General features: G+C 43.3%; 1 protein-coding gene across 1 annotated transcript; it reads left to right on the top strand.

Moving 5' to 3' along the window:
• The first annotated feature begins 61,719 nt into the window (after positions 1-61,719).
• Positions 61,720-138,814, top strand: ldlrad4b (low density lipoprotein receptor class A domain containing 4b). The gene is made up of 5 exons (XM_061820848.1): positions 61,720-61,860; positions 61,983-62,097; positions 119,985-120,133; positions 123,642-123,692; positions 137,739-138,814. Exons 2-5 carry the CDS (start codon positions 62,004-62,006, stop codon positions 138,306-138,308), a joined length of 864 nt encoding a protein of 287 aa, XP_061676832.1. The 5' UTR covers positions 61,720-61,860; positions 61,983-62,003; the 3' UTR covers positions 138,309-138,814.
• The last annotated feature ends 5,365 nt before the right edge of the window (positions 138,815-144,179 follow it).

The following is a 144,179-nucleotide window of genomic DNA, read 5'->3' as shown; positions in this document are numbered from 1 at the left end:
GTCCAAACAAGCTGAGGTAATAGTAACGGCAGGCTTACGAGAGTAGTCAAGGGACAGGCGTAGGTCGGTACACAGAGAGCAGCAGTCAGGCAGACGGGAGTGCGGGAATGAGGCATCAAAGGCAACGATCTGGTGGAGGACTAGTCGTCCCCCCGGGTCCTATATGTACAGAGTGTAATCAGCGGAGACAAGGTGCAGGTGTGTGCTGACTAATTGGCAGGCCACATCCAGCCTGGGCAGGAAGCCAGGAGCATCAGGATGGGCCGCGTGAAAGTCCCTGATGAGGGAGCGGTCCACGAAGACGTGGGAGGGGATCCAGGAGCGCTCCTCCGGTCCATATCCCTCCCAGTCCACCAGGTACTGGAACCCCCTTCCCCTGCGGCGGGAAGACAGCAGCCAGTGCACAGTATACACCGGGCCACCGTCCACCATGCAGGTGGGCGGGGTGGGGGCTTGGCCAGAGGAGCCAGCGGCGAAGGGCGATTCCGACGTAGTCTGCTGATGTGGAAGGTAGGGTGCACCCTCATCGACATGGGCAGTCTCAGTGAGACGGTGACTGGGTTAATGATCTTGATAATCGGGAACGGACCAACGAACCTGGGAGCAAGTTTGCGGGATTCCGTCCACAGCAGGAGATCTTTGGTGGAGAGCCACACTCACTGTCCCACCCTGAGTTCTGGTGCGGCCCTCCTCTTGCGGTCCACTGTGGACTTGTAGGCGCTTCTCATGTGCAGCAGCGTCCTCCGAGCTGCCTCCCAGGTTCGTTTGCAGCGCCGTACCACTGCCAGAGCCGACGGGACCGCGGAGTCTGTGGCCAATGAAGGAAACAGGGATGGAGGATTGCCATGCACGACGTGGAGTGGAGCCATACCTTGAGGCAGAGGGTAGAGAATTGTGACCAAAGTCTACCAACTTGATGTGCTGGCTCCACGTGCTGTGGTCCCTGGATGCCATCGAAGTCCGGTCTCCAACTCTCTGTTTATCCTCTCCGTCTGATCGTTAGACTCCGGGTGATGGCCCAATGTTAGACTAGCTGACGCGCCGATGAGGGTGCAGAATTCTTTCCAGAAGCGGGCGCTGAATTGCGGACGATGTCCCGGGGTAGCCCGTGGTAACAGACGACCTCGTCTAACACCAGCTGGACTGTCTGCTTGGCCGACGGGATCTTTGGAAGCGGCACGAAGTGGACAATCTTGGAAAATCGGACCACTACAGACAGCACCACTGTGTTCCCTTGGGAGGGCGGCAGGCCGGTGACGAAGTCCAACGTGATGTGTGACCACGGGCGGAAGGGGATTGACAGAGGTCGCAACTCTCCAACAGGCCGTAGACGGGAAGTCTTGTTGGCCCCACACACCAGGCAGGCATTGATGAACTCCCTCACGTCCTTGCTGAGGTTGGGCCACCAGAACCTTTGTTCGACCACTGAATGTGTTTTTGCCATACCCGGGTGGCAGACCATTTTGTTGGTATGGGCCCAGTTGACAACGTCTCCCTGCAGAGATGGAACGACGAAAAGGCGGCCAGGCGGACACTCCGCGGGCGGCGGCGTCTCTCCCAGGGCCTCCTTCACCCGTGATTCGACCGCCCAGGTGAAGCCGGACATGAAGCACGCCTCTGGCAGAGTAGGAGCGGCTTCTGATTCCGTGCGCTGCCCTCATAGATCAGTGAGAGTGCGTCCGGCTTGCTGTTCTTGGAGCCTGGGCAGAAGGACAGAGTAAAGTGGAAGCGGGTGAAGAACAGGACCCACCTGGCCTGGCGGGCGTTCAGCCGCTTCGCGATCTTCAGGTAGTCTAGGTTCTTGTGGTCCGTGAAGACCATGAAGGCACTTGCGATCCCTCCAGCCAGTGCCGCCACTCCTCCAATGCCGTCTTGACCGCCAGCAGTTCTCGGTCTCCTACGTCGTAGTTCCTCTCTGCCGGGGTCAGCTTCCTAGACAGGAATGCGCACGGGTGGATCCTTCCATCCTTGGGACTCCTCTGAGAAAAGATGGCTCCGATTCCTGAATCTGATGCGTCAACCTCCACCATGAACTGGTGATCTGGGTCTGGAACAATGGGAACGGGCGGGGTGGTGATACTTGCCTTAAGCTTGTCGAAGGCCTCATGGGAGGTCCTGGACCACTCAAAGACGTTGTGTGGAGAGGTGAGAGCGTGCAGAGGAGCGGCCACGGAGCTGAAGTTCCGTATGAACTTTCTGTAGAAATTGGAGAATCCTAAGAACCTCTCTACGTCCTTCCGGCTGACGTGGGTGGGCCACCGCAGAACCGCGTCGACCTTCCCGGGATCCATACGAATCTCGCTCTCAGGCAGGATCAAACTCAGGAAGGACACGGATGCTCGGTGGAACTCACATTTTTCCATTTTTACGACAAGCTGGTGCTGCAACAGACGCCGTGGCACCTCTCTGACCTGTCAGATGTGAGAGTTCAGGTATGAAGAAAAGATTAGAATATCGCCGAGATACACAAATACGTTCTTGTTCAGAAACTCCCAAAGTATGTCATTAATGAAGTTTTGAAAGACGGCTGGGGCATTTGTCAGTCCAAAGGGCATCACAAGGTACTCATAATGCCCTGTGAGAGTGTTGAACGCCGTCTTCCATTCGTCTCCTTCCCGGATCGGCAACAGATGGTTAGCGCTGCGCAAGTCCAGCTTGGTGAAGATCTGGGCCCCCTGAAGGAGTTTGAATGCCGTAGCGATCAGAGGCAATGGGTACCGGTTCTTGACAGTTATTTCGTTCAGTCGCCGGTAGTCGATGCAGGGTCGCAGCATGGAGTCCTTCTTTTTGACAAAAAAGAACCCTGCACTGGCTGGCGTCGTGCAGGGCGTCCTCGTTCGACTCTCAGCGGCACGGATCCGGAACTCGATCGCATAGTCCGAGACGCAACAACGGCCCTGGCGGAAAGTCATGAGAGAGGCCGCCGCTTTACGCTCCAGCGCCGCATACTGGAACACTTGGGTGATTGCGCAGACAAATGACGTCCAGGAACAACAAGCCTCTGAGTTACGACCCCATTCAGCCATGGTCCATGCCTCCGCCCTTCCCGTCATGTGGGAAATGACGAAGGCGATCTTGGAGCAGTCCGTGGGAAAGGAGGAGGCCTGCAATTTAAAATGGAGGTCACACTGAGTGAGGAAAGGCTTGACGTTCTCTGAGTGGCCTGAGAATCGTTCTGGTGCGGGGGAGCTCTGTGGTGAGCGGTGTGGGCGGAACCGGAAGCACCGGCGGAGTGGCCACCGTTGGCGTGGCAGTCGTGCAAGCCTGGCAGGTTAGCCACGGCTTCAGCGACTAATTGGCAGGCCACCCCCAGCCCTGGCAGGAAGCCAGGAGCATGACAGAATGGATTGCCAATGTTCTGATCCTATCACTAAGGGAGAGTCCAACATCCTATGGAGTAAACTCATTTTGCCCACTTGTATCCAGGATCTTGTTATTTTGATCATGACCCACAGCTCCTGCCCATTGGTGCGGGTAGGAATGTAGATCAAGCAGTAGATTGAGAGCTTCGACTTTTGACCTAGGTTCTTCTTTACCACGACAGAGTCATACAAAGTCTGCATCACTGCAAACGATGCACCCATCCACCTGTCGATTACACGCTCCATTTTTCTCTCACTCATGAACACGACCCCAAGATATTTGAACTCCTCCACTTGGGACAGGGTCTCGTCCTTAACATGGAGAGGGCACACCAAGCTTTTCTGACCAACGACCATGGTCTCAGATTTGGAGGTGCTGATTGTCATCCCATCCATTTAAAAAAATGGACACCCTCTACATCTACGCCTTATGAACAGAATTGGTAACAAAGGGCAGATTTGATGGAGTCCAACTCCCAATACAAAAGAGCCCAACTTACTGCCGCCAATGCGGACCAAACTCTGACAGCAGTTAGGGACTGAACAGCTCGTATCAGGGGATTCGGTACCCCATACTCCCGAAGAACCCCCCACAGGACTCCCCGAGGGTCACGGTCGACCTTCTTCTCCAAGTCCACAGAACACATGACTGGTTGGTCGACTCCCATGCTCCCGCAAGGATCTTGCTGAGGGTGTAGAGCTGGTCCACTGTTCCACGGCCTGGGCAAAAACCCCATTGCTCCTCCTGAATCCGAGACTCGACTTCTCGACGGACCCTCCTCTCCAGTACCCCTGAGTAGACCTTACCAGGGAGGTTGAGGAGTGTGATCCCTCTATAGTTGTCACCACCCCTGTCTGCCAATCCAGAGGCACTGTCACTGTCCCCGATGTCCACGTGATGTTGCAGAGGCGTGTCAACCAGGACAGCCCCACAATATCCAGAGCCTTTAGGAACTCCGGGCGAATCTCATCCACCCCCAGGGCCCACCAAGGAGCTTTTAAAAAACCTCGGTGACCTGAACCTCAGAGATAAAAGAGCCCGCCTCAGAGCACCAAGACTCAGCTTCCTCGTGGGAAGGCATGTTGGTGGAATTGAGGAGGTCTTCGGAGTATTCTCCCCATTGACTCACAACATCCTGAGTTGACGTTAGCAGTGCCCCGTCCCCACTATACACAGTGTTGACGGTGCACTGCTTCCCCTTTCTGAGACGTCGGACGGTGGACCAGAATTTCCTCGAAGCCGTCTTGGAGTCGTTTTTGCCTCAGCGACCACTGGACCTGCATGCCGCTTGGTCAGCCGATACCTATCAGCTGCCTCAGGAGTCCCACAGGCCAGAAATGCTCAATAGGACTCCTTCTTCAGCTTGACAGTATCCCTCACTGTTGGTGTCCACCAACATGTTCGTGGGTTGCCACCAAAAGAGGCACTGACCACCTTATGGCCACAGCTCCGGTCGGCTGCTTCACCATTGGTGGTGATGAATGTGCAAAAAAACAAAACAAAACGCTTTTCCAGGTCAGGTCATGGGCGCTGCAGTTTGAGCAGGGATGCTCAGACTTCTCTTTACTCAGCCACTTCATCCATGCTCTTCTGGAGGGATCACGAGGCGTTCCCAGGCCAGCCAAGAGTCATTGTCTCTCCAGTGTGTCCTGGGTCGTCCCCTGGGTCTCTTTCTGGTGGGACATGCCCAGTCCTTCTTCAGCTTGATGGCATCCCTCACTGTTAGTGTCCACCACCGTGTTCAGGGTTTGCTGCCATGACAGGCACCACCCACTTTATGGCCACAGCTCCATTCAGCCGCCTCACCAATGGAGGTGCGGAACATTGTCCACTTGGACTCAATGACCCCCGCCTCCCCCGGAAGATGGAGAATTCCTTCTGACAGGGGAATATGCTAGCCGTTCCCAGCTGACCCTCACAATATGTTGGCGCCTGCTTCGGTGGACCGGCATCTTCCCCTAATATTGGCCATAACTCACCACCTGGTTGACAGTTGACAGCTCTGCCCCTCTTTTCACCTGAGTGTCCAAGACATGCGGCCGCAAATCTGATGTCACGACCACACAGTCGATCATGAACTGCAACCTAGGGTGCCCTGGGGCCAAGTCCACATATGGACAAACTCAGGCCTTAACATAGTGTTCATTATGGAAAATCCGTGATGAGAACAGAAGTCCAGTAACAGAACAGCACTTGGGTTTTGATCGGCGGGGTAGGGGGCATTCTTCCCAATCACACCCTTCCAGGTCTCCCTGTCATTGCCCATGTATGCATTGAAGTCCCCCAGCAGAATGATGGAGTCCCCCATAGGGAGCACTCTCCATTACTGGGGGCAATAAGTATACAACACAATAAGTATATATATATAAGTATGCTCTGCGCCTCTCACCGTGGACATCTCCAGAATGGAAGAGAGTCCAACCCCTCTCAGGCTCCTCTCTGTGAGAGAGGTAACATTCCATGTCCCAAGAGCTTGTTTCTGTAACTGGGGATCGGATCGCCAGGGTCTACGCCTTCGGGTACCACCCAGGTCATATTGCACCCGACCCCTATGGCCCCTCTCACAGGTGGTGAGCCCATGGGAAGGGAGACCCATGTTACCCTTTTAGGCCTGTGCCCAGCTGAGCTCATGGGTGCAGGCCTGGCCACTCAGCACTGGCCTTTGAGCTCCGCCTCCAGGCCTGGCTCCAGAGGGGGGCCTCAGTGATCTGCCTCTGGGCAACAGAAACCTTCCATCCATCCATTTTCTTCCGTTTATCCTCACGAGGGTCGTGGGGAATGCTGGAGCCTATCCTAGCTGTCAACGGGCAGGAGGCGGGGTACACCCCAAATGGTTGCCAGCCAATCGCAGGGCACATTGAGACAAACAGCCGCACTCACAATCACACATAGGGGAAATTTCGAGTGTCCAATTAATGTTGCATGTTTTTGGAATGTGGGAGGAAACCAGAGTGCTCGGAGGAAAACCACGCAGGTACGGGAAGAACATGCAAACCCCACACAGGAGGCTTGAACCCAGGACCTCAGAACTGTGAGGCCAATGCTTTACCAGCTGATCCACTGTGCCGCCCAAGGGAAACCTGAATCCACAATTTTTACTCGTCTTAGGGGTTTATGGAACCATACTTGGTCTGGTCCCTCACCCAAAACCTCTTTGCAATGGGTAACCCTACCAGGGCCATGAAGCCCCAGAAAACCTAGCTCCTAGGATCATCAGGACACACAAACCCCTCCACCACAATAAGGTGACACCTCGAGGAGGGGTCATGGCATTGATTTACCATGTGTATGAAATGTATTATGCAAATAAATTTGCTTTGCTTACTTCTCCTGCTCCATTTTTCTCATTTGTTTCAACTTGTTTGCTCATCTTTTTTCATAGCCCTACCCATTTTAGGATGATGGGGCCAGAATTAAAGCATTTAAAGAGGGCAGGCTCAAATCACTGCTTTATATGTAGTTCCAATTTTCCATCAACCGAGTGTCTTCTGCAAGGTAAAGATGCTGGGTGGGCCAAGAATGTTTTAATATGAAATTTGCATTGGAGATTAACTGATCAAATTACATCATTCATTGCTACTTTAACACAGGACAGCAAGGAATAACGGCGATATCCAATGTATGGTCCATAGTAATTCCATGTGGAGACGGTGAGTTTTGTTGCTTTGAAAAGAGCATTACCTCATAAATGGTGGTGTGGTACACATGCCTGACCTTCCCACTCAGTGATTGTGTCAATATGTGCCCTGCAACTGACCGCTGACCAGTTCGGGGTGTAGTTTACCTTTCACTTGAAATTAGCTTGGATAGGTTCCTGCACTTACATGACCCTTGTGAGGATAAGCAGCTTGGAAAATGGACATGGAAAAGCGCATTAATCAACTGATAACTTAACTCCCATTAAATGCCCTATCCTATTTCATATTCAAAATGCACATGAACCTGCACCTCGTGGCATCCGACTGTGAAACTCCTGAAGTTCACAGATGACACCACGGTCATCGGCCTCATCAAAAACGGCAACGAGCCTGCTTATCGACAGGAAGAGGCAAGACTGGTGGTTTGGTGCAGTCAACACAACCTGGTGTTGAACACTATAAAGACTGTAGAGATGATTGTGGGCTTCAGGAGGCATCCTTTCCACAGCTGCCCCTGACGCTGTCCAACTGTCTTGTGTCAACCGTTGAGACCTTCAAGTTCGAGGCAATTACAGTCTCAGAGGACCTGAAATGGGAGGCGAACATCAACTCCATCCTCAAAAAAGCCCAGCAAAGGATGTACTTCTTGCGGCTTCTGAGGAAGCACAGCCTGTCACAAGAGCTGCTAAGACAGTTCTACACAGCGGTCATCCAATTAGTACTGTGTACTTCCATCACGGTCTGGTTTGGAGCCGCCACAAAAAGGGACAAACTCTGACTGCAACAGACAATCAAAACCGCCACGCTACCCACTATTTAGGACTTACACGCAACATGAACTAGGTACAGAGCGGGTAGGATCCTTTCGGATCCTCCACATCCTGACCACCAGCTCTTCCAGCTCATTCCGTCGGGAAAGCACTACAGATCAATGAAAGTCAAATCTTGTAGGCATTAAAACTGTTTTTTCCCTCTGGAAATTAAATCATGAAATTCTTGATCAGCGAACCTATTTTTCTGCCTTGTGCCTTGTGTTTGGACACTCACTCACATCTTGCTGGTCCAATCAATATTCGTGTTAGTAATACATTTAGTAGACTATCGCACGATTCATCACATTAAACTGCTCCCTTTGCACAATTGCCATTGCACTGGTCTATAACAGGAACTGCGAATGGATAAAGGCACTATGTACAAGCTTGACGCAATGTGGGACGTTGAGACACTTATCTCTTACCTGTTCTAAATGAAAAAGATTTTACATCTTGCATGACTCTTATAAGGAAGAAATGTCTTGTTCTTTGTTGTTGTTGCTTTGTTGTTCTTTGTTCTGAATGTCGTACCAGGGCAGCACCGACTGCTGGAGAAAACTCCTTGTTTTTACACACTTAGCCAATAAAGCTGATTCTGATTCTAATTCTGAGCAGATTTCCGTTCTGGCAGAAGTTTTCTTTCAAGCGCTGTTGTTGAAACAAATATGAAAGAAATTGGACTTCACACATAGAGATAATTATAAAGAGAGGGAAAGGCATTGATCTCCTCTCTGTGAATGTCGGCCTTATTTATTGTAAAATAAACGGGAGCGACATAAAAACAGGAAGAGGCTGAGTTAGGAAAGGGGAGAAGTAAAGGAGGGCAGGCACAAATGACAGATAAAGCTTTGAGAGGCTTAAAGAGAAGAGAGCAGAATTAGGAGGAAGCATGGAGGCAGAGAAAGTAGTCTGGGGGAATGTGGAATAAGAACAGAGAGAGATGCTCTGATAAGTATTGCAGAGAGGAAGTGGGGCTGTCAAGATAAAGACAAACTCAGAACGCGGGAAAAGGGGATTAGAGGAACGAAGAACCATGAAGGTGGGAAGAAGAGCAAATAGACTGAGCAATGGGAAGACAGAGTGCAGACCCACAGGAAGTAGTGGCACTGGTCGCTTTTGGGAGCCAGGTCAATAAGGCCAGCTTACTTCTTTTATCACCAGTGAAAGCATGTAAATAATCTGAAGCAACGATAAAAGAATGAAAGTTAACACATACCATTTTACATTTTCCTTCCTTTGAATGACGTTTAATGCAGAAAGGAATTTATTAGAGAAAACACCATGAAGGAAATTAAAGCTGCAGCACAAATCCACATATTATTGGACAATTTCTGTGACATTTTAAGGACAGATAGCAGATGCTTCTGCCTTTCGTGTACGTCATCGACGCAACACTTAGTCACTCCACTGTAGCTAATTTCTAAAACTGCGGCACTTCAACTGCAATGGGGGTCAACTGCGGTAAATCTCTCCAGTATGCTTATGTATGCATGTCCTGCAACTCTACCATTGTCCTTGGGAGTCTGTCTATAGGCAAATCAGAATAGTTTGGCTCTGATTATATTCTATTTTCCAACAGCTGAACACTGTAGATGCATGATGGTGGTTTTATCACACAGAGGGAATGCAAGTAATATTGTAATGATTAATACTGTATTTTCCGGACGACAAGGCGCTACCTTTTCAGGCACCATAGACTACACGGCCTGTTTCTCGATCCGGTTGAAAATGTGTTTTTTTCACTAGCAGCTATGAGTTAGAAGTGCAAACAAAAACTTGTTCAAATGAAATGGTTCAAACATGGCCGTTCCCTACAATGGACTCTGGTTTGGGCATGCGCAGAGGCTTCAAATGTCGAGAAAATGACTTTTCTTTCAGTGGGCGTTGGAAAAGAAGAATCTACATCAATGGTTCGTAGAAGAAGAAGAATCTGGAAGCACGGTGGGCCAACTGGTTTTGAGTGTTGCCCTCACATTTCTGAGGGTTGGGGTTCAAATCCCAGCCCCGCCTGTGTGGAGTTTGTATGATCTCCCTCTGCTTGCGTGGGTTTTCTCCAGGCACTCCGGTTCCCTCCAACATCCCAAAAACATGTATTATTTGAGGACAGTAAATTCCTCTTAGGTGTGAAAAGGAGTGTGACTGTTGTCTGTTTCTATGTGCGATTGGATGGCAACCAGTTGAGGGTGTACCCTGCCTCCTGCCCGTTGACAGCTGGGATGGGGTTCCAGCACTACCATGACCCTTGTGAGGATAAGTGGCTCAGGAAATGGATGGATAGATGGAAGAAGAATCTACCTCATCCGGCTGTAGAAAACAGCGCTAGCTTTGGTGCCCTGATAGAAGGATGCTGCACAACATTTGCAAACGCAAAATACATTATTACTAGGTACAAGTTTCTTTTGGCTTGTCCCTTTGGGGTTGCCACAGTGTGTCATCTCAGATGAAACGCACATATATGTTTGGCACAATTTTTACGCCAGATGCCTTTCCTGAAGCAACCCTTCTCAGGGAGTGGAGGCCTCAGTGGGATACGAACCCACAACTCCTGGTTTACCAGACTAGTGCTCTAACCACTGAGCTACGAGGCCTCTAATACATTATTGCTAATTAAATGAATCAATGATGGAAAAATAAATTGTTTTCGTTGGGGACACTTATGTTTTCATGGTTTTCATTGCATTCCTGAGTCAAACTGTTAACATTATAAAAACATATTTTCATCGGATTTTAACTGTTGTGCAAGTGTAAATACAGTATGAGTGACCTTCCATTAATAATATGAAATGAATAAAATGTATTCACGCTGTTTTTATGATATGACCAACACTGAGATGAGCATGCAGATGCAGGAAAGATGAAAGTTGCCTTGTGTTCATGTAGTCTTATACTGTATTTCATTCATTCATATAGATTATTATCACTGTTGTCTTTTTGTTGGATTAGCCATGTACAGTTTGATCCTTAATTGTGGGAACATGTACTGTATGTAAAGGTAACAGTGAGTGTCTGTTTTTGTACTCACTTTCCATGGTACATTTCATTGTTGGCCATGTTGCAGTGAACAGCCACGACAGAGACATGTGTACCAGTGGAGAAAGACTAAACTCCAAAAATCTGTGTAATTTTAATATAGAGTTAGTCAGGCTTTGACAGTAATACATTTCTGATCTCATTAGAAAGAACCTCAACAGGTCTCACACTCTGCTGTTTGTCATGCTCACAACCACCCTCATCAGGTTGCCACAGAACCCTTTACAGCAGATCAATTTAATAAACTGTTCGCTATTTTAATGAAAAAAAATATAGCCCATCAGGTCTGATATCAGCACAAAACAGCAAAATGATAAAATGATGATACATCTGTACCCAACCGGGAAAAACTCTATACCTATGACAGATTTTGATACAAGTAGCCAAAAAAAAAAAACTTAGAGAAAATGCTTTAACAGCTGAAACCATCAACGAACTGTCTTGACTCAATACCATCTGACTTTTTCAAATCCACTGTGAAGTCTGTGTTAGCTGATATGAGGCAAATAATCAGTTGCTCACCTCAATCAGACGAGTTCCCTAAGGCTCTTAAAGTCGCTTGGGGATGGTTCAGTTCTGGTAATGTTGATATGTTTGATACAGTAGATCATAACATTCTGCTGAACAGGTTGGAAATAGGTAGTACCAGTGGAATGCCGGCCTAAACACAATCAAAAGCACTAACCTGCGATTATGTAATAAATGATTAATTATACATACATACAATTTATATATCTTATAATCAGAGTTTTTTGTCTTCATTAAATCGCATGGGCTAACACAACGAATAAAAAAGCACCATTGATGAGCTAATGAAAATCAGGATCAATTTTTCTTCTCACCAGGGTTACGGGCGTAACGGACTGGAGCCTACCCTAGTCCTCTTCGGGGGCAAGGCAGGGTACACCCTGAACTAGTCACCAGCCAATTGCAGCGCATATCTACTCCCACTCTTCTTTGCAGAATTGTTTCAACACGGGTTTTCTTGCATGAACTGCTCGTTGAGCCACAACATCTCAATTGAATTTCAATCCGAAATCTTTGACTTGGCCACTCTTAAACCATTTTTTTTTTTTTTGAACCATTCAGAGGTGGACTTGCTGGTGTGTTTTGGATCAGTACTCTGCTGCATGATCCAAGAGCACTTGAGTGTGAGGGCACGAACTGATGACCGAACGTTCTCCTTCAGGATTTTCTGATACACAGCAGAATTCATTGTTCCATCAATCACACCATGTTGTCCTGGTCCTGAGGTCACAAATGAGCCCCAGACCATCACAATGCCACCAGCAGTAAACCCTTTGCCAATTTTACGCCAGATGTAATGGGCTGTACACTTTCCAGAAAGTTCCATTTTTGACTTGTCAGTCTACAGAGTCAGTCCAAAAGTCTTGAGGATCATCAAGATGTTTTTGGGCAAAGAGGAGATAAGCATTCTACTCTTTGATGAATGCATCGATTTTCGCCCATGGATGCCTTTTTGGACCAGTGTTTTTCTTGTAGTTGAGTCAAGAACACTGACCTTAACTGAAGCCAACAGGTCTTTTGATGTTGTTTATTATTCTGTTGTGACCTCTTGGATGAGTCATTGTCGTACTCTTGGAGTAATTTTAGTTGGTCGTCCACTCCTAGGAAGGTTTGCCACTGTTCCCAATTATTCCATTTGTGGATAATGGCTCTGACAGTGGGTCTGCAGAGCCCTAAAGCCTTGGAAATGGCATTGTAACCTTTCCGAGACTGATGGATTTCAATCACATTTTTTTCTTCTTGGATGTCTATGGCTCGTAGCATGATGCATTTGTTCATGAGTTCTTGTACTCTACTTCATTTATTCTGACATTCTATTTCAGTGATTTCTTGATTCTGTAAGTATGCTGGTAATCAGGTTTGGGTGTGGCTTGTGAAATTGAACTCACCTTTCCCAAATTTGTGGTTAGTCACAGTAACATTGTGTTTTAACAATGGGGAGTGGGCACGTGCCTTTGTACAGAAGGTCAGAAAGGTTTTGATTTTTTTGTGTGCCCTAACACATTAAATTGTCATTTGAAAACAGTTTCAAAAACTGAAATTGGGGGCAGGGGAGGGGGGGGGGCAAATACGCTTTCACTGTCACGTCCCATCGGAACGAGAGTAGGACCCAAATGCAGGAACTCGGAAGACGCAAGGTAGTTCAAGAAGAGACACGTTTATTATATGCAGAGGTAGGGGATCGAGCAGGCAGTCCGGTGCAGCAGCGGTAGTTGGGACGTCGGGCGAAGAGAGCAGATGAGCGGACAGGCAGGAGTCAGTACACGGGAGAACAATCAACGCAGGCAGAAGTATCAAAGGAGTCAGGCTTACAAGGTTGGTCGGAGAACGGACGAAGGTCGGTACACACAGGTTCAATCAGGGATACCGGAGCACACGAATGGGACATGAAGATCATACGAACTGGCACCGGCCAGTTGTCATCGCGGTCATATAAATCCACAGCATAATCAGGCTGCATGAGGTGGAGGTGTGCACCTTCCAATCAGCGCACCTGCGCGGACACCCGCAAAGCTCGTGCTGGAGCGGCAGGATCATGATATTCACAGCAGTGGAGCAGTTCACACTGGAGAATTGTGTTGAGTTGTGTCATTTGACATTCAAAATATCAATCAGAAAATAATTTAAAAAGCATTACTAGTCTATTCTGTTTATCTGCAAAAAAAAAAACAAAATAAAGAAAGTGACTGTACAATCCAAATGAATAACTTAATGCACTTTTATTCACACTCATATAAGATACTGTTGTTTGCTGCCTTTACAGTACAGACACTCTCCTGTATATGGAAGGTAAAGAATAGAGAGAAGGAAAAGGAGGCGAACCTCTACGCTTTTATTTGTACTACCCAAATACAGACAGCAGACAGGGACTCTGTGGCCTCCCAGCAGTCCAGCGTGACACAGCAACTAACTCAACTAACAAATCATACACTCATCCCATTCCAGCTGAGTACCTTTCCAGATAGAAGTAGGACACATGAGAATGTGTGCAAAAGATGCAAAAAGCAGAGGATAGAGTAGCAAAACAGGATAAAAAAATTGCTACAATAAAAGAGGAAGTAAAAAAAAGAAGTGCTGATAAACAGATACACACACAAACTTGATAATGGCAGTACATTCCATGATTTGTTAGCTAGAGTGCCAGTGGAGTAGCTGAGTGCTTTTGGAAACTGGGTCATTGTTCCTCCCACTCATTCTGTCTGATCCGGCACATATATATATATATATATTTTTTTTTGTTAATCACAACTCTCTTGTCTCGTCTGCTGGGGCAAATCAAAGACTAAAGGGTGAATTTTGAAAATAAAGCACCGTTAACTATGACAGATGCACCTGGCACAACACACATACACAGATTGGAATAAAATTATTTCTGCCAAAAGTTGTCCAGTATATTCAGCAATGCTCTTGCTTGTGAATAGCCTTGTACTGAAAATCAGCTTTTAAATCTTCCACCTCTGCATATTGACCAGGCCCAGATTGAATTATTCAGTCACTTATTCTCATTTCACACGAGGTCTGGTGCAATCTGTGAGACATCCATATGCACAAAATCCCTCCCCCCCAACACACACAGACACACACACACACACGGGCCCACACTAAGACTGCTGTCTAGAATGAATCATCACTAACAGTGCCAGAAGAGAAGCAGTGCAGTCAGAGAGATGTGTAGGGAGTGCATAGCCAGAGAAGAGAGAGGAAGGTACCAAGAGGAAGGACGGGAGCAACGTCAGAGACAATGGCCAGAAAAGAGGCAAAAAATAATAATAATAATTGAGGAAATAGTGGTGTTGGGCCAATGAGGACCAATCAGGAATCTTAGACTGGAAGAAAAAGTTGTATGAATCAGCATTCTCAGGTCGATACTGGCACAGTGTGTTGAATTCCCACAAAACTCCAGTTTTGTGATGATGATGATATCTACATCACCTAGTTTGAATACTTAGTTACATAAATACACGTCAAGTAAACAAATGATTTAATTTTTCTTTGAGTAATACTTCGCCAGCTGTACATATATAGTCCATCCATCACAACCAAAATTTCACTAAATGCTCTGATTTGTTGCCCCAAATAATTTGATTGGGTCATTATGGTTACGTGATCACAAGTGGATCTACTGTAATTGTGTAGCTCGTACACAGTCTGTGACAGTGGGCGGTGGGAGAACAAAAACACGTGAAGGCACACATACAGTACTTTATTTAATGACAATTGATTGTGGGTCTGCATGTGAAGTTGACTCAGTCTGTACTTGGACTGCAGTGCACCATTTGAAGATATACCGGTACACATATTCACCAAAAGTATTCACTCACCCGACTCAGATATGAATTTAAGTGACATGCCATTTTTAATCCATAGGGTCTAATATGACATTGGTCCACACTCTGCAGTTATAATAACTCAAATTCTTCTGGGAAGGCTTTCCAGAAAGTTGAGGAGTGTTTTGGGGAATTTTTGACCTAGCGCATTTGTGACATAACACATTGATGTTGGACGAGATGGCCTGGCTCTCAGTCTCCGCTCTAATTCATCCATAAGTGTTCTATAGGGTTGAAGACAAGCTTGTGCATGCCAGTAAAGTTCATCCACAAGCTCTTTAATTAATGTTTTTTAGAACCGTGATTTGTACACTGATGCACATTCTGTTGGAGTCATCACCGCCGCCGGGACGGGAACTTGAGGCAGCCGGGGAGTCGTTGCCACCAGGACAGGGACGTGAGACGGCCGTGAACTGGTCGCCGTTGAGACAGGAGCGTGGGGTGGCCGTGGACCTGTCTTCGTCGTAAGGTGGTCGCATACTTGTCGTCGAAGGGACAGGAGCGCGAGGCGGCCGATGAGTCATCACCATCGAGACAGGGAAGTGAGGTGGCCATGAACTGGTCACCGTTGAGACGGGAACATGGGGCGGCTGTGGACCCTTCCCCGTCGATACAGTAATGTGAGGTGGTCGCATACCTGTCGCGGCCGGGAGAGGAGCGCGAGGCGACCGAGGAGTTGTTTCCTCCGCTGCCTGAACAGGAGTGTGGGGGTGTTGAGGAATCGCCACCACTGGCTGGGCAGGAGCGGGAGGTAGCTGCGGAGTTGTCGCCGCCGCTGGCTGTACAGGAGCGTGGGGCAGCCGAGGAGCCGCCGCCTGAACAAGAGCGTGGGACGGCCGAGGAGTCGCCACCGCCGCCGGGACAGGAACGGGAGGAGGTAGCGGAGTCGTTGCTTCCACCAGCTGGACAGGAGTGGAGGGTGGCCCCGGAGATATCGCCACCACCACCTGAACAGAAGCGTGGGGCAGCGAGGAGTTGCCGCCGCCAGCTGAGCAGGAGCAGGAGGTGGCTGTGGAGTCATCGCCGCCGGGACGGGCACGTGAGGCAACCAGGGAGTCGTCGCTGCCGGGACAGGGACGTGAGGCGGCCATGAACTGGTCGTCGTTGAGACAGGAACACGGAGTGGCCGTGGAGTGGTCAACGTCGAGACAGTAACGTGAGGCAGTCGCATTCCTGTCGTTGCCGGGACAGGAGCGCAAGGTGTCCAAGGAGTCACCAGTGCCACCTGGACAGGAGCGGTAGGCAGCCATGGACTCATCACCGGGACAGGAGCATGAGGCGGCCGACGAGTCATCGGCGCCGGGACAGGGAAGTGAGGCGGCTGTGAACCAGTCGCCGTCGAGACGGGAACGTGGGGCGGCCGTGGTCCTGTCGCCGTTGATACAGTAACGTGAGGCGGTCGCATACCCGTCGCCGCCGGGGCAGGAGCGGGAGGCGGCCGAGGAGTCATCACCGCCGGGACGGGAACGTGAGGCAGCTGGGTATTTGTCGCCGCCAGGACAGGGACGTGAGGCGGCTGTGAACTGGTCACCGTCGAGAGAGGAAATTGGGGTGGCCGTGGACCAGTCACCATCGAGACAGTAATGTGAGGCGGTCGTATACCTGTCATCACCGGTACAGGAGTGAGAGCCGGCCAATGAGTTGTCGCTGTCACCGGGACAGGAACGTGAGGCGGCTGCAGAGTCCCCGCCACTGACACAGGAGCTAGAGGCGGCCGTGAAGTCGTTGACTCTGGAAACACAGGAGAGGGAGGCGGCCACAAAGTCGATGTCGCCACCGAAACAGGAACGTGAGGCAGACATGGGTCAGTCGCCAAAGAGGCGTGGACGTGGGTCGGCAGAGGCTCGGTCTCAGTGAGGCGGGAGCGTGGTTCAACAGCGGGCTCTAATTTCTCTTTGGCCAGTTGCAAATTGTAGCCTCTTCTGCACATGCCTTTTTTTAACAGAGGGAATTTGAAGGGTTTTTTGTAGATTAGCTTCACACAGACGTCTTTTCACTGTTACAGTACCTACAGGTAACTCCAGACTGTCTTTGATCATTCTGGCGGTGATCATCTGGAGGTGATCATTGGCTAAGCTTTTGCCATTCTGGTTGTCTGTGATAAATTTTGATGGTTGTTTTCCGTTTTGTGCCACGTGTCTCTGGCTTTGTTCTCCATTTTAAGGCATATGAGATCCTTTTATCCAAACAGCCTATCGGTTTTTTTGCACCTCTTTATAAGGTTTTCCCTCTCCAATCAAACTTTTAATCAAAGTATGCTGCTCTTCTGTACAATGTAGTGAACGATCAATTTTCCCCAGGCTTTCAAGGAGAAATGCTTGTTGGACAGGTGCTGATTTCATCCTTAAATAGGGGCCACCTGATTCACACCTGTTATTCACAAAATTGATGACCTCACTGAATGCCACACTGCTATTTTTTTAATACTCCCCTTTGCACAAATTGCCCAATTGGACAGCCTTAAGAGTGTGTATATCATGAATGGTTGGTCCTCTTGATTTCCTGAGAATCTACTACACTTGCTGGTAACTTTAAAATGTGGATTAAACTGGTTAGTCACATTGGACTGTTATTATTTTGAAAATTACAGTCTTATTAAGTAAGGTTTGATCACTAATTCATCTTTATCAACTGTGGGGCTGTGTAGCCTTTCAAACATATAAATTGGACTTGACTATAGTCCTATTATTATGCCAATAAAATCAAATGGGCAGATTTTCTGACTTGTTAACCATTCTTTGGTATGCTGCTCTATATCATAAACTCTCTGTACAAAATAGCTTACAAAACTACTTGTAAACCTCAATGTTTCAGTATAAATACTTGCATTGAAATATCTACTTGAATACATGTGAATTTTAGCCAAGAGGCTGGAATCATAAAACAATGAGATTTTATTCCAAAATTGTTTGTGGTCATGCTTTTTTTCTTCTAACTTCTATCCATCCATTCATCCATTTTACATTGCACTTATTCTCACTAAGGTTCGTGGGTTTGCTAGAACGTATTACAGCTGACAGTGGATCAGAGACAGGAAACACCCAAGACTGGTCACAATCCAATCAAAGACAGACAAACAATAATATATAAGAAATTACATTTCTCCCCTCTGGAAAAGGCTCCCTTTGTGCTGAAGTCCATTCCATGACTGCTGGCATACTGTCTTTATTGTGGTCTCTCTAACCTGGACCAGCACTAGCTGACTCTGCCCTGTCCCGCTGAGCTTGGAGAAAGAAAAATCTCAATGCCACCTTGCTGCAGAGGGGAGAGAGAGATTTATCATCTGACCTGTGTTGCCTGCTGGGACACTATTGAATCTGGCAACCATGTGACGCTCCGACATACAAAAGCAGATGGATGGCTGAGTGGGGCACGGAAGGGGCAGTTACCAAAGATTAAAAAATAGTAATAATAAATAAAGGAGATTGAAAAGGGGCACACAGTAAATGGGCTAAAGTACACAAATTGAAAGTGAGAAATAAAGTTTTATTTCCACGCGTTTACTGTCAGTGGATTGGTGATATGATTCATTCATCTTCTACCACTTATCCAAGGTCAAGCCGTGGCAGCAGTAGCTTTGAAAAGGGCAGACTTCCCTTTCCCCAGTCACTTCATCTATCTCTTCCAGTGGGATCCCGAGCCATTCCCAGGCCAGGCGAGAGATGTAGTCTCTCCGGCGTGTCCTGGGTCATGCCCTGGGTCTCCTTCCATTGGCATGTACCCAGAACACCTCACTAAGGAGGCATCCGAATCAGATGCCCCAGCCACCTCATCTGGCTCCTGTCCACACGGAGGAGCAATGGATTGGCAAGCTTCTCATCCTATCACTAAGGGAGAGTCCAACATCCTACGGAGTAAACTCATTTTGGCCACTTGTATCCAGCATCTTGTCCTTTTGACCATGACCCACAGCTCCTCCCCGTAGGTGAGGGTAGGATCAAGTAGTAAATTGAGGGATTCGACTTTTGACCTAGCTCCTTCTTTACCACGACAGACTAATACAAAGTCTGCATCACGGCAAACGCTTCACCGATCCACCTGTCGATCACACGCTCCATTTTTTTTCTCACTCATGAAGAAAACCCCAAAATATTTGAACTCCTCCAGTTGGGGCAGGGTCTCATCCCTGACCTGGAGAGGGCACACCAAGGTTTTCTGACCGAGGACCATGGTCTTGGAAGTACTGATTGTCATCCCATCCATTTAAAAAAACTGAGCCCCTCTACGCCTATGGCTTATGAAGAGAATTGGAAACAAAAGGCAGACTTAACGGAGTCCAACTCCCAACGGAAAAGAGCTCAACTTACTGCTGGCAATGCGGACCAAACTCTGACACTGGTTCTAAAGAGACGGAACAGCCTGCATCAGGGGGTTCGGTACCCCATACTCCTGAAGCACCCCCCACAAGACTCCCGGAAGCACACGGTCGAACTTCTTCTCAAAGTCCACAAAACACGTGTAGACTGGTTCCATGCACCCTGGAGGAACTTGCCGAGGGTGTAGAGCTGGACCATTTTTCCACAGTCCAGGATGAAAACCACATTGCTCCTCTGAATCTGCACCCCTGAATAGACTTTACCATGGAAACTGAGGAATGTGATCCCCCTGCAGTTGGAATACACCCTCCAGTCCCCTTAGAGGCGTGTCAAGCAGGACAGCTCCACAACGTCCAGAGCCTTTAGGAACTCCAGGAAAATCATAGCCACCCTCGAGGCCTTGCCATCGAGGAACTTTTTAACTATCTTGGTGACGTCAACCTCAGAGACTGGAGAGCCCAGCTCAGATAACCCAGACTCTAGTTCCTCATGGGAATACATTTTGATGGAATTGAGGAGGTCTTCAAAGTTTTCTCACCACCAACTCACAATGTCCCAAGTCAAGGTCAGCAGTGCCCTATCCTCACTATACACACTGTTCATGGTGCACTGCTTTCCCTTCCTGAGTTGCCAGATGGTGGACCAGGATATCTTCGAAACCATCTGGAAGTCTTTCTCCATAACCTCACCAAACTTCTCCCATGGCCCAGTTTTTGCTTCAGCGACCACCAAAATTGCATTCTGTTTGGCCAGCCGGTATCTATTATCTGCCTCAGGAGTCTCACAGGCCAAAAATGCCCGATAGAACTCCTTCTTCATCTTGAGAACGCTCTCCAGCACTCCCCCTAAACACTCCTAAAGTACTCTGAACTGTTGTATGGTGCATAGCCAAAAACTAAAGTCAGGACCTGTCCCCAAAACCTTGTGGTATGTGCTATCCAGCCATCCATTTTCCGAGCTGCTTATCCTCACAAAGGTCACGGGAATGCTGGAGCCAATCCCAACTGCCTTCGGGCAGGAGGCTGGCTAGAGACTGAACTGGTTGCCAGCTGATCTCAGGGCACATGGAGACAAACAACAGTTGCACTCACAATCACATCTTGGGGTAATTTAGAGTGTCCAATGAATGCATATTTTGGGGATTTGTGAGGAAACTGGAGTGCCCGGAGAAAACCCACGCAGGCACGGGGAGAAAATGCAAACTCCATACAGGCGGGGCTGGGAATTGAACCCCAATCCTTAGAACTGTGAGGCCAAAGCTCAAAGTAAGTGCTCCACCATGCTGGTATGTGTTAGTGATATGATACAAAAATATAATGTGGCACACTGGTTCGTAATAGCCATAGTTTGTCTGTCATTGAGCCTTGATCATGAATTTACTGTAGTGGTCTAAAATATTAGTGCATTTTTCAAGACATCTCTCTTTTTTTGTTCACTTTAGTGTTCTCATTGCTACTCACTTGTCTTTCTGCAAAGAAATGAATATTTACCCAAAGGAAGCATACATTGCAGACAGACTTGTTTTGAGAAATTGTTCTTGCTAGGATAGATTTGATTAAAGTCAACATTTCAATGCCACCAGCAAAGATATAAATAATAGTTGTCAAATAGCCACAATCTGGCAAAGACATTTTTGTTGCATATAATGTTCCGGTTGAAATTATGTTCTGGTTGAAATTAGTGTCATATGTGTGACTATTTTTCATCAAATGTGGAACTGTACAGTTTTCTCAATTAAGTTAATTAATGAATAGAAGCATTTCAACTAAAGTAATTCAATATCAAATCAGTATAATGTATGCATGCTTGTATGTTACATTCACCCAGCCATTCATTTTCTATACCACTTGTCTTCATTCAAATCACAAGTGAGATTTAACCTATCCCATCTGACTACAGGCTACACCATTGACTAGTCCCAAGTCGAAAAATATTTTGTTCCCCTCATGAATGTACACACAGCAATGCAGCCCTATGGGGGGCACAAACCAGTGCAATCTGTAGGCCGGTCCCAAGCCCGGATAAATGCAGAGGGTTGCGTCAGGAAGGGCATCCGGCGTAAAAACTGTGCCAAACAAATATGAGCGTTCATCTAAAGAATCCCATACCGGATCGGTCGTGGCCCGGGTTAACAACGCCCGCCCCCGGCACTGCTAACCTGCAGGGCGTCGGTGGAAATTCAGCTACTGTGGGTCGAAGACAAAGAAGAGGAGGAAACCGGATCCAGCGTCAGAAGAAAAAGAGGAATGCACAGAGCCTACAACTGAGTGTAGGGACTTTGAATGTTGGGACTATGACAGGAAAAGCTCAGGAGTTGGTTGACATGATGATTAGGAGAAAGGTTGATATTCTGTGCATCCAAGAGAGCAGGTGGAAAGGTAGTAAGGCTAGAAGTTTGGGAGCAGGGTTTAAATTATTCTACCACGGAGTAGATGGGAAGAGAAATGGAGTAGGGGTTATTTTAAAGGAAGCGCTGGCTAAGAATGTCTTGGAGGTGAAAAGAGTATCAGATCGAGTGATGAGACTAAAATTTGAAATTGAGTGTGTTATGTACAATGTGGTTAGCGGCTATGCACCACAGGTAGGATGTGACCTAGAGTTGAAAGAGAAATTCTGGAAGGAACTAGATGAAGTAGTTCTGAGCATCCCAGACAGTGAGAGAGTTGTGATTGGTGCAGATTGTAATGGACATATTGGTAAAGGAAACAGGGGCGATGAAGAAGTGATGGGTAAGTACGGCATCCAGGAAAGGAACTTTGAAGGGCAGATGGTGGTGGACTTTGCAAAAAGGATGGAGATGGCTGTAGTGAACACTTATTTCCAGAAGAGGGAGGAGCATATAGTGACCTACAAGAGCGGAGGTAGAACCACGCAGGTAGATTATATTTTGTGCAGACGATGTAATCTGAAGGAGGTTACTGACTGTAAAGTAGTGGTAGGGGAGAGTGTAGCTCGACAGCATAGGATGGTAGTATGTAGGATAATTCTGGTGGTGGGTAGGAAGATTAAGAAGACAAAGTTAGAGCAGAGAACCATGTGGTGGAAGCTGAGAAAGGAAGAATGTTGTGCGGCCTACCGGAAAGAGGTGAGACAGGCTCTCGATGGACAACCGAAGCTCCCGGAAGACTGGATGACGACAGCCAAGGTGATCAGAGAGACAGGCAGGAGAGTACTTGGTGTGTCATCTGGTAGGAAAGGGGAGAAGGAGACTTGGTGGTGGAACCCCAAAATACAGGGAGTCATACAAGGAAAGAGATTAGCGAAGAAGAAGTGGGATACTGAGAGGACTGAGGAGAGGCGAAAGGAGTACATCGAGATGCGACGTAGGGCAAAGGTAGAGGTGGCAAAGGCTAAACAAGAGGCATATGAAGACATGTACACCAGGTTGGACACGAAAGAAGGAGAAAAGGATCTCTACAGGTTGGCCAGACAGAGGGATAGAGATGGGAAGGATGTGCAGAAGGTTAGGGTGATTAAGGATAGAGATGGAAATGTGTTGACTGGTGCCGGTAGTGTGCTAAATAGATGGAAAGAATACTTTGAGAAGTTGATGAATGAAGAAAATGACAGAGAAGGAAGAGTTGAAGAGGCAAGAGTGAAGGACCAGGAAGTGGAAATGATTACTAAGGGGGAAGTCAGAAAGGCATTACAAAGGATGAAAAATGGGAAGGCAGTTGGTCCTGATGACATACCGGTAGAGGTATGGAAGCAATTTGGAGAGATGGCTGTGGAGTTTTTGACCAACTTATTCAACAGAATACTAGCGGGCGAAAAGATGCCTGAAGAATGGAGGAAAAGTGTTCTAGTTCCCATTTTTAAGAACAAAGGGGATGTTCAGAGCTGTGGGAACTATAGAGGAACAAAGTTGATGAGCCACACAATGAAGTTATGGGAAAGAGTAGTGGAGGCTAGACTCAGGACAGAAGTAAGTATCTGCGAGCAACAGTATGGTTTCATGCCTAGAAAGAGTACCACAGATGCATTATTTGCCTTGAGGATGCTCGTGGAAAAGTACAGAGAAGGTCAGAAGGAGCTACATTGTGTCTTTGTGGATCTAGAGAAAGCCTATGACAGAGTACCAAGAGAGGAACTGTGGTACTGCATGCGTAAGTCTGGTGTGGCAGAGAAGTATGTTAAAATAGTACAGGACATGTATGATGGCAGCAGAACAATGGTGAGGTGTGCCTTAGGTGTGACAGAGGAATTTAAGGTGGAGGTGGGACTGCATCAGGGATCAGCTCTGAGCCCCTTCCTGTTTGCAGTGGTAATGGATCGGCTGACAGATGAGGTTAGACTGGAATCCCCTTGGACCATGATGTTCGCAGATGATATTGTCATATGCAGTGAAAGCAGGGAGCATGCAGAGGAACAATTAGAAAGATGGAGACATGCACTGGAAAGGAGAGGAATGAAGATTACCCAAAGTAAAACAGAATATATGTGCGTTAATGAGAAAAGTCGAGGGGGAAGTGTGAGGCTACAGGGAGAAGAGATAGCGAGGGTGGACGACTTCAAATACTTGGGGTCAACAATACAGAGCAATGGAGAGTGTGGTCAGGAAGTGAAGAAACGGGTCCAAGCAGGTTGGAACAGCTGGCGAAAGGTGTCTGGTGTGTTATGTGACAGAAGAGTCTCTGCTAGGATGAAGGGCAAAGTTTACAAAACAGTGGTGAGGCCGGCCATGATGTACGGATTAGAGACGGTGGCACTGAAGAAACAACAGGAAGCTGAACTGGAGGTGGCAGAAATGAAGATGTTGAGGTTCTCGCTCGGAGTGACCAGGTTGGATAGGATTAGAAATGAGCTCATTCGAGGGACAGCCAAAGCTGGATGTTTTGGAGATAAGATTCGAGAGAGCAGACTTCGATGGTTTGGACATGTTCAGAGGCGAGAGAGTGAGTATATTGGTAGAAGGATGCTGAGGATGGAGCTCCCAGGCAAAAGAGCGAGAGGAAGACCAAAGAGAAGGTTTATGGATGTGGTGAGGGAAGACATGAGGGCAGTTGGGGTTAGAGAGGAAGATGCAGGAGATAGGCTAAGATGGCAAAAGATGACACGCTGTGGCGACCCCTAACGGGACAAGCCGAAAGGAAAAGAAGAAGAAGAAGATGAATGTACACACAGCACCTCATATTGAGAGTAAAAAGAGGATTGTAGATATTTTTGCAGATATATTATAAAAGAAATACTGGACTGAAATATCACATGTGTAAGTTTTCGCTGTGACAATTGTACAGTATATTCAGCTCAAGTGCTGTCCATTTCCTCTGATCACCTGTGGGATAGTTCTATACCTTAATTTTCAATCATATTGACTGGACTTGACTGACAAAGGCATACACTTGGCTATCTAAGAACGTACAGCTCACAAAGAGAGCAGAGGAAACATGAAGTTGAAGAAAATGCACAGAGACCTCAGAGAGGGAATTGTGGCAAGGCAGATATCAAAATATACTGCATTTGATGATGGTTAAGAGCACAGTAGCCTCCAACATGGTAGTACCATCATCATAGTGTGGGCGTGTTTTTCAACTGCAGAGAGAGGATGACTGGTTGGTACTGAAGGAATGATGAATGCAGCCAAGAAGTCAGATATCCTGAACAAAAACCTTTGTGTCCACCTTCCAACCAAACAATGACACGAAGGGTCCTGACTTAAACTTAAACAAGCATCTCTGGAAAGATGTCAGAATGGCTGCCCACGAGCATTCACCATCCAATTTAACAGATCTGGAGAGGATCTGTAAGGATGAATGGCAGAGGATCCCTATATCCAGGTGTGAACAAAATTGCCATAGCTCAAAAAGATGCTTTAACTCAATACTGAACATAAGGTCTGAATATTTATGGCCTCTCATTGAAGATGTATTGGTACACACGCCTGACTTTGGTGTGGGCAGTGTGGGATTGATTCCCGCTCAGTGATGGTGTCGATATTTGCCCAGCGACTGACTGGTGGCCAGTTCAGGGTGTAGTTTGCTTTGCGCCCAAAGCTACTTGGCCTCTCATGTGACCCTTGTGAGGATAAGCGGCTTGTATTATGGATGGATGGATAATTATGACTATGTGATAATTCAGTTGTTGACCCGATGTCAACAGTAAAATTGATTTGTTTTTACTGTCAACATAGGGTGTTGTGTGTACATTCATGGAGAAACAAAAATAACTTAAATAAATTTATAAAATGGCTGCAATATGACAAAGATGAGCATTTTAAGTGGGTCTATAAATGGCCATGACAAAAGTGAAGCAGACAATGAAGGTAAAGTTGAAAGATATGCTTCTACACACACTTTAACATCCTGGAGAGGTAAGTGAATGGAAAGCAGAAGGGGAAAAAAACTGCACCACAGATGCCATACACGTGCACACTCATACTCACTAATCTGTCAAGGCGACAAAGGAAGGCAAGCTTGGGCTGCATTTGCATGACAAACTCGCCCTGCTAGGTTGATTGAAGACAAAACAATTTTATAAGACAGGCTGACTGTGTGGTATGGTGCCTACCACCTCTGGGTGGGCCCCATGACCAGCAATTGGGTGTTTGTGTGTGTGTGTAGTTGTGCAGATGTGTGTGAGATTATATGTTTGTGTATGTGCGTCTCATTGATCTGCTCATGAGTGTAACTGTGCAGAGCTCTCTGCGACATGAAGTGATATTGGGGAGATGGGATTTAGTCTGATGGCAGGGAAACAGATTTCATGTGGTTGGAGTGTGTTAATGTGTAGCTGCGTTGGTACTGTATATGACAGTGTATGAAGTTTGAAAGATCTGGACTCCTTTCAAAAATGGAGAACAGTGTGTGCATGTCAAGTTGAAAATAAATAAATAAATGTTTACTTCCTGTTATACGTGTGCCGGCTGTCTGTGATCTACGGTTGTCAGTAAGACTGTAGAAACGGTCACAAAGTAATGTAGTGTATAAGGACATATGTCAATCATTATAATTTAAGTGCCTGAAATGTATTTATTTTGCATACATTTTTATAGTGTTGTTTGTGGACTCAATTTATGTGAATTTTGCATGTTCAGTGGCACGTGTAGCTGGAGGAGCCAAGTTGCAACACAGTTAATAGTCTGGAAGATGACGTCTGCATAAAGGACTTTCCTGTGAGTTCATTCGGGTGTTGAATGAATGACAAAGAGAGCTCCAAATTCACTTGCATGCAAATGCATTGTTTTGATTATTCATTTCCTGTTTTAATGAAGTGCTTTTTTGAGTCTTCCTGTGACGTTCGTTGCCACATGGCGGTGGTCAAGTCGGCTTGCCACTGGAAGTGGTTTTGAATTTCAGAATTAGACTAAAAACAGAAGTATTAGTAGGCTGCCTGAATGTTGCTCGTCTTAAAATTGTTTGGATAGATTTGCTTTGTAAAGTATACTTACTGATCCTAAGTTATGTGTGCTTGCCTTTTTATTTGTACTTTTTTTGTAATACCGTCTTCAAAACCAAACCCATACAGCAAAACATGAAGAGAGAGGAAGGAAGAAAAAAGAAGTAAAGGAGAAAACAGTTGCAGAAATTTTGAATTTTTAAGTATTTTCATGAATGCCCTTTAATCTCAATCTATAAAATTTGAACATATATATACTGTGCACACAAACACTCACACCATCAATGAATATGAATTGAACCCATTCTGCCTGCACTGAAGTCAGGCCCTGAGCCTACTACTGCACCATCAGTGTCTATCTATCTATCTATCTATCTATCTATCTATCTATCTATCTATCTATCTATCTATCTATCTATCTATCTATCTATCTATCTATCTATCTATCTATCTATCTATCTATCTATCTATCTATCTATCTATCTATCTATCTATCTATCTATCTATCTATCTATCCCTCTCTGTCGTTGTGTGTGTGCATGCACATGTGCGGGTGTGCGTGTGTGTGTGTCTGTTAAAATGGTCCTTGAACCTCATAATGGGTTGTGCCAGACATAAAACACAAATTTAAAAACACCAAAGAACTGCAAAGAGAAACATATTGGACTATTCTGAAGTGGCCTTCTGTGAGCCCTGATCTAAATCCGATTGAAGATCTGTGGAAGGAGTTGAAACAAGCCATTTGGTGAAAGCACGCTTCAAACCAGAGAACAACTAGATGAGGTTTGGTCATAAAGATAGAAAACCAGAAGAATACCAAAATACCTACCAAGAGGTATGGAACTCTTGCTAAAAGTAAAAGAGATGTAGCGATTGCATCAGAAGGTTGGACAACAAAATACTGTATTAAGTTTAAGGTACCATCCATTTTTCCAGCTCTCTTTCATTATTTCTTTTTTAAGCTCTTGCACCACAGTTTAAAAGCAATGGCTGATTTTCATTGGTTAATTTTCATTAAATTTTCTCATTATAATTATTATTATATTATAATACAATATAATATACATTGATTCAAATTTATTTGTGTGACCACTGAAGGTTTATTTTTGTTAAGAGAGGGATATCAATGATTTTATCCACGTGGCAAATATAATCAGCACTCTTCACAACTCTGCAGATTAAAGGCAAATTGACAAATTTACACTCGTCTTTCTCTGAGTCGTAATCATAAACCAGTGTATTTTTCATTATTAAATATGGCACAAAATAAAAAGGGACATAACAACAGATATGCATTTTGAATAAACTATAACAATCAAGGAATCATAAAAAATAAAATAAAAATTAACTACATGCTCATCTTCACTGTGTCCACACGTGCCAACTGATCGAGTACACACCCCCTATTCAAGGTGTTTTCAATTTAAAGTATACTTTATTTTTTCATGGATTTAAACAACATTAGCAAGTCTGAAGAAAAGTAGGTACACATTCCACGATTTCCACACAGCTTCAGCATTAGCATCAGTTAGTGATGGGCAAAGAATGTTTGTGGGACAGGGATGAGTTAAAAATAATCAAGGTACAGCTACAAGCATGCCAAATAAGTGCACCAACATAAAGCTATTTTTTTTAATTGAACACCCTTTTGTTTTTGTATTTTTTTATTTCTGAGATTTCGCTTTGAGAGCAGCTTAATCCTACAATTTTATGGCAGTATGAGTTTGTTAAATAACACAGTACTGAATCCTTATAAATCATTACACAGTAACACAATGAAACCTGCGAATTGTTGCATGTGAACATCTGTTTGTTTAGGATGCCACACTGAACATTAAATTTAAACTTTATGGTCAACTTGTGAAACTAACTTAGTCATGTAACCTTTTCGACACAATAATGGGCACAGCCAGTATAAACAAGAATGGGCGGCCTGGTGACAGGTTAGAGCCTTAGCCTCAGTTCTGAGGACTGTGGTTCAAATCCCCGCCTCCAGCACTCCCACAACCCTTGTGAGGATAAGCATCTTAGGGAATGGGAAAGGGATGGATATAATGATACTCAAATACTTTTCATTCTTGTGTGTATGACCGTGTATTTAAAGATGATCATTAGTCATTGGACAGCCATTATAGTTTCATAAGACTTTAGATGTATTATGATGAGAATGATGAAATGATACTGGTGAATATCAAAACAGCTTGTTTTCTTTTTTCTTGTGGCAAATCCTTGTGACTTGACTTCGACTACATTTGTGAATGTGTTTGTGCAAGTCTCATTAGGACTGGGTTAAGCGGGGTTAGTCATCGCAATGGCAGGTTCATTAAATATCTCAAAGCACACCGTAGACATGGCAGGGTTGGAAACCCCTACTGTTCATGTAATTAATGTGCCTACTTTGTGCCCATGTTGGGAGCCTCTGTGGACAAGAGTGTATGTGTGGAACCTGTATGCGCTTCACATTATCAGTCTGAATGTGTTGGTTAATGAGTGGTTTGTGTGTGTGCGTACTTGTGTATCTGCATGCATTCAAACCTGGGTGGTAGATTTTTCAAGACTGTGAGGGGACAAGGAACTATGACTGGAGTGAGCACCCCTGGTGGGTGAGAAAAAGAGGGGAGAGATTAATGAGCGGTGAAGATGATGGTGACAAAAGGGAAAGGGGGGTTGAGATTATTCAAAGGGACTCCTTTCATGATTGATAATAAACATGTTTATCTCATTCTGCTCGCCCCATCCATCAAAACAAGTCAGGTTTTTTTTTTTTTTTTGGTTTTGTTTTGTTTGTTTTACATGGAATGGTGAGAGATTGTTGATGGACTTTTTATCATCAGGTTTCAATTTAAGGGTATGGAATATGTTCCAAAATGAAGGGATCAGGTAGGTACACAATGGGTGGACTTCTTTTTCTTTCGGCTTGTCCTGTTAGGGGTCGCCACAGTGTGTCATCTTTTTCCATCCAAGCCTATCTAGTGCATCCTCCTCTCGAACAGCCACTGTCCTCAAGTCCTCCCTCACAACATTCATCATCCTTTACTTTGGTCGTCCTCTCTTTTGCCTGCCAGCTCCATCTTCAGCACCCTTCTGCCAATGTACTCACTCTCTCACCTCTGAACATGTCCAAACCATCGAAGTGTGCTCTCTCTAACCTTGTCTCCATAACATCCAACCTTGACTGTCCCTCTAATGAGCTCATTTCTAATCTTATCCAACCTGCTCTCTCTGAGAAAGAACCTCAACATCTTCATTTCTGCTACCTCTAGTTCTGCTTCCTGTTGTTTCTTCAGAGCCACCGTCTCTAATCCGTACATCATGGCCGACCTCAACACTGTTTTATAAACTTTGCCCTTCATCCTAGTGGAGACTCTTCTGTCACCTTCCGCCAACTCTTCCATCCCTTTTGTACCCGTTTCTTCAGTTCTTTACCACACTCACCATTGCTCTGTATTGTTGACCCCAAGTATTTGAAGTCATCCACCCTTGCTATCTCTTCTCCCTGGAGCTTCACTCTTCCTCCTCGGCCCCTCTCATTCACGCACGTATATTCTGTTTTACTTTGGCTAATCTTCATTCCACACCTTTCCAGTGCCTACCTCCATCTTGCTAATTGTTCCTCCGCCTGCTCCCTGCTTTCACTACAGATCACAATATCATCTGCGAACATCATGGTCCAAGGGGATTCCAGTCTAACCTTGTCTGTCAGGCTATCCATTACTACCGCAAACAGGAAGGGACTCAGCGTGAATCCCTAATGCAGTCCCACCTCCACCTTAAATTCTTCTGACACACCTATGGCACATCTCACCGCTGTTCTATTGCCCTCATACATGTCCTTTACTATTCTAACATATTTCTTCGCCACACCAGACTTGCAAAAGCAGAACCACAGTTCCTCTCTTGGTACTCAGTCATAGGTTTTCTCTAGGTCTACAAAAATACAACGTAGCTCCTTCTGACCTTCTCTGTACTTTTCCACAGGCATCCTCAAGGCAAATAATGCATCTGTGGTACTCTTTCTAGGCATGAAACCATACTGTTGCTTGCAGATAGTTACTTCTGTCCTGAGTCTAGCCTCCACTACTCTTTCCAATAACTTCATTGTGTAGCTCATCATCTTTATTCCTCTGTAGATTCCGCAATTTTGAATATCGCCTTTGTTCTTAAAAATGGGGACTAGTACACTTTTCCGCCATTCTTCTGGCATCTTCTCTCCTGCTACTATTCCATTGAATAAGTTGGTCAAAAACTCCACAGCCACCTTTCCATATTTCTTCCATACCTCCACTGGTATGTCATCAGGACCAACTGTCTTTCCATTTTTCATTCTGTTCAGTGCCTTTCTAACTTCTTCCTTACTGATCAATGCCACTTCTCGGTCATTCACGCTTGCTTCTTGTACTCTACCTTCTCTCCATTTTCTTCATTCATTAGCTTCTTAAACTACTTTTTCTATGTACTTAGCACACTACTGGCACCAGTCAAAATATTTCCATCAGTATCCTTAATCACCTTTACTTGCTGCACATCCTTCCCATCTCTATCCCTCTGTCCGGCCAACCTGTAGAGATCCTTTTCCCCTTCTTTTGTATCTAACCTGGTGTACATGTCACCATATGCCTCTTGTTTAGCCTTCACCAACTCTACCTTTGCCCTACAACACATCTCAATGTATTCCTCTCCTCAGTCCTCTCCTTGTCCCACTCCTTCTTCTACTCTAATCTCTTTCCTTGGATGACTTCCTGTATCCATCTCCTCTTTCCTACCAAAAGACACCCCAAGTACTCTCCTGCCTGCCTTTCTGAATACCTTGGCAGTAGTATTCCAGTGTTCCGGGAGCTCTTCCTGTCCATCTAGAGCCTTTCTCACCTCTTTCCGAAAGGCTACACAACATTCTTCCTTTCTCAACTTCCACCACCTGATTCTCTGCTCTACCTTTGTTTTCTTAGTCTTCCTACCTGCTACCAGAGTCATCCTACACACCACCATCCTATGCTGTCAAGCTACACTCTCACACAGTGGGTGGACTAATTGCAGGTAACAAATTCAACATTCAAAACAGATCCAATGCCATCCATCCATTTTCTAAACCGATTATTCTCACAAGGGTCGCAAGAGTGCTGGAGCCGATCCCAGCTGTCAATAGGCAGGAGGCTGGGTATTCCCTGAACTGGTTGCCGGCCAATCGCAGGGCACATAGAGACAAACAGACGCACTTACAATAACACTTAGGGGCACTTTAGAGTTTCCAATTAATATTGCATGTTTTGGGGATGTGGGAGGAAACCGGAGTGCCTGGAGGCAAAGCCATGCAGGCACGGGGAGAACATGCAAACTCCACACAGGCGGGGCTGGGATGGAACCCTGGACCTCAAAACTGTGAGGCCAACACTTTACAGCTGATCCACAGTGCCTCCACAGATCTAATGATACAGCTGGAAAAAAAAAAGATTTAGAGTTTTCCATATCTGTAATATCGCTGAAGCAAGAATGCATTAAGAAGAACAAAGGCCCTTTGGTTACGCTCTTGAAGGTGCTTGAGAAAACATTATATACTCACTCTGCTAGAAGGCAGGCTAGACATGGCTTGGGTACTTGGTGGACCATTATTGTACCCCCAGTGGATTTAAAATATGATGTCTGCGCAACTGTGGGCATCGCCATAGTCTACTTCAATCATCTCCAGTCAAAGCAGGTCATTGCAAACCCTTTAAAAGCATATCACATATGATGACATCATACTGTATATGGCAAAGAGACGTCAGCACCCCCTCCAAGTTTGGAAAATGAAACTTTAGTTGTAAACCCTGATTAAAAAGAGAATGAATTTGTGGAAAAAAATCCTGGTGACTTAAATGGACCACATTGAGCTCTAGTGCCTCAAATAATAATTTGCTTATCTCTACTTCCACACGCCCAGACTGGCCAGCTGAATGGCCACTACATGGTTTTTGAAAATACAATAATGATGATCATAATAATAACTAATTTGGTGATTGCTACAATGATTAAGAGGTTTGCATGCCCACTTTTGCCAAAACTATCATCCAACACACATGTCCAAGAACCTCACATGTCTGTCTGCCAGCATGTACACCAATCAGATTCATCAAAATCGCAACAAAGACGTGCTTTGTGCAGGTCTACGTTTAGATGGACTTTCTGACGCCATAATGTCATTCGACCAAGCGCATCTCCAAGGGCTCATCCTCACTGTGCTGACACCACACAGTTTGGCACAGATGGGTCATGCCAAGCAATTAGCAAGTCTTGCACTTTCAAAAAAAAAGAAGATGCATCACTGAAAATAGAGCCCCTGGTCCCCATAATGTCATATACTCAGGGGAGAAGCCAAAGGACACACCCCCACTGCCCTGACACTACTCAGCTTGCCGTAGATTGGTCTAGCAAATAGGGACATGCGCACAGAAATCCTTGCACTGGCATGAATATCAAGATGGGCAACATTTGTACTCCGGCACACGTCGGGAGTTTTACCAGGATACAGTAGCTCCCCATCTGCATTTCAATTGAAGCTTAACAGAGAAGGTTTGTATAACAAAATGCCTGAAGAAAAAAACAAAATACACAAAATGTCAGTTTTCACATGAAATATTTATTACAGTTTGTTCCATCCTTGCCCATTTAAATATTGTATCTTAAATGACCAAATGGCTGTAGAGTCAGCTTTGAGATATTCTTGGTTTCAGCACCTCTGCCATAAGCAATGAGGTTCGATGTCATCATGGGGAAAATTTGACAACTGCACTATTGTCCCTTTTTACAACTATTGTAAAGTGAAGATGGAGGGAGTCTTGGCATGCATGGCCTGGTACAAGTTGTCAGCTCCCCTGCTGTACAGCCGTAGGATGCAAAGAGGCAGGCAATAGGGAATGCTGGCCAGGCTCAGATTGGCTGTCAGGGGCAGTGCTGTTTCAAACTGTCTGCTTCGTGAGCCACCCTGTAAGGTAACAAAGCTATATCCTATGACGTGTTTGAGAGCTGTCCATTTCAATGAGGGGTCCAATGGAAGCGGCTGTGTTAGTGTAGGTTGATCATCCATGCTCACCTGATTTTTTTTTTTTTTTTCAAACTTCTGCCAGGGTGGTAGCAGGTCTGTTGTGCTGCAACATGTTCCTGCAAAATCCATCTGTCATTCTGAGCACTGAGCCCAGCTTCTCTCACCTAATGGAATGTTTTGATTACATGCCGCAATATGGGAGCTATAGCATTTTGTGTGGTATGACCAGACCGTCGGAGAAGAGGAGCACTGGGGGTGTTTGAACAACTTGTTCATAATGAGCATCCATCTGCTTCGAACCTGCTGCCCTCACTGGCTGTAACTTATATGATGACATTTTTTAAATGGATCTAAAATTACATTAACACACAGAGCAAACTACTGATAAGTCATTGTTGTGATACAAATCAAAGGATTGGTAATTGAAAACCGATAATAGCTGTCAAATAGATCCAAATTGTCCCTAAGGCTATATTTACACTACATTCCTGAAAGCCACAGCAGCCCCATTTCAGGCCAATGTGAACAAAACGGCATGGGTGTGAGACAGCCTGGGCAAAAGTGTTAGGCCATCATCTTAGCTGTTACCAGTGTTGTGCTCTTCTGAAGTGAGATGTCATGTTGTGAAGTCAATGGAAATTTGATGTATTGAAACACGTTAGTGTATCGAACTATCGAGTCATAATGTAGGCATGCAGATGATGTGTGTCAAAATTTGTTGTGGGCAGCAATGTAGTTATAGTTTACCTCAGAGGGTTGTTCTAATTGTAAAACATGAAATAAGTTTGATCACCCCATTATAGTATTACATTTAGACACAAAAAAATTGGTGGACAACTAATTTTGAAATCAGACGTCAAGAACATTTTGTTCAGGTATTAGTTACTGTAGAATGGGGTTTCGTAACAAAAAATGTTTGCAATATTTCAAAGTTTTTACGATATGACAATGTTCAATTTTGGTACAAATACTAGCATGAGGCAGCACGGTGGAGCAACTGGTGAGGGTGTTAGCCTCATAGTTCTTAGGACCGGGGTTCAAATCCTGCCCCCGTCTGTGTAGATCTTGCATGTTCTCCCCCTGTCTGCTTGGATTTTCTCCGGGCACGCCGGTTTCCTCTCACTTCCCAAAAACATGCATAAATTAACCCTAGGGGTGATTGTGAGTGCGACTGTGGTCTGTCTCCATGTGTCCTGCAATTGGCTGGCAACCAGTTTAGGGTGTACCCTGCCTCCTGCTCAACGACAAGCTGGGATAGGCTCGAGCACTCCCGTAGCCCTTGTGAGGATAAGCGACTCGGAAAGTGAATGGATGGATAGTAGCATGAATCATACAAAGTCAAACACATGATTTTCTTTTGCAGGCTATGAAATGGCATGCCGGATCTGTGATTGCAGGTAATTAAAAAAGCAATTACCTTTTCATGTCGCTGAATTTTTGGACAACAGTACTCTGGATACAATGAATCTACTCAGGTTGGGCTGCATTTGTTGCATTATACCTTACTGTACCACTTTCAGGTTCATCAGGGTGACATCTCGTTAAAACTGTAAAATAAGGAGGAGGCACTCATTACCAGTTTGCTTGCATGCAAGGATAACGGAAAAGAACTGCCCCCCACAACTCTCAACTATGCTCTGAAGCAGTTCTCCCTGACTCCTTTGCTTTATTTGCTTTTACAATTACAACATCCCCAAGGGGGCAGGGCAGAAGCATTGTTCCCTTGATTTACTATGTGTCATGCAAGTAGGTGGTAACTGCTTAGTAAGGCATTTTGGAAATGGTAAGTGTGGCAAAAGTCATTTTGAAGTGATCTTCGGGTGCCTTCCGTCAGACCGGCTCCTTCTGATCTTCCACAGCCGGTGACTTCCTCTTTTGTGTGCAGATCTGTTTCCTGTTAAATTGCTAAATAAAGCTCGATAGCAAAGCATTTCCTCATTGCAGCCAAGCACTTTCTTCATAGCACAACAAATGATAACTATATTTACAATTATTCCAACAACCTCATATAAAAAAAAGAAAGGCACATGGTCTATGAAGATTCATAGTGAAAATCATCGTACCTCATCTTTCTCCTATTCATTAATCAGCGTGCTGACCCACTGCTTAGCACATTTGCCTCGCAGTTATTAGCACCAGAGCTTAAATGCCTTGCCTGTGAGGAGTTTGCATGTTCGCATTGTGCCTGCATGGGTTTTCTCCAAGTAGTCTGGCTTCCTCCCACATCCCCAAAACAAATGTGGTAGGTAAGACTTTTAATTGCAAGAGTAAATGTGAGTATGCCCTGTAATTGTCTGACAACCAGTTCATCGTGTTTGAAGATATCTGGAATAGACTCACGCACTACTTAATGAGAATAAGCACTGCAAGAAATGGATGGATGGATGGCATTAGCCACAAGTGTGATCAATTCTGAGTTGCAGTGTTCATGTTGAGAAGGTTGTGCTTTATTTGAGGTAGACCCTTGTGAGTTTGTCTTTACAATTATGCAATACAAGTGCATCAGAGTGCAAAATGTTTTTTAAGTGATAAAAATATCTTGGCAAGTTGTCTCTAACTAGGTGAAAAATACACACGGTTCTACCAAATGAGTGCACTCAGAGCAGAGTTCTGACTCTGGCATGGCTGCCTTTTGTCACTGATTTTTTTCATAACTTTTATGGACAGAATCTCTGGGCGTAGCCGAGGCGTAGTGTGTCCGGTTTGGTGGCATCAGCGTTGCAGCTCTGATTTTTGCCGATGTGATTCTGTTGGGTTCATCAAGCTGTGATCTCCAACTCTCATTGGAGTGGTTCACAGCCAAGTGTGAAGCGGCTGGGATGAGAATCAGCACCTCCAAATCTGAGACCGTGGTCCTCAGTCGGAAAAGGGTGGCATGCCCTCTCCAGGTCGGGGATGAGATCCTGCCCCAAGTGGAGGAGTTCAAGTATCTTGGGGTCTTGTTCACAAGTGAGGAAAGAATGGAGCGGGAGATTGACAGACGGATCGGTGCAGCGTCGCAGTGATGCGGACTTGTATCAGTCTGTTGTGGTAAAGAGGGAGCTAAGTCGAAAGTCGAAGCTCTCAATTGACCAGTCAGTTTACGTTCCTACCTTCACCTATGGGCACGAGCTGTGGGTCATGACCAAAAAAACAAGATCCCGGATACAAGCGGCCAAAATGAGTTTCCTCCGCAGGGTGTCCGGAATCCCCCTTAGAGATATGTGTGAGAAGCTTGGTCTTCCGGGAGGGGCTTAGTGACAAACCACTGATCCTCCGCGATGAGAGGACCCAGATGAGATGGCTGGGGCATCTGATTGGGTGCCACCCTGGTGAGGTGTTCCGGGCATGTCCCACCGGAAAGAGACCCTGGGGACGATCCAGGACACGCTGGAGACACTACGTCTCTCGGCTGGCTTGGGAATGACCCAGGATCCCTCCGGAAGGGATGGAATAAGTGGCTGGGAAAAAGGAAGTCTGGCTATCCCTGCTAAAGCTACTTTCCCCGCGACCCGACCCGGTAAAGTGGTAGAAGATGGATCTATGGATGGATAGTGACCAAGAACATGGTTGCCTGTATTTCATCTGAAATGCATAATTGTTCTTTGTCTTATACCTCCTCTCGCTCTTCTAACTCCTTGATCACTTTTTACTCCTAATCACTTTCTCTTTGTTCTCTCTATCAATACAGAAACCTCAATAACTATTGGCATGCTAAACTGGCTTGTATTGGGTTTTTTTCCTTCACATCATTTGCCACAAGTTTGATTTAATATTTAACTATTATTCTGCACACAAATGGAATAAGTTGCCAAAAGTCATCCCCGAGTGTGAATATTTTCAAATCAAGGTTGAAAACATCATTTTTCTTGTGCTTTTTAGAGTATTTCCAATTTTTAATCATAATTCTTGCACTGTATGTGGTTTTAATTGAACTTTTTAAAAATATATGTATTTTGTTGTCATTTTTATGATTTTTATCTAGTTTTAAACGTTTTATTTCTTTGTTTTTTTTAAATACTTTTAATCATGTCAAGCACAATGAGTTACCTCGTTTATGAAATGCACAATACAAATAAGTTTGCTTTAATGCAATGCAAATAAGTTCCATTTTGATCCCATCTGACCATAAAACTTTCTCCCATGACGCCTCTGTATCATGCAAATCGTCATTGGCAAACTTAAGACGGGCCTTGATATTTGCTGGTTTAATCAGAGGAACCTTCTGTGCCATGCATGATTTCAAATCGTGACATCTTAGTGCATTACCAACAGTCACGTTGGAAACAGTGGTCCCAGCTCTTTTCAGGTCATTGACCAAGTCCTGTCGTTTAGTCCTGGGCTGATTCCTCACCTTTCTAAGGATCAATGAGACCCCACGAGGCGATATCTTGCATGGGGCTCCACTCTGATTGAGATTGACCGTCAAGTTGAGCTTCTTCCATTTTTCCTTTTTTCACCAAGCTGCTTGGCAATTTCTCCGTAGCCCTTTCCAGCTGTGTGGAGTTGTACAATTTTGTCTCTGGTGTCTTTGGATAGCTCTTTGGTTCTTGGCCATGTTAGAAGTTTGTGTCTTAGCGCCAGTCAAAGCGCCTTATTTCATTCATTCCATTTATGTGAGGCTCAATGACATTCTCACATGCATGAACAAACTGATCCGTTTGTCTCTGAAGCACTTGGCCGATGGAGGCAAAGACAGTGTGATAAAAAAAAAGCATGTAGTGTGAGCTGGTGATAACGGTTTGTGACTTAAATAAATCTCTGGATCTCAAGAATCCATCCTCATCCATTTATAAACTATACTTAGACGGTCAACTGTTCCGTGATTCCAAAGTCACCCCTTGGCTCTTCTAAGAGATGGGTGTTCCTTTCAAGTATACTCTGATATTTGTTATATAGTTTAGAATAACCACAGTAATTTGTTCAGGGAAAAAGGCAAATTGTGCATGTTTTATTGGAACTGCCACTCACTGATGGGTCATTTCTTTCGTTTTCTTTGTACTCATTTTTCTCTTGGTACTTCTTTTTGGCATCTTCATGGCACCACCCACTCCTCCACTTACTGAATGCTCACTTCCCCCTCCCTGTCCCCAATATACACATACTGTATGTATTCGCAAGCTACCTGTGGTTGTTCTTTTAACTTGTGATCTAGGCTCTTGTCTTCCATTTGCATTTTTTTTTCTTTGCTGAATTCAAATAGATTCAATACCTCTCTACATATCTTCAAACACAACTTCATATTACCAGCTACCTGGACAAAGTTCTCATTTGACATATATTGACAATATTTCTGAGAGTTATCTACCTTGCTCACACACATTTAGATGATACACTCACACAAATTGTCCCATGTTCACTCAGAACAATTGTACAAATCATTAATATGTCAAGTAGAACTTGTTTCATGGAATGTAAATGACATTCTCACACAGGCAAAGAGAGTTAAGAATATGCATTACTTACTACAAAACTAAAGACGGATCTTGTCTTCAAACCAGAAATCCAAATTACCTATACAATTTCAATTTCAATCAGTCCTTATCAGCTAGCTATAACAGCTGACAACGAGGAGTCGCATTACTAATTCATCCATTCATCCATCCATTTTTCTGAGCCGCTTGTCCTCATGAGAGTCCCAGGAGTGGTGATGCCAATCCCAGCTGTCATCAGACAGGAGGCAGGGTACACCCTGAACTGGTTTCCAGCCAATCGTAGGGCACCTTCAGACAGACAACAGTCTCACTCACAATCACACCTCGGGGCAATTTACAATGTCTAATGAATGCAGGTTATTGGGATGTGGGAAGAAACCGGAGTGCCCAGAGAAAGCCCACGCAAGCACGGGGAGAGCATGCAAACTCCACACACCCCGGTCCTTAGAACTAACTCACGCTCTTCAGCTGTGTCACCGTGTTGCCTGTTTTTTTTTTTTTTTTTTTTTTACACAAAATGGCACTAAATGATCCAGAACACTGATGTTTATTTCTTCATTCCACTCCTGGGTGTCCCCCAAAAATGTATACACACTTTAAATAATATTACTTGTAAATTCTTTTGCATATTAAAATTATTCAAATTATAATACACATTAAGTTTAAAATTATTTAAAGTGTGTATACATTTTTGGGACATCCTGTATATCTAACAAATTGTATGCATTAGTTAATGTATATGCCCCGAATATTGATGATCAATTTTTCATTGAAACATTTTTCTCACAACCAATTTGTCAGTTAATTCGTTCATGATTATAGGTGACGACTTCAATATGAGAATCACTGATGGTGTATATATATATATATATATATATATATATATATATATATATATATATATATATACACACACAAAAAAGACAACACTTTCTTTTCTTCAGAATTGACTACTGTACTTTCTTACAAATTTGTTCTCATAATTGATCCAATTGGCACTTCCAAAATACATCCAATTATATTAAGTGATCATGCTCCAGTTTCTCCCTGCTTCAAACTTAAATCAAATATGATACCTCCTCCAGTCTGGTGCTTGAACACTTCTCAACTGAAAGATCCAGAGTTCAATATATTTGCCAGAAAGGAATACGAAGATTTGGGATAAAAACCCTCTCGGTGTTGACTGTAATTGATTACTGAACACAAATCTGTAGAACCAAATTCTGAATGACAAAATAACAAAACTGTAATTTACAGCAAATCGGATTGAAAGTTCTCCATAGAGCACACATTATGCAATATACAGTGAAGAAAATAAGTATTTAAACACCCTGCTATATTGCAAGTTCTCTCACTTAGAAATCATGGAGGGGTCTGATATTTTCATCGTAAATGCATATCCATTGTGAGAGAGATCATCTAAAAAGAAAAATCCAAAAATCACAATGTATGATATTTTAATGATTTATTTGTGTGATACAGCTGCAAATAAGTATTTAGTACTTCCATGATTTCTAAGTGGGAGAAGTTGCAATATAGCAAGATGTTTAAATACTTATCTTCGTCACTGTAAGTGTAGTATGTAAAAAAATGGGCATTTAAAATCAAACATATGCAAACACTCCAGACACTTACTGTATTACCAACAGTCACCTTGGAAACGATGGTCCCAGCTCTTTTCAGGTCATTGACCAAGTCCTGTCTTGGGCTGATTTCTCACCTTTCTAATGATCATTGAGACCCCCACCAGGTGATATCTTGCATGGGGCTCCACTCCGATTGAGATTGACTGTAATTTTTAGCTTCTTCCATTTTCTAATGAGTGCTCCAACAGTGGACCTTTTTTCACCAAGTTGCTCGGCAATTTCTGCATCTGATTCAGGATAATACATGGACATATCCAAACACTCCAGACACTTAGTTCCACGCTCTTTGGCATTGTATACCCGTACAATGCTTCTGGTCACTACTTACACAGAAACTTTCCTCAGTTTTGAATTGTAGGATTCCGATTTCTCCTAATCTTCTCTGTTGAACGTAATAAGCAACTGGATAACTTTAAGAAAATGTGGTTACTTTTCATTGAAATGGTGAATATTGAAGCTTGATTCTGTTTGGCTGGGAAAGAATGTCATCCAGGAATCTAATCTATGTGACGTAAAGTAATGACCAAATAATTTCTCGTCATTTTATAACCCTGTGCATCCCATAGGTTCACGAGCATGCATTTTAACCCGTGTCCTTCTGGATCTGTGAGGGTGGCCTCTGGGCTGTTCCCGCCTCCTCCTCTAGGGTGTGGTTATGTCCGTGTTTCCCTCCTGGGCAATGCTGATCCTGGGGCAGGTCTCCATCCCTGTCACAATTGAAAATGAAAAATTGAAATGTGATGAGATGTGATGTGGATTTGGACCCAAAAACAGGTGGTAGTGGAGAATGTAGATGAAAATGGTTTATTGAAGGGTAGCTGGGTAGGAGGGGGAGGGGAGACAAACGCCTACATTGAAAACAGTGAAAAAGTGAACCAACAAATCAAAAATAGAACTTCAAAGCTGTTTACACTGCACTGGCGTTAGTGTCTTTGAAAATTCAGCTGGCAGCCTGTATGAATATACAGACACTGTCACTTCCAATATCACTTTCTGTGAAGATGCATACAGTATCTACCAACAAAGTAATTTCGCACATTCAATAACGAGCTATGGTTCACTGCCATTCAGCAACTTCGCCACATTAATGATGACACATATCAAAGTGGGGCTAGGCCCCTGCATAATCGGACTATAAACCACCTGACTGAAGTTATTAACATTGCAAAGAGAAACTGTGCAGCAAAGTTTGAAAAACAGTTTAGCGCTAATGACTCGAAATGAGACTCATGCATTACAATCGCTAACCAGTTACAAGTAAAGATTTCTCCAAGCGGAGAACAATAGTAGACCAGGAAATGACTTGGACTGCTTCTATTGCAGAGTTGAAAAGGACACTTTCACACCACACACCCACCAAGCCACACCATCACAACTTCTTCTGCGCTGACGATCCAAGAACAGGAACTGCATCTTCAAAGCATAAAAAATTAACAAAGCAGCAGGGGCAGACCTTGTGTCTCCATCCTGTGTCAAATCTATGATGACCAGTTCTCTCCAGTTTTGACAGAGATCTTCAACAGCTCTCTGGAACTGTACAAAGTACCACCCTGCTTCGATTGCTCCATCATTGCCCCGGTCCCCAAGAAACCTGTAATCTCAGGTTTGAATGACTACAGGCCCTTTGCCTTTACATCTGTGGTCATGAAGTCCTTTGAATGCCTCGTGCTGGACCCCCTCAAGAGTGTCACAGGTCTTCTAGTGGACCGCCTGCAGTTTGCCAACCGAACAAAAACATCGGTAAAGAACTAGGCATCAGTCGGTCGACCGTGGTGACAATTATTCAAGACAAAGCCTGTATCTTAGCACATGTGAAGGGTTCCGTTCCTATGTTAGGTCCAGTGATCACAAGCCAACGTTCTTTGATACTTGTTGAGATGGAGAGGCTACTTACGTTATTGATCAAGGACCAGATTCCTTTTGCAATAGCTAAGCACAGCCTTTTTAATTTCAATGTACAGTATGTTTTGTTTATACGAAGTACTTCCAGCATAGGAACGGAACTCATTCATAACCCAAGGACTCAACGGTATGGCATTTAGATAAAAGCTTCAGTAATTTGGGAAAACAAAATGCCGAGAATTGGGCATCTGCATCTACCACAGGAATGATTCAATGAACTTTAGAATGTTATGATTCAATTATTTTGTCTCATTTAGGGCACCACGTCTCTTTATATGCATGTAAATTTTAGAAAAAGGGACATAGGTGAAGAAAATATCTCTGTCCCTTAGAACAATTGCTACAAGTACGGAAATAATAGTTCTTGATTACAGTTGTGTACTGTATCACTCAATCACACAAAGTACACCACACAAAGTGGAATTTTAGAGAAAATTTAATTAAACAGAGGAACTTGGGAAAATAACGCAGGGGGAACTTTACCATAAAAATGTACAGATAATATTCGTCAAGAATGTTGCACTTGTGACGTGAATGTGAAACAAGTGGATGTGCAATGAACCATGTGCGGCCAGACCTGGGAATCATTGTGACCATCAATTATGAACCAATTTGTACTTGGTAATCAGCAAGTTGTACTCACGTTGAAAGAAAAAAATTAAGCAAGGGGGTCAATCCTTCTGATTTCTGGACAAGGATGTCAAGAAGATAATTTGAAGAAAACAGGAGGAAAATGTCACTAGAGTGGCAAAAACGCATGGGAATATTGTTTGCTATGGGCTGAGAAAGAAATTGCGTATGCAAATTCTTCCTGCCTGATAACTCTCGCTGGTGACACACGGTTACACAAAAGTGTAGTTGGATAATTGGTAGAATGTTTCTGCGATTAATGATTCTCGGAGCAGGAAGGAAAATTTGCCTGGGCCTTCAGGCCTAGGCAGAGTACAACGTGAACTTGTTGCCAGACAATCATAGGGCACTAAAAAAAAAACAACAACCTATAGGCAATTTAGAGTCTTCAATTGACCTACCACCGATGTGTGTGGGATCTGGGAGGAGAGTGAAGTAACCTTGAGAAAACCCACACAGGCACAGAGAGAACATGCAAATTCCAGACAGGCAAGGCAAGAATTTAAACCCAATTCTCAGAACTGTGAGGCAGGTGGGCTAACCAGTCATCTAAAATATCTAAAATAAGAAAACTATTTCCCAGCTTTTACATTGTCTCACATACCATGTTTAACATCTTCACACAGACCTGCCTGCCAATCCGCATCGAGTTTTGTGCTTGCCCAAAAATCAAGGTCCAGCACTTAAAATAGAGACCTCAGTCACCAAATGGTCACATCCTCAGGGTGGACGCCAATGGACACAGCCCTGGCACGAATATCAAGATGTGCACCATTTGCTCTCCAATGCACATTGCACACTCTACAGATATACTACCCCTTTCCAAAAATGTGAATATCATGGAAAAGTATATTTTCATAAATCCATTCAAAACGTTAAACTAATTAAACTAGTTAAATAATTTATTATAGGAGGGACATCAAGCTTTACCCATGATGCACAACCTGTATCTTGGTTTATGTGGTGCAAAGAGCTGCTCTTCCATTGGTTATTGTCGTAGAATCTTCATGGTATCCCATTGGCTAGGAGGGATGTAAATTTTTACCCATGATGCACTTCCTGTATCTTGGTTTGTGTGGCGTGATAGAGCTGCTCTCTTTCACTATCGCTATCACTGTAGCATCTTACTTGCATGCCATTCGCAAGGAGGTACATCAATCTTTACCCATGACTCCAGCTCAGCGTCTCACCTGCCATCTCCCGTTGGATCTACAACTTCCTGATGGGCAGGAAACAGCAAGTGAGGCTGGGGAACACCACCTCATCCACACGCACTATCAACATCAGGACACTCCAAAGTTGTCTCCTTTCCCCTCTGCACTTCTCACGCTACACGAACGACTGTACCTCATGGCGTCCAACTGTGAAACTCCTGAAGTTTGGAGATGACACCACAGACAAAGGCCTCATCAAAGACAGCGACAAGTCTGCGTATCGGCAGTGGCGAGACCAGAGCTTTGGGGTGGTCAACACAACCTGCCATTGAACACTCCAAAGACTGTGGAGATGATTGTGGACTTCAGGAGACATCGTTCACCACAACTGCCCCTGATGCTGTCCAACTGTCTTATGTCAACCGCTGAGACCTTCAAGTTCTTGGGAATTACGGTCTTAGAGGACCTGAAGTGGGAGCCAAACATCCAACTCCATCCTCTAAAAAGCCCAGTAAAGGATATACTTTTTGCAGCTTCTGAGGAAGCACTGCCTGTCACAAGAACTGCTGAGACCCACTACAGATCATCCATCCATCCATTTTCTTCACCGCGTATCCTCACAAGGGTTGCAGGGAGTGCTGGAGCCTATCCCAGCAGTCAATGGGCAGGAGGCGGAGTACACCCTGAACTGGTTGCTAGCCAATCGCAGGGCACACAGAAACAGCCGCACTCACAATCACACCTACGGGCCATTTAGAGTGTCCAATTAATGTTGCATGTTTGTGGAATGTGGGACGAAACCGGAGTGCCCTGAGGAAACCCACACAGGCACAAGGAGAACATGCAAACTCCACACAGGATTGAACCTGGGACCTCAGAACTGTGAGCCCAACGCTTTAACAGCTGATCCATGGTGCCCTTTACAGAGTCAAAAGTAGCAGGGATCTGGCAATTAAGTCATTCAATTCTTGATTTGCGAACCTACTATTTTTCTCCTTTATGCCATGTTAGGACACTCACTCACATCCTGCTGGTCCAAGCAGTATCGCACAATACGTCACTTTAAACTGCTCACTTTGCACAATTGTCATTGCACCGTCTATTAGAGGAACCATGAATGGGTGAAGGCACTCTGTGCAAGTTTAATACAATGTGGGACATTGACACACTTACTTCTTCCGTTTAAATGAAGATTTAACATCTTGCACGACTCTTATAAGGAATAATTCCTATAAACAGAAACGCCCCCCCCCCCTGAACCCCAGACTGGTGGCCATCCAGGCCACCAAACACGAGGCGTCCGGGCGGACAGGTCAGGAGGACGACCCGGACGCCAAGCACCAGGGTCCCCACGGGGCGATTCGGGCAGACGACCTCTGTGAGGAACCAAACGGCGAAGCAGGAACCAGAACGAGGCAGGCCACTGCTCCAGCCGAGAACCTCCCATGCCGTCGTTGCAAGACGACCAGGGATTGGTCGCCAACGAGGCCAGGTCATGAAGTGGCTGGGAGCCATCTGGAGTGAATAGGATGATGGAGAGAAGGACCAGAGCAATGACCACCACCCTCCCGTAGTCTCTCCAGCTCCAGGGTGGCTCCACAGAACTCCCCAGCTCCTCCTGGACAGGAACGTGAGAAGGCGGCGCCAGTACCGCCCCCTCCTGGACAGGAACGTGAGAAGGCGGCGCCAGTACCGCCCCCTCCTGGACAGCAACGTGAGAAGGCGCCGCCAGTACCGCCCCCTCCTGGACAGCAACTTGAGAAGGCGGCACCAGTACCGCCCCCTCCTGGACAGCAACTTGAGAAGGCGACCCCGTTGCCGCCCCCTCCTGGACAGCAACGTGAGAAGGCGACCCCGTCGCCGCCCCCTCCTGGACAGGAACGTGAGAAGGCAGCGACCCCGTCGCCGTCTCCTGGACAGGAACGTGAGAAGGCAGTGTCAGTGTCACCGTCGCCGCCTCCTTGACAGGAACGTGAGAAGGCAGCGTCAGTGTCACCGTCGCCGCCTCCTGGACGGGAACGTATGGACGTGCTCGTCGCCGACAGAGCAGGAACGGGGAGTGTCCGCGGGCCGGTCGCCGACAGAGCAGGAGTGTGGAGCGTCCGCGGGCCGGTCGCCGACAGAGCAGGAGTGTGGAGCGTCCGCGGGCCGGTCGCCGACAGAGCAGGAGTGTGGAGCGTCTACGGGCCAGTCGCCGACAGAGCAGGAGTGTGGAGCGTCCGCGGGCCGGTCGCCACTGCCACTCCAGAGCACGGACGAGAAGCGGCTGTGGAGACGTCACCACCTCCTGGACAGCAACGTGAGGCGGCATCGGGTCGGTCCCCACTGCCACGTAAGCTTGCAGTGCATCCGTTGAAACAGCAACGTGGGCGTGGCGCGGTGGCGAATCCGTTTCCAGGGCAACGTGAAGCTGAGTAGGCGGAGAGTCAGTCGAAACTGACACGTGGGCGTGTCTCGGGAGCGTGTCAGTTCCGACTGCCGCGTGAACTCTGCTCGGAACAGCCAATACTGCGACGTGCACTTGAGATGGCGAGTCCGTTCCCACTGCAGCGTTCACTTGAGATGGCGAGTCCGTTCCCACTGCGGCGTGTACTTGGCAAGGGGGCGGGGCGGTCTCCACGGCAACATGAACCTGAGCAGGCGGAGAGTCAGTCGAAACTGACACGTGGGCATGTCTCGGAAGCGGGTCAGTTCCAACTGCCACGTGAGCCTGCCTCAGCAGCGAGTCTGTCGCCGTTGCGACGTCAGCGTAGCTCGGCTGGTTCGCTAATCCTTGCCGGACCTGGGCCGTGAGAGCCGCCAATTCCGCGCTCTGCCTCACTAACTGCGCCCGCATTTCGTGACAGAACGCCTTGTGGTTTGGCGGCTCCTCCTCCCTCTGGGCTAGAAGCTTCGCCACCAGCTGCGGGTCTGCCGGTCTCACCGTTGCCAGCGAGGAGTGGGAGGACGGTGTCTTCATTGCCGCGCAGCGAGAGACACCAGGGAGCGCCCGGCCGGGGCGCCTCCTCTGGCCGCCACGCGGAGGTCCCGGGTAGATGGCCAAGCGGGTTCCCTCGTACCGATAGGTGTACTTGGACCTACAGGGCGAAGTCGCTCAGGTGCTGGGAACGCGGGGAGGTGAAACAAACTGACTGGGATGCAAAGCCGGGCAAAGAGATTCGAAATCAAAATCATCGGAGTCGTACTCAGGCAGCCGATCATACAAATCACGGTCCTCCTCATATTCCGAAAAGTCAGAGTCCAGAAGAATATGAGGAGCCGGACGGGTCGTGTTCGGGACGTATTCATACCTCGCTGGCGTGGCGTAAGACACGGGAGCGAAGGACATCAGAGAGCCTACCCGAATCGGACAGGCTTGGTCCTCCGGCAGACGGTCTACCTTGCGTCGGTCCCGGCGACGCCGGGTCTTTCCTGCTGGGTCCTGTGATGGCCAGTTCGTTCTGTCACGTCCCATCGGAAACGAGAGTAGGACCCTAATGCAGGAACTCGGAAGACGCAAGGTAGTTCAAGAAGAGACGTTTATGGTATGCAGGGGTCGGGGATCGAGCAGGCAGTCCGGTGCAGATGAGCGGACAGGCAGGAGTCGGTACACGGGAGAACAATCAACGCAGGCAGAGGTATCGAAGGAGTCAGGCTTACGGGGTTGGTCGGAGAACGGACGGAGGTCGGTACACACAGGTTCAGTCAGGAATACGAGAGTGCTGGAACGGGACATAAAGCTCAACGAACTGGCGGAGGACCAGTCGTCACCGGGTCCTATATATACAGGGGATGATCAGCCCGCATGAGGTGCAGGTGTGCGCCTCCCAATTAGCGCAGCCGCGCGGGCACCCGCACCGCTCGTGCTGAAAGCGGCAGGATCATGACATATAAAGGTTGCACTTCCACAGACATTTTGTACACCAGATGTTTTTACTTGTCTCAGCATGAAAAAACACGGGTGTAATTAAATTAATGATAGCTAAATCACATTTAGCACATTGAAATGAGCAATTTATGTGTGTCGCATAATTCCAGTAAGTGAGTAGGACAGGTTGTTGAGGCAATGCATTTTACTGATTTGTTGACTGATTCTCACCAAGTGAGTTTTCACTGACATTAACTTACACTTCCAGCTTAATAAGGAAGTCTAAAGCACAGGAATAGAAAAAAAATCATGACATATGAAACGACCATCCAGGATTTGAACACTGAAACTAGTGTGAGGTTTTTGTGCTTAAATTCTCTCATCCTATCATTTGCAATTATATGTTGGCACTATGGACTAGAGTCCTTTGAAGTTCATACATTTTTGATAATTCAGTTGCATGTATCTTTTATGAAAATTGCAAACTCAAATGTTGTTTGAAAACATTAGTAATCCCTGGCATTCAACCTCACATGAGATGAGGTATTGATTGTTTGTTTTTGCATATTTTTGTAGTTTTACTTTCATTGGTTGGTGTGGTTATGTCCAGGGTCCTGTGCAATTTCTGCTATTCTACTTTATAGCAGCAGTGTTTGGAACGCACAATGTTAAGACAACTTGGCTGATCCACCGTCTACCTATATATATATATATATATATATATATATATATATATATATATATATATATATATATAGTGTTGGTTGGATCACCTTAACCAACCATATTCCATCTATCCATATTCAAAACCACTTATCCTCAGAAGTGCTGAAGCCTATCCCAGAACCACCTTAACCAACCATATTCCATCTATCCATATTCAAAACCACTTATCCTCAGAAGTGCTGAAGCCTATCCCAGACAACTCCGGGCAAAGGGCATCCTACACTCTGAACTGGTCACCAGTCCTTCACAGGGTACGTACCAACATTGTCCTTGAGTGGGAACTGAGCCCATGCTGCCTGCACCAAAGTCAGGCGAATGGACTATGACACCATCAGTAACTCATTACCATATTCCTTACAACCTGATTTGGAGTGTTTGGGTCATTGTTAATTAATGTCAGCTAATTGTTTACTTGTATACATTGTATCTTCCCTATCAGGTAATTCTAATAAGATTTGTGAGGATTCATATGTGCCATAATATGACACACAGGGTTGTTTATATAAAAAAAAAATCTGTGAACCCAAATTAATTCATTCTATACTACATTATCTCATGACATTTAACATACACCCCTTAGTGCTTCAAGAAACTGTATGTGAATATGTGTGCATGTGTGCTTGTAACTCTTGGGAAGGAATTTTAAGAGCAGAAGGCTATAACCTGCACTGTCCACACTCTGTGATCACCACTGTTTATAGCTGCATAAAAGTTGCATACGTTGACACGAACGCGCACAAATCACATCTCTTTTACCCTCACTTTTAAACACACTCACACGTTTATAGCTGCTGTCTGTCACAGAATATGTGTAATTATTGCCGTCTGTTCTGGGGCTCTTATCAATATTGCCACAAAAATGTCTGACAGATACTCATAACGAGACATCATGATATACATGTCCACAGTCTCTGGCACTCTTTGTCAATTTTCTTTCTCTTTTCCCCTTTATTTGTGTACTTTTCAAGTCTCACTATGTTTGGTACTTCCTCTGAGGCGGTTAGAATGAGGTGATGCGTCAGAGCTGGCCATGCCAAGCCATGTGCCAATTCAGGAGATTGGCATTGAAGCCAGACATGAGCTCATCGGCCCAGCTGGGCAGACAGCCCATTACAATACTCAGCAGGGCCCTACCACAAGGGTGAAAAGAGCTCCATACATGTAGATGATCCACTCTTTCTCTCGTGTACCTCTTTCTCTTCCTTCCCATTTGTCATTATTTATTATCTTCCTCCTTCTCTTCCTTTGCCTCTCATTTTGTTTCTTTCTTGATCAGTCATTTTCTGTGTCATTTACACGCAGACTGATACACACTGACATGCCTGCCATCTCCTTTTTCTTGCTTTGCTCCTTTCAAACCTAAACATTATTTTACTTCAGTTGGTGCTGTGTTGTCATTGCAGTGATTCCTGCGGTAATAAGAGAATGAAGGTTTTCGTTTTCAGATGAAAAGGTGGATGCAAGGTGTGTTTCTCTCTGGACTTCTTTTGAGACCTAAATCTTTAAAATGCACATTGTGGGAACGTGTATTCTTTTGGCAATTAAACTAAACTAAAATCAATAGTCTGTGTAATGCTTTGTGTGCGTGGGTGTGCATGTCTGTGTGTGTGTGTGTGGTGTGTGTGTGTGTGTGTGTGTGTGTTGTGTGTGTGTGTGTGTGTGTGTGTGCGTGTGTGTGCGTGTGTGTTAGTGTATACAAAACACACCTGTAGAGACAGGATATGACAGTACTGTAGCCAGAAAAAAATATGATGCGGCATGCTGGATTTTTATATTGAACATGACTCCTTGTTTGCAATCTAGCTGCCTGCATTTTACTCACCCCTCTGCTGAAGACCTGGAGCCAACAGTTAAATCTTAAACAGATTATTTCTCTTGGCTAGTTTTGGTCTCATTCAGCTTCGTCAGCTAGGAGATGGATGGAGGTTAATATAAGAATATTATAAGAAGTGGTAACTTTGCATGATGGGGAATGTTTTTGCTCTGTCTTGGTTTTGTTGTACATTTGATACAAAGTAAGAATTAAAGGTCAAGTGTCATCCCTATAAATGTTCTAAAATATATATTGTAATGAAAAATACATATAATATTATTCACTTCAATGTCTATACGAAAAAATAAATATGAGCGGAGCGCGCGTCACCCATGCACAAAGTTGCGGAAGTGCCATTCGACGACAGCCAAGTGGTCGCCATAAGAACCCCAGACTGGTGGCCATCCAGGCCACCAAACACGAGGCGTCTGGGCGGACAGGTCAGGAGGACGACCCGGACGCCAAGCACCAGGGTCCCCACGGGGCGATTCGGGCGGACGACCTCTGTGAGGAACCAAACGGCGAGGCAGGAACCAGAACGAGGCAGGCAACTGCTCTGGATGAGAACCTCCCACGCCGTGGTTGCGAGACGACCAGGGACTGGTCGCCACCGAGGCTTGGTCAGGAAGCGGCTGGGAGCCATCTGGAGCGAATAGGATGATGGAGAGAAAGACCAGAGCAATGACCACCACCCTCCCGTAGTCTCTCCAGCTCCAGGGTGGCTCCACAGAACTCCCCCGCTCCCTCCTGGACAGCAACTTGAGAAGGCGGCGCCAGTACCGCCCCCTCCTGGACAGCAACTTGAGAATGCGGCGCCAGTATCGCCCCCTCCTCGACAGCAACTAGAGAAGTTGACCCCGTTGCCGCCCCTTCCTGGACAGCAACGTGAGAAGGCGACCCCGTCGCCGCCTCCTGGACAGGAACGTGAGAAGGCAGCGACCCCGTCGGCGCCTCCTGGACAGGAACGTGAGAAGGCAGCGACCCCGTCGCCGCCTCCTGGACAGGAACGTGAGAAGGCATCGGGTCAGTCCCCACTGCCACGTGAGCTTGCAGTGCATCCGTTGAAACAGCAACGTGGGCGTGGCGCGGTGGCGAATCCATTTCCAGGGCAACGTGAACCTGAGTAGGCGGAGAGTCAGTCGAAACTGACACGTGGGCGTGTCTCGGGAGCGGGTCAGTTCCGACTGCCGCGTGAACTCTGCTCGGAACAGCCAAAACTGCGACGTGCACTTGAGGTGGCGAGTCCGTTCCCACTGTGGCATGCACTTGGCAAGGGGGCGGGTCGGTTTCCACGGCAACAAGAACATGAGCAGGCGGAGAGTCAGTCGAAACTGACACGTGGGCGTGTCTCGGAAGCGGGTCAGTTCCAACTGTCACGTGAGCCTGCCTCAGCAGCGAGTCCATCGCCGTTGCGACGTCAGCGTAGCTCGGCTGGTTCGCTAATCCTTGCCGGACCTGGACCGTGAGAGCCGCCAATTCGGCGCTCTGCCGCTCTATCTGCGCCCGCATTTCGCGACAGAACGCCTCGTGGTTTGGCGGCTCCTCGTCCCTCTGGGCTGGAAGCTTCGCCACCAGCTGCGGATCTGCCAGTCTCACCGTTACCGGCGAGGAGTGGGAGGACGGTGTCTTCGTTGCCACGCAGCGGGAGGCACCGGGGAGCGCCCGGCCGGGGCGTCTCCTCTGGCCGCCACGCGGAGGTCCCGGGTAGATGGCCAAGCGGGTTCCCTCGTACCGATAGGTGCACTTGGATCTACCGGGCGAAGTCGCTCGGGTGCTGGAAACGCGGGAAGGCGGGGCAAACTGACTGGGATCAAAAGCCGGGCAAAGAGACTCAAAATCAAAGTCGTCGGAGTCGTACTCAGGCAGCCCGGCATACAAATCACGGTCCTCCTCATATTCCGAAAAGTCAGAGTCCAGAAGAATATGAGGAGCCGGACGGGTCGTGTTCGGGACGTATTCATACCTCGCTGGCGGAGCGTAAGACACGGAATCGGAGGACATCAAGGAGCCTACCCGGATCGGACAGGCTTGGTCCTTCGGCAGACGGTCTACTTTGCGTCGGTCCCGGCGACGCCGGGTCTTTCCTGCTGGGTCCTGTATTGGCCAGTTCGTTCTGTCACGTCCCATCAGAAACGAGAGTAGGACCCAAATGCAGGAACTCGGAAGACGCAAGGTAGTTCAAGAAGAGACGTTTATGGTATGCAGGGGTCGGGGATCGAGCAGGCAGTCCGGTGCAGATGAGCGGACAGGCAGGAGTCGGTGCACGGGGAAACAATCAACGCAGGCAGAAGTGTCAAGGAGTCAGGCTTACAAGGTTGGTCAGAGAACGGACGGAGGTCGGTACACACAGGTTCAGTCAGGAATACGAGAGTGCTGGAACGGGACATAAAGCTCAACGAACTGGCGGAGGACCAGTCGTCACCGGGTCCTATATATACACAGGGGATGATCCGCCCGCATGAGTCGCAGGTGTGTGCCTCCCAGTTAGCGCAGCCGCGCGGGCACCCGCACAGCTCGTGCTGAAGCGGCTGGATCATGACAACTATATATTTTTTTTAGTTGCCGTATACACACCTACCTGTCATTTGGAACCCACGAAGCCCTCGTCCTTTGCACCCGTGCAATCAATTTTTTATGACAAAACGGGTGCCTTCCAAACTTATGAAGGGTAAATACATCCTCCCAAGTGTTCAAGCAATGTCCAGTAATGCAAGAGCCGGCATTTTGGCTAACACGAAGGAACAACGAGCTACCTTCCCGGAAGTAAAATTAATGGAAACAAACGAGTCCACTTGAGGGCGGTCTTGCCATGTACGTCACTTCCTGCTTCTTCTTGAAAACAAATCCCTTGAGAGGATTTTCGTGACGGGAGTTACAAAAAGCTGTATCCATCAAACTCATGTTTTGCGGTGAAAAAAACGCATGGGTCCATGTCGGCTCCTGTTTTTTTTCATTAATAACATACTAAAAATCATGCATATCATGACAGTGGCCCTTTAAAGAATGGAATTGCAGCATTGCCATATGATATCATTGTGATACAGTGATTAGGCAATTATTGCTGGGTATTAAATGTGCATTGTATCAATATATGTAGCTGCACTGCCATCGACACGAGTACGCCTACTTTCAAAATGAAATATTTGCTTCCATATAAAAGTGAGAAAAAGGAGCAATTTTCATTTTCCATCCTTCCATCCATCCATCCATCCATCCATCCATCCATTATCTACCACTTTTCCGGGTCGGGTCGCCGGGTAAATAGCTTCATCGGGGATACCCCAGACTTCTCTTTCCCCAGCCACTTCCTCCAGCTATTCCAGAGGGATCCCGAGGCGTTCCCAAGCCAGCTGAGAGACATAGTCTCTGCAACGTGTCCTGGGTCGTCCTCGGGGTCTCTTTCCGGTGGGACATGCCCGGAACACCTCACCAAGGAGGTGTCCAGGAAGCATCCGAATCTAATGCCCCAGCCACCTAATCTGGCTCTTCTCAATGCGGAGGAATCGCGGCTCGACACTGAGGCCCTCCCGGATGACTGAGCTTCTCACCCTAACTCTAAGGGAGAGCCCGGACACCCTGCAGAGGAAACTCATTTTGATGTTTGTTTGTATGGTCCCTACGATTAGCTGGTGTCCAGTTCTGGGTGTATCCCGCCTCTTGCCACCATACCCATGAGTTTAGTGAGGATAAGCAGTGTAGAAAATGGGTGCATTAATTCTTTTGAGATCTGTAGCTAGTTCTGCTAATAACTAAAAATACTTCAGCTTGATATTGAATCATAAATTATATTGGTTGTCTCTGTTCATGACAATGCCATTGGATGACGGATACCGTACTTTACGTTGAAGGCACCCCCTAAACATTTTCTCCATAAATGAAAAAAACGCAATGGTCAAATCCAGTTCTGTAGTGCAGTGCACAAACCGACCTGAGTGTCAGGCAGCTGTGGAGTCGTCGTCACCGCTGACACGGGAGCTGGAGGAGGACACGGAGTTGTCGTCGTCACCGCAGCCTGGATAGGAGCGAGAGGCGGCCACGGAGTCGTCACTGCCACCTGGACAGGAGCGGGATGTGTCTGCGGAGTCGTCATGCCTGGACAGGAGCGGGAGGTGGCCGCGGAGTCGTTGATGCTGTTGAGACAGGAACGTGAGGCGGCCGGGGATGGGTCGCCATCGCCGCCGAAACAGGAACGTGAGGCGGCAGGGGACGGGTCACAATCGCCGCTGAAACAGGAACTTTAGGCAGCCGGGGACGATTCGCTGTCACCAAAACAGGAACGTGAGGTGCCGGGTGTCGGTCACCGACGAGGGGTAGACATAGACATTGGTCGACCGGGGATTGGTCACCGCCGAAGAGGCATGGACGTGGTTAACAGGGGCCGAGGATCGGTCGCCAACAAAGCGTGGACGTGGCTTGGCAGAGGCTCAGTCTCATTCGAGGCGTGGGCGTGGTTCAGCAGTGGGCCGGTCACCACTGGCGAATGGCCGAGAATCAGCTGTTGTCATGGTCCTGCCGGTCCCAGCCCTGGCGGTGCAGGACCCCTGCACACCTGCGCCTCATCAGGGATAATTAACCCGAGTATATATAGGACCCAGCGGACGGTCTGGCTTTGCCGCTCTTGATACTGGTCCTCTCTCTGACTGACTCTACGGCTTACGACCTTGGAATGATTAAAGATCTTCCTTTAACTGCCTCCCAGTCTACCGACCATTTGGGTCCACCATAGCATTCTGGTTATGACAGCTGTGGTTTTACCGGGGGGAGATTGTTTAATCTCTGATGAACTTGGTTCAGGATACCCATGAGTTCAGACATTAGAGTCCCCTGCCCCGATCGGCGGCCAAGCGTCGGCGGAAGTCAGCTGAGTCTGGTTCATGCATACCGCAAATTCATGGTTCTTAGGTGAATCCCTCCACTTCCATTACTCCTCGAGGTGGCGGCGGAAAGCAGCAAATTCTTCGGTCCGCTGCATCTGAAGAGCAGTGAATTCTTTAAACCGCTGGGCTTGAGGTTTCGTGTCAATCACCTTTAAGTCCTCTGGGTCCATGTCTGGCCAGTTCGTTCTGTTATGTACCAGCGGTGTGCGGGCAGACCCAATTGCAGGATATCTAATAAAGATACCCTCCATTTGATAGTAGGCGTAGCTTTATTCCCGAAGCAGTGTCCGCACACGGTAACATAATGCAATAAACTGGCGAATGCCAGTGACAAAACTCAAACTTAAATGTCAGATCTAATTAAAGTCCAAGTGACAAACAGCTGGTGACAGCTGTCAGAGGTGGCACAACGCGGAGCAGTGGATTGGCCATGCCCGAGTCAGTGAAATCTGTCGCCTGGAGTGGCTGCCCTCCTGAACCAGACTGTTCAACCGGGCGTTGTCCTGCTCACAATCCATGAGCATTTTGTTGATTTTTAGAGCAGGAGTGATGACGGAGTCCAGGTCTGTCAGAAAGTCTAGCAGGATCAGCTGATCCTTTACGATGGGTGACTGCCCTTGAAAGAAGACATCTAGGGGTGCCCTGTCATTCCACTGACTTTCAACTGCTTGAAAACAGAACTCAATGGCATATTTGGAGACCCTGCAATGGCTCGCATTCTGGGGTAGCATATTGAAACATCTGCTGCACGGATTTCACTCAGAACGTCCAGGTCCGTCATGTGTCCACATTGTTGCTCCACTCCACTGTCGCCCACACTTCCGCGTGTCCCGTCATGGGGAGATTGACGAAAGCAATCTTGGTTCTGTCAGAGGGATAAATGACAGCATGTAGCCCGAAGTGGAGCTCACATCGCGTAATGAAGGGTTTGATATTGTCAGAGTCCCCTGAGAATCGCTCGGGATGTGAGTGTGGCGAGCACACACCTGTATGTGCAGTGGGGATTGGCGAGATGATTGACCCGTAGAGACACAAGGATTCGCTGGCTGCTACAGGCATCGGGGCTGCCGAGGGTCCCGCTGGGGTAAGATTCAAGGAGGGAATTAAGCCGAGCCATTACCTGCCGCACCATGGTGTCCTGCTGCTCCAGCTGGCGGTCAAATATCAGGAAATGTTCTTCATGTTGGGCGAGCCAAAGACCTTGAGCCTGGAGAGCCTTGCACATCAGATCAGAGTCGGCTACGTCGATGTCTTGGCCAGATCGTTCTCTCTTGACCAGAACTCGGGGCTGAACCCAAGGAGGACGACTCTGGAGACCAGGTACCGTTTGAGCAGGAAGTTTATTCAGTTCTGGGTCGGTGCACAGAAAGGCAGTCCAAAACAAGAAGAGTAACAGAATTGGCAGGCTAAGAGACAAGGTCAAACACAAAGCAGGGTCTATCATCAGAGAAGTAAGTAAAAAGAGACAAGGTGATGCGTGAACGTGATGATAAAGTACAACAATCTGGCAACGAACCAGACCACACGGATGGCAATACATATCGACGATAATTAGCATGAACAAGAAGCAGGTGAGTGCGTCTCCTCACTGTAGCAGGTGCACACTGGGTCGAGGAAGGATACGCCCATGACATTTTGCTACTGATGCAAACTTTCTTCCTGTGCAGTCAATGTGACTGATATGCTGTCTTTGTAAATAATAGGACTGGATTTTCAAATTTGTACTGCACAAATGTTGGTGTGTATCATTGTATACAATTTTTCCATCCATTAATTCCTTCAGCAATCCAAAAACATGCATTTTCGGTCAATTGGTAACTCAATATTTTTTAAAATAATTGTTTATGGTTGTCTTTGTGTCTTGCTACGGGCTTCAGATCACTTACGACCCAGGTGAGTAACGATGGATGGATGGAAGTTGTCGTCATTTACTTATCAATGTAATGGGAATGAATACAAATATGAAAGAATTATAAAATAGTCCTAATGTATTACAATTATTCTCAGCTGTTGAAATTCAAAATTTCCATGTGTCATGTTCTTGCACACAATTGTAAGTTACAGTTTTGTTGAGTGTCCATTCATCATTGATAATATCCATTATTTGTATTTTCACTCTTGCTCTCTTCATATCCCACCACAAAAAAAAAATCTCCTGAAAATCACCAGAAAAATCTCTCCAAGTAAAGTAGGATTTATAGCATTCTACATTTTACTGTGAACCTCTGAGTGTATCAAAATCAGTGCCAGATTTTGAACCATCTTTTAATCTTGGAAAGCTAGGAGATCGGATAATTGAAGCAGTATCATCTTTTACTTACTTTTGAACACTGATGATTTTGAACAATCAAAACAAAAAGGAAATCCACCAAAGATTTACGCGAGCAAAGGATGCTTAACTGGGCACTCCTGTTTCTTCCAACATCCCATAAACATGCATTAATTGGAGACTTTAAATTGCCCCTAGGTGTGATTGTGAGTGCGACTGTTGTCTGTCTTCGTGTGCCCTCGGATTGGCTGCCAACCAGCTCAGGGTGTACCCCCCCACAACCACCACAATGATGGTTGTGATTGGCTCCACCACTCCTGCAACCCTCGTGAAGATAAGCATCTTAGAAAATGAATGAATGAATGAAAATCAGAAAATGGATGGCTGGATGGATGGATGGATGGATGAATATTCTGCTAGAATTAATTCACCTTTTCCCAGTCAAGACACAAGATGGCGCTGTATTTCATTTCACCCACCCCCCAGCACAGAGCCTCAAACGTTTTTATTCAGAGAAGGAGATGATAATACCTTACTGAGACCTTTATACCGTGCTTTAATCACACCGTTATTTTTCATGTCCTTAATATTTTCAAACTAAACGAAATGCTGTGTTTTAGCAAGTGCACGAGACAAATGGATCCCATAAGTGACCGATTAAACGTGCATGTGTTTGCATGCGTGCGTGTCCGCAGACTGCAGTCATGGAGGAGGGTAAGGGAACCAGCAAACGAGGGTGCATTTGGTATTCAACAGGGCCTGGTATTTATCTGTCTACTGGCTGTCTAGTCTAGTCTGGCCTGTTAGTGGTGTCACAGTGCAAGCTCCCTAAGGGACTAAATTGACGCTCCAGACAGACTATGCGTGTCTGAGTGTACGTGTATTGTTTGGTGGTGTTGGGATGTTTGTGAGTAGGGGCGTATAGCAAAAAGAAAATCCACTCATGCCCATGTGTGTGCGTGTACATGTGTGCGTGTGTGCCCACACTATATGAGTAAATCTTTATTGAGCATAATCAGTGATGCAACACTTATTTAAATATTATTTATTTCACTTTCTGGGGTTCATTTAATTTTACTGCTCTATGAAAATATCTATCTATCTATCTATCTATCTATCTATCTATCTATCTATCTATCTATCTATCTATCTATCTATCTATCTATCTATCTATCTATCTATCTATCTATCTATCTATCTATCTATCTATCTATCTATCTATCTATCTATCTATCTATCTATCTTCACCTGTGCCAATTATTTCTTGAAAGGACCACTTGTAAACACTATTTATAATTTAGAGACCACAATTCGACTGGTCCAAAGTGGCATTCAGTCTCTTCAAGATTTCAATAATCTATCTTATTTTAAGACTCTAGAAGGTACTGTCATGGAGTGAAAAGTATTTGTACCATAAGTGTGTTAAGATTCAGCCTTTTACAGTTTGACCGATACAGGAAGGATGCAGTGGGGTAAAAGGGACGTTGGGGGTCATACCTCTCTGCAGCACATGTGGCCCTGAACCACAAGACTAGTGCGGGGGTCAACTCAAGGTTAGCTTTTTCAAAGGCCCTCTTCATTGGTTGAGGCCACCCATAACAAGGGAGTGAAACTTGAAACAGTCCCCCCCCAAAAAAATCCAAAAAAAAAACACCAGGCCAGCCCTCTTCTTCCTCCTCCCCTCTGGTCTGCCCTCCCAGAGCCATTGTCAACCACAACCCGGACGTCTGCTAGTCTTCTGACTCAAATCAATTCTTTCAGCCAACATCCCTCCCGCCCAGCACTCCCCATCCCCTGCTAGTCAGACATACATATGCATACTTATTTATATTACTCACTTTAATGACCTTTCTCTATTTTCTATTTTCATCTGCATGTCCTGCTAAATAACCTTATTTCTTGTAATATCATATTGAGTTTGTTAACAAATGTAAGGAGTTTAAAACAATGCTATAGTTATGCTGTGTGACTGATAGTGTAGTGGTATATTTGCCCGACATCAGTGCAGGCAGTGTGGGTTGAGTTCCTACTCAGTGATGGTGTGAATGCTTCCCTGTGTCTACACAGTATATACGCTGCAAATACATGACGACTAGTTCAGGGTGTTGTCCGCCTTAGGAACGAAGTCAGCTGGGATAGGCTTCAGCACACCTCGACTCTTAAGGGGATTGGGGGGTACTGAGAATCGTTGGATTGTACTCATGCACACTAGCACTATTGGTAAGATTACTTTGTAAATGTAGTTGTTTACATGCAGAGGTGGGTAGAAATCTGCTACATTTACTCAAGTAACATTCAAAAAAGTGTACTGGACAGAGTGCTTTAAATGCACAGCACATTTTTACTTTTACTTGAGTGTTTATGTGAAGAAGGATCAATACACTTACCTGTACTTCATGAAAAGATCGATGAACGATTATTTATCAGGTCTTTTGCAGAGCGCAGTCGTTGCTCCAATCCAATGTTATCACAGTGACGCTTGATTCAAGTTCACTAATTACTGTAAATGAAAGAAGGCAGTCACTTGACCGCTGACATAGCTTTCGGGAGACAATCAAAATGACTAATTTTGGAGGGGGAAAAAACACACCATATCCATCCATTCATCCATCCATTTTTCAAAACGCTTACCCTCACTAGGGTTGCAGGGTGCTGGAGCCTACCCAGCTATCTTCGGGCGAGGGCCAGGGTTCACCCTTAACTGTGCACAAGCCAATCGCTGGCCACAAATGAACTAAAGATGAATGAATGTTTGACATAAAAAGGCCAACATTCTAAAGATGAACCTGTTTGAAAGTAAAATTTCTTTTGTGTTCTTTAGTGTAACCTTCAATCTATCCTTTTCAAAATGTCAAGTGAATAGTTTTTAACCAAAAGGTGGGGCTACAAGGTCATATTTGGAAAAATATGTCATGTTTGAGACAGTGGCAGAATGACACATAACCAGAGAGACAATCATGAGCATCAGCTTTACAAGACGGAAGTGAAACTGTATAGTGTTCGAAATACTAGCAGTCCAATGTCACAAACCACATTAATCCACGTTTTCAGTATATTTTTTTATTACATGTCAAACAAGTTACCAGTATGCGCTGTCGATTCTCAGAAAACCAACAAGAACCAGCATTCATGATATACACACTATTAAGGCTTTGCAACATTTACACATTCACATTTTCTCCCAGTAATATAGACTAATTTACATGCATTGTGTAATTAAATAATAAATCCCCGTACATGGAATTTGTTCCTCCCCAACATTGCACACAAACATATAATGTATGCAGTTTATTTATCTTATGGTTTATTGTATAGCTATTAATGCAAAAACAATGATTATTTTTTAAATTTATAATTGTTTCAATAGAAATTCAAGGATAAATGACGCAGACAGGAGTTACTCGGGTCCTGGCAAGGACCAACTGTGGGCAAGCAACCTGGCACAGACAGATTCGTTTAATGTCCATGGCGGCAACAGCGCTAGGCCTCTTCTCGAGTCGCCTGGTTGGTTGAGCGCATCTGTCAGTTTGGCTAAGGGCGGGACTGAGCCCACCCCGTCTATCCTGGTTTAGTTCGAAGACAGCTGCTAACCGCGGCAGCGGAAAAGGAACAACTGCAAAATGCGTGAGCCCCCGAAAATGGCTCAACCTCGAACCGGCAACTAATTCACTTTCCGAGTCCACTCCGACAGAAATATGGCCTGAGGAAAACCGTGGTAAATACGCACGAAACATTCAGTTGAAGCGGCGGACTGTGCTACAGCTGCCTGGAAGTTTTTCGTTGTTTTTCCGTCGGGGGTCCTTGACGGTGGCGACGGTGGCTCTCTCCACGGAGCAGTGTCCCGGTCCACCGAGCCCCATGCAAAACCTAACGGCCCCCGGCGACTCCGGCACCTCCAATGTCAGCTGCTCCTGCAACTGTACCGGTTCTCAGCCACAGGGAATGGAGATATGTGAGTACAGTCTCAGACTTGTGTTTTCTGTGACCTAAAATCCAGCCCGGTGACGGAGTACCTAATCCGGTTTATGTACACTTCCAAGTGTTGTAGCATTAGAACTACACGTGCAATTGTTCGACCAAGAAACCGTACAACATAACTATCATCTGTTGACTATTTATTGGATCCTTTCATTTTCCGTGCGTCTGCGCACTACGCTTAAAAAAAAACTTTCCAGAGGCTCAATCCGACTGCTGGAATTTATAATGCCACTGGATGTGGCTATATGACTTTCAAGTTTCAAGTGTAAAGTCAATAAAAGTGTGACGGTATTTTTAGCTCATACAGTATACCAGGCACTTATGTGACCTCGACAAGCAGCTGTCTAGTGACAATAACCTATTAAAAGACTTACATTCGACTTACTGCATACATTAATGATTAGGTTAAATGTTTTAAAGCAACTAGCCTGACTGCTCTTTTGTCTTATGGCGGGTTGTTTCTATAAATTACTTGGGTTTATTTTAGTCCCATTCACTGGTGTGTGCACAGTATAAGGGATCCCCACAGAGGGTTAAATAGTTGGCAGTCAGCACTGACAGGAAACGCTGGAATTCTATGATATGTCTGTCTGCTGTCTGAGCAGTCCACAGAGAAACTGTCGTTATCAGCTCTGCTCAAATGCTGACTATTAGAGGCACTGCAGATATTCCTCTTTATGGGTGAGAGAGAGCAGACATAGAGACAAGGAGAAATACGGAAAAACATGTAATGATGAGAAAACAAGAAACACAAGAAGGTTATGAATGTGTACATGCACTCCGCGTAGTCCAACATGCAGATGCATAGGAAAGCTTCAGAGAGAATGCCAGAATTCCGGTGATGTATGATTTCCATTGGGGCATAGGCCAGGCTCGGGGAACATGGGATGAATGTACAGTCGGATATTAGATTTAGATCTGGCAGCAGAGTGTGGCTACAGTGACGCCACACTGTAACAAAGTAGTGTAAATTTACCTGGCACACTGACTCATGGCTCACCTTGCAGAAGTCGTGCAGCATCGTTGAGTTTATGGATGTTTCCAATGACATCACCACAGTCCCAGGATTTCTTCTTTCTACAACGTCAAAACTCTTAGACCAATCAGATAAATTAACGATAGAAAAAAACTTCACGCTTCACCTATCACCTGTGTGCTCTGACCTCTATGACACACAAGATGGCGGCTGTCGCAAGGCATGACGGGTAATTGGAAACCTTTGAATTGCCTGCCCAAGAAAAAAAAAAAGGCTGGGATGCAAGTAAAGAGTCATCCCGTCTGATCATGCAGGCCAACGTCCTGAAACTTTTAGACTGTATTGTTTAATAATGGGAGTCTGTTGCTTTATGAGAGCAATGTGGGAGATTTTTGTCTTTCTTTTTCACACACATTGTTCCATTCATTTTTGTTAAAGAGAGCTCCTGTTGGTCTGTTGTCTTGTCCAACTGTGTTTACAAGGCTGAACACTATAGCTCATGCTCTGATCAATTCTTTGGCTAAGATGTCTTTTTTTTTTTTTTAGCAGAAAGGATGGCCAGTAGCTATAAAATTAGAGGCAAATTACACATTATGATTATAGTCACCAAAATTATCACGTTAGTATCGATACATCCACTTTTTTACATGTGATGAATTTTAAAACAGCAGTAACCAAAATACATTTTCATACATGACAGACCCCACAAATGTCGATGCTTTCACACCTACAGTTTGCTTTCTCTTGTCTAAATCAGTTAATGGTTTGTAAACAATGTCTTTGGCTCCGCATTACCATACAATACAATTCCGTACTGTTGTCATCGCCATGGTGATGAGTGTATCCAGTGGTGTTTGATATGACAAGATAAAGCCCAGTGTTTGTAAAAGATGGGATGTGGTGGTATCGGAATACAGGATTTTTAAAGTAGTCTGACAGTGCAATCATCAAAGACCACACTTGTCTTCTAGTCTCATCCAGCATTATGTCTTGTCTGCGTGAGCCACTGCAAAAAAGTCACACATTGCCGAATGTTTTTTCACCGACAAGATTGAAATAAAACTTAATTGGCTGTCAGGTAGTGACAGACTATATCACAAGACACGTGACAAGTCTAAAAATAAACTAGCTTTTTGATCAGTACACAATGGCAACATGGAGTAATTGTCTTTTGCGGAGCCAATCAATAACATCATTGATCAACTTTGCGAATTTGACATGAAAGCTGGTGAGCATAAATTACTAATTATTGGGTGATATTGATAAAGCCGATTGGTATAGTCCAGTCAGTGAAAATAAAGAACAACAAGGATGTAATGCAATTTTGACAACAGAAGCAAGTAACATTGCTGTTCTTAGATATATTCAACAGATATCATTCTGACCAATTTATACTCTCGTGTCAAAGTGTATATTATATATAGGTTCCTTGTTCTGGCTGACATATGTGGTATGATTTTGATTCACTTTCAGTATTAGAACTTGTGTTCTTACTATGGAGCATACACTTTCTCTCTGGAGATTAATTTACCTGCTGATTTTCTGTTCATTGTGGTTATGCGCAACTGTAATGCAATTCTTCTGTTCTTTCATCTTTCTTGGTGTGTCACATATTTAGGTACTCCCGTTGCTCCTTTAGTGATTACATGCTTGTCAAAAGTGTGGTGTATTTGCTGCCACAGATGTGATCATTAGTTATCTTCTACTGCTTATCCAAGGTTGTGTCATGGAGGCAGCAGATTTAGGAGGGACGCTCAGATTTCCCTCTCACCAGCCACTTCATCCATCTCTTCTGGGGGATCCTGAGGTGTTCCCAGGCCAGTCGAGAGACATAGTATCTCCATTGTGTCTTGGTTAATCCCCTGGCTCTGCGTCCGGTGCGACGTCCCCAGAACACCTCACCAGGAAGGCGTCCCAAGACTCATCCGAATCAAATTTCCCTGTCACCTCCTCTGGCTCCACTAAATGTGGTGGAGCAGTGGCTCTACTCTGAGCTCCTCCTGGTTGACCGAGCTTCTTACCTTATTGCTAAGGGAGAGCCCTGACACCCTGCAGAGGAAACTCATTTTGGTTTTCAAGATATTGTTCTTTCGGTCATGACTCACAGCTTGTGACCATGGTTGAGGGGAGGAACTCAGATCGACCCGTAAATAGAGAGCTTTGCCTTTTGACTTAGCTCTTCTTTACCACAGCGGACAAATACAAAGTCCGTATCACTGCAGACGCTGCACCGATCCGTTGTTCAACTTCTGAAACATATTTTCCCATAGGAAATAATGTAAATGAGTTTAATCCTTTCCCAACCTCCAAATAGTAAATTGCCATTTTAATTCCCATTTTTGCAAAAACATGTACACCCTGCATTTAAAAAATAAAAAAATGCATAAACTTAAAGCACCATAAATGTGTATCATTTACCTTTTTGGTGGCGCTGCAATTGTATCTGAGGGACTCTCGAGGGAAGGAGGAAGTGGTACGCCGTAGTCACTGTTTTGATTTGACTGGGTAATTCTCTTCTAGTCTCTCCATTTCTTCTCTTTTGTGTGACCTTTGCTTTGTAATCACAGTCACTCCTTTGGCAAAACTAGCTGTCTTTTATTTCATTTTATTCTTTAGCATAGTCGAAATAGTTGACTTAGCCATACGATGCTAGCAAGATCCGTAAAAAACATGCACCCCGTTTTCATACTTGACGTACTTAGCTGTGGTTCGCTCAATTTTCCTCTTCCTTCGTGGCGCGTAGCACCACTGTCTTTGTTTGGGCTCATGCCAAAGAAAATACTGGAAAAATAAAAAAACAATCTTGAGAAGGACTTTCGAATGTTTGTGCTCACACTATGAGCACATATTGGCTTGAGTATGAGTGATTGCTTGACTAAAGTGGGCAGCAGCTTGTCTCGGCACCGCCCCGTGTGCTTTTGGCATCACTCGGCTCGAGCAAAGGAAGAGAAAAAAAATCAAATTTGGAAAACTCAACTTTGAAAATAGAACAATCTCTCTGCCTCAGCGGCATTCTAGCAGCCTTCACTAGATATATCCAGGATACTGTACCTCCATTATACTGTTTTCAAACGCTCTTAACAGTGTATTATCCCCCCCTGCCCTCTATTGGTGAAATGTAGTTCTGCAGGTACAAACAATCCAGTAAACCATACATTATGATGTTGGAAGCAGGATATGGTGTTTTGCCTTGAACTCTCCTGGTTGTTACTGTAGATGACATGGCTTTGAACTACAATTTTCTGGGTCCCAACTTGGTTGTGTTACCATTGAGCTATCTGAACATCAAGTGGAGATAATTGCAGGGTAAATTGGAAATAGACACTAATTTATGCAAGAATAGCAAATCAATAGCATCTGCCTCCCAGGATTCGTATCTGCTGAGGTGCACTCTTCGCGCACATGCATGCTGATAGACTGAGGCTTCAACTTTGGTCTCATGGAGCTTTTTTTTTTTTTTAAATCCCTTCATGTGTCCTGCAAGGGGGGCGTGGTGGTGGGGTGGTTGTATACATCCGGTGAGTTAAGAAAAAAAAAAAATTCTTCGGAGGGTGGGTTGCTAACTCTTATTATTCAATGAAATTGATAGCATAATTGATGGTAAAAAAAATTCTGTCGTGACATCCCTATTCTCATGAGCTCCGAGGAATTAGTGTACTTCCTATTTCCAAATGTGTTGCCTTAGACCAGTGATTTCCGACCTTTATGAGGCCAAGGCACATATTTTACATTTGAAAGATTTCACCACTCACCAACAAACAAAAATGTCACAAAAATTACTGTGTGTACTTCATGCCATCTACTAGAAGGCCATTCATTTATTCTGTCAATCACTAGGCCTCACTGGCATTAATAGATGAACAAAGATACATTATTCATTCTAAATATATATTTTTTAAGAAACAAAGTAAAATTTGATCATTTACCACAACATAACGGAAGAGTGCTCATGGCACACTAATCTACCACGACATACCGCTTGATAGTCACTGCCATAGATGAATCACTTGCCAAAATAAACAACTTTCTGTACCAAAAATAGCATGTTCCATGCTGGATAGATGTGTGTGTCATAAGTTAAGATGGCAGCCAGGTATGCTTTCTGTAGAGAGCACTGTGTGACAGTACATAGAACTCCTGCGATGATTGCTGCCAGTTCATGGCCTGAAAATATTCCCACATTCAAAATTGAATGTGGCAATGTGTTCATTGTTTTCCTTCAATGGAATGTTACCACATTCGACATGACTCACAGATTGGCACAGGAGGCGTGTCAATTGACCACTCCGTATAGGGCACTTAACTACGCCTCCTGAAATGACGTCACGCCACGTGCGCCTACGTCAGACAAACAATTAGCAAAAAGGGCGGCGCAGCAAGAAAAGAATAGAGCGAAACTGTCCGATTTACCGGCTGATTTCTCACTCGCATTCTTAGCTAACAGTGAAATATCGTTGAAAAGCAGACAGCAGGGCTTCAAGTATTTCAGCGAGGGGTATTTCAATGGTATTTACATGCATATCGACGGAGAAACCATTGATATTAGCTCGAGATCTTTCCAGAGTCAGAGGAAGACCGAGAAGCCACATAATATAATATATTATAACCCAAAGACGAATTCGTCATTGACAGTTTCCTATTTTCGTGTTACATATCACACTTGTGCAGAATCTGTATATGTATCTGTATAGCCGTTTGTGAACCGCTGTATGAAGGAAAAGAAGAAGGCAAGGCTTGATTTACGAGTTGTTTCTCTCGTTTTCTTTGTGTAATGTCACGCGCTCCCCTCAATAATTATTCTTGAATTAGTGCCGAACCTACGTAAGTCCCGACCGAGTACGACAATCACTACTTTAGTGTCCTCAAACATCCTTCCTTCAGTCTTGGTGTCTCAGTGCACGTCGAAGGCTTTTAGGACTGCTAGTCCGGTTTAGCTTATTACTAATTATCCACGAACAAAGGGACACATTTGTGCAGTCAGATCATCGCAAAATATCGCTCAACACAGATCAAGTGTGTCATCATTCACACTGAGCTATGTTATGCAAGTGAAGAACTGCTAATTCATTTATATGAGACATGTATTGAAAATCAAATATAGGGCTTACCTTCGTGCAAACATATCTGTTCCGGTTGATGGATTCAGTTGATCATGCGGTCTTCCACAAAGTTTGATCCATCGAGGACATTTTTCGTACTGGGTCTTCGGTTTTGGAAAGGGTACGAATTGACCTCCACCAACTAGCCTTTCAGGATACCTGTCATCACTATTATAAAGTCCGTGACTACACCTCTTAACCATATCTATTGTTAAAGAACCCAAATACGCGATAAAAGGCCAACAGAAGCTATACTGGACCATGCAGCGTTGTCTGAGAAAACTGCGGGTCCAAAAAAGGGGCGTGGTTTATGCAGCTCTCTAGCCTCTGATTGGTCAGCGACGCGGATGACGCAATTTCTACGGAGGGGTCAATTGGTTGGATGTAGTTATATATTGTATAGGTCACTTGCACAACTTCAGAGCAAGTGCATTGTGGGTAAGAATTTTTTCTGTGTCGGCCATTTTGGGAGGTTGTAAACAGTTCTTAAAGTTCGTCTACATACCAGCATCATGTTCATTGTATCTGCACTTTCTATGGTGTTTTCCATGTATTTCGAGGATCTGTCGGCTGATCGGAAACCCTGCTACAGGCAGAAAATCAGTTTATGTGAGGATCTGGACCCGTATAGTCTATTGAAGGCTGATTTTGCGACTGAAAAATGTTGGCTGAGAGTGGAATACCCCGACATTGTGAACTACTTGGTGCTTACAACCAACAGCCTTACAAACCAACAGATGAAGGCCTACAAGTCCTTGGAGGCTTACAATTACTTTGTAAGCGGGTGGATTCAGAGTGGCCTCTGCAAAATGTTGTCTGAAGAAAAGGTTTTAATTGTTGCCCGAGTAAGTAACTTGTAATCACCCGGGACAGAGTGCGTAACTCACTGTTGTTGTTTTTGTTGTTTCTGCTTAGCCATTATGGCCTTTTCAGGTCCGACAAATCGGACCGATTAGGGAAAAAGATCTATGACAAATAAATATTACACCATCTTTAAAATTTATTTGAAGGAGCATTAAGTAATGTGACAATAATTAAAATGTACAAGGTGTAAATTACTAAGTACTAACAAATTATAGCGTGAATGTCTGAATGTAGCCCTAAAAGTAATACTAGCCCTAATACAACAGTAGCGGCTTTCTATTTGTTCACATTTGCCTTACTCAAATGTCAGCATATCGAAAGCCGCTACTGTTGTATTAGGGCTAGCGTGAATGATGCCCTGGTAGGTGGTAGGTGCTACATGCACACTCGTGTCTTTTTTAATATATATACGGTATATTTCCTTCTTAAAAATAATTTGACGTTTACAGACAGCAAACGCACAACACACATCCATACGTTTGTATCCTAAACTGTAGATGAAAAGCCTGTCACTGGCGGCCGATTTCGATCGGCGGCCGAGTTGGTTGTGCATGTACATGTAGACCTATCAAACACCGTTAGTCTTGTAATATAAAACACAGCAAACAACACATACATGTAAAAATAGCTGTGGGAGGATATGGTCAAAGTGCAATACTAGGCTTAAACTTATCACTTACGAAGTGATCGCTGCACACAGGACTTGAAACTGTTGGACGAGTGAGATCTGCACGCGAGATATTACTGAGCCACTTCGCTTGCCGTTTGCTCGACATTTTTTCTGTTTGGGGTCCTTGTTGTGTAATTATTTTCGGAAATTGGAAAAACCGTCTTTTCCCTTCTTTGCTGAACTTGTTATAGCAGCCAATAACACAACACGTGTGCACCATCGTCTCAAAAGTCAAAAAACGTCTCATGTAATCGAATGTAACCAGCGAAATGAGACCTCCCAATATGGCGGCCAGAAAAAATTAAAAACTGATGTGACGTCACCTGCAAGTCACCTATAGCTATGACCCAGAAATAGGTGTGTCCCAGTCTCCATCTACATTCCACCACAGCACCAGTAAAAAAAACATTGACGTAATCTAGAACTAACAGACTTTGTCAACGCCAGTTTAAGTGACAACTGGAAACTATTTTCTCTCTCTGTACAGATGGGCCATTAGTTGCGCTATCCTAAAACGGGGTACATTAATACGAGGTTCCTTTGTACCTCTTTTGCCATTGAAAAAGCGCAGTCAGCAAGTAGAGCCTGGTTGATTCAAACAGGTACTGTATTGTAATAAATTTCAGCCACTTGTCAAATATAGACTGCAGAAAACAATTTTAACAATGGAGATTTTCAACATTTCTGTGTAAATCACACCTAATAAATAATTTACAACTAAATTAAACCAGCCTCAACAATGAGAAGAATTGTTTTGCACTTCCAACTCTTGGGAAAGAGAAACTGGTAAAGTAAACAAATGTGCAGCTAAAACTTCATTTTACATTTCAATTCTTAAAAAAAATTATATTCCAGTGTCGCAGCTCATATTTTATATTCAGCTCCTATGGGAAAGACTGAAGAAACCTGTGGAATATAGCTACAATATTTTAGAATGTGGTGTATCCTCCTTGAATTTACATCTTTAGACAAAGGTATCGTAAGGAAGGGGTTACTGTGTCAGCATGTGGAGTGGCTGAATGTGTCTCTGTATATGTAACAGCTTGCAGGCAGGGTCATCCAGGTGGATGTAAATGGTCTGATCTGTAATCCTGTGTATGAGTGGTGGTAGTGTGGAGGTGGCTGACGGGTCTTCGTTAAAGTGCCTCAGGCGACCACACACACAGAACGACTTGTTGATGGTTACTCAAAACACGTGCAAAGAAACACACATGGGCATACATGCTGAGAAAATGTATTTGCCCCCCTCTCCCAATTTCTTTTTTTTTTTTTTTCTTACATACATGGGGACACAAATCAGTGCAATCTGTAGGCCGGTCCCAAGCCCGGATAAATGCAGAGGGTTGCGTCAGGAAGGCCATCCGGCGTAAAAACTGTGCCAAACAAATATATGAGCATTCATCTAAAGAATCCCATACCGGATCGGTCGTGGCCCGGGTTAACAACGCCCACCCCCGGCACTGCTAACCTGCAGGGCGTCGGTAGAAATTCAGCTACTGTGGGTCGAAGACAAAGAAGAGGAGGAAACCGGATCCATCGTCAGAAGAAAAAGAGGAATGCACAGAGCCTACAAGTGAGTGTAGGGACTTTGAATGTTGGGACTATGACAGGAAAAGCTCAGGAGTTGGTTGACATGATGATTAGGAGAAAGGTTGATATTTTGTGCATCCAAGAGAGCAGGTGGAAAGGTAGTAAGGCTAGAAGTTTAGGAGCAGGGTTTAAATTATTCTACCACGGAGGAGATGGGAAGAGAAATGGAGTAGGGGCTATTTTAAAGGAAGAGCTGGCTAAGAATGTCTTGGAGGTGAAAAGAGTATCAGATCGAGTGATGAGACTAAAATTTGAAATTGAGGGTGTTATGTATAATGTGGTTAGCGGCTATGCCCCACAGGTAGGATGTGACCTAGAGTTGAAAGAGAAATTCTGGAAGGAACAAGATGAAGTAGTTCTGAGCATCCCAGACAGTGAGTGAGTTGTGATTGGTGCAGATTGTAATGGACATATTGGTAAAGGAAACAGGGGCGATGAAGAAGTGATGGGTAAGTACGGCATCCAGGAAAGGAACTTTGAGGGACAGATGGTGGTGGACTTTGCAAAAAAGGATGGAGATGGCTGTAGTGAACACTTATTTCCAGAAGAGGGAGGAACATATAGTTACCTACAAGAGCGGAGATAGAAGCACACAGATGGATTATATTTTGTGCAGACAATGTAACCTGAAGGAGATTACTGACTGTAAAGTAGTGGTAGGGGAGAGTGTAACTCAACAGCATAGGATGGTGTGTAGGATGACTCTGGTGGTGGGTAGGAAGAATAAGAAGACAAAGATAGAGCAGAGAACTATGTGGTGGAAGCTGAGAAAGGAAGAATGTTGTGTGGCTTTTCAGAAAGAGGTGAGACAGGCTCTCGATGAACAGCAGAAGCTCCCGGAAGACTGTACTACAACACCCAAGGTAATCAGAGAGACAGGCAGACAGTACTTGGTGTGTCTTTTGTTAGGAAAGGGGAGAAGGAGACTTGGTGGTGGAACCCCAAAATACAGGGAGTCTTACAAGGAAAGAGATTAGCGAAGAAGAAGTGGGACACTGAGAGGACTGAGGAGAGGCGAAAGGAGTACATCGAGATGCGACTAGGGCAAAGGTAGAGGTGGCAAAGGCTAAACGAGGCATATGAAGACATGTACACCAGGTTGGACACAAAAGAAGGAGAAAAGGATCTTACAGGTTGGCCAGGTAGAGGGAAAGAGATGGGAAGGATGTGCAGCAGGTAAGGGTGATTCAGGATAGAGATGGAAATGTGTTGACTGGTGCCAGTAGTGTGCTAAATAGATGGAAAGAATACTTTGAGAAGTTGATGAATGAAGAAAATGAGAGAGAAGGAAGAGTTGAAGAGGCAAGTGTGAAGGACCAGGAAGAGGCAATGATTAGTAAAGGGGAAGTCAGAAAGGCACTACAAAGGATGAAAAATGGAAAGGCAGTTGGTCCTAATGACATACCAGTGGAGGTATGGAAGCAATTTGGAGAGATGGCTGTGGAGTTTTTGACCAACTTTTTCAACAGAATACTTGCGGGCGAAAAGATGCCTGAAGAATGGAGGAAAAGTGTTCTAGTTCTCATTTTTAAGAACAAAGGCGATGTTCAGAGCTGTGGGAATTATAGAGGAATAAAGTTGATGAGCCACACAATGAAGTTATTGGAAAGAGGCTAGACTCAGACAGAAGTAAGTATCTGCAAGCAACAGTATGGTTTCATGCGTAGAAAGAGTACCACAGATGCATTATTTGCCTTGAGGATGCTCGTGGAAAAGTACAGAGAAGGTCAGAAGGAGCTACATTGTGTCTCTGTGGATCTAGAGAAAGCCTATGACAGAGTACCAAGAGTGGAACTCTGGGACTGCATGCGTAAGTCTGGTGTGACAGAGAAGTATGTTAAAATAGTACAGGACATGTATGATGGCAGCAGAACAATGGTGAGGTGTGCCTTAGGTGTGACAGAAGAATTTAAGGTGGAGGTGGGACTGCATCAGGGATCAGCTCTGAGCCCCTTCCTGTTTGCAGTGGTAATGGATAGGCTCACAGATGAGGTTAGACTGGAATCCCCTTGGACCATGATGTTCGCAGATGATATTGTGATATGCAGTGAAAGCAGGGAGCATGCAGAGGAACAATTCGAAAGGTGGAGACATTCACTTGAATGGAGAGGAATGAAGATTAGCCGAAGTAAAACAGAATATATGTGCGTGAATGAGAAAGGTGGAGGGGGAAAGTGAGGCTACAGCGAGAAGAGATAGCGACGGTGGAGGACTTCAAATATTTAGGGTCACCAATCCAGAGCAACGGTGAGTGTGGTAAGGAAGTGAAGAAACTGGTTCAAGCAGGTTGGAACAGCTGGCGGAAGGTGTTTGGTGTGTTATGTGACAGAAGAGTCTCTGCTAGGATGAAGGACAAAGTTTACAAAACAGTGGTGAGGCCGGCCATGATGTACGGATTAGAGACGATGGCACTGAAGAAACAACAGGAAGCAGAACTTGAGGTAGCAGAAATGAAGATGTTGAGGTTCTCGCTTGGAGTGAGCAGGTTGGATAGGATTAGAAATGAGCTCATTCGAGGGACAGCCAAAGTTGGATGTTTTGGAGACAAGATTCGAGAGAGCAAACTTTGATGTTTTGGACATGTTCAGAGGCGAGAGAGTGAGTATATTGGTGGAAGGGTGCTGAGGATGGAGCTGCCATTCAAAAGAGCGAGAGGAAGACCAAAGAGAAGGTTTATGGATGTGGTGAGGGAAGACATGAGGGCAGTTGGGGTTCGAGAGGAAGATGCAGAAGATAGGCTAAAATGGAAAAAGATGACACGCTGTGGTGACCCCTAACGGGGCAAGCCGAAAGGAAAAGAAGAATATCTATCACACACAAAAGTGTCAAATCATCACACCAATTTTAAAATCTCAGACAACCCAAGGAAATAGAAAATCCAGTTTTCAAATGATAATTAAATTTATTAAGGCACATAGAAAAAAGTAAAAACCTTTCCTCCCCTCTGTGAACAAGTAATTGCCCCCTGGACCTAATAACAGGTTGTGTTACTTGGCAGCAATAACTGGAATGAAGCGTTTGCGATAATTGATGAGTCTTTCACGTCGCTCTGGAGGAATTTTGTCCCACTCGTCTTTGCAGAATTATTTCAACTCTGCCATATTTTCTAGCATATACTGCCTGTTTAAGGTCACACCACAACATCTCAGTTGGAATTAAATCCAGACTTCGACTTAGCCACTCTAAAACTTTTTTTTTTTTTTTTTGAGTCATTCAGAGATGGACTTTCTTGTTTTTCGGATGATTGTCCTACTGTATGATCCAAGAGCATTTGAGTTTGAGGGCATGAACTGAAGGCTGGATGTTCTCCCTCAGGATTTTTTGGTTCACAGTAGAATTCATTGTTCCATCAATCACAGCAAATTGTCTTGGTTCTGAGGTCGCAAAGCAGCCCCAGACCATCACACTGCAAACCACCACGATTCACTGTTGACATCATGTTCTTTATCAAATGTGCCATTTTTACGCCAGATGAAACAGCCTGCATACCTTCCATAAAGTTCAATTTTTGACTGGTCATTCCACAGAATTTCAGTCTTGAGGTTCATCAAGATGTTTTTTTGGCAAATGTGAGATGAGCTTTTGTATTCTCTGCTGACAGCAGGGGTTTTTGCCTGGGAACTCAACCATGGATGCCATTTTTGGCTAGTGTATTTCTTATGGTAGAGTCATGAACAATGATCAAGTGTCATCCCTATAAACATTCTAAAATATACATTGAAATGAAAAATACATATAACATTATTCACTTCAATGTCTATACAAAAAAAAAAAGTGAGTGGCGAGCGCGTCATCCATGTGCAAAGTTGTGGAAGTGTCATTCGACATCCAAGTGGTCACCATATTGGGTGCATCTCCTGCCCATGACGTCACCCCGGACATTCGTCATTGAAAACACGCTGTGGCTTCTGACACGGAAGCTCTTTTCGAACCGAGTGAAGTTACCGGGGCAATATTACCCTATTGTTTAAAGCTATATTTTGATGATATGCGGATCATGGCCAAACCACCTCCCCGCCTGGCCCACCTCCGCACGGCGGTGATAAAAACATCGCCGCCAGTGAGTGACGAAGACTCCGCAGCCAAACCGCCTCCCTGTCCGGCGGTGATTCACAAGCCCTGCAGAGGCCGTCCTTCAGCGGCTGCTGTACGGAATCTTTCTGATGATGATGATGGACACATTTAGCACCCCTGATTTACGGATTATGCCCCCGCCCCCAAGTATTGTATTTTTTTTTAGTAGCTGTATACACACCTACCTGTCATTTGGAACCCACGAAGCTCTCGTGCTTTGCACCTGTGCAATCTATTTTTCATGACAAACTGGATTTTTTTGGAAAAGTATGAAGAGTGAATCCATCCTCCCGAGTGTTTGAGCAATATCCAGCAATGCAACGAGTCGGCATTTTGGCTAACACCAAGGAACAATGAGCTGTCCTCTCGCAGGTAAAACTAATATAAAGAAACGGGTTCGCTTGAGCGCGCTACTGCCTCCGTCACTTCTTGCTTCTTGTCGAAAACAAATCAAGGATTTTCATGGCGGGAGTCACAAAAAGCCATAAGTCAAAATCACATTTTTGTGGTGGAAAAAAAAAAAAAAACGGATGGGTCCATACCGGCTGCCGTTTTTTCAGTAATAGCATACTAAAAATCATCCATTTCATGACACTTAACCTTTAACTGAGGCCAGCGCTATGGAGATCCTGAGAGCTGCAAAGCGTGCCGGGAGGAAGTAAATAGCGTTTAATGTGTAAGTTTCATATCAGTTGTTTCGTGACTCATTCTTTTGTTTATTATTTGCTAGTTTGCTATTCTGTTTGCTGTGATGTGATAATTTTAGTTTCGATGTGACACTGTATGTATAACATTGTCAATAATGACCTGCCTGTGTAGGGCCATGTAAGCTTCTTCTGCTAACAGATGTGACATGCATTTGTTCCTCACGCACTCATTATCTTACATAAACGCTAAAACACATGCTCGCACGCATGCTGACTGTGTAACCATCCATCCATCTATTTGCTGAGCCGCTTATCCTCACGAGGGTTGCGGAGTGCTGGAGTAAATCCCAGCTGTCATTGGGCAGGGAACATGGAGACACTCACAATCACACTTAAAGGCAATTTAGAGTCTCCAATTAATGCATGTTTTTGGGATATGGGAGGAAACCAGTGCGCACTGTGTAACTTGTGTGCATTAATACTGCATCCACTATTCATAGGTTTTCATTATTTGCGGGGGGTGTAAGGAACGTAACCCCTGCAAATAACGAGGAACACTGTACTGAGTACCTTTTTAAAAGTATTGTCTATTCAGGTCATGGATTCATATCAGTCATGTCAAACCAACATTACAAAATGACAGAAATAGTGGGTGCAAACCTACTGTAATTAAATTACTTTATTGTAATTAAATAACTTTGCACACATCAGAAGTTCGTCCAGCCAGTCTACATGCGTTTTGTGATCTTGGAGAAGGCGTTCGACCGTGTCCCTCGGGGAGTCCTGTGGGGGGTTCTTCAGGGTTATGGGGTATCAAACCCCCTGATACGAGCTGTTCGGTCCCTGTACGACCCCTGTCCAGAGTTTGGTCCGCATTGCTGGCAATAAGTCATATTCGTTACCATGACGATGACGTCAACGACAGAGGCCGCGACTAATATGGCGACCACTTGGATGTCGAGGGACACTCAATTGCGCAACTTTGTGCATGGATGACGCGCTCTCTGCTCACTTTTTTTTTCGTATAGACATTGAAGTGAATACTGTTATGTATTTTTCACCTGTCCAGAGTTTGGTCCGCATTGCTGGCAATAAGTCATATTCGTTACCATGACGATGACGTCAACGACAGAGGCCGCGACTAATATGGCGACCACTTGGATGTCGAGGGACACTCAATTGCGCAACTTTGTGCATGGATGACGCGCTCTCTGCTCACTTTTTTTTTCGTATAGACATTGAAGTGAATACTGTTATGTATTTTTCATTACAATATCTATTTTAGAATGTTTATAGGGATGTCAGTCCCACTTTAAGCAGTGTTGGTCAGATGTGCTCTTACAGTCCAAAATAATAGTTACATGTTTGTGTCCTCTGCTCTCTGGGCATCTGTAGCACCCAGCCAATCTGGGTGCTGGGATTCCCTTTGTATCTCGATTCTCCACCACCGTCCGACACACAGACACACGCACACACGACACACACACCTCTTTCCTTGATGAACAAAATGCCCTTGGAACCATGGCAGATTTTGTAGTCTTCATGTGATTGAGACAGGCTATCCGTCAAGTGTGTGTGGGTTAGGGTGGGCAAGCAGTGGATGGGACCAGGGAGTTTCCTCACGTCTATTTACACAGTTTGACGACAGTGAAGAAAATAAGTATTTGAACACCCTGCTATATTGCAAGTTCTCGCACTTAAAAATCATGGAGGGGTCTGAAAATTTCATCATAGGTGCATGTCCACCGTGAGAGAGATAATCTAAAAAAAATCCAGAAATCACAATGCATGATTTTTTTTTAACAATTTATTTGTGTGATACAGCTGCAAATAAGTATTTGAACACCTGAGAAAACCAATGTTAATATTTGGTACAGTAGCCTTTGTTTGCTATTAAAGAGGTCAAACATTTCCTGTAGTTGTTCACCAGGTTTGCACACACTGCAGGGGGGATTTTGGCACAATCCTCCACACAGATCTTCTCTATATCAGACAGGTTTCTGGGCTGTCGCTGAGAAACACAGATTTTCAGCTCCCTCCAGTGATTTTCTATTGGGTTTAGGTCTGGAGACTGGCTAGGCCACGCGAGAACCTTGGTATGCTTCTTACGAAGCGACGCCTTGGTTTTCCTGGCTTTGTGCTTTGGGTCATTCTCGTATTAAAAGACCCAGCCACGACCCATCTTCAATGCTCTGACCGAAGGAAAGAGATTGTTCCTCAAAAACTCACAATACATGGCCGCGGTCATCCTCTCCTTAATACAGTGCAGTCGTCCTGTCCCATGTGCAGAAAAACACCCCCAAAGCATGATGCTACCACCCCCATGCTTCACAGTAGGAATGGTGATCTTGGGATGGAACTCATCATTCGTCTTCCTCCAAACATGGTGAGTGGAATTATGACCAAAAAGTTCCATTTTGGTCTCATCTGACCATAAAACTTTCTCCCATGACTCCTTTGTATCATCCAAATGGTCATTGGCAAACTTAAACTGAAGGCATGTGCTGGTTTAAGCAGGGGAGCCTTCCGTGCCATGCAGGATTTCAAACCATGATGTCTTAGTGTATTACCAACAGTCACCTTGGAAACGGTGGTCCCAGCTCTTTTCAGATCATTGACCAAGTCCTGTCGTGTAGTCCTGGGCTGATTCCTCACCTTTCTAAGGATCATTGAAACCCCACAAAGTGATATCTTGCATGGGGCTCCACTCCAATTGAGATTGACAGTTATGTTTAAGCAAAGCAAAGCAATTTTATTTGTATCGCGCATTTCATACACAAGTAACTCAATGTGCTTTACATGATTAAAGACAATTGAAAACAAATTCATAAAATATTTAAAACGGCATAAAAACAATAAAAATGACAAGCACAATATTAAATAAAAGACAATTAAAACCGCATACAGTGTAAGTAATATGATAAAAAAGTGGATATATTCTAAAAAGCATGAGAAAAAAAGACTTTTCATCCTGGATTTAAAAACATTCACACTTAAGGCTGACCTCACCTCTATAGCCAACTTATTCGATTTGTGTGCAGTATAATAGCTAAATGCTGCTTTACCATGTTGTGTTGGACTCTGCGCTCCACTATTTGACAGTCGATCTCAGAGCTCTACTGGGTTTGTATTTCATAAGCATTTTTTCGTGTTTTCAGGACCTAAATCATTTTGTGATTTATAGGTAGGTAGCAGAACTTTAAAATCTATTCTAAAGATGACCGGAAGCCAGTGCAAGGACTTTGGGATTGGAGTTAAATACTCTGACTGCGTTGTTTTGGTCAGAAAATGAACTGCAGCATTCTGAAGGAGCTGCAGCTGTTTAATACTCTTTTTTTTTTTTTTTTTTTTTTTGGAGTCCAGTCAGATGTCTATTACAGTAGTCAAGTCTACTTGAGGTAAAACCATTAATGAGCTTTTCCTGGTCTGCTTGACAAGATTTCACTCTAGATATGTTCATCAGATGGTAGAAGGCGTTTTTTCTGATTGATTTGATATGATTGTTTAAAGTCATGTCGAAATGTATCAGAACACCTAGGTTTCATACTTGGTCTTTGGTTTTTAAAGATTGAGTCCAGGTGTTTACTAACAGCAATTCTCTTTTCCTTATTGCCAAAAACAATTTTCTGTTTTGTTGTAATTTAGTTGAAGAAAATTTTGGCTCATCCAGTTATCTAATTTAGACACTGGCACAATACCTCAATTGAACTGTAGTCATCCGGAGACACTGCTAAATATAACTGTGTGTCATCTGCATAGTTATGGTAGTCAAAATTAAAGTTTTGAAGAATTTGACCCAAGGGTAGTATATACAGGCTGAACAGGAGGGGTCCAAGAACTGACCCTTGAAGGACCCCATAGCTCATTGCTATTTGCTAAGACCGAGCACCTCCAATGGTCACAAAGTAGCTCCTTTCCTCCAGGCAGGACCTAAACTATTTAAGGACCGTTCCATTTAGTCCTACCCACATTTCCAACCTGTTTAGCAGTATATTGTGATCTACCGTTTCAAAAGCTGCCCTGAGATCCAACAAGACCAAAATTGACACCTTTCTTGAGTCAGTATTTAATGTTATCATTGAGCACTTTGATAAGAGCAGATTCTGTTCTGTGATAAGTTTGGAAACCTGATTGAAATTTGTCAAAAACTCAATTTGAATTCAGGAAATTGCTGAGTTGATTAAAAATAACTTTCTCAAGAATCTTGGCTATGAACGGGAAATTTGAGATGGGTCTATAGCTTGCTAATATGGAATCGTCCAGTGCTCTGTTTTTTTATAAGAGGCTTAACAGCAGCTACTTTAAGAACTTTTGGAAACTTGCCAGACTGAAGTGAGGAATTGATTATTTGCTGCAAATCAGGTAGAACTGACTTCAAAATAGTTTTGAAAAAGTCAGATGGTATTGAGTCGAGACAGCACGTTGATGGTTTCAACTGCTGAACAGTTTTCTCTACAGTTTTTTGGTCAACTGTATTAAATTATGACAAGTTAATAGAGTTTTCTCTGAGTGGCTTCAGATGTGAGATCATTCTATCTTTTTGCTGATTTGTGCTGACATTTGACCTGATGGATTGTACTTTTTCACTAAAATAACAGGCAAACTCATTGCATTTGCCAGCTGTTGTTTAGCTTCTTCCATTTTCTAATAATTGCTCCACCGGTGGACATTTTTTCACCAAGCTGCTTGTCAATTTCACCGTAGCCCTTTCCAGCCATGTGGAGTTGTACAATTTTGTCTCTGTCTTTGGACAGGTCTTTAGTCTTGGCCATGTTACAAGTTTGAGTCTTACTGATTGTATGGGGTGGACAGGTGTCTTTATGCAGCGAGCGACCTCACACAGGTGCATCTCATTCAGGATAATACGTGGAGTGGAGGTGAACTTTTAAAGGCTGACTAACAGGTCCTTGAGGGTCAGAATTCTAGCTGATAGACAGGTGTTCTAATACTTATTTGCAGCTGTACCACACAAATAAATCGTTAAAAATCATACATTGTGATTTCTGGATTTTCTCTTTAGATTATCTCTCACACAGTGGACATGCACCTACGATGAAAATTTCAAACCCCTCCATGATTTCTAAGTGGGAGAACTTGCAATATAGCTGGATGGTCAGTTACTTATTTTCTTCACTGTATGTGAGATGCTAGTGTTCAGGCAAATAAATCAGTTTGCTGTGCGTCTCCTGATTATATATCTATGGACATAATTCCAAAATGCGTCCAGATGCATCTTGGCAGACGGTAAATGAGGACATGGCCTTTTTTTTTTTTTTTTTTAACCCCGCTCACCCCAGGATTCAGCCAAATTTAATGTTGAATGTATTTATTACTCCAAGTGATAAGTGATCCACTTTTCACTGCCTTGACACTTGAGAAATATGCACAAAAAATCAAGCAAATACAATGCGTTTGTAACTTGGGGTGGTCTGTTTCAGCGGCACATTAGATAACTGGGTAGTACAGTTCTGAGGACCCGGGTTCAAATGCGGACTCGCCTCTGTGGAATTTGCATGTTCTCCCCGTGCCTGTTTCGGTTTTCTCTGGGTACTCCAGTTTTCTCCCACATCCCAATAACATGCATGCATGGTAGCTTAATTCAAGACTATAATTGCCTGTAGGTGTCAATCTGGGTGTGAGTGGTTGTTTGTTTGTATGTGCCCTGGTATTGGCTGGCGACCAGTTCAGGGTGTACCCCACCTCTCGCCCAAAGATACCTGGGAAAGTCTCCAGCATGCTGACGACCCAAGTGAGGATAAGTGATGTAGAAAATGGATTGATTAATGGGTGGTCCATTTCCTTATATATTCAGAGAAAATTGCATGGACTGTACAGTAGATTTCAGACATGTATCACGGGTATGCCGTTATTTTGGGTTGACTTTTAATTTTGAAGTTTAATTTGTTCAGGGATCATTGCAAGGTTTTAATTAGGGAGTTAGACGCTCTTAGACATAGTGTACAAATTCAAGCAGCATGTTTTGAATCACTTTCCAAGATTCCAAAAAGGTCTTGACACCCATGCGATACGCTGAAAATAAAGGACAGTATCTTCTTGCTAATTTTCATGGTATTTATATGGTTGAAAAATCATGTTAATATTGTGTCACTCAAGTTTCTTGCATTTGTATTTCTCCTTCACAAAAATCATTGCAGTGTTTATACCTTTTCACACATTCACAACTGAATAATGTTCATTTAAATATCTTTCTTATTCAATTTATTTTTCACAAGTCTAGAGGCTTATTGGGCTAATCTGGGACCTTGGTTATCAAATTTCATGCCATATCATGTGTACATGTGTGTTCGTAATTAAAGTCCTTGAATCAGGCATTGACACTCTCCCTACTTGACATCCAATTATGGGCTAGTGTGCACTTGCGAGAAAAGTTTTATGTTTAGTGCTGCAGTTAGGACTCAAATGTTTTCAGTATTTTGAGTACAAAAAATGCTCAAGGATTTTTTTTTTTCTGCCTGGCATCCGAATCAGATGCCCCAGCCACGTCATCTGGCTCCTCTCATTGCAGAGAAGCAACTGCTCAACTCAACTCGGAGCCCCTCCTGGATGACCAAGCTTCTCATCTTATCTCTAAGGGAGAGCCTGAACACCCCAAGTAGGAAACACATTTCGGTAGCTTTTATCCAAGATCTTGTTCTTTTGGTCATGACCCACGGCTCATAACCATAGGTGAGGATATAAATGTAGATCGATCAGTAAATTGAGAGCTTTGTCTTTCGACTTAGCTCCTCCCTTACCACAACAGAGCGATACAAAGCCCGCATCACTTCAGACTCTGCACCGATCAGTGGCTCCATTCTTCCCTCACTCGTGAACAAGACCCCAAGATACTTGAACCCCTCTACTTGGGTCAGGATCTCAACTCTGAGCTGGAGAGAGCATGCTGCCCTTTTCTGACTGAGGACCATCATCTCAGATTTTGTGCTGCTCATTATCATCCCAGCCACTTCACACTTCGCTGGAAACCTCTCCAGTGAGAGTTGTAGATCACTGCTTGATTACGTCAACAGAACCACATGATCTGCAAAGAGTAGAGATGCAATGCTGAGGCCACCAAACCGGAACCTCTCTACACCTCGAGTGTACCTAGTAATCCTGTTCATAAATGTTAAATGAACATACTTGGTGACAAATGGCAGCCTCACTGGAAACGAGGCCGACTTACTGACTGCAATGTGGACCAAACTCTGACACTAGTTGTACAGGGACTGAACAGCCCATATCGGGGGAGTTCTGTACCCCATACTCCTGAAGCACCCCTGACGGGACTCCTTAAGAGAGGTCGAACGCCTTCTCCAAGTCCATAAAACACGAAAAGTGGTTGGGCGAACTATCATGCAACCTCGAGGACTCTGCCAAGTGTGTAGAGCTGGTCCACTGAAAATATGTCTAGACAAAAAATATTGTTTTCTGCTCAGTCCAAGTTTAAGAAGTTAAACACCTGATTATAAAAAAAACAAAACGAAAAAAAAAAAACAATTGGTAATTCATTTTTGAGTGAAACGGCTTATTTTTTCATGTGTATTTCTCATAATTGCTCCGTAACCAAGCAAACATATAATTTATCTGAATAGTCAATAATAAATTTAGGAGAATACTCAATGCTAAACTATTTGATGGCTGTATCCCTAATTGTGTTGTGTTTTAGATATTCTGCTATGTGCCTTTTTGTTTGTTGATGAAGAATGATTGAAATTATTTATTCACATTGCTCTTGGTAAATCTGCCCCAAATAAATCCCTGAAAAGGAATTTTATGTCAACTGTTATACATTTTTGAAGGATCTTCTTTTGGGCTCAATTAATATATTTCAAAATGGTGATTAATTGATATTGACAAACAATATTGTACTGCTATGGTCTTTGAGAAAATGCCTAGCTGAAGTCACTTAATCGTCCAAATTTATGCTCTCCCAAAGGATTCTGTTTACTTGTGTCAGAAGACACCAATCATGTTTGAATGAGTCAACAAGCTTCCCCTGTGAAAATAAATGGGCCTTATCGCTGTTTTGTAATTGCCTGAATATAAATGCTGTATGTGCAGTGATTGAACATTGCATGCTGCTTAGTATCGCGAGGATGTCTCCCTCTGGAGCATCACATTAGTTTGACTCCAATCCATGATGGAAGACAGGCACCACCATGGATTGTTTTACTACATTATGTCACAAAGTCACATTTTTGCAATCTGTTGTGATGTCAGATGCCTCAAACTGTCACAAATTGTAATATGACACTTCCTGATATATTGAAATCAGGTCGGTAGCGATACTTTATTCGGATTCGCATAGACCTAGTTCACAGTCATAATGGGCCTCCCAAGAGAAATCATAACTCAAGGATGATAAGAAGAAATGAACAGCACCTGAGTTAAATATACGAGTGTCACAGCAAAGGTGTCAGTTGCCTCAAACTGTCACAAATTGTGGTATGAAACTTCCAGATGAAAGTCAGGTAATGTTGGGTCATACACAATGTAAAAAATTGAACAAGCCTTCCCCATTCTGAGCTTTTGAAGCATCTCCATATTTCCCAAAAATATTAAAATGCCCTAATAGGAGAAATCCTGCTCTACCCTGTTCGGTGACAATGCATTTAGTGCTTGGTTCTGTCAATTTTGGTTATTCCATGAAGTCTAGAAGCCGAATAAGGTTCTTACCTTATCGGCAACTCACACACTCCTTCTGGTCTTTCTGGTCGTCTTGGCAATCACCAGCTGACCCTAATCAGGCATAAAACTGCTCTATTGTATGGCAGCGGAGAGGGGAGCACTCACTCAGACACCGACAAACAGATAGACAGAGACTAACACACAAGACGACGGCAAGGGGGGTTGGGGAGAGAGGTTGTCTTGTCTGGTCGTGCTTCTTGACTCTCAACCCCCAATACTGTTCCTCTCCTACCTTACCAACGTGCTGGCTTCAAAACAAACTTTTTGTGTCAATCCTAATTCACAATAATCAAGACACTGTTGAAAAAACAATTTCACTGCTTCAAAATTTGCTACAGTGGACGGATGGATGACAATGAAGAAATTCTGTGAAACATATTGTTATTGTGCTCCACAAGCTCATGTATTACATTAACAATAAAATCTCCATATTCTACATATCCACAAAGATGGTAACAAAGACATCACTATAAAACAGAAGGATCATCTACAAATTTGGTTTGATGTAACTTAATCTGACCGTAAGTAAATATGGGTCAACTGCACCTCCGATTTATTTGTTTAAACTCCACCCAAGAGATATCAACATTGTTTCTGGTTGGCTTGCTTTTAGGTTAACATTCCCTCAAATGGCACCTCAGTGCCAAAACTTCTTCTTCTTCTTCTTTTCCTTTCGGCTTGTCCCGTTAGGGGTCGCCACAGCGTGTCATCTTTTGCCATCTTAGCCTATCTCCTGCATCTTCCTCTCTAACCCCAACTGCCCTCATGTCTTCCCTCACCACATCCATAAACCTTCATAAACGTCAGTGCCAAAACACTACTGTTGATATATTTCTAAACATGATAAAAGAAAATAAGTGTTACAATGTACACCTGATAAATACTGACTGACTAATATTAACTCACTGGCACCCCACATTGGCTGGTAGGTCAACATATAAAGATACTTAAAGCTTAAAGCTTAAAGGGTGAATATGTGGTGTTACTACTTGTCATTGAATTAGTAGGAATTAAGAGTGGGTAAGCATTCATGCAAGACCGAAAACATAATTTAGTTTATCATGAACTTCCAGTTCTTGTACTGAATATGTGAAAGGCTTTCGTTACTAAAAACAACAAACAAAGATCAATTTCAATCCTTAGTGGCCATATCCTTCTTGAAATTTTCTTGGAAGCTGATCTGGCTGCTTGCTCGCACTCCTAATTATGATTAGGACTCCTGCTCTCAACAGCATGATTCTGTTTGAATTATTAATATAGGTCATGGTCACAGCATCCAGCCTTGCCTAACCCTGTGCTGTCCCATTACTATCAGAATACATAGCCCCTGCTTACTCCTGCTAACCCATTACCCGTTCCATCTGTCAGACAGATTAACCCAGTAGATCACCTAAACAAAGACACCGCAGTGATGTCCCACTGCAAACCATTGTTTACTGAATTCTATAACTGCTTGTACCAGCCATAGGTCACGTTATAATTATTTTTATTACTATTGTGTTGTTTACATTTTTTACTGCATGTATGTGTGCATGAACAGTATGTATCTTTGTGGATGAGTGGCAGGAGGCAATTGCTCTTAACCATCTAAAACATGTTGAGATACATATCAAATGAAAAGTGCTTTCCAAATAAAGTTTGATTGGTTGATTGCATTTTAGTTTTTCAAAACCCAAACCCAATCAATGTACGGTTGTCATTTACGAAACTGAAGTCACCGCTCATTTAGTTTTGATCCACCTATTTTCTACACCACTTATCCCATTTAGGGTCACTGAGCGCTGGAGCTTCGGGTGAAAGAAAAACTGAACTGGTCACCAGTCAGTCACAGGACACACATGGAGAAAGTCACCAATACAGACTCTGATTCATACCATCACTGAGCAAGAACTGAACCCATGTGGCCTGCACTGAAGTCAAGCGAATGTAGCACAACAACATCACAATGGTTTTTGTTCCATTTGAAAAATAAACTTCTCCCTCAAAAGACTTTATGCAGGTCTGCATTACTGTGCTATATGCATGTGCTGCCATGCCTATATTAGGGATTTAAATTATTTAATGATTTAAATGAAATGTTAGTGGGCTTTTGATATAGGGTTTTCATGATCATTGAAGACATGCTGAACAGCAGTCTGTGTGTGCGCAGGTTCCTGACATGTAAAAACACCCTGAACACACGTGGGTACTTGTGGCAAGTGTGTGACGTGTTCTGGCTTCCCTGAGCATGCTTTAAACTGCAGGTGCCAAACTTGTGCCCCAGGGGCCAGATCTGGCTGCAATATAATGTTATGTGGCCTGTGTCGACTTTGTCTCTTGCTAAATTATAATTGGAAATTGTCTTTACTTTTGATTTCGAAATATTGCAAGCATTTCTGTTAACAATCCACTTTTCAAGATATGTTGAATAATAGTTGAATATATATATATATATTTTTTTTACTGACTTCCGATTTTCAAAATTAGTTATCCATTAAGTTGTTCTGTATGTTATAGCGTATATTAGGCAATCCTAGATTTAGAATACATAGGTTTAGAGTAAGGATATTTGATACCACTATTTTTAGACCGTTACTAATAGGGTTACCAACTGATGCCTAGTAACTAGTACTGATTATTAGTACTCCTTCTTCTTCTTCTTCTTTCGGCTTGTCCCTTTCGGGGTACTGATTTCCTTATATAAAATTTCAATCAACACAATAACAGATAATTGTGAAAAATGATCTTTTGTATGCAAATAAATATGCAGTAAAGTGTCTAACCTCCACATTTTAGCAGCAATTACTGGTGAGGTGTATTTACTCGATTTCAGATTTTTTTTCTGCCTTAAGTATTGATGGCTAGTATTAGTATTTATTCTTATCATGGTGGGTGACATTTACGATAAATCTGGCTGAGCAAAAGGTATGTGTGTGACGAGGTAAAGATGTTGTGTATCTGGTGTGACTCTTTGCCGTAACAGCTGTTGATCGCTGACTGGTTGGCCACTCCTGCGGCAGACTCTCATGCAACATTCATATTTGTTTCATTGTTGTAGATATGACATGATTTACTTTTCTCATTCAGTTTACAGTTAAAACTTTGACTATCTTGTTTTCCTCTGTCAGCCCTCAGGAAATTCTGTTCTGTTTGACTGATCAACTCTGGTCCCCAATAAAACTTCAATTACAATACGAAGAAATCACAGAGGAAGCACAAACACTCTAACAAATTAATAGTGATCCAGCAGAAAGGGGATGTACATTCACTATTCTGCTCGTTCTAACCACCCAACTGGATTAAAAACAAAAACAAAAAAAAAGAAAGGAAGGACTGATGCCGGCCGTCTGGCAGGTCGCCAACAGGACCGGAAAAGAGAAGAACGCACGCCCAAACAGCAAGAGCATGAAAAAAGGAGAGCCAAGGTTAAATACACTGAGGGCGTATCCAAAAGGAGGATGGGCAACTGGGCGGGGGATGGGGGGGCTGGCTCTAATGTACAATTTGAATTACTGTAAGTTTAAAATCATAAAGCAAAACCATTCCCCAACATTGTTCCTCGCACGCAAAGAATAATGGTTGAATTTCGATCATGGCAGATCAGTTGCTTGCTATTTAAAATCACATTTGACACAGATTTAAGTCAAAATCAATGTATAATTCTCTATCTGTTTTTCTGAAAAAGATTAGAGAGTTGATATACTGACAGATCAAGGCAAGTAGTTTATATTTTTGCAGCGTTCATGAAATGTTAAAATATTTTAACTTTCATTGACACTGATCACGAAGTTTCCAGTTCCTCTCAACTCCATTGGGTGGTGCCTTGAGTCCATGTTCCAGGAATCAAGATTTGACGGAAGCTGATAATTAGGTCTATTTGACGTCTCCTCAGCCTTTTGGTTGGTTCAGATTGATGGCAATTTTGGGAGTCCAGACTTGAAGGGTATATTAATTAGTTTTAGGAGCCACCAAGACCATCTCACAGCTGGGGGACGTCAAAGAACGCAGTTTATAGAGTCATGGGCAGTCACTTCAGTTGGTAATGCGTTGTCCACTACACCTGTCCATTTTAATTGTTGAAACTTCGTTTTTAAAGTTGTTTTAAGTCTTGGCTAGGCATCTGAGAAAGAGTTCCTTTTGTGTCAATGGGACAGACCTTGTTCAATAAACGGAAACCAAATAATGAAATGGTAATGGGCGTACAAGTGTTCTGCCAAATCTGTTTGCTGGCACATACGGTGTGACAGACAACTTGGAATTAGAACTAGCTGTAAATCACTGTTCTTGATTGAGGTGTTTTGATTCCCACGGAAACTTTGGCTCATTTGTTGAGCCAAAGGCAACTACCCATTGTAAATTTTGGAAAAAAAAAAACCACCTCAGTAAAACACCAAACAATAATATTTAAAAAGTATGAGTACAGAAATAATGAGCTTGTCTTAAGGAGGTACAACATTTTTACAGGGAGAAGAACACCAAAGTACTATGGTTTACCAATGATATGGTAGGATATCTGATATCTCGAAAAACTTAATTCTGGCAATCACCAATGACTACCCAACTGTGAAATATGTGACTATACACGCAGGGGCCCTGGATGTTGTCAAGCAGCAATTCGAGGTAATAAAGTGAGAGTTCATTGACTAGAACTCTAGACACTGACAAGAGTTCCTATGTAAAATTTCCTGGTGGTTGTAACAGCGTGAATCTGTCTGTAAAAAATGTTTGCAGCATCAAAAATCATTATTATAGGATTTGAACACAGAAAAGGGTCAGTCGGAAAAGGGCGGCGTGCCCTCTCCAGGTCGGGGATGAGATCCTGCCCCAAGAGGAGGAGTTTCATTATCTTGCGGTCTGATTCACGAGTGAGCGAAGATTGGACTGCGAGATCGACAGGCGGCTTGGTGCAGCGTTTGGAGTGATGCAGACTTTATATTGGTCTGTCGTGGTGAAGAGGGAACTAAGTCGAAAGGTGCTCTCAATTTACCGAACGGTCTACGTTCCAACTCTCAAGATCCTGGATACTTAGAGGTAGGGTGAGAAACTCGATCATCCGGGAGGGGCTGAGTGTCGAGTCACTGCTTCTCCACATTGAAAGGAGCCAGATCAGGTGGCTGCGTCACCTGATTCAGATGGCTCCCGGATACCTCCCTGGTGATGCATTCTGGCCCCATCCCACTGGAAAGGAACCCCGGGGATAACCCAGGACATGCTGGAGAGACTGTCTCTCAGCTAGCCTGGGTACACCTCTGGATCCTCCTGGAAGAGCTGAATGAAGTGGCTGGGGAAAGGAAAGTCTGGGCATCCTTGCTAAAGCTACTGTCCCTGCAACCCAACCCAGAAAAGCGGTATAAGATGGATGAATATGAACACACATAGAAGCTGCATGGACATGATTCACTCTCATTATTCTTATTTTCGGTGAAGTTTTAAGTAATCCTGACGATTCGCTTGCTATCAGTGTGGCCGGCAAAATGAGATGGCTTCAGCACATGTCGCCATTGTTTGTTTTTTAAAAAAGGGACACTAGCTTAATTAGCTTACCGCTTAGTGTCCATTACAAACTCAGAATCAGTGGATAATTGCAGTTTCAGCATTTGCTGGTGATCATATGCTAAATTACTTTGGAAATTAACTATTTTTGGTGTTGTGGGGAAAGTATTTTGATGAAAATATCAGTCACTGTCTCAAGTAACATCGGCTGCCAACATCCCCATTACCTTGTCTTGTATCAGTTTTACCATTAGCCATTTGTCATCCAATGCTCCCGCGCCACTCGCAGCTTCACTTTATTTACCCTGTTCACACCGATGTCCAGCGAATGAAGTTGCTTTGTTAAGGCTTGCAGTATAAGAGCAAGCTCAAAGTTCATTAGCTACTTGTTTTTTTCACAGCAGTTGTTTGTTCTTTGATCATTAATCGATTGCTGGAGTTGTTCTTCCAACTCGACCCACCTCGTCTTGTTTCTGCAAAAACTCTGCTTCGTCTTCTTGACTTGGCAAAGGTCGTTTTCCTGCTTCCTCAACTTTAGCACCACAAAGTCATTGATCTTGAATTCTCAGTTCTATACAGCGGTTATCCAATCAGTACTGTGTACCTTCATCACAGCATGGTTTGGGGCCGCTACAAAAAAGGACAAACTCAGACAGCAACAGACAATCAAAACCGCTGAACGGATTGTCTGCACAATTGCACTATCGAGGACTTGCATGCAACCCGAACTAGGTCCAGAGCAGGCAGGATCCTTTTGGACTCTCCGCATCCTGGCCACCAGCTCTTCCAGCTCCTTCTGCCAGGAAAACACTACGGATCAATGAAAGTCAAAAGTAACAGGTATTCGAATAGTTTTTTCCCTCTGGCAATTCAGTCATTAAATTCTTGATCTGCGAACCTACTATTTTTCTGCCTTGTGCCATGTTAGGACATTCAATCACATTCTGCTGGTCCAATCAGTATTAGTATAATAATAATAATAATAATAATAATAAAAAAATGTATAAAATGGATATGCATGCGATCAATGTATTGCCCACACCACAATCAAGCGATAAGATGGATGACAGATCGACACATTGAGCACCCCTGATCGACAATATATATTACTAATTTTAATACTGATTAGACCAGCAGGATTTGAGGGTGTATCCCAAGAGTGGTGGAAGGCAGAAAATACAATACAGTTCACCGATGAAGAATTCAATGACTGAATGACAAGAGGGAAAAAACTGTTTCAATGCCTGCTCGTTTTGATTTGCATTGATTGGTAGCGCGTACCCAATGAAAGGAGCTGAAAAAGTTGGTGGCCAGGAGGTGGGGGGTCCGAAAGGATCCTGCCCGCTCTGGTCCTAGTTTGAGTAGTGTGCAAGTCTTTGAGGGTGGGTAGGGTGGTGCCAACATCCAGTTCATTGGTTCTCATTGTCTATTTTAGTCGGGGTTTGTCCTTTTTTGTGGCAGCCCCAAACCAGACTGTGATGGAGGTAGATAGTACTGGTTGGCTACCACGATGAAGAACTGTCTCAGCAGCTGTTGTGACAGGCTGTGCTTCCTCAGAAGCCGCAAGAACTATGTTCTTTGCTGGGCTTTTGTGAGGATGGAGTTGTTTGTCCCCCACTTCAGTTCCTGTGAAACTGTAATTCCCAAGAACTTCAAGGTCTCAACGGTTGACACAAGACTGTTGGACAGCGTGAGGGGCAGCTGCTGCTTCTATTTCTTTTCCTTTCGGGTTGTCCCTATAGGGGTCGACACAGCATGTCATGTTTTTCCATCTAAGCCTATCTCATGCATCCTCTTCTCTAACAGCCACTGTCCTCATGTCCTCCCTCACAATATCCATCAATCTTTTCATTGGTCTTCCTCTCGCTCTTTTGGCTGGCATCTCCATCCTTGGCACCATTTTACCAATATACTCACTCTCTCACCTCTGGACATGTCCAAACCATGGAAGTCTGCTCTCTCGAACCTTTTCTCCAAAACATCCAACTTTGGCTGTGTCTCTAATTAGCTAATTTCTAATCCTATTCAACCTGCTCACTCCGAGCGAGAACCTCAACGTCTTCATTCCTGCCACCTCTAGTTCTGCTTCCTGTTGTAACTTCAGTGGCACCGTCTCTAATCCGTACATCATGGCCATCTTCACCACTGTTTTATAAACTTTGCCCTTCATCCTAGCAGAGACTCTTGTGTCACATAACACACCAGAGACCTTCCGCCAGCTGTTCCTACCTTGGACCAGTTTCTTCACTTCTTTACCACACTCACCGTTGCTCTGAATTGTTGACCCCAAGTATTTGAAGTCGTGCGCCCTCACTATCTCTTCTCACTGTAGCCTCACACTTCCCCTGCCACCCATCTCATTCAGGGACATATATTCTGTTTTACTTTGGCTAATCTTCATTCCTCTCCTTTCCAGTGCATGCCTCTTATCTTTCTAATTGTTCCTCCACCTGCTCCCTGGTTTCATTGCATATCACAATATCATCTGCAAACATCATGGTACAAGGGGATTCCAGTCTATTCTCATCTGTCAGCCTATCCATTACTACAGGAAACAGGGGCTCAGAATTTGTTGCCCTTCGTCCTAGTAGAGGCTCTTCTGTCACATAACACACCAGACACCTTCCGCCAGCTGTTCCAACCTGCTTGGACCCGTTTCTTCACTTCCTTACCACACTCACCACTTGTTGACCCTAAATATTTGAAGTCCTCCACCCTCGCTATCTCTTCTCCCTGTAGCCTCACACTTCCCCCTCGACTTTTCTCATTAACGCACATATATTCTGTTTTACTTTGGCTAATCTTCATTCCTCTCCTTTCCAGTGCATGTCTCCATCTTTCTAATTGTTTCTCTGCATGCTCCCTGCTTTCACTGCATATCCCAATTTCTTCTGCGAACATCATGGTCCAAGGGGATTCCAGTCTAACCTCATCTGTCAGCCTATCCATTACCACTGCAAACAGGAAGGGGCTCAGAGCTGATTCCTGGTGCAGTCCAACCTCCACCTTAAATTCTTCTGTCACACCTACGGCACACCTCACCACTGTTTTCCTGCCCTCATACATGTCCTGTACTATTCTAACATATTACTCCGCCACATCAGACTTCCGCATGCAGTGGCACAGTTCCTCTCCTGGTACTCTGTCATAAGCTTTCTCTTGATCCACAAAGACACAATGCAGCTCCTTCTGAGCTTCTCTGTACTTTTCAATTAGCATCCTCAAGGCAAATAATGCATCGTCGGTACTCTTTATAGGCATGAAACCATACTTGTGCTCACAGATACTGACTTCTGATCCGAGTCTACCCGCCACTGCTCTTTCCCATAACTTCATTGTTTTGCTCATCAACTTTGTTCCTCAAAGTTGAAAGAGCTCTGCAAGTCCCCTTTGTTTGGATAGCGTGAGGGGCAGTTGTGGTTAAAAATGCCTCTTAAAGTCCACAATCATTTCAACAGTCTTCAGAGTGTTGAACGCCAGATTGTGTTGGCCACACGAAAGCTCCAGTCTCGTCGGTTCCTGTCGATATGCAGACTTGTTGTCTTTGATGAGGCCGATGACTGTGGTGTCATTTGCGTACTTAAGGGGTTTGACAGCCGGGTGCCTCGAGGTGCAGTAGTTTGTGTATCGTAAGAAGAACAGAGGGGAGAGGACACAATCTTGGGGTGCCCCGATGGTGATAGTGCGTGAGGATAAGGTGGGTTCCCCCAGCCTCATCTGCTATGTCCTGCCCGTCAGGAAGTTGTAATCCACTAGGAGATGGCAGGCAAGACACTGAGCTGCAGAAGCTTGGAGTAAAGGAGTTCAGGGATGATGGTGTCAAACGCAGAGCTGAAGTCCACCAACAGGATCCTCACATAGGTTCCCTCGCTGTCGAGATGTTCAAGGATGAAGCGTAGACCCGTGTTGAATGCTGCATCTGCAGACTTCTTAGCTCGATAGGTAAACTGCAGTGGGTCCAGCTGGGGACCTGTGGTGGTGAACATTGCATGTTGCATTGCATGCACCACCTCTTGAGGTGGTCCAGCACAAGGTGTTCAAAGGACTTCATGACCACAGATGTCAAGGCAACATGCTTGTAATTATTAAGACCACATACTTATACTTTTTTTTGGGAGTGGTATGATGATGGAGCATTTGTAACAGGTTGGTACTTCACACAGTTCTAGAGACCTGTTGAGAATCTTTGTGAGGACAGGAGCAAGTTGGTCTGTGCAGACTTTGAGGCAGGCTGGGGACACAAGGTCTGGCCCCGGCGTTTTTTTTTTTTTTTTTAATCTTTTGTTGGTTCAAAATCGGCCTCACGTCCCTTTCATAAATGGTAATCGGTTGGGTTAGAGATGAAGTTGTTGAAGTGGACAGTGGTGCGACTTGGTGGGAGTGTGGAGTGAAAGTTTCCTTTTCAAATCTGCAGTAAAAAGCTGTTCAGGTCGTCGGCTCGCCTGCTATTATTGTCTGTGTGTGTGTGTGTGTGTGTGTGGGGGGGGGGGGTCGCTTGTAATGAGTGAGCGATCATAAGCCGTGCCAGACTGATTTGGAGTCATTAACGGCCAAATTTTTTTCCAGTTTAGCTGCATAATTTGTCTTTGCAATGTTACTTTCTTTAGTCAGCTGCTTTCTAGTGTGATTGTAGAGGGCCCTATCCCCACTACAATATGCAACTCTTAAGCCTGGCGGAGTTGCCCAAGTCTGGCTGTAAACCACGGCTGTTGTTTTTGAACGGGCAAAAACTTTTTATTTCTACACACATCTCACAGAAACTGACATATTCAGTTACAATATCCATGAATACATCAAGGCTGCTCGCTGAATTTTCAAAGACATGCCAGTCTGTGCAGTCGTAGCAGCTTTGAAGTTCTAATTTTGCCTGGTTGGTCCACTTTTTAGCTGATTTTACCAAAGGCTTCGCGCACTTAAACGCTTGGGTGTATGTAGGTATTAACTGGTATAAGCAATGATCAGAGGAGCCGAGGGGACCACAGGTAATTGTGTGATATGAGCGTTTAATTGAAGTATAGCCGTGGCCTAGAGTGTTATTTTCCCTCATCGGACATTTTACGTGCTGCTTATATTTAGGGAGTGGTTAAGTTTAGCTGTGTCAAAATTTCCAAATATAATGGGGTGTGAATCTGGTTGTTTTTTCTCACTCATTTACCTGCTCAGTGAGCGTTAGCAGTGCAGTTAGCAGTTCTTGCTAGCTTGGGGTGGTATGTAAACACCAATGAGAATGAAAGAGGCTAATTCACGTGACAAGCAAAATGGCTTACAGTTCAAGAACAACTACTCCAAAAACTCCCAAGAGCTGTCAGGTTTCGCACGCGGCCCTAAAAGTCCCTAAAAACCCCTAAATTTTCGAAGGTGCGTTTAGGGGCTCCTAAAAGTCCTTAAAATCCGAGAAAACCGGTCAAGCCCCTAAAAAGGCCTTAAATTAAAAAAAAAAATCAAAGGGAGGACCTCTACCGCCAAAATTCTCCCTAAAAAATAAATTAATCTTTTATTAAAAAAAAAAAAATAGCGATTCGTCTGGCGTCCAAAACAGCCGGAAATTGTCAACGGAAGTCACCGTGTTGACAACTAGTCACCATCTTGTCGATATTCCAATGTTTGTTTCCGTGAGTAGGCATTTCACTTCGTCTTCGTTACGACGTAGCGTAGTTCTTTCATCGATCCAACTTGTATCACGGAGAAGTGCATTTTTCAAGAAGCTTGGGTTGACAGTAAGGAATTTGGGAGCTGGGTTCGTCGAGATCCAAAAGATCGGCAAATGTTTTACTGCCATCTGTGCAAGCAGAGTTGCCAGCTTGAAAAGATGGGCGTCAAAGCGCTGGAGTCGCACCAGAAAAGCAGGAGACACGCTGATTTGGCGAAGACTCTCTCATCTTCCGTTGGTATGAATCTGTTTCTAAAATATCAAGACAGTGAAGCATCAACTTCAGGCAGTGGTACTAGCAGTGCATGCGCATTAGGGATTGCAAAAAAACGCTTACTTTCATAACCGGTTTTAACCGAACAGCTGTAGCAAAAAAACGATTAACCGGTTTTAAAACCGGTACCATTGTGGTGTTTACATAATTCACCCGTGGGACCTCGAGTTGGGGTGCGGGGTTCCGCACGGACTGTTTTTGTTGTTGCTCTTCCGGAGTGACGAGTACACAGAGTTCCCCCCGTTATGCGAGTAGTGTTTTGATGTCTGCCAATAAAACAAGTTTTGTTCCTGTGTCCGACACGCCGCCTCCGACTCCTTTTCTCCGGCGCTACACCTTTGATCGTTAATTTGCTCCACGGTAATGGGGTAGTTTGTTTACAATATTGACAAACAAGCTTGTTGAATGTGGCTTTCAACAACGCACTAATGTAAGTTACATTTTTGTTATTTTTTTTGTAAAAATGTTTTAATGTTAACATTCTTCTTTCGTACTTTCAGAAAGGGCATGAAAGTATACCAAGCGTTTCCTCTATGCCATGTTTGATGTTTCTTTGATTTAACTGAATGTTCTTTTGAGTCCAACTTTACTCTAACAGCGAAACTTGAAAAAAGTGGAAATGATGTTGAAAAAATAGCGCAATGTGGAGTACCGGAACCGGAAGAAATGATTGGAAATTTTAACCGATTTCTAAAGTCCAATTACGGTTTCGGTTTCAAAAAACCGAAAACCGGTTATAACCGGTTATTTGTAACCGGTTGCGATCCCTAATGCGCACCTACAGTTGTCCAGCCAGAAGGCAGGCTTTATGAAAGTAGTTCAATACACGAAGACGGACTCGTTAAAGGCAGAGATCATTTGGACTTTAAAAGTGATCTGCAGCCATTACAGTTACAAATCTTGTGAAAATAATTCGAAAGTGTTTGCATTCATGTTCCCAGACAGAGACATTGCTAAAAACTACCACTGTGGGGAAAGGAAGACTTCGTACCTGGCTACATTTGGCATCGCTGCCCACTTTTCATCGCTACTGCCTCAAAGCCAAAAAAGCCAGAATAGAGACTGAGATATCTACGCTTATTGAGAAGGCTGACAGGCTATGTGAGGAGGCAGAAGAAAAGAGGAATCTGAGGTTTATCACCGAGGCCAATGCACTCAGAGGCAGCGCAAAGGGCAAGAGAGCCACTTTGGCACCTCTGCAGCAATAAATAGAGGAGGCACTGGGTAGGCTCAAGGAGCTAGAGTAGGGGTGCTGAAACAGACATCAGTAGAAGACATTTGTGTATATAGTTGCAATTGTAGTTAGAATCTGTTTTTATGTATACTGTAATGTGAAGACAGTGGTCATATCAATGAGAACTACCACAAGGGACGACAGGTGATCACTGTCACAGGTACTGAGATACTGGAACATTTGATGAACCAAGAACGGTTGATGGCAGCATTGGGTGAGTCTTTTTTCCTTACTCTTGATTTCCCACGATGGCCCTAAATTTTTCGTGTCAGCCCTAAATTTTTCGTGTCAGCCCATAAGAATGCCCCTAAAAAGCCCTTAAATTTTTTTTGGTCAGACTTAGTATGAACCCTGGCTGTGTAACGTCCATGCGCCATTTTTTGCTATAGAAGCGTATTTCACTGCCTTTCAATTTTCGTGCTAGCGCCGTGATGCGGTCCACCTGATAAAGATGAAAGCAGGGTCGTGTAATGGCTCCGTTGGGGACACGCCCACAAAGCCAAGTCTCCGTGAAGCACAGAGCAGCAGAACTTCCAAAATCTTTGCAGGTGTTGATCAGAAGCTGAAGTTCATCGATTTTGTTGACTTGGAGCCTAGATTCACGAGAGGAATCTACATAAGCACCAGCCGGTTTCCCCTTTTGCTCAGTTAAACTTGTGTACTGGCTCACGAGCCTCTCCGTTGTCTTCGACGTGACGCTCCATCGAGCGTGCCAACGAGTAACATGTAACAGTAAACATGAAGCAGAAGACAAATTCTGAAAGAACTGTGAAAAAGGTTTGTTTTTGTGTGAGGGCTGGGTGATTAATTGATTTTGATTAGTTCATTTGCCAGAAAAATATATTTTTTTGGTGTCTATAATAGTTCAAAGTTTCACTTAGTAGAATATTTTTACACTGTTTTGGGGGATGTTAAAGAAAGAGGCCCAGCATAAGGCATACATAGTCAGTTGCACTGAAGATTGCAAAGTCATTTATATTTATTAACTTATTGAAAGCTTTTAACATGCAGCATGCGTTTCCAACCCACAATTATTTTCCAATAATTTGCTTACCTGTACAACTATACATAAGAGAAAAACATGAGCAAGCTGGAGATGGTGGTGTATTACAATATATTTAGAAATAACAGAGGGCCAACCTAGCCATGCATTTGATGATTCATTTTATCATTAATTTTTTGAACATTTTCAAATATAAATTTATTTTATTTGTGTTCCATACCGGTAGATGTTATGACAAAATGAAAATTTTCAAACCAGAAACCGATACAAACAAACAAAAATTCGTCTTTGTGCAACATCATTTAAGTTAAAAAAGGGGGAAAAATATCTTTCAAAGTTTATTCTCATTTGATTTTTCTATAAACTAAGAAGAAAAAAATGTGAAAAGAGATTTTATTTTAGGGCCTTATTGCCTAGCCTTGGTCTGTGCTAAGGTTTTGCTTGGAATGGCGTACAACGCTGGTCTTTCCCTGTATTGGGAAACAGAGCTACACAGTGCAATCACATTAAAGTCAGTCGCTAGTAGATTCTTTTCATGCTCCAATCTTCACCTTCAGTTGAACTCCCTCAGTGATACTTCCACATAAGACAGAGTACAAAATGAAGAAAGATGGGAGGTGTGGGTGGAAAGGAGTGTGAAGAGTGAAAATGCCGAAACAATACATAATAGAAATTTGACAGGAGGTAATAAGGGGATGAGAAGGAAGTCTGTGTTGTGGAGAATTTCATTATTCCCACCTTACCAAAATTACAAATACAACCTTTGTTGTGTCTATGAAGAACTCATGTACATTATCTACAAACTGCTAATATGCTTTTACAGAGGTATTATCCATTTGTTAGCAGAGCCACTAGAGGAGGCCAGACAGTGTACTCACTGGACAATGAATAAGCTACAATGGCGTGTTTGGCCTTTAGACTGGGTTCAGATTCTTTATAGCACTGTAGCAAAGTGATGAAAGCCTTTAATATATTACTTTGTTTCCATGGTAGCATCATACAGTAACTCCATGTTAATCACCTTCATGAAGCATTGTATCATTTTGGACTATCACTGAAAGTTCCCATAAGAAGATGGGCACTATGTGGGTGTAAAGAAATGGGACGAAGCAGCAGCACATGAAGTAGTGACAGCCATGGCCGCTAGGGGCGCTGTCAGTCTGGTTTCGGGAGAAGCGCCTCAATTTTGGTTCACAAAACACTTGTTCTGTTATAGCATCCGACGTGAAATTACGCCTTTTGAATGATTCAAGTCCTGGCACAATGCATTGTGGACAAACTCGAGGCCATCATGTGTGTGTATATATATATATATATATATATATATATATATATATATATATCGATAGATATAATAAGGCTTTTTTTGATGTGAAGTGAAAGTTGAAAAGATCTTTTTTTCGTGATTTTCAGTGTGAAACACATATATGGTTAGTATTTGATGAATTATGATCTTATCTTTCATAATAACCAATTATTTTAGTAATCTGTTATGTTTTTAATGAGGTGAGTAAATAATACCCTGCATGCCACTGGTGCCAAAAAGGAACATGGCTGCTCAAGGTGGTCCTGAACGAAGATGGGCGGTAAAAAGGGAATCTTATAAACTGCATCCAGGGTTTTTACTGGTTCATTCTACTTAAAATTTCTGCACATGGCCCTAAAAATTTTAAAAATGTAAATTATACTGATTTCTGCATTAATTGTGATAGTGATCTCTCTTAATCTGTCACTGGACTTGATAAAATGCAACACCATTGGGCGCCAATTGGGGATGTTTATGTATGCTTCTTGTTGCCAGGTTGGTTTCAGATTGATTATGCATTTTTTTAATACATTGCACAGAATACTTTATTAATTGAGGGTTTTTTTTCATAAAATTGTTTGGTAAAATCTAAGTTAATGGAAAATCACATTAATTATTCAATGAGCTAAAATTAATTTAATATTAAATGAAGTTCTACGCCTACATGCAGGCATGAGCATTTCACGGAAACGATCGTTCCGTTACCGTGTCGTTACCCAGCCTGAGAAAACACGGAACCGAAAATCCGTTTCCCAGATCTCAGGGCTTACTTTTAATAAAATTCGCCCATGTGTGGAATGTAAAACAGGTTCTCAACGAAATACAACAATCTGTATAAAACAAACCTACATAAACCCCTTTATTTTTAATGATTAAAACGCCCAGCTTTGTCAGTGTGGTTTACAAACGGCACCGGTTTCCGCTTCTGCGCTACGCATGCGCAAGGTCGAGTTATTCATAACCGGGTCACTCAAACGCTAGTCAAACATGTTGGTTGCTAAGCGTAAAAGACAAAATGCTCATGCCTGCTAAGGCTTTATTCTGAAGTACATGTAAAAACCGGTTCCCATGAGCATTATCAATGGGAACCGAAAAATAATTTCCCACCGTTTCCCAGGACAAAAATCAAAGGAACCGAAAGATCGGTTACCATACTTGCCGAAATCCTCATGCCTGTACATGCTCAATAAATTTTAGGTGCACATTTTTCATCTGAGGTCTCACGCTGTGGCGACCACTAACGGGACAAGCCGAAATGAATTATTTTTCTGCCACAATAGATGCTGCGTTGCCAGTTATATTTCACTATATTTATTTCTTTTGCAGCATCAAAGTAGTGACAGTTCTGACATTTGTACTTTCATCTAGTGGCCAACAGTCAGCTGTGGACTTCCCTTGAAATTAAGGAATAAAGCAAGTTGTGAACTTTCCCATAAAGTTGTGGACTTTCCCCAAGTTTAAGATACCTTTGGTGTCTATCTTTGTAGTCACAGGAAGTTTCAAATCTTAAAAGGAGAAATCCAGTGCTTTGCATGAACAGTGTATCCAATAGATCATGTAGTATGTACCCTATTTTGCCAATGTGATGTTAAATCCTCTCTCATTTAATAGTGTTTTGAGAAGATTTTTGTGGACATTTACGAATTTTCAGGGGCGCTGACATTTTTGCGAGTCACATGATGTACGTGGGCGTATGTGACGGTTACTGTGCCGTTCCAAACACTCAATTACATGGGACACCATTATGCCCAGCGCTGATTTCTTGGATTTATCCTCATCTGATGAAGAAATAGCAGTATCAGTTGATCAGGAAGACGGAGGAATACTTCCATACAGATTTGAACCTGTGACTGTAATTAATGTTGAATATTCGGATGGTTCTTCGGGTGGAATGACGTGGTGTCTGACTACTCTGAGGCCTATGTGCGACATAAGTGGGTAAACAAAGGCCTCCGGGAGCTCCGGGCCGGCAGCCATGCATGGTTCTTTGGATGGGAATAACGCGAAGTCTGAGGAGCAAGCTCTGGCGGCGGCAGCGAGCCGAGGTTCCAGTCGGCGGAGGGCGTTAGCCCCAGATGCCGAAGCTAGGCTAAAGGCCTCCGCCAGAACCGAAGGCGGGCTGCGAGCCGAGCTTCAATGTCCGGAGAGGCCTTTCAGGCAGTGGAGGCCTTTAGCCGAGCTTCGGTGGTGGCGGAGGCCTTTAGCCGAGCTTCGGTGGTGGCGGAGGCCTTTAGCCGAGCTTCGGTGGTGGCGGAGGCCTTTAGCCGAGCTTCGGTGGTGGCGGAGGCCTTTAGCCGAGCTTCGGTGGTGGCGGAGGCCTTTAGCCGAGCTTCGGTGGTGGCGGAGGCCTTTAGCCGAGCTTCGGTGGTGGCGGAGGCCTTTAGCCGAGCTTCGGTGGTGGCGGAGGCCTTTAGCCGAGCTTCGGTGGTGGCGGAGGCCTTTAGCCGAGCTTCGGTGGTGGCGGAGGCCTTTAGCCGAGCTTTGGCGTCCGGGGCTAACGGCCTCCGCTGCCCGGAACCTCGGCTCGCGGCCACCGCCAGGGCTTGCCCGTTAGACTCCGCGTCATTCCCATCCGTAGAACGACCCGTGGCTGCCGGCCTGGAGCTCCCGGTGCCTTTTGTTTACGCACTTATGTCGCGCGTAGGCCTCCGAGTAGTTAGACTCAGCGTCATTCCGCCCTAAGAACCATCCGAATATTCAACATTAATTACAGCCACAGGCTCAAATCTGTCTAGAAGTATTCCACAGTCTTTCCAAACAACCAATACTGCTATGTCTTCATTGGATGAGGATAAATCAGAGAAATCAGCAATGGGCATAATGGTGTCCCATGTAATCGAGCATTTGGAACGGCACAGTACACGTCACATATGCCCACGTAGATCATGTGACTCGCGAAAATGGCAGCACCCCTGAAAATTGTTAGTCGATAATCTTCTCAAAACACCATTAAATGAGAGACGATTTAACATCACGTTGGCAAAATAGGGTACATACTACATGACCTATTGGATACACTGTTAATGCAAGCACTGGATTTCCCCTTTAAGAAAGTCTACTTTTTACTTAGTTTTCATAGGTGAACTTCAGGGAAATTTCACATGTAACCCATTTGTTGTTGGGTTTTGAATAATATCTCAAAACGAAATTATTTATCATCTGATGTATTAATGTATGACCTGAATGAAAAGTTGAAACACAGAAACTGACAGAATACTAATTTTATAGAATTAAACAAGCTGGGACCATTTTTTTGTCCCTGCAGACCCTCAAATTGTTTGGGCCTGACACATCGGACCGGCATCTTCCTCCATCATTGGTGCTAACTCACCACCAGGTGGTGATCGGTTGATAGGCCCTACCATCTCTTCACCTGAGTGTCCAAGACCTGCAGCTGCAAGTTTGATTACATGATCACAAAGATGATCATGGAACTGCAACCTAGGGTGTCCTGGTGCCAAGTGCACCTGGACACCTATTTACTTGAACATGTTCGTTATGGAGAAGCCGTGATGAGCACAGAAGTCTAGTAACAGAAAACCACTAGGGTTTTGATCGGTAGGGCCATTTGGTGCATAGGAATGAACCGTCAGGACCAGTCGCTCCACCCGATGGCGGAGGAAGGTTTCCCTCTCATCCACCAGGGTAAACCCCAACGTACAGGTGCTGAGCTGGGGGCAACAAGTATACCCACACCTGGTCAGCGCCTCTCCCCATGGGCCACACCAGAGTGGAACCAAATCCAACCCCTTTCAAGAGGATTGGTACCAAAGCCCATGTGGTGTGTAGAGGTGACTCCAACTATATCTCGTCAGAACCTCTCTACTTCACACACCAGCTTGGGCTCCTTCCTTGCCAGAAAGGTGACATTCCATGTCGCTAGAGCCCGTTTCTGTAGTCAGGAATCAGTTCGGCAAGGTCCCCGCCTTCAGCTACTGCCCAGCTCACATTGCACCTGACCCCTATTGCCCCTCTCACAGGCGGTGAGCCCATTGGGGATCCATGTTACCCTTTCGGGCTCAAAGAATGGACAAAGAAAATCACGAAGTATGTGAAGTTAGGTTTTAAAATGGCAAAGAATCGAGACATTTTTCAGATGCGGCGGGCATGTCTCTTAATCCTCTGAAAACACCACCTCTCCACAACTTCCAGCTGTCCACCAAATATGTCTTTTTTTTCACAGTTTAATAACCGGAAGAGTGAAATTTCCAGTAACAGAGGTTGCACACCCCCTCGGGGGCTACAGAGAATTAACACCTGAGCCAAACTAGTAACCAAAAGCTGTGCTTCCAGTGGGACAATGCCATTCTGCAGCTACTAAAGGTTGTGCCATAAGCAACCATAGCTGTGCAATGCGCACCAATAATCCACTATGAATTATATTTCTCTCCTCACCCTGCGACTCGTGGCTGGCATCTGTGAGGATTAGGTCTGGATCACTGTTATGCTCGTAACTTTGAAAAAACCATGAAATATAAAATGGTTTCAGAAGAAATAATCAACAAAAACAGTTATTCACTTAGATTTTGTTATGTTTATAAGTAAAAGACAGTCACTAGTCAGTGCAACAAAGTTTCTAGTTTTTAATTCCCAAAAAATAGTCAAGCTCTGTCTTGTACTCATGGGCTACATTTTCCTGATTTGCGACCTGTTAGAGCGATTGCTTAAACTGGTGTTTTAGCTTTTGGGACTATGTATTTTTTCTGCTCTCATCTATTATTTAGTCTGAAGTTAACAGGTGCCTAACCGTACATTCTGCACACACTACTGTACTACGACCACTCTACTACACTATTTCACTGCATCACAGACAAAACAGTCAAGATTGTTGGCTCCGACTTGTTTCGGACCCTAAAATAGGGACGAGTTCACTCTCAATACAATCTTATTGGATAATCTTATGAGATTTAAGATTGTCTAGCATTTGATGTGTTTTATCGGCAAGAGGCAACGTCAGGACAAAAAGAGGCTGATCAAGTGCGCTGTTTTTTAAATTGCTTTATATACAGATAGCTGTAATCCTAATTTTCTACTCAGGCCCAAACTTGATGAGGTTGCTTTTTTAAGTTACATTCTGTAAGTGGGTGAACAAAAAATATTTGGCTGCCTGTAGGAATTAATTTATAGTCATTCTATGTTGCCAATGACTTTGTCATTGCAGTCTGCACTACGCAGCACAGTGATAGCGACAGTGCAATGATTTATGCATGTGTACATTATTGGACCTCGACAGACAGGACAGTGTCTAGACTCCCCACTCCTCCCCCTACCTTCATTGAGTGATTGAACCAGACTGGAAGGGTCAGACGAATGTCAGGGTTAGAAAGAGTGTGTATACATGTTGACCAGGGTCAGCCTGTGTCAGTGTGTGAGTGGGTGTATTGGGGTAAAGGTTCATATGTTATGTATGTTCAAGGGCCAACTTGCAGTAGTATGTAGCGTGCAACCTCTTTCAACAAGACTTAATGAAGCAGAAATGCCTGTTTGACATGATTTGAAGCAGAGGCTAATGCCACACACACAGACACACACACACAAACACACCTGGGTGACAGGCCGTGCAGACTTGTGTGTTTTTCTACAGTATGTATTTGTGTGTTTGACTGCAGGCTCATGCTGAGTTAACCCACAACCGGTCAGCTCATTGACAAGATGAATATATTTTGCACTTTACATTAACAGCTCGACACGCTGCTTTACTGCAGTTCATGAATTGTATTGGAATATTAATAATATTTGATGATATTGCTGTATTAATAATACAGCCCTTTGGGGGTACAAGCCAGTGCAATCTGTAGGCAGGTTCCCAGCCAGGATAAAGCAGAGGGTTGCGTCAGGAACGGCATAGGGCTTAAAACTTTGGCAAACAAATATGAGTGCTCATCTAAAGAATCCCATACTGGATCGGTCGTGGCCTGGGTCAACAACGTCCACCCATGGCACCGTCAACATGGAGGGCGTCGGTGGAAATTCTGCTCCTGTGGGTCGGAGATGAAAAAGAGGAGGAAAAGAAGAAAGCACAGAGCCTACAACTGACTGTAGGGACTTTGAATGTTGGGACTATGACAGGAAAAGCTCAGGAGTTGGTTAACATGATGATTAGGAGAAAGGTATTGTGGATCCAAGAGGCAGAGCAGATAGTGAGGCTAGATGTTTAGGAGCAAGGTTTAAAATATTTTACCATGGAATAGATGGGAAGAGAAGTGGTGTAGGGGTTATTTTAAAGGAAGCCTTGGCTAATATCTTGGAGGTGAAAAGAGTATCAGATCGAGTGATGAGGCTGAAACTTGAAATTGAGGGTATTAGTGATTAGTGGCTATGCCCAACAAGTAAGATGTGACCTAGTGTTGCAAGAGAAATTCTGGAAGGAACTCGATGAAGTAGTTCTGAGCACCCCAGACAGAAAGAGAGTTGTGATTGGTGCAAATTGTAATGAAAATGTTGGTCAAGGAAATGGGTGATGAAGACGTGATTAAGTACGCCATCTAGGAAAGAAACTTTGTGGAACAGATGGTGGTGGACTTTGCAGAAAGGATTGAAATAGCTGTAGTGAACACTTATTTCCATAAGAAGCAAGAAGATAGAGTGACCTACAAGAGTGGAGGTAGAAGAAGGCAGGTGGATTATATTTTGTGCATACGATCTAATCTGAAGGAGGCTACTGACTGTAAGGTAGTGGTAGGCAATGTTTCCTCTAACTTTTCATCTGTCTGGTCATACAGATAAGATCGATGAGCACACTGAGGACCACTGTGAGCAACATCAGAAGTACTCACTGTGGCCACACACACCAGTATCCCACATCATCATAGAAGGTTTCATGGTTTATTAAAAGAATAAAATTACAACAGCAATTTCCATTAGTTTACTTTGAAAATAACTCATTTGGCCAACTTACACAGTTTTATAGCTGACATCATTTTCCTCCCTGAATTTGATATATATGACTAGCATTTTGTGTCCCGTTATGTCTGTGCTCCCATCTACTATTAGGGTATGCCAAGGTGCATTTTTAAACTTACGGATTGTCTCATTCTGCACTATCTCATTTATTGAATTCACAAATTCAAAGGGATAGTTTTTGCTTCGCCAGCTTTCTGGTATACTTTGCCATGTGATTGTGGATTTGTTGAACTGACAGCATTCTTCTTCTTTTCCTTTTGGCTTGTCCCATTAGGGGTAACCACAGCGTGTCATCTTAGATGAACGCTTATTTGTTTGGCAGAGTTTTACGCCGGATGCTCTTTCTGACGCAACCCCTCTGCATTTAGGCGGGGAGAGAAGCTTACAGCACCTGGTTTTCCCAGGCGGTCTCTCATCCAAGTACTAACAAGGGCCAAACCCGCTAAGCTTCCGAGATCTGACGAGATCGGGCATTCTCAGGGTAGCGTGGCCTTTTACTGACAGCAATGATGCATTCATTTTTAATGCCAAGTAAAATATTGTCAATGAAACTTGCTCAGGGTCAGATTTTTGTGTGTGTGTGTGTGTGACAGCTAGTTCCTTTTCTCCCGGTCGTCTGCGCTCTCTCGCAATAATGTCCCGATCCTTTTTCCCATCTTGAGTCTTTGTATAATTCCAATAGCATTCAAACGACTTTTCTGCTGAATGTGTTGCTTGATGTAGTCTAGCTCCTTGTTAGGTAGAGCAATTTTTCTCACTCGAAAAAGAAAAGATCTCACCCAGTTTCACTGCTTGTTCTTCTATTTGCACATACTCCGACAGCCATTCCATCTTAAAAGAACTGGAGTTCTTTTTTACTATGGTTTGGGGAGCCGACGCATCACATTCACTACCCGCTCATTTCGCCATGATATTGGGTTAGCATTAACATTACTGAACTCCATTGCACTGTTATTGTTTTGGAGTGTGTACGAGCACAGCACGTGCAAGTACTGTCAATGCCGTGATTGGTTGCGTAGTGTATTTGCATCGTATCGTATGATTGGCTGGAAAGCTGTTACTCACCGAATTACACAGCAAAATGATACAGGAAAAACCATTATATATCATATTAATTTGCAGTGCGCTCACTGCGCTGGATAGGTTTTCTTGTGCGCAGGGAGTGTGCGAGAAGTGCGTAATTGCACAGGTGCACAGGTTAGAGGGAACATTGGTGGTAGGGGAGAGTGTAGCCCAAAGCATAGGATGGTGGTGTGTAGAATGACTGGTGGTTGAAGGAAGATTAAGAAGACAAAGATAGAGCAGAGAACCATGTGGTTAGAGAGAGCAGACGTAGATGGTTTGGACACATCCAGAGAAGAGATAGTAAGTATATTGGTATAAAAGTGATGAGGATAGAGCTGTCAGGCAAAGGAGTGACAAAAAGACCAAAGAAAAGGTTGATGGATGATGTGAGGGAATACATGACTGTTGGTGTTCGAGTGAAAGATGCAGGCGATAGGCTGACATGGAAAAAGATGACTTGCTGTGGCAACCCCTAACAGGACAAGCCAAAAGGAAAAGAAGATTGTAATATTCATGATGTTAGCCCTGCATTTTTTTTCCCTTTTCTTTTTTTTTTCAACAGGTTGGATAGGATTAGAAACGAGCTCATTCGAGGGATAGGTAAAGTTCAATATTTTTGGGACAAGGTTAGAGAGATCAGAGTTAGATGGTTTGGACATGTTCAGAGGCGAGAGAGTGAGTATATTGGTAGAAGGGTGCTGAGGATGGAGTTGCCAGGGAAAAGAGCGAGACCAAGACCAAAGAAAAGGTTGATGGATTTTGTGAGGGAGGACATGAGGACAGTGGGTGTTAGAGAGAAAGATGCATGAGATCAGCTTAGATGGAAAAAGATGACACGCTGTGGCGACCCCTAATGGGACAAGCCAAAAGGAAATGAAGAAGAAGAATATGCTCATGTTTTATTTATGCAAATGGTGAATGGTGCAGATCTCTGAAGTCATTTTTAGGAGCCAAGGAAACTATGGTATTTTGCAAGCTCAGCATTGGATCTCATCATGTAAACTTAATTCAGCAAAAACGGAACTCAATCAGTACTCAGACAAAATGTGGAAAATGCATTTGCTGGTGATACAGATCGAAGAATGTTCACTACAGTACATTTCACGTAATTTAAGGATTAAAACGTAGCAATATTTTTTCTTCGGTACTTTCCACTTCAAACGACTTGTTTTTAATTATTTATAATAATATATTAAGTTGTGCATATCCTTCCATCCATTTTCTGAACCGCTTATACTCATTATGGTCACAGGCATTCTCCAGTAGAGACAATCTCACTTATTTTTGGTTGAAAGCCAGGGTACACCCTGACCTGAATGCCAGCCAATTGCAGGCACAAATAAACAACCATTCGGACTCAAATTCACACCTACGTGCAATTTAGAGCCTTCAATTAATCTACCATGCATGTTTTTGGGATGCGGGAAGAAATTGGAGTACCCAGATAAAACCCCTGCAGGGGGAACAGACAACATCCAAACACACACAGGCTGGGCCAGGATTTGAAACCTAGCCCTCAGCACTGTGAGGCAGATGTGCTAACCTGTTGTCCACCGCACTACCAAATAATATTCAATCAAATTTGTCTTTCACCCCGCAGTCACATCCTACCTATGTGGAATAGCCACTAATTACATTTTACATTGTCCTCTCAATTTATAGTTTCAGTTTCATCACTAAATTTGCCACTGTTTTCATCTCCAAGACATTCTTTGGGAACTCTTGCATCAAAATAACCCTGACTTAATTTCTCTTCCCACCAACACCATGGTAAAATAATTTGAACCCTCCTCCAAAACGTCTAGCCTTACTGCCTTTCCACTTGCTCTCTTGGACACACAATATATCAACCTTTATCCTCATCATCATGTCAACCAACTCCTGAGCTTTTCCTGTCATGGTCCCAACATTCAAATTCCCTCCACTCAGTTGTAGGCTCTGTGCTTTCCTCCTCTCTCTTCTTTGCCTCCTCTTCTTTGTCTTTGGCCCACAGAACCTGGATTTCCAACGACGCTCTGCAAATTAACTGTGCTGGGAGCGGACGTTGTTAACCTGGGCCGCGACTGATCCAAAGTTCACAAAAAGTGCTGCACCACTTGAGCTGAGAGATGGGGACGGTATTTTCCTCAAGGGCACCTCGACAGTTGCCAGAAAATAGAATCACATCCCTCTAACAAACTGTTGCTATTTTTACATTTTGCTCACAGCACAATATAATCCACTACTAGTTGTTTCTGACATTGTTTGTGTCACACATTTCCACAAAACAAAAGCAATTTCTTGTTCATGAAGTAACGTCATCATCCTCATTAATCAGAAATCTAACCATGACCTCAAAATGCATTACATTTTCTGTTCCTGTATTCCGTGAGTGGCTTTTAGAGATGATTCAATTACACTTTTGTGGATTACCATGACCTCGATGACTGGGAATCTACACAGACATCTTTCCAGGACGTAAATTTTAAAATACAGTTATGCTTGCAACATCATGGGTTTTGAAAGCATCCTTTGTTATGAGTGTTATGTATTCTCATCTAGCACATTTTGTCTCACATGGTCTGTCACTGGTTTTGGTTCTTACTTTTTTTTTTAACCCCCTTGTCTCACTGTCTATATCTTTCTAGTCCCAGTTATACTTGTAGAGTCATTTTGATACTTGTCGAGTGATTTTTCCATGATGCATAACTTTGAATAATCAACTATTTTTCTATTCCGGATTTAATTGCACTAAATAAGGAGGACAGCTGAAGTGACTACTTTACTGTTGGAGACCATGAGGGGAAAAAAAAAAATAAAGATTTCTCTTGGTCCCTGTGCCACACATTCATCCTCACATTGGTTGACAAAAGCTTTCTTCCAGGCCGATGCCAGACGTCTAGACATTGCAGAACATTTTCCTTGGGAGAAAAAGGGAGGTGTGTGTTTGTGCGTGTGCGCGCGTGTGTGTGCTCGCACCAAATTGTAGCTTTGCTCTCTTGCCTTTTGTCCCTTTCCTAACGTTCTCTTATCCTTGTCCAATCTCTAAGTGTTGGTCGTCTTCACTCCCACTCTCTTCCCATCTTCTCTTAGTGCCACTGGGTGAGTGTGCATGCCAGCTACATCACTGCCATGGTCCCCCAGCAGCTCCAGGCTGTGTTGATTACAGTACTATGCTACAGTGTTAACAAGGCTACTGTCAGTGGCAGCAGACAGGGCTGTGCGCGCGTGTGTGTGTGTGTGTGTGTGTGGGGGGGGGGGTGGTTGGCAGATAGCAGGATGTGAGCTCAGCAGGCCCTACAGTTTAGCTAGATATCTCAGGAGGTCCAAGTTTAAGATATGAATGAATTCTTTATATTTGGTCTCTAGTTCAGTTAACTTTCTGCATGGTTATACAAGACCAGATTGGTTGAAAGGGACTGAATTTGGTTTACGTGCCTGGAACTTGAGCACCATCCTTATGATACTGCACTGACAATGTCTGCCGAATAAAGGAAAAAAGTGCTCCATTTCACAGTCTTCTATCATGTTGATTTCTGTAACTTTGAAAAAACCATGAAATATAAAATGGTTTCAGAAGAAATAATCAACAAAAACAGTTATTCACTTAGATTTTGTTATGTTTATAAGTAAAAGACAGTCACTAGTCAGTGCAACAAAGTTTCTAGTTTTTAATTCCCCAAAAATAGTCAAGCTCTGTCTTGTACTCATGGGCTACATTTTCCTGATTTGCGACCTGTTAGAGCGATTGCTTAAACTGGTGTTTTAGCTTTTGGGACTATGTATTTTTTCTGCTCTCATCTATTATTTAGTCTGAAGTTAACAGGTGCCTAACCGTACATTCTGCACACACTACTGTACTACGACCACTCTACTACACTATTTCACTGCATCACAGACAAAACAGTCAAGATTGTTGGCTCCGACTTGTTTCGGACCCTAAAATAGGGACGAGTTCACTCTCAATACAATCTTATTGGATAATCTTATGAGATTTAAGATTGTCTAGCATTTGATGTGTTTTATCGGCAAGAGGCAACGTCAGGACAAAAAGAGGCTGATCAAGTGCGCTGTTTTTTAAATTGCTTTATATACAGATAGCTGTAATCCTAATTTTCTACTCAGGCCCAAACTTGATGAGGTTGCTTTTTTAAGTTACATTCTGTAAGTGGGTGAACAAAAAATATTTGGCTGCCTGTAGGAATTAATTTATAGTCATTCTATGTTGCCAATGACTTTGTCATTGCAGTCTGCACTACGCAGCACAGTGATAGCGACAGTGCAATGATTTACTCCATCCATGGATTATCTGAGTGCTTCAACTGCCACCACGATTGCTACGCTGCCCACAGTGTTTTGTTTGTTACAGTCGTGGTACGCTTTTGAGTGATGCTTACATTATTCCATGCACAGACTCAATAACTTGTTTCATCTTCAGGTAATTTAACACTAATCTGCCTGTTTTCACCAAAACATCTTTGTTACACATTTTGGAGATTACTGTTGTTTCCAAATGATAAATGTTACATGACATTTTCTTAACTATTTCTTGCTCCCAGGTTGCTCCTCCATGTTATCTCCACCTAACAAGAGCTGCCGCGGGGCAACAAAATCTAATCTAAATTCAATGATCCCCGTTTTCCATATCGAGCAGAAATCAAACATTTGACTTGAACTTCACAGTATATCGCTCACCATTAGCCCCAGGGGGATACCAGTTGTGAACCATTAACTTATGCAATCTGCAATATACAAATGTATGAATTGCCTGTTTGGAAGTAGGGGTAGAAATCGCCAGGTAACGTAGGAGATGATATATATGACAATATTTTAGCCAACAGTGTTACAGTCTATCAACTGTATTTGCATTTGTTGATGCATTAGAAGAATGCCTTCTTCTAAAACCTAATAAAACCCAAGACTTGACTCAGATCAACAGGCTTTATTGCACTTTTACAGCGAATAAAATAAGTATTTGAACACCCTGCTATATTGCAAATTCTCCCACTTAGAAATCATGGAGGGTTCTGAAATTTTCATCGTAGGTGCATGTCCACGGTGAGAGAGATAATCTAAAAAGAAAAATCCAGAAATCACAATGTATGATTTTTTTTTTTTAACAATTTGTGTGATACAGCTCCAAATAAATATTTGAACACCTGAGAAAAACAATGTTAATATTTTCTACAGTCGCCTGTTTGCAATTATAGAGGTCAAACGTTTCCTGTAGTTGTTCACCAGGTTTACAGACACTGCAGGAGGGATTTTGGCCCACTCCTCTACACACATCTTCTCTAGATCAGACAGGTTTCTAGGCTGTCGCTGGAAAACACGGAGTTTAAGCTCCTTCCAAGGATTTACTATTTGGTTTAGGTCTGGAGACTGGCGAGGCCACGCCAGAACTTTGATATGCTTCTTACGGAGCCACTGCTTTGTTTTCCTGGCTGTGTGCTTCGGGTTATTGTGATGTTGAAAGACTCAGCCATAACCCATCTTCCATCCTATGACTGAGGGAAAGAGGGTTGTTCCCCAAAATCTCACGATTCTATCCTAAATACAGTGTAGTCATCCTGTCCCATGTGGAGAAAAACACCCCCAAAGCATGATGCTACCACCCCCATGCTTCACAGTAGGGATGGTGTTCTTGGGATGGAACTCATCATTCGTCTTCCTCCAAACACGAACCAAAAAACTTTCTCCCATGACTCCTCTGTATCATCCAAATGGTCATTGGCAAACTTAAGATGGGCCTTGACGTGCTGGTTTAAGCAGGGGAACCTTCCGTGCTATGCATGATTTAATACCATGACGTCTTAGTGTATTACTAACAGTCACCTTGGAAAGCTCTTTTCAGGTCATTGACCAAGTCCTGTCATGTCGTCCTGGACTGATTCTTCACCTTTCTAAGGATAATTGAGACCCCACGAGGTGATATCTTGCATGGGGCTCCACTCCGATTGAGATTGATCGTCATGTTTAGCTTCTTTCATTTTCTAATTATTGCTACAATAGTGGACCTTTTTTCACCAACCTGATTGCCAATTTCTCCGCAGCCCTTTCCAGCCGTGTGGAGTTGTACAATTTTGTCTCTGGTGTGTTTGGACAGCTCTTTGGTCTTGGCCATATTACAAGTTTGAGTCTTACGGATTGTATGGGGTGGACAGGTGTCTCTATGCAGCTAACGATCTCACACAGGTGCAACTGATTCAGGATAATACATGGAGTGGAGGTGGACTTTTAAAGGCGGACTAACAGGTCTTTGAGGGTCAGAATTATAGCTAATAGACAGGAGTTCAAATACTTATTTTCAGTAGTATCACACAAATAGTTAAAAAATCATATTGTCATTTCTGGATTTTTTCTTTTAGAATATCTCTCTCACGGTGGACATGCACCTACGTTGAAAATTTCAGACCCCTCCATGATTTCTAAGTGGGAGAACTTGCAATACAGCAGGGTGTTCAAATACTTTGTTCACCATATTTAAATGTAACAAAACTAAAATGAAGTAAATAATCACAAAATGATGTACAAAATATATTTAAAATTGAAATTGAAGGCATAGTTTTAGAATTTGTTTCCACATTACCAAATAATAAAATTTTGTTTTGCCATTCTACAGATAATTTATCAAAACTACTCTTCGGTCTTGTTCAAATTTTGTTTTGTCTGAATTTGTCTACTAACAGACTGTGGCTGTTTTTTATTGACCACCTCTTTGCACTGACTGGTCTGTTGAACTGTTTGACCTCTTATTGGCCCACATCTCTCTCTCTCTCTCACTCTCTCTCTCTCTCACTCTCTCTCGCTCTCTCTCTCTCTTTCTCTCTGTGTACTCTCCCCCTCTCTGTCTCTCTCTCACTCTCTCACTCTCTACCCCCCCCCTTGGTTTCTGTCTATCAGGCTTTCAAGCAGACCAAAGTGTCCCACCCTATCAAACAGAGAAAAATGTCCATCGGCTGACTCTAGATCACTGTATATTTGCTATCCTTAATGCTTATGCTCCTTAATTGTTACATTATTTGCATGTTGATAGGATGTGGTGTGTCTGGTATCCTGTGCTTTAGCATTGTGGGACTAATAAAAGGTTATCTTTTATTATAAAGTTTATACTATTCATGTACTTTTCAATAATAGGATGATGTTCTCAAATAACATAGTGACCTACGACTAATTTCCCTATAATTTGCTCTTCAAAGTTAGCTATCTCCGTTATAACGCAGTCTCACCCAGACCACACTGATAAATGTACAGTAGGGTACCACCCACTTATTTTAGGGTTTTGTGACTTTATCTGATAGCAATTAGCATGGTACTCGTGTCTCTCTTGTCCTCAGTTCTTTGTTATATTTGTCTAAAAGTGTCATTTATTTGCTGTCATGGAGGCGATGATTTGTGGCTTATGCTGTGTTGACAACAAATGCAAGGTTCTGCGGCTCGGCATTGTATTTATCTTAGTTAGCTATAGCTCGTAGTTAGCTTCATGGGCTAACTCAAAGTCGCAAGCAAGCAGTAATCCACCCCCGAACAGTGGAAAGCTGTGAGGTTAGGTGACAATAGGAAGACTCCATTTGGACTTGTAGCCGCTGACCTCTTAATAATTAATCGTGACAAGCAAAATTGCTTTATTAAAGTAAAAATGTTTCTTACGTTTTTATATTACCAGTAGTTTGACTAACGTTTATGCTTATTTCACATTTATGGTTGATTCAGTGCACTTTGTAGGAGTTTGCCCTTTGTCATTATCGAACCGTGAATGTAGTGTGTGGGTGTACATGTGTGTGTGTGTGTGTGTGTGTGTAGTAATGCGCGCTGCTACAGAAGCAGTTAACTCCGGTGTTTGACAACAGCCGTAGCAGCGTGGCCGTTTTCCACTTCCTCGTGTGTGCTTCTGCACCTCTTTGTGCCCTGATTACGTTGTGTATTTAAGCCTTGTTTTTCATGCCACTTGTTGCCAGATCGTTGTCTGTATACGCATGTGTGTTCACAAGCATCAGTAAACCTTCCTGAAATCTACAATTACGCCTCGGCTTCCCTTCATCTCAATCCAACCCTCTGCCTCGTTCATGACAAAATCAAGTTTATCATTACTGCTAATACTCTGGTGTTTCGTAATTCGAGACGCCATCATGAATTTTGATCTCGTTATGTACAAGACAGGGTGAATTAACGAGAATTGACAAGAAAATGGCAGCACCATGTGCTGGAGAAGGAGTAAAAATATTAAAATAAAAAAATCAAAAATACTGACTGACCCTAGTTCTGAAATGTTGGAAATCCGAACCACAACATTTTTCTGGTGCCCAGATACTATTTTTTTTTACCATCAATGTGACTTCTGGTGTTTCATGGTTTTGCTAATGGCTTTGTAGTCTGGTTGATACTTGGTGAAGTTAAGGTTCTTGCAGTATAGGGTGCTAGTTTTGATTTGCATTGATGAGTAGCGCCTACCCGACGGAAGAAGCTGGAAGAGCTGGAAGCCAAGATATGGAGGATCCGAAAGGATCCTGCCCGCTCTGGTCCTAGTTCATGTGGCGTACAAGTCTTCAAGGGTGGATAGCGTGTTGCTGACAAGCTGGGGAGTTGGCCTCCTATCCACTATATTTTGACAGCTGTCGCAACGATACACTCTTGTGCATGCGTTCTTTGCATCCCTTATCCCCCTCCCCCTGGCTGTTTGAAAAGTCAATCTTGGGGCAAAAAAAGTGTGGGCACCCCTGCTTTAGACAATAATGTCAGTTGTTCATGTAGTGCTACTTGTGTCATCAAAGTTATACAATGGTAGTTTTTGGTCTTGCCACTTAAATACAAAGAATTCTTCAGATTTTCTGAAACTTTTGATGTTATGGACCGTAGCTCATTAAATCCCAAAATTCCTTGCAGTTTTACCTTGAGAAATGTTCTCAACCGGTAGGACTATTTGCTAACCCTCTTGACCAATTGATAAACCTTGATGCCCCATCCCTGCTTGTGTGCAACTAAGCTTTTTGGTGATGCACCATTTATACCCAATCTTGACATTCACCTGTTTACACTTTACCTCTTCAACTGTGGAATGTTCCGATTCTTTCAACAACAACAAACAATGCATTGCCCATCATTTTTTGAGCCTGTCCCAGTTTTTTTCTTTTTTGAGGGGGTGGGGGGAGTCATGTTCCAGTCATCAAATTAAAAATGCTGAGAATATTAGTAGAAAAACAATAACATTCATAGGTTTGAACACTTACCTTTATGGTGTATTAACTTAAATATAAGTTGAAAAACGATTTGCAAATCATTATATTCTGTTTTTATTTACATTTTACACAACATCCTAATGTCATTGTAATTGTGGTTTGTACTATTATTATAACGTGGAAAATTTAGTCTTCATTATCCTACCATCCATGTTTTTTTTTTTTTTAATGTGGGTGGAAACCAGTGTACTTAGAGAAAACCAATGGAAGGATGATGGAAACTCCACACACAGATGCCAGATTTAAACCCAAGACCACAGAAGTGTGAGGCAGTTTATATGCCCTGTGATTGGCTGGCAACTGGTTCAGGGTGTACCCGAAAATAGTTGGGATAGGCTCCAGCGCACCCACAACCCTAGTGAGGATAAGCAGTACAGGAAATGGATGGATTATTGTTCTACCCTGTTATTGACTGCCAATTAGACCAGGGTGTACCCCGCCTATTGCCCATCATCAGCTGGTATACGCTCCCTGACAACAAATTGCGCTAGATGGCTTACTGTATTATTTTATTAATTGCTTTTGTTCAGTTTGACTATTTAGCGACTCAATCTCAACTTGGTGATGACTTGAAGAAGGCATGTCGTCAGCTAAGGGCTGCCTTCAAGCAGAGTTCTTCATAGCGCATTTTATTCGACATTGGCATTTAAAAAGGAATTCCTAATTTTCACCTAGCGGTTCTTACAGTCCATTGATCACAACTGTACACACTGATGAAAGGTGAATAGAGTTCACCCACACTTGCCAAATTAGTGTGCATGCTTGTGAAGGGAGGGTCTCAGTATCTCTCTATTACTTCTGTGTTTACATTTTATGATCCATTTTTAGACTGTGTATTGGTGCTTTTCAACAAGAACCACTAAGGTCCAATTTTTTACGTGGTATGTCTTGTAATTTTAACTATTTATGTGGGTCTCTGGGTCTATTCTCTGTATCATATATAATTATATGTTTCAACCAATTTATTGTTCATTGACATTGTTTGTTTGTCAACTCCCAACAATTTGATCACGTTCACATGATTTAATTCAACGCAATAGCTTTTCTTTTCACATCATGAGAAAAAAAATCCCGAAGGTTATCGTCAATGCAAAAATGTCAGACTACAAAGGTAAAAAGGGTACTCCAGACGTCAGACTGATATTGTTTTGACAAGTGGATTACTGTTGTAATAACATCTGACTGGTGCTGGTAATGCAGACTGCCAGCACACAGCGTTCTCTTGACCACTGTCAGAGTTAAGTGCTGTATATTGTGTTCTGGAGGCTCTGAACTGTGTGTCTGCAGTGGTTTTAGGCATGATGTGCCTTCTCCCCCTTCTGACTTTTTTTTTTTTTTTTTTTTTTTTGCATGCTCCTCACCTTTTTTTCCCCACTCTTAACGCCTCCTTGAGCTTCCTTCCCTTCAAATGTTTTGAGACAAGACTTCAAACTGCTGTCACAGTATTTATGTTTTCAGCTTGTATAGTTTTGACACTTTTTCAACATCAGATGAACAGAGGAAGCGATATTTATACCAGGGTTCCAAAAAGGCCTGTTTGACTTGGTTGCTGTGCAACACACACCCTAATAACGGCTCACAAGTCTATGACGTCACATCTCAGACGGTGCGCCTCAGCTTTCTGGAATGGGAATGCACATGCATGAAAACTAAAATCCCCTTGTTGTTGATCTTTTCCCTCGTGACGTCTTTGCTAAATTTGATTGTGCAAGCATCATTTGATTTAAAGACTGTACAAATATTTAATTCTCTATGGCAATGACTTTGGACAAAAGACGGTATTATATACTCTGGTTACCAGTCAATAGTTTATAATGTTTAGTCTGTTTATTCAAGCTAACGTGTAAATAGAAAGTTTAGGTAGTTGTAAATGAAATTCAAATAATCTATGCATACTGGTCCAATACATTCACTTCTATAGTCTTGCTTTTCACGAATAAAATACTCTTGACACAGTACACAAGTGGTTAGCACATCCTCCTAACTGTTCAGAGGTCTTGGTTTGAATTTGGACTCCAATTTTTTTGTATGGAGTTTGCATGTTTTCTCCGGGTACTCCAGTTTCCTCTCACATTCTCAAAGCATACATGGTAGGTTAATTGAAGACTCGAAATTGACCGTAGGTGTGAATGGTTGCTTACTGGCTGGCAACCAGTTTAGGGTCAAAGTCAGCAAGGATTGGTTCCAGCACAACTGCAACCCGAGTGAGGTTTAGCGGTTCAGGGAATGGATTGATGGCTTGAAAAAAAAAAAAATCATTATAGCTTACCTATCACGGTAGGAGGTGGTAGGTATTGCATGTTCACAGTCTGTTTAGAAGTACGGTAGGCATAGATTGAGTCCCTCCCAAAATTGCTTATCACTTTTATAGCTCAAGGATGTTGAGTTTGACTTATGCTACCCCCTGCTGGTTGGTGTTTAAAAAATACAGCCTAAAATGCATTTAACCATAATTTTGAGCCCACTTTTGAAAAATAATTTGATTCCCTTACATTCACGTTTGCTTGTTAAAAGCTTTTTTTCCTCTATTAAAAACCAGTATTAACAAAAGCTTAATGTATCAATTGGATAAAATAGAAATCACTTCCGAAGTGGTTATGATATTCATATCACATTATAAAGATCAAACAAATGTTCTTTCAAAAAAAATAAATTAAAAATAGAGGTCCAAAACAATAATCATAAAGTATAGACTGTATGGAGTTTTTTTTTTGTTTTGTTTGTTTTTTGTCTTTTTAGGTTTTGCGCCATAGCTCAGTGGTTAGAGCTTTGGTTTGGTAGACCAGGTGTGGTGGGGCCTCTACTCCCCAAAAGGGGTTGCATCAGGAAGGGCATCCGGCGTAAAAACTGTGCCAAACAAATATAAGCGTTCATCTGAGATGTCACACTATGGCAACCCCTAATGGGACGCACCAAAAGAAACTTACTTAGGTCTGTTTTGTTTGACTGTACAATGTAGTTTCAATGTCTTCCCACATAGACTTCGGTAAAGATATTTCACACAACCTTCATTTGGTTAGCCTAAACATCTGGCTGTGGATCTTTATGTCGATACTTTTCTGTATTTTTTGTGGACCCACAAAACACTTTGTAATGCCACTTAAGTTCTTTCTCCTTGTATGTGTGTGCAGCTGAACTGGAGTTTGTTCAGATCATCATCATCATTGTGGTGATGACAGTCATGGTGGTGGTGATCATTTGCCTGCTCAACCATTACAAGCTCTCCACCTTCATAACAAGGCAGAGCCAAGCTCGCAGGCACAGCCATTCCCTGCAGCAGGTTAGTATCACTCGGTGTGACTGAGCCATTGTTGGCTAAAAGAAACACAAGTTACATACTGTACTGAGTTGTTCTGATTCACATGTTCTTCAAAGAATGTGTCTGCTAGATGCCCTTGTCTGGGAGCTTGAACTGCTTGTGTACTTCTGTTTGTGTTCTCACTGGATGCTCATTCATTGTTAATGTTACAATACTGTGCATTTGTTCCTTAGCAAACCAAGATGAACAAAGCTTACCAGGTTTGTCTTTAACTCGTCAAAAGTCAAATGAATCTTCCACTGCCGAAACCTCTTCTCTCCTAACTATGAGTAAACCTGCTAAATTGGTTGCTTCAGAGCCTTGATGTTTAATTCACCACAGCCCCGTCTAGACTGTGGCACCTCTGGCCCTGTTCTGAAATGTCAACACGCTGTGCAGAAAAACACCCCCAAAGCATGATAATCTACCACCCCCATGCCTCACTGTAGGGATGGTGTTCTTGGGATGGAACCATGTGCAGAAAAAAAAACCCTAAGCATGATGCTACCACCCCCATGCCTCACAGTTGAGATGGTGTTCTTGAGATGGAACTCATCATTCGTCTTCCTCCAAACACGGTTGGTGGAATTATGACTAAAAAGTTCAATTTTGGTCTCATCTGACCACAAAACCTTCTCCCATGACTCCTCTGTATCATCCAAATGGTCATTGGCAAACTTAAGATGGGCCTTGACATGTACTGATTGAAGCAGGGGACCCTTCCGTGCCATGCATAATTTCAAACCATGACGTCTTTGTATATTACTAACAGTCACCTTGGAAACAGTGGTCCCAGCTCTTTTCAGGTCATTGACCAAGTCCTGTCATGTCATCCTGGACTGATTCCTCACCTTTCTAAGGATCATTGAGACCCCCCAAGGTGATATCTTGCATGGGGCTCCACTCCGATTGAGATTGATCGTCATGTTTAACTTCTTTCATTTTTCTAATGATTGCTCCAACAGTGGACCTTTTTTCACCAAGCTGCTTGGCAATTTCTCTGTAGCCCTTTCTAGCTCTGTGGAGTTCTACAATTTTGTCTCTGGTGTGTTTGGACAGCTCATTGGTCTTAGCCATGTTACAAGTTTGAGTCTTACGGATTGTATGGGGTGGACAGGTGTCTTTATGCAGCTCACGACCTCACACAGGTGCATCTGATTCAGGATATTACATTGTGTGGAGGTGGGCTTTTAATGGCGGACTGACAGATCATTGAGGGTCAGAATTCTAGCTAATGGACAGGTGTTGAAATACTTATTTTTAGGGCTATCACACAAAAAAAATCTTTAAAAAAAATCATACATTGTGATTTCTGGATTTTTCTATTTAGATTATCTCTCACAGTGGACATGCACCTACGATGAAAATATCTGACACCTCCATGATTTCTAAGTGGGAAAACTTGCAATATAGCAGGGTGTTCAAATACTTATTTTCTTCACTGTATAAAAACTGAGAAGGACTAAACAAAAATGGCATTGGAGAGAAAATCATATTTCACAGATTACAAAATGCAAGTAGTGAAATATGCTGCTACACTTAGTGTCCGGATGGCTTCTTTGGAGCATGCAAAGCTCTACTTGTGATGGGTAGCATGTGCGCGCACAACACACCACAGTTACAAAATGAATTAAAAGTTATCAACTTCATACCTGCCAGCAACTGTGAAGGTTTAACGAAAATACTCCAGCCAGTTGATATCACTGTCAATCACAGCTTTATGAGAGGCTTGCGCAACCTGTGGGAGTAGTGGATGATGGATGGAGAGCACAGCTTCACGGCAACCGGAGGAATGCGCTAATAGTTGGAGTGGGTTTGCTTATTGTGCAGACTAAAGCTATCCTCCGATAGGTTCATTGTTTGCACTCAAGCTTTTTATGGCAAGCTACTGGGTGACTATTAACTAAGCAGCTAATTAAACTTTCCATTTTGCAGTTACTGTGGATATGCATGTCCTTAATAGACAAAGCTAATACATTCATTTTGTCATCCTTTTTTAGTTTCACTCTGTCTGCTATTTTACAGTACTTTACAAGGCAGGTGGATAACCAACAGCACTTTCATTTTGACAAGTTTAGTCTATTTTGTGTTGAGGCAGTTGAGCCTTTCAAGATTTCTAGTTGGATGTGGAAATATATGCAAATTTAAAATGATTTCTAAATAACTTATTTAATAAAAGGTGCATACATTTTGTAGGTCTACTGAGATATGTAAGTTGCAACTGTAAATTATATAGATATAGAGATTTTTTTTATGTCCTGTTCCATTGTTGGGTCAAACGGAATGGAGGATCTGTATCCCTTTTATACAGTTTTACTGTGTCACAGTGGAGTTTCTAAGCTTCCTCTGTGGTTTCTTAATATTATACTTGAAGTTTGAGAATCAGTCGGTCAGTCGAACAGAATACAGTTTCTGGGGGGGGGCAAAAGATTGCTCATGGTTTGAAAGATTTGTAACAAGATAATATTAAATGTAAATATTTTTCCAAATTTTGTTCCAATTATCTCCACCCCAAAAATTGTAAAAAAAATTGAATTGCTGGTCCACCCCATTTGAGAAATTGAGGGGAATGTGGCCCGTGAACTAAAATTTGTTTGACACCCTTGCACAGAAAAAATAATCACTGGATTAAATGTTCAAACAATCCATTTTTTTTTTAATTCCAAATTTAGTGTAGTTTATCTGTTAAGTACAATATAGTTGTCTTTAACTTTTAAGTTCACAATATTTGTGTTTCATCTTTAAGGACTGGTTGTATTCAAATAATTAGGTACAATCTTTATTTAATTTCTTTGATACATTTTAATGGAATAATCAAAAGTAGCTATTGTATTTTCTTATATTTGGGCGCAGTGCTAAAGTTCAGTGTACTTTGTGTTCTTACACTAATAAATATAGCTTTTAAGAATACAACCTGTCTTAATTTTTCATAACATTTGGGGCTACAGTAGATAGTAGTCGTTCATGGTTGTACTTGGTAAAAACCACGTGATTTTTTTTTTTTTTTTTTTTAAAGGGCGTACCTTGTGTAAAAAGGTTTTCCAACCAAATATCTAGAGCTATTTCACAAGAGTATAGATAATGTGTTATTTATCTGTACAAGCTATTACACTGTGTATGGATTTTGATGAGACAAATGGCCATGAGGAGTCGAAAATGACTGGTCCATTGGCCTGGTGCTTTTATCATTGGCAAACACCAAATAATTGCTCTGCGAGCATCCATTTACATATTTTTCCCTCAATTCTCCTTTCACACTTTTGCTCCATCCCATCAAAACTCAAATTGTTTAACAGAAGCAGACACACTTGCAAAAATGCAGCATCAGAATCCAGAGCCATAGTTTTCGGCTTTTTTTGTTCAAAGTATGAATGCAATAAAACGTCATTAATATCTGATCACCTTTTCAGTATTAGACAAAAAGAACGATTGGTTTAATTTGTACTTTAACGACAAACGTTGCATTGTCTTTTTTTTCCTTTTTGTGTAGGATGGGTGTCTGTGGCCTTCAGACAGCAACTCGCGCCAAGGAGCCACCGAGGTAACACATCGTGACACTGAACACTCCTGCACTTAGACTACCAGACTGTGTGTGGGGGTAGACTGAGCCTTGAATAAAATCTCAAATAGCAAAACAGAATAAAAAACAAATGATCAAAGTTTTATTTTCAAGCAAATAGCATATCCACTCTAGACCAAACACAAGCGTACCAAGATATCCTGTAAAGTTTACTGATTGCCTTTGTTAGCACTCTGGATATGTACCCTATTTTCCGGACTATTAGTCACGTTTTTTTTTTTTTTCATAGTTTGTTCCGAGGGTGCGACTTATTCTCCTGAGCGACTTGGATGTGAAATTAACACGTTATTACATCCATCCATTTTTCGAGTCTCTTATCTATTTTCACACTGAGACATGGCCCATGTATCTGATGACGTATGGAGAGCACAGCCTCCGGGTGAATCAGCCATGGAACTTTCCAGGAAATCATTGGATTGCTCGAAAAAGTATGGGCTTCCATGACACCAAAACGATCCTGTCAGGATTCAGAAAGGCTGGAATAGGCTAGTTGTAAGTGCCACCGACGAGTCTGGCCTAAGCGATGTAGAAAAGGAAGCAGCGCGTCGTCTACCGCTGGAGTTGGCAGACTTTTTTAGAAGTGACACAGAGGATGAAGATTTCATTGGATTTTAGTTACCCGACATTTGGAGTGACACGGATTGTTTTGGTAAACTTCTTCGTATGTTATTTATGCTACAGTTATCGGAATAACTCTCAATGTTGTATTAACATACCAGGCACATTCTCAGTTGTGTCATGTAACGCAAGTATACCGTTCAGCCTGTTGTTGCCTCTATTCTATATTAATTTAAAATTGTTTATTTAAATTTAAATGACGTCTGTTCTTGGTGTTGGATTTTATCAAATAAATTTCCCCAAAAATTCGACTTATACTGCAGTCCGACTTATATACAGGGTTCGCACGCGGCCCTAAAAGTCCCTAAAAACCCCTAAATCTTCGAAGGTGCATTTAGGGGCTCGTAAAAGTCCTTAAAATCTGCGAAAACCGGTCAAGCCCCTAAAAAGGCCTTAAAAAAACAAAGGGAGGACCTCTATCGCTAAAATTCTCCCCAAAAAATAAATTAATCTTTTATTTAAAAAAAATAGCGATCCATCTGGCGTCCAAATCAGCCGGAAATTGTCAATGGAAGTCACCGTGTTGACAACTAGTCGCCATCTTGTCGATATTCCATTGTTTGTTTCCGGGAGTAGGCATTTCACTTCGTCTTCGTTACAACGTAGCGTAGTTCTTTCATCGATCCAACTTGTATCACGGGGAAGTGCATTTTTCAAGAAGCTTGGGTTGACAATAAGGAGTTTGGGAGCTGGGTTCGTCGAGATCCAAAAGATCGACACATGTTTTACTGCCATCTGTGCAAGCAGAGTTTTACCAGCTTGAAAAGATGGGCGTCAAAGCGCTGGAGTCGCACCGGAAAAACAGGAGACACGCTGATTTGGCGAAGATTCTCTCATCTTCCATTGCTATGAATCTGTTTCTAAAATATCAAGATAGTGAAGCATCAACTTCAGGCAGTGGTACTACCAGTGCATGCGCACTAGGGAACGCAAAAAAACGCTTACTTTCATGACCGGTTTTAACCGAACAGCTGTAGCAAAAAAACGGTACCATTGTGGTGTTTACATAATTCACCCGCGGGACCTCGAGTTGGGGTGCGGGGTTCCGCACAAACTGTTTTTGTTGTTGCTCTTCCGGAGTGACGAGTTCAGAGTTCCCCCCGTTTTGCGAGTAGTGTTTTGATGTCTGCCAATCAACTTCAGGCAGTGGTACTACCGGTTCATGCGCACTAGGGATTGCAAAAAAACGCTTACTTTCATGACCAGCTAGTGTTTTGATGTCTGCCAATAAAACAAGTTTACGCCCATACTTTGGAGTGTTTCCTCGATGCCATGTTATATTCTTTGATTTAACTGAATGTTCTTTTGAGTCCAACTTTACTCAAACAGCGAAACTTGAAAAAAGTGGAAATGATGTTGAAAAAATAGCGCAATGTGGAGAACCGGAACCGGAAGAAATGATTGGAAATTTTAACCGATTTCTAAAGTCCAATTACGGTTTCAAAACCCGAAAACCGGTTATAGCCGGTTATTTGTAACCGGTTGCGATCCCTTATGCGCACCTACAGTTGTCCAGCCAGAAGTCAGGCTTTATGAATGTAGTTCAATACACGAAGACGGACTCGTTAAAGGCAGAGATCGTGTGGACTTTAAAAGTGATCTGCAGCCATTACAGTTACAAATCTTGATAAAATAATTCGAAAGTGTTTGCAGGCATGTTCCCAAACAGTGACATTGCTAAAAACTACCACTGTGGGGAAAGGAAGACTTCGTACCTGGCTCCATTTGGCATCGCTGCCCACTTTTCATCTCTACTTCCTCAAAGCCAAAAAAGCCAGAATAGAGACTGACATATCAACGCTTATTGAGAAGGCTGACAGGCTGTGTGAGAAGGCAGAAGAAAAGAGGAATCTGAGGTTTATCACCGAGACCAATGCACTCAGAGGCAGAGCAATGGACAAGAGAGCCACTTTGGCACCTCTGCAGCAATAAATAGAGGAGGCACTGGGTAGGCTCAAGGAGCTAGAGTAGGAGTGCTGAAACAGACATCAGTAGAAGGCATTTGTGTGTATATAGTTGCAATTGTAGTTAGAATCTGTTTTTCTGTATACTGTTATGTGAAGATGTTTACAATGGTCATATCAATGAGAACTACCACAAGGGGCAACAGGTGATCACTGTCACAGGTACTGAGGTACTGGAACATTTGATGAACCAAGAACGGTTGATGGCACCATTGGGTGAGTCTTTTTTCCTTACTCTTGATTTCCCACGATGGCCCTAAATTTTTCGTGTCGCCCCTAAATTTTTTCCGTGTCAGCCCTAAATTTTTCGTGTCAGCCCCTAAGAATACCCCTAAAAAGCCCTTAAATTTTGAGTATGAACCCTGTTATGTTTTTATCTTCGTTTTTATGGATTTTATCGGTGTTGCGACTTGTACTCTGGAGCGACGTGTAGTCCAGAAAATATGGTACAATAACTAAATGTGTGGATTTGTTGTTGCGTTTTTTTTTTTTAAATCATGACTAAATTGTAAAGCCTTAGACATTTCTGTTTCACAATGGCTATTGGATTTCAACTTTCAACACAGCAACCAGCTTGCTTTAAATTAAACTTACAGCAAAAGAACAGTCCAGTACTAAAGTACTTTAAAGAGTATCTAAATATGTACATTAGAGATGTATACCTGGTGAAACTGAGAAAACAAACTTTCTCATTTATCTGTTGTTTTTCCCGTCAACTTCGCCTGTTTCTCCATGTGCACGGAGATTAACAAAATACTCTGTATTCTTGTTCTGAAGTGAAGGTTGTTATGTTTGGAGATGCCGTTTAAGCTTTCTTGGGATCATAGCACTGGTGGATAGCTTTTAACCACACACTAAGCAAAATGGAGTTTGTATCATTGCATCCCAGGCAAGAGTAAATCTAAATCAAAGCTAGCTTTCGTGATATTGCCTCACACCAAAGACTTTCCACAAGTAAACCACCTTTGGTTTCTTTTGACCTCCACTCATAGTTGGTGCTTCAGCTGGGTCAAAATTTTGTTCAGGGTCCAATTCTTAGTTAGCATTTCTTTTCAAAGACTTTTCCATCACTGTCACCGTATAGATTCGCTAGCAATAATGTCACTGCCACATGACATATCGCTAATCAAAGTAATTAGCTGCTGATTGCCATCCACTGATACAGAAGTGTATGCTGTTATTACTCCGCAGATCATTGGGCAGCACAGTCGCCGACCGCACATTATTTGCGGATTCATTCGCAAAAATATTTTTACACCAATTAGGTGAAATTGGATGATTTCTCACAGCACACCAGACACTAAGCCATAGTACAGTGGTTGAAAAACATTGGTTTCAACAACTCAGGACAGAGAACCTTTTGTTTGAAGAAACCCTTTTGTTTGAAGAAACCCACATTTCCAAGAGAGCGAAAGTACTGAACGTGTGTGACGGGTGTTTCTTGTTGCTCAGGGGGTCGCCTTTTAGATTGAGTGCTTAAAAATTAGTGCTTTTTTTGGCTTTGGGTTTCAAATGTGAGATCTGCATATGATGTTAAAGGTCTACTGACATGTAAAGCATGATTTTTTTAGTATGTTTTAAATGAAAAGAAGGTAGCCGGAATGGACCCATCCGTTTTTTCACCACACGTAATTATGCATTCGTATACGTATTTTTGTATCTCCCGCCATGAAAATCCTCTTGAGGCATTCATTTTGGAGAAGAACTGGGTTCCAAATGAGAGGTAGGTGTGTATGAAGCTATTTAAAAAAAATAAATAAATGAAAAATAGTTTGGGGGGGACGACGTAATACTTTCAGTGAGCGACCGTGCCTGGCCGCGGCGTTGTCGTTGCTCGGGGCTGAGTACGCTACATACTGTCATAAATGCTTTCGGGGAGTCTGTTGTTAGTTAGAAGTGATCCGCATATCATCTAATTATGGCTCGAAACGATAGGGTAACATTGCGCCTTCACTTTTGTGAGATTTTCTCTTTGAAAAGTGCTTCCATGTCAGAAGGGGCGTCGGAAATATCCGAAAATCTCTGTTGTTCGTCTCCCATAGCAGCTGTCCCAGTGTGACAGCTGTAAATGACAATATGGGTACCACTTGGATGTCGAGTGAGACTTCCACAACTCTGCGCATGAATGACACGCTCTCTGCTCATATTTTTTTATTTTTTCGTATAGACATTGAAGTGAATAATAATATATGCAGTTTTCATAACAATGTTTCTTTTACAATGTATATAGGGATGTCAGTTAAAACAAACCATGAAGACCAGACAGCTGTCTATGGGAGAAAAGCAAACCATTTTGAAGCTGAGAGAATATGGGAAATAGATCAGAGCTATTGCACAACCATTGGAGCTAGCCAATACTACAATTGGAAATGTCCTGAAAATAAAGGGAAATGCTGGTGTACTGAGCAACACACATTTAAAGGAAGAATCTCTCCAAAATTCATATGTACAACAAACCCTCCAATGTGAAGTAATATTACTACATATATTTTGGACATTAATTGAAAAAAAAATGAAAATAAAGAACATTTTTGAAATCCAAGCAAAATCTGAATATGTGCCAGCTTTCACAGCCAGACCCGGAGCCAACGTCCTTGACCCCGCCCCTGACGTCGCTGGAGCTTAGCATTCGTTCTAGCGAGGCCAAGATGCCGATGTGTTGTGCACCAAATTGCAACAAAACTGAGAAATCGCACCCAAATTTGTCCTTCTTTAAACTCCCGTGGGGTCAACCTGACAGGATAAAGCTGTGACTCTCACAGTTGAGGCTCATTCATCAGCTGGGACTATTTGGACGCATCTAACAATTACTGGTTATTAGCCGCTTACCTATAACCTCTTGTGCCAGTACTGTATAAGCAATAACATACTTTATGCGGCCGCACGGTGGAGCAGCTGTAAAGCGTTGGCCTCACAGTTATGAGGACCCCCATTCTTTCAAAACGAGCCTGTGTGGAACATCTCCGAGGTCTATGTTATGCTCCTCCGTCACCATCACGCCCCCTCTCCAACACGTCAAGTTCCGCCAGTGTGTATTCTGGCTCAAATGCTTAAACATTGTACAATATTATTTTTGTTTTGTTTGCTCAATGGCGGGGGTAGTAATGACACGGAGCATTGACTTGCTGTTATACTCGCTTTATTGGCTCTTAGCACACAACACTTCCTGGTGTGGCGGTCTGACATATCCTATTTACGGCGATGCGTGCGTGCACCAACCCCGCCCCCCTGCCGCCGGTCGATCGCAACAGGCTGGCTGCTTGAAAAGTAGATCTTGGGGTAAAAACGTCTGGCCACTCCTGCTGTATATGTTCTACATCTAAACCAACTCCTCAGAAAAGCATCAAACACATCTCCGCAGTCCATATATTGGGATTATTGTTCGTCGTCAGTCCCACCCCCCCTCTCCAACACGTCGAATGCCGCCTGTGTATTCTGGCTCAAATGCACAGGCATGAACATTGTACATTATGATATTTTTGTTCTTGTTTGTAATTATTTTTCACAAAAATCGGCCTCAAAATGACAGATAATATACGTTCTCTGTTCGGTGAAACATATCCACGAGCAATGGGGGGTCAGAACAGCAACCACTGCAGGCATGGGAAACGCTGATTGGCTGTCAGTTTTCCAGCAGGGCTCATTGGAATATCTGAGCTAGAAAGGAATTTCGATACTTTTCCAATTTAGAGACGTTTCTTGGTGAAATCTGTGGATTACTCTGGCATTAAAAAAAAAAAAACACTGAACCCTCATCTAGTAACGTTTAACGTGTGTTCCCATTCCTATTACCATGGACGAAGTGTTCCTTTAACAGGCCAGCCAACGGACTCAACAGCAGTGAATGGCGGAAACATTGTAAGAGCTGTGAAGAAACACAGGAAAAAAAAGTCAGTGACATCACTATCAACATCTACAAGGAGGTTTTAAGATATCACAATCCGCCAGTCAAAGAAATCTTCAAGTGAATAATTACACAGGCCATACCAGAATATCCTAACTACTCATCAGCATAGCATCAGAAGGCCAGATTGGATTTTGCAAAGAGATTTGCCACAAAAGTTTTGGAACAAGGTTTTATGGACTGATGAGATTAGCCTCTACTACTAATGTGATGGAAAGACCAAAGTATGGAGAAAGAAAGGCTCAGCTCGCGATCCAAAACACGCAAGCTCATCTGTGAAGCCATGGTGTAGGTAATGTCATGGTATGCTCTTGCATGGCTCCTTCTGGAATGGGCTCACTAGTCTTTATCAATAATGTAACTCATGATAGTCGAAGCAGAATGATTTCTAGAGTCTACAAAACCATTTGTCTGGCAATTTACAGAAAAATGCATCCAAACTCATCAGAAGTATCATCATGCAACTAGAGAATAAACCAGAACACAATGTCAACACAAAAAAGGATTTTATCAAGTAGGAAAAGTGGAAGGTCTTAGACTGTCCAAGTCAATCACTGGATCTTAATCCAATAGAGCATGCATTTGACCTCCTGAAGAGGTGACTGAAGACTGGAACCCCCAGAAACAAAAGAAATTAAAGAAGTGAAATGAATTGAATGATGTAATTTAAAAAATGTTCTCACATTCATCTTTTGATCTGAATCCCAAATGTCTTCAGTATAGAATAAAAAAAAAAGGCATTGAACTTGCCATTCCAATACCTTTCGTCAGTGTTTTATCATAAGGAATTATTTGTAAGTATACCCATATACAGTGTGGCACTGGTTTCTAAATCATATCAACTTAACATATTCTCAAAGACAAAAATGCCAATATAGTCTCAGTGACTGTTCACGTGTTTGCTTACAAATCACAACCGAGTAGACATACTGGGAGTAACACAAACAGCCCCAAAGGCATTCAAACACAATTCTGACAATGGTTTTTGACTTATTGCAAAGAGACATGAAGCTGTAGGGAGGTTTCACTTGGCGAACTTTGGGTATGTTTTGCATTTGGGTTGGTTTTCATTAGTGGCATCCAAAAGCCTTCAGTGTCAACAAATATTAAACAGTGGGAGGATCTTAATAGTGTTGGTGTTAAAGCGCTACAGGCCATAGTGTGTGTATGGGTGTGCGCATGTGTGTGGTGCGTCATTAATCAGCAGCACCTCCCCTGACACAGTCTAGACAGCCATCTGAGAGCTGCCCTGCTCTGCTCACTCTGCTCCCTCGTATCAACTCCACACCTTTCTCCCACGATCACCCCTGTCTATCAATCTGACTAGTCTGCTTTTATATTTTTTGCTGTTTTTCTCTATTGCATCTTTTATTTCCTCCTTTGTCTCTCATCTTTGTTTCTGCTTCCTCTCCATATGCTGCCTCCATGTCTCATTAGCTTTCATTGTCTCTGATTGTTTTAGTTCCATTCTCATATTTCACAGTCCCATCTTTTACTAAGCGCCTCTTCCCCTACACCCTGATGATTTTACAGTCAGTCGTTGTCTCTATCCAAAGTACCTATCTGTGAGGGTGTACTACAAAAATGCTTCATTCAAATGTTCCCCATCTTAAAGCTGCTCACCAAAGTAATGTTTGAAATTGGTGTAAAATGAAAAGAGAGCCTAATTGAGATTAAAATATTGTTTTCACGTTTAGCTCACTCCAGCGTTGTAATTACCACTTTGCTGTAATGTCTGCTGCAAGTGGTACTGTAGTGTCCTTTAATAAGATTATTAGTCAGTTGAAAAAAATGTTGTTGCTTAGACTTCATGCATTTTTGGTTCAAATTGCACTAAATATTCAGCATTTTTACATCAATAGTATAGTATAGTAGTGATGGGCAAATAATTTTATTGGGCGAGGTCATCTGTATTTTTCTGTCATTCATTCATTTTGCAAACTGCTTATCCTAACTAGGTTTGCAGATATCAGAATCTGAATCAGCTTTAATGACCAAGTGTGTAACACACAAAGAATTTCTCCACCAGTCTGTGCTGCCCTGGTGCGATATTCAGAACAAGCTAACACGCCCTATGCCAGTCGTGGGGGGAAAGACGGGGCAAACCCTGAATTGATCGCCACCCAATGTCAGGGCACATATACACAAACGATTGAGACTCACATTCACACCTGTGGCCAATTTAGAGTTCTCAGTTCACCTGTCATCCATGTTTTGGGGAAGTGGGAGGAAAACCAAAGTAGCCAGGAAAAACCCACGCAGGCACAGGGAAAACATGCAAACTTCACTCTGGCAAGACTGGATTTGAACCCCAATCCCCAGAACTGTGAGCAATGTGTGCTAACCAGTCCTTCGCCACACCTCCGTTAATATTTTTTAAAAATATTTTTATTTTTTAGGGACTTTCATAGTTCAAAGTGCATCTCCACCTTCATGCACTTCTTCCATTAACAACATGGCTGCAGATTGGAGATACTTTAGAAAAGTACAATCAGTGTTGGCAAATTAGTGATTTTTTCAGCTGTCCTAAACCTATTATTGCAAAAAAAGTGACTAGAGACTTTATCTCACACTCAGACAGACAATAGCAGAATTATATTCATCTTGTGTTCCATATGACAGAAAAGAGCAGAGCCCAGTGGATGGCAATCATACTGAAGATTTCAAAAGTCAAATTAACGAGACACGGTGACCATTCATATGTTGAAATAGCAGTGATTTATCTACGTTTTGAAAACATTAGACCCAAAGTACGAACTTCCAAGCTTTAAATATGTTTCTGAGCTTGCAAGCCTAACCTGCACAAGTATCTAGATGAGGAAAGTCCATGACAGAGGTGGATCAGGTGCGGTGTAACTCTTCAATCTATGCTGTTTCGACAGCTCAGTTTACTGTGATAAATTGTACAACATTCAAAATGTCAATTTATTACAGATTGTATTTACATACATTATTGAATGAAAAGAGATTTTTCTTTCCAAGAAGAAAAACTTATTTTTGCATTATTCTTCGTGTGGAATTTAATGCAAATTGTTTTGCGGAAAACAAAACATAGACCCCAATAAAAGGGTGTTTGGTAACAAATGAAACAAATCGCCATGGTAATGGAACAACTGCTTTTGAAAAAGGTCATTTGCTTTTTATTCAAGGTTTGTAATGAATATTGGTGACTCCCCAAAGCGACAGAAGGTATAAGCCAGGGGCGCGCAATGCATCGATCACGATCGACCAGTCGATTGTGAAGGCAACTTTGGTTGTTCGTGTGACAAAAAAATAAAGATGTCAGCCTATCATCCATCCCGTTGCTTGATTCTCAATTCTCAGGATAGAAAACCCATCAACAAGTTAAATCTTTTCGCATTACTTTGATGGTGCAGTCACCAGACGGTTAGGTGAAAACAACAAAAATGCAGCCCAAAACCTGAACAAAGGGAGGAAGTACTGCCTTGTGTGATGAACACGTCTACATCTTTTACATTTTTGCACATTTTGAGAGAAATGATCATAAATTTTTTTGTAAAGTTTTATAAATGTCAAATATAAACTGTAATCTGTTGTTCATGTTCAATTTATTTTTCTTCCCAACTAAAACTCTAAAATCAATTTTCCATGTTTCTCTTCATTAAAATCTTGTGACGTAGTGAATTGTGAATTATTGTAAGATACTTAAAATTCCTAGTTTTCTGGGGAAAAGGCCAAAAGCACTTAGTCACAGGACATTTTCTGACCTATTCACAGTCAAAATAAGTACAAAATTCCAGGCTGAAGTTTTGAGATTGAGGTGATAAAGGTGGTATAAAAATCAGTGTGGGAGCTGAACTGAGTAAAAACACTAAAATATTACAAACGAGTTATCAAGAACTACCATTAATTGACACAGTGAAGCCGTGGCCAAGATTTTCATCAAGAAACTTTGGACGTAGAGTGCTTCTCACCAGATCTGGATGAGTCTACAGATGAGTGACACAGCCCAATTTTGAAATTTTATTCAGATGGTGCTTTCTGACCCAATTGCAGAAGAGGAATTAACAGTCCTCCCCATGAAAGAACACACACGAGGAGAGGATTTATTTCAGTCATTGGATATTTTTTTTTTTTTTTTTTTTTTTTTTTTAGATCGTCTCGTTACAGCTTTTTTTGGAAATGTACAACTGAAAGCTATTAAATTCTGATCTCTGTGCTTGACAAATTAATATTACCTGTAAGTAGCTGGGCACTACTGAGCAATGCAAAGCATGCAAGATGAATAATACCGGCCCACCATTATCACTGCCACCCCCGGTACCTAGATCGCAGGAGGTTGGCTGCATGAAAAGTAGATCTTGGGACAAAAATGTTTGGTCACCCCTGGTCCTAAACCTTCCCTCAAAGGACAATTTGGCCCGTCCGACAGACATACCAGAACACCGCATTCTCCCATCTTGAGACAAAGAGAACTTATTCAGCAATCCAGACCCCCTGCTGGGTAGAATGATCAAAAGACAAAGGTTCTGAACTAACTTAATTAGCAATAGTTTGATAAATTGGATCTTGCAAAGCCATAAACTGGAAACTGATGGATCAAAGATAATTCATCCCCTTTGAAGATTCTGTTATCAACAATAAAAACAACTCTGTGGTAACAGAGAGCCATCCCACAAACTACTTGCTATTAACTAGTATCCACAAGGTTTAATCGTGCCACCTTACATGTTTTAATGACTCCCCGTCATTTACCCTTTGAACCGGTTTCACTCTTTTTTGAACCAAATTGGACTCACCTTGTTGTCTTCCGTCCGTCTCTGGATCCCGTCAACTGTCAGATAACAGCCAGCCGGCCGCACAGCAGTCCCGGAAAGGGTCTTTAGACTCAGAAGGAGTCTGCCACGGTCTTTCTGGTATTCAACACACCCGCTGGAATCCTCAGGCATCTTGGGATCAGGCTCAAAGGACCAAATTAATGTCAGGATAATGCAGCCTCAAGGACAGCTTCATCAAGGACATGGTCAGTGACGTGGCCCGTATATAGCATCTGGTGATAACCAGGCTCACGTAACCCAGGACATTTAAAATACAATTTCTCAGGAAGGAAGACAAGAGGAACTTCTTGCTCACGACGAGAACGTGGGATGTGTCTCTCACAATCTAACCCGTTCTGCCCACATCTCCATGAATCCTCATTTTTATTCCTTAGCTCAGTCTGCATCACAATTAAGCAAACATGACAAACAAAGCAACTGTGACAAAAATAGCCAATGTGAGTCTTTGCGATGTCTTCATTGTTAGTCTTTATGTTGTCTGCTGCATCCCTGTCTGGGGTTTACACGGCACCCAATGTAACTTGATTGAGTCACATTGTTTAACCACATCATAGCAGAAGTTTCCATGGCACCCAATGGGCTGCTTGGTTGCATCACATTAAGTAAAGAAGCATTAAAAACAACCAAGAGAGCAGATATGAGAATTTATATCCAATTAAACCAACAATAACAAAAAAATGTGGTGCCTCTTTTTAACTATAAATATAATACAGTATAATGAAAACACTTAATTTCACTTCATCTGGCTAGTGTTCACGGGATGTACTGCTGGCAGTCCCTTTTGTGATTTATTGAATAACCAATTCATGCTACGGGGGAATATTTTCCCGTAAGTTTATTAAATCAGAAAAGAAGTGCAGTTCCAGACTTTTCTAATTGCACCTATTCTGCCATCCACTTAATTCTGTTGTTTGCACACCTTCTGGCCATTTACACACACTGGGTGTAGCAACCCTGAAGTGTGGACGTTCCTGGCTGACTGCGCATTCTGCCAAAGACTGAACCTCATTTTTTTAGCCGCACAGCAGTGACTGTAGAAAGTCTTGTGCCCTGGTTAAGTGAAACATCATAGTGCACGTTTTCATTTGGTTCTGACAACTTGTGACAGCCCAGCGGCTGACTCATGATGATGATGCAAGAGACCTGGCTCATATTATACTCTCACCAACTGCCCAACGGCTGTTTGTCCTTATCACATTACACTGGTCAAGAACCTGATTTTGACTTACTACGTCATATTAACTTGTGAAGACAAATTCACTGCCAGCAGACTACAGTATTTTTCGTGGGGTCATTTTCACTTCAAACATGCTGCATGGCGGCTTGGAGTTTGTCTGGAAGTGCTGCTCATGACAACTGTAGTCAACCTAAGGGCCCGATAATGTTAGATTTGGCATCATGTTGTTTTATTTGAGCTATGTCATCATTGGTTGTGAAATCCATTTAAGTGAGATGGCCGCTTGTGTGGTGCTAATATGGTGGTTGGGCAATGTTGACCGATAGCTGGCTCACTCGCTTTCTGATTGATGGCCTTCCAAACGCCTTCACTTATAAGGACAGTGGACAGATTAAATTACATCTATTTGACAGTATTTGTTTTAAAAGACAATACAAAAAATATTCTCCTTCAAAGTATCCTGTTAGATGAGTGGTGCTTATGTCCCACTGGCGATGCTTAATTTCTATATATCCGCTACAGGGGTTTATTTCACATTTAAGGTGATGACATATTTTCCAAAAGGATTTCTATGCCAATTATTGGGCCAGTGAAACTTCACTTACTACGTATTAAAGACTCTCTGAGACTTTAAGCGATTGCGGTTGTGCACCCGGGTACACACGGGGATGAGTGAGTGTCAGAGGTAATACATGGGAGACAGTGTACAAGTCAGGTGGGCATGTGCAGAAGAGGCTAGAATTTTCCAAAGAACACAACTGGCCTAAAGAGAAATTGAGGAACATTTTGTGAATTGACTCGAGTAAAATTGTTCTTTTTGGGGCCAGAGACCACAGACTGTTTGTGAGATGACCCCCAAATTCAAGCCACAGTACACAGTGTAGACAGTGAAACATGGTGGTGCATGTTCCTCCTACTATGGTGTAAAATCTATTTATCACATACCAGGGATTACGGATCGATTTGCATATGTCAAAATACTTAAAGGGTCATGTTGCTTTATGATGAAGACGACATGCCCTTGAAATGGGTCTTTCAACAAGGGAATGACCCCAAAAACACTCTTAAACATGTCTTGTTTTCAAACCAACAAAGTTAATGTTATGGAGTTGTTGGTTGTCTAAGAATCTACTGCACTTACTGGTAACTTGTTTGACATGAAGCAATCAAAGAATATACTGAAAACGTGGATTAATTTGGTTGGTCACAATGGACTGCTGTTATTTTCAACACTACTGTTAAATTCCATAATTCTCTGCATGCCACATAATATGGAATATTTTGAGTTAGGCTTGCTCTATCTGTTCACTCATTTGTATTTAAATTTTGTATTGAAAAACGATCAAACCATTTATTTAATTAGATTTGTGCTTCAGAGTTCCAAAATGAACCAAAATGTATTTGTTTCATGTCGTATATAGCTTTAGTGAGTTACAGCAAGGAATCTTTTAACTGAAAGCTTACAAAATCTGTCTTTTCAACATAATTAGCAGGGATTTATTGTTTCATATTTGATGTATTAAGCCACCTATTTCTGTCTCTTAGGTGTTATATGCGCCCCGGCCCAGGGATCGCTTCACCACTCCCGCCTTCATGCACAGAGACCGCTTCAGCCGCTTCCAGCCTACCTATCCATACCTACAACACCAGATTGACCTTCCGCCCACTATCTCGTTGTCAGATGGGGAGGAGCCTCCACCGTATCAGGGGGCCTGCACCTTGCAGCTTCGTGACCCCGAACAGCAGATGGAGCTCAATCGAGAATCAGTGAGGGCACCACCTAACCGGACCATCTACGACAGTGACTTGATCGACATGGGGGGAGGCGGAGTGACAGGGGGGGGGGCGAGCGGCCCGAGGCCACCGAGCAGTAACTCGGGCATCAGCGTGGCCAACTGTGTTATCCACGGGCGCATGGAAGCCCCCCCGCCCGCATACAGTGAAGTGATTGGCCAGTACCCTGGCTCAACTTTTTTTCTTCACCAGCAAAGCTATAAATTGAGGTTGGGGGAGTCCAGGGGGCCTGGAAGCACGATGATCCAGCACCAGAGCCAATCAGAAAGCACAATAGTACCTTCCAAGGCGAAGGATGGCCAACCAGAGGACCTGGTGTGAGCGGGACCACCTGAAGACCTTTGGGACATTCATAACCTTTAGGTCTCTCACTCTCTTTCTCTGTCCACACTCCCATGCACAAAAATATCAACTTTAGCTACTACAAATCCATGAAAGTTAGGAAGAAAGTTTTGATTTTATTTCTTTTGCTTTCTGACATTAGTAACTGGTCAGCAATCACTGCTGTGGCAGGGTTATGCTGTGCATGGAGTCTTGTTTGTCTTCAAATGAAAAAGATATAGGACACAGATTGAAAAGTTTTTTTGAATCCGCCCTCATCCCCACTAGTGGCAACCCTATCCCGAGGGGTGGGTGATAATAATTTTCTTTTTTTGGTTCCACTTTTTGAGACCAGAATCTGTGCACAATAACTGGATTGAGAATCAAAGGACCTAAACAAATTAAGTGACTTACACATACTCAAATCTTAGTGCCAAGGTTCACAAGGATAGGAAAAAAAAACAGACTTTGAAAAATAGAGGTTATCTCAAAGTTGCACTATCTTTTTGTTGTTAAAGAGGGAAATTCTGTTTAATTTAGTTTTCTGTCTCACAAATGGGCTGAGTGACTGAACTTCAGCTCCAGTTGGTGAGCAAAAGTATTATAAGCTCATGTCCTTCCTCCTTTGAAACGTTGAGAAATACTTGTACCCTAGCCTATGACATCTCGGTCCGTTTTCACCACAGGCACAATAAGAACTCTGCAATGCCTCATTTCTGTGTGATACACGTCAGCCAGTGAGAGGAGAACATGAAGTTCGATCAGCAGCTGGGTGGAGAAATAATGTTCCGTTTCTCCCAAACGCTGGGATCTTGCTGTAGGGACATTCTCTTCTTGGAAATGCAACCAGCTGCCATAATTTTAAGTGAACAATGCCATTCACTATTGGCCCAGCCATCCAAATGATTGAAGTACCCATGCCATCAGTTTTTTATTTTTATTTACTCCGTGCAAAGTCAGCTGAGATAGGCACCGGCACACAGGTTTAGAAAATAGATAGATAGTCCTCGGCGATATCACGGCATCTTGTGACATGGCGTTTGCATCCTTCAACAGTTTGGAAACGATGACCGCAAGCTTCGCTATGAATATCGTTAAGTATTGTTGTCGTCGAACAGACTGTGTTTTTTGGACTTGGCAGCAGTTGAGCCTCACCTTGCTTCAAATCTGGAAATGTCATATTGCCTTTCAGGTCATGAGTGGGTGGGTACTTGAATAATTTGTAACTTTCTACATCACAAACAGCGTCATTCTTCTTAAGTATTATGTTGTTTTTTTGTGTTTTGCATTCAATCGACAGACCTGATTGATGTCAGATTTAAACCATGTCACAAACTCATTTTGTTTGAAGTTAGAGAGATAAAGATAAGAAAATGGGGATTTTGATGTCATGGAAACTTCAACACCATATTATACACCCTTTTCAGTATCCAGCTTCTTAAATGCTTGAATTGCAACATTTGGATAAATACATCAGGCCAGTATATGAAAGAGGACCCATATTAGTGTTCACAAAAGTGACCTTTATCTGCACCAAATTACAGTAATTTTTCGCATAACTAAGCTCACTATGTGGCCATGAAAACCCTCCTTCTAATTGTCCACCTAGCTGTCTACACATAGCAGATTCCCACCTCGTGTTTCCCCTGTCTCCTTCCGCTCCACCTTTTTTTGTGCTTTGGCAAAAACTTACCTTCATCTTCCTTCAGTCTATGTGTAGAAAATAATGCTGAGACTGCGAAACCCCTTTAAAGTGGAGACTGGATTTGCTTGAGCGCTGTGCTCATCCAATCATCTGCTTCCTTCTGGCAGCATCGTGTGTGTGCGTGTGTGCATGTGGTTTTTTTTTAGACCATGTGACAACCTAGGAAAGCACTAATTGTGTCTGGTGCATGTGTCGGTGCGCATCTGTGTACATGCTTGTGTGGTTTTGACTGTCTGAATTTCAACATTCAAGGACATATGGAACTTGTCCACATTAGCACAAAATTAATGAAGCCTTCATTAAAATTCAGAGTCTCTTTACAAAGCATGAGATGCATGATGGGAGCGATTATAGCAAAATGAAATGGAAAAATCCATGCCGCTGTCTAATCCAGACTATTGGTTTGATTGGTAGGATCCTGCCCTAGGTGCTTGTTCTAAAATTGCTTTTTGTCACTGTTCAATAATAGCAGACAAAAAAAAGTTAAATTTGCCAGATGTTTATTTTTGTTTCTTTAATTTCAGTGTCCATGACACTTGATAGATCTGAGCCTCACCAGGACCTCCTGACTCATTTTATTCCTTAGCCTGGCCCTAAAAATCAAATTTTACAATATCAACACTTTCTTTACCCTTGTGGACAATTCATTCTATGTCGAAAGAATGGAACCGAAATTGTGGTATTCCTACTTACGAAATTAATCCGTTCCGGAAGTCGTTTCGTGCCCTGATTTTTTCGTAAATAGAAGCGCATTTAACATGTGCATAAATAGCGTAATCCAATACAGGATGTTTATGTTCAGTGGAATCCAGTGCCATTTTTTTCATTTCGTATTCTGAATTTCCCTCATAACCAAAGACAATATTTTTCCCGACAAGTGGTTTCATAACCTGAACTTTTTGTTACAAGAGACCTTCGTAAGTAGAGGTACAACTGTATCCAGATCATAAAATCATATAAAAAGACAGCACTTCCTTTGTTTTGTATTCTTTAGACTGGCGCACACTGAGCAATGTAGTTGAACCCATCTGATTTCTTACACCGTGTGCAGGGTTCCCCAACTATTTTTATGAGTGTCAAGTCAGTCGGCCATTGGTTTTGTGGCCATTCAAAATTCAAGGTGTCATTGCATGTTTCAACTTCACAGATTACGGCCAATCAGAATCCATATAACACAAAAATACATGTCCAGGTTTTAGGATAGCGAGACTTGGCCTGCTGCCGAGCCATACAAATACCGCATATACTTAATTTTATGTTTGTAATTTGTAGTCCACCTGTTGAAGAAACAGCAAAGTTTGTAGTCTTAGTCGCCAAAATGGATGCAAGTGGTGTGGACAGCACCGTTTCTATTCAAATGAATGGGAGTGAGCAGAGCTTTTCATTTAATTCGTGCTCTTCCACATCCTCACTGTAGAAACCCGCTTCTTCCTTAACTATTATATCTTTTTATAGTTGAATAAATGGTACAAAGGAGAAGTTACTATACGAGCAGCCTCAAAATCCGATACAGGCTGAGTGTTCACAGGGCTTCCATAAATCAAATCACTCTATATGTGGATGCGAGTTGCCAACAGTTGTTTTTTTTTCCTTATTTTGGCATGGCCTGGTCCAATTGTTTTCAACCACATCATGCGGTGTGCAGCGGGCCTCAGTACTGCTGCCCAAACTAGTTCCTTGCCCACAGTTCGTCATCTCTCCATGTCTGTCTGGACTGTCCTAAACTAAGGAGAATTCTTATGTCGTATGTAATTGGGGCCAAATTCTGCTCGTTTTTCTATTGCTTGCTCCATTTTCTACCACCACACACAGTACATATTGAAAGGTTTCAGCCTTATTGAACTAAAAGTTCAAGTTATGCTTAAGTGCTAAATGCTCACACATGGCATCTATTTGACTGAAGGCCTTCGCATTCTGTCCATGTGTGTGTTTGTGTTCATACGTGCTGCTACTGCTAGTTTGATCGATATTGCTGCTTCTCGAACCGTCCATGACCCCCCCCCCCCATTTCTCTTTTCCATCTGTTCCCTAGCATAAAAGACAGAAGTCTGCAGTCAAAAGTTTCCATATTTGGACCAAAATTGAACTTACGTGAGAGAGGAAGTATATGGCATTTATTATTTTTACAACAAGGTGATTTTATTGGTGGCGTAATTGTCCCAAAATGGGGGGGCTTCAATGTTAATTTGTTTTGCTGTCTACTTAATCATGCCTTGTAAATGAAGGATGGAAATAATAACTTTGTTTTCTACAAGGTTTGATTGTTACATGTTTTTTCAAATAAAAAAAAAGGTGCCTAATGTTCGCGTTTGAGCAGACCACGTCAGTCCATCTGCTGCTTTGAAATCGTTATAGATGCTTTATTGAGGGTGCTTCGATAGAAATCTTGCTAACATTATCCAACTGCCCAAGAGCAGTAAGCATGCTGATTTTGTTTAGATTTCAGCCTGAATGTGACCCTCTGCTGATCATGACCCAACATTGAACGTACGTACGCAAGTACGATCGTAGTTCAGCCCCTCCACAGTAAAGCAACTTGAACTATTTCAACCAGTATGTTGACGTGTGTGTGTGTGTGTGGTGTGTGTGTGTGTGTGTTGTGTGTGTGTGTGGTGTGTGTGTGTGTGTGTGTGTGCGCGCGCGCGCGCGTGCGTGCGTGGAGCAGACATAGGAACCCATTTGCACTCAAAAAGCTCCCACCTTCTTTGTGCCTCACTTCCAACGGTGCTTTTTCAGTAGTCTGTCTTGTGTTTGTAAGGTGCTGTATATAACTTGAATATATATTATGCACATATCCTACCCAATGGGTAGACCAACATAAAAATGTTGTGAATAATGTAAAATACTGTTTAGAAAATATAAAACCTAAGAAGGCAGCGTTGAATTTGTAAAGGCCTACAAGTAAAAACGTGCTTTGTCTTCGAATGTGGTTAAAGCGCAAAATTTGCTCACTCACAATGACTTGCTATAACTAGTAGTTTAGTAGGATTTGGATGAGGACTTTTACACTTGGCACCATTATTTGGTTACAGGCCAGCAGTTTTCTAAAAGCCACGAACGACTAACACGTATACAGTCAACGTATCTTTGGAAAGACAAAAAGGAAGCATTTATGACGTACGCGCTCTAAGTTGTGTATACTACGACCTCAGCCCGACCACATTAAGCTTCTTTTCAACTTGTATTGTTCAATGTCGATTCATATGAACCATGTCTGACATCCGCTGCATTTGGAGGAGTTCCTATAATACATTGTTTTTGTCAAAAACTAAGGCGAGATAGTTGAAAGAACAACATGACATCAGAAAAGCAACGTTAAGCTTCTCGATCCTGGCAGACCTTTGCAACACATCCAGGCAACATTCTTTCTTCTGCTCAATAGACCACTGGTTGATTCATTTTCCTCACAATTGATCAAGGAAATTTTCTAAAATGCCCATCCTTAGTCAATGTTACTTGAAGGTTTGTATATCTACCAAAGCAAAAACTGAAGAGAAGCATTTTATTTCCATGACATAATCATCGGCCAGTAATCACCAGATTGTCGAACAAAAAACGTTATCTAAGGCACATGGCCACGGTCCTGTATGTGTTTGTCTGTGTGCTCGGAAGCAATGTTTTGTGTTGTTTTATCTGCAGTCATTTATTTACAGATGCATTGATAACTCCTCACCTGTACAATAACCATTCATTTTTCTTTGTGTCTATGGCGAAACACCAGTTCCTCTTAAAACCACCAAAAAAGTGGCACTTGTCTCTATTGTTAAACTCTGGATAAAGTGCTGTTAGCACTTCTCATTCTGGAAAGACCCATTTGTTCTGTTTTTTGTTTTGTTCTGTTTCCTTCACCAGTTTGAAGAACGATTTTTTTTTTATTCTCTGTGCAACGTGCTCCTTATTTGATTTTAATTCGAATTCTGGTCTCAGGTGCTGAAGAGATGTTTAATTGAGAATAATGTCAAAATAGCTCATTTCATTGTTAGCTGTCATGAGGATTATTATAAGACTGCTTTCATCATGGGTTTAGCATCATTGGTTTGCTTTCTTTACAAAAAACCTTTTTTTTCCAACACCTTGCCCCCTCTGTGTGTGTGTGTGTGTGTGTGTGTGTGTGTGTGTGTGTGGTGTGTGTGTGTGTGTTGTGTGTGTGTGTGTGTGTTGTGTGT

Source organism: Syngnathoides biaculeatus, chromosome 5, assembly GCF_019802595.1.
Source record: "Syngnathoides biaculeatus isolate LvHL_M chromosome 5, ASM1980259v1, whole genome shotgun sequence".
NCBI lineage: Eukaryota > Metazoa > Chordata > Actinopteri > Syngnathiformes > Syngnathidae > Syngnathoides > Syngnathoides biaculeatus.
The sequence above is the reverse complement of the archived record's forward strand: the minus strand, read 5'-3'. Positions and strand labels throughout refer to the sequence as shown.

What these genes read in the sequence shown, in the direction of transcription:
- ldlrad4b (XM_061820848.1), top strand. Translation starts at nt 62,004, where the DNA reads ATGCAAAACCTAACGGCCCCCGGCGACTCCGGCACCTCCAATGTCAGC. An exon ending in GCCACAGGGAATGGAGATAT is followed by an intron (nt 62,098 to 119,984) that starts GTGAGTACAGTC and finishes ATGTGTGTGCAG; the next exon opens with CTGAACTGGAGTTTGTTCAG. An exon ending in CGCGCCAAGGAGCCACCGAG is followed by an intron (nt 123,693 to 137,738) that starts GTAACACATCGT and finishes TCTGTCTCTTAG; the next exon opens with GTGTTATATGCGCCCCGGCC.